We start from the raw sequence: 144,179 nt of genomic DNA, 5'->3' as shown, positions 1-144,179 counted from the left end.
TTTATTTTATTTATTAAAATGTGCATATTAGTATTGTACAGCACTTTGGTCTACCAGGTGTGTTTTTAAAGTGCTATATAAATAAATGATGATGATGATGATGATGTCACCAGATAAAATGCTTTGAGCTGAAAAAAAAATTAAAGTAGAATGGGAATGATCATGTGATGACTCCCATCATAGTTGTAGTGAAAGGAGCGTCACCTCCTTACTAGAGGAAGAAATTAGGTAAAGTATTCAGTGGCTACTAAAAATAACCACAGTCCCAGAGTCTCTTTAAAAATGTATTTTCATTTTTCATTTTTGCCTGCTACTGTTGTAAAATTGGTACTGATGCTGTGTGAGAGAGTTACCCTCAGCTTTTCAGCTAAGAAATTTTAATGGTATTAATATCAACATTTGTAGTTTTACAATAGTAGATTCAGGATGTGTTTAAGATGTGTGGTTTCACAAATGAAAGTACTGAGAAAGTTTCACTAACTTGGCAATGGTTAAACTTAATATTTACTAAACTGAGACTGATTGGAGCAGGTTGCACCACGGAAACAATTCTTTTGGGTAAATTAACTGTTATGGTGCTAAGTTATATCAACCAAGTTGCTTCCTGAATCCCACAAGCTAACCAAACCCAAACCTGTGCAGCCACCTCAAAAATGGAGGTGTTCTGCTCTGGGTGGGAATTAAAGAGGGCCTCTGCTAGATCCTCCGCAGCATAGCTTTACTATATATTTGGGTATGCTAGGCCTGTTCGGCATCATCCCCTGCCACCTGATCCAACCGATGGATGAGTTGAGAGCTCAGGTTCTTCCTTCACCTGCATATCCAGAGTGTACTGCCACAAATCTGATGATACAGTTACAAAATCTATCATCACTGAGTAGTGTAAGGTGTCCTGGTGCCATGTGCACTTATGAACACCTTTATGGTCATTATGAAACAACCATCAAAAAATAGAACCCCACTCGTTTTCACATCAGGCAGATCATTCTTCCCAATCACATTACTCCAGGTATCACTTTCATTGCCTAGGTCAGTGCTAAATTCTCATGGATTCACCAGGTAGGGCATTCTACAGCACCACATCCAGCAACTCCAAGACGCCTGGGTATTTTGAACTGTCATTCAGTGCTTAAGCACAAATGACAGTCAGGACCCATTTCCCAGCCCGAAGGCAAGGGGAATGGGTCCTAGGAAATACTCCAATCTACACATAACAAACCACCGGGATACAAGATTACCTACCCCTCTCTCACCCAGGATAATTACAGATTGGGACAGTCCAGTCCAAACTTCAGCTAAAAAGCAGAGTTGAGTTGCTTGTCATTGCAGAGTTTTGGTGCAACAACAGCAAAGGTGCAAGTCCTTTTTAAAATAATCATACAAATGATCAGAAGCAATTAAGAAGCAGACCACTGTATTATAGTACAGCTGTCACAAAAACCTAAACTAAACAGGAAAACACACAGAAGAATAAGCTCAACAGAGGAAACAACACAGGAGGTAGAAACAGAAAACACTGACAGATCAAAAGAACTCTTAATATGAACAAGGACTGAACTAATAACTAAAGACTCAAAAATATTAAAGACTATACATTAGGATGAAAATGTAACAAATAAACCAATTAAAATCCTAAGGACAAATATTAAATAAACAATCACATATATGTCTAAACCTCAAAACTCTGGATCCAAGATCCAGGACCATAACAGCACACTTTTTTGCTATTTCTGCAGAATATGGCAAACAGGAAAGAAAAAACTTGGTGCGCTATATTGTCTTCATTAAATATTGATAGAAAAGAAAATACATTCTGTATTCATCAACACCCTCAAAGTCTCTACCATCTTCCAAGGCATGAGCTTCTGAAAGCCTGTGAGATGGTGTTCACTGCCAGCCATCTGTATAGGGAAAGAAGTGGGTTATATTTAGATCTGGCTTGGATTCATGTGTAGACGCCCACCAAGGCAATCACAGTAACTATCAATACACATCCTGTCTGTTTCATTTGTAAGCTGAGATACAGGCGGCTTCCTTGGGGAGCTAATAATACAAAAAGCCAAGGGGTGAGTTAGTCAGTCTTCCAAAGCTATATCAGAGAAACATATTGCAATTTATCTTGCTATTTTACATTTTAAAAGATCATAGCTTTAAAGGTGCATGATTGTCGTGCATGCCTTCATATGTTTATACACTGTTTTAAGGATTTTAAATTGTACAAACCTGTGGCTGTTTAATGATAAAAAGTGAAACTTCTTAAATTTGTCCAGTCCTAGGCCCACTGCTTAAGAAGATCGTTGAATGAAGAGAAACATCATTAAAAAACAAAATCTAAAACATATCACATCCATAAAAAAATTATAATAAAAGCAAAGGATGTAAGGTTGTTTGATGCAGTGGACCAGAACACACACACACACACACACACAACACAAACACATATATATATATATATATATATATATATATATATATATATATATATATATATATATATATATATATATATATATATATATATATATATATATATATATATATATATATATATATATATATATAAATATATATATATACATATATATATGTGTGTGTGTGTGTGTGTGTGTGTGTGTGTCAAGATTTGTCTGCATTTGTGGTTCATGGTCATCAGGTCTCAAGTCTGTCAAATGAACCACTGGTACATTCATTAACTATGACCATTATGTTGTAAGGCAATGAATTGATTTTTACCAGGCATATCAATGCTGTTGAGCATCAGCATTTTGACAGACATTTAGAGGGATTCAGATATACAATGCACAGGAAGCTTTCATGTTACTCAAGTCATATCCTTGTATTGGACTGTTCACTTTTATATAACCCTGTAGTTACATAAGCAGCGCTTGTCACAGTAATGGCTTTCCAACCAACCATTTCAAGTTCTGACACTTGTGTTTTATCTGTAATATGTTTCTGTATAGTTTGTTGCTCATTTTGGGTTTTGTATTCTAGCATAGTCTCCTGTTTTGATTGCAATTATTCCATTCTCAAACTCTCCCTGTCTCAGTGTTTTGATTAGTTTCAGCTGTGTATCCTCTTGTTTCATTTCTTTGTGATTACATTGTGTGGAAGCAGCCTGCGTCTCCCCTCAGTTCTGTTGTTATGTACTGTGTGCTTTTTTGTTTCCTGTGGCTTTCCTGGTTGCAAGATTCCATTCATTGAATATTTTTTGTTATTTTTTTCATTGCCGTTACTTCACCCTCCATTAAGTTAGTTTTCTACAATTCTGGAAGTCCTTCAACAGTGATGACCAGATGAAGCCTCATGAAGCCTTGAAGCTTTCCATCCAGTTGGTTCAGAAAATGTTTCATTTATCTAGACTTCAGGTGCACGCCAACCCCCTGCTGGTCAATACCTGTATTCTCATTTCGACTATTTGTCATTCCTCTTGGCTGTCTAACAGTGTCAGCATGGGAATAAGCACTACCAAGAAAAACAATTAAAAAAAACCCTTCATCTGATTTTTGTTGCTCTTGTTGTTTGTGTTGAATTAATGTGTTCGTATTGGGAATAGAAGTCAATATTAAAAAAAAAAAAAAAAAAAAAAAAAAATGATTTCAGTGTTTCAATAAATCCAACAGTCTGGTACAAAATGTAGCTAAACAGCCAAAACGCTCTAGAAATATTAAATCACTGAAATTCTAAACCTGACCAAGCAGCCAGTGAAATGTAACTAAAGATAATCTAAAATCAACGATCTTGGTATGATCGGAATAAATATTGGAATAAATATTCCAATTTTCTTATATCACAGAACTGCTATAATGCAGTTCTGCCAGTTTTGTTTCACTGGTTCAGGAATGTAAATGACCACCTAAGTGTTTTTAAGCTGGATGTTGTTGTATTTTTAAATGGGAAACACTACTATGTAAACAAGCATAACAGAATTTCATAAATTTAATGTCAAATAAATTATGAACTTATGGATCTTTCAAAGCAAGTCTTTCTGGTCTTAAGGATTCTTTTTTTTAACTTTTGTTCCAACAGTATTTGTTTTCTACAAATACTGTTGGGAGGCAAGACTCAAATACAGAATACACACCTCTATGCTCCAAGGTGTACAACAAATTATTCAATCATAAAACTATAAGTAAATCAGACTTTTGTCAGGATTTGTGTCGCGGATGAGAGAAGGAGGACCCAAACGCTGGACTCACAGGTAGGTAGGTGAAGGTTGGTGTTTATTGCCGATGGAGTGAACAAACAGACAGAGGTAGGAAATGGCTGGCTGGCTGGACGACTGGCTGAACGACTGGCTGAACGCGGGCGGAAATGACAACACAACCTCATGAGAACATCAATGACACGACAGAGAAGTGGTGAAACTGAGGAACTTAAATACACAGACTGGATGATGATAATAATTGGACACAGGCGAATACACAACTGAACATAATGAAACAGGAAATGGCAGGAGTGGTGAAAACAGAACATGAACTGAAAACGCTGGGTCAATGACCCAGGAATCCTGACAGTACCCCCCCCCCCTCAAAGGCCGGCACCTGAAAGAAAGGAAAACCAGACCAGGGCGGGAGGAGGGGGTCCAGGACGGAGGGACGGAGTCCAGGCAAAGACAGGTCAGGTGGGCGGCCACGTGGCCAGTGGCTGAGCTGAAACAGTTCCGGTGGGCGGCCACGTTGTGGTCGACTCCAGCGTGGGCGGCCGCGAGGAAGACGGCGGCGGCGGCCACTGAGCAGGTCCGGTGGGCGGCCGCGAGGAAGGCGGCGGCGGCGGCCGCCACTGAGCAGGTCCGGTGGGCGGCCGCGAGGAAGGCGGCGGCGGCGGCCACTGAGCAGGTCCGGTGGGCGGCCGCGAGGAAGCGGCGGCGGCGGCCACTGAGCAGGTCCGGTGGGCGGCCGCGAGGAAGGCGCGCGGCGGCGGCCACTGAGCAGGTCCGTGGGCGGCCGAGGAGGCGGCGGCCGCCACTGAGCAGGTCGGTGGGCGGCGCGAGGAAGGCGGCGGCGGCCACTGAGCAGGTCCGTGGGCGGCGCGAGGAAGGGCGGCGGCGGCCACTGAGCAGGTCCGTGGGCGGCCGCGAGGAAGACGGGCGGCAGCGGCGCCACTGAGCAGGTCCGGTGGGCGGCCGCGAGGAAGGCGGCGGCGGCGGCCACTGAGCAGGTCCGGTGGGCGGCCGCGAGGAAGACGGCGGCGGCGGCCACTGAGCAGGTCCGGTGGGCGGCCGCGAGGAAGACGGCGGCGACGTCCAGAACGTGGCTTTGGCGACGGCGTGGCAGCCGCAGGACCAGGCGAGGCTAACGCAGAGGCAGAAGCTGGACTGTGCGAAGCCGAAGCGGGAGCCGAGGCTGGGCCAGGAGGCGCGGAGGCCTCTGGCTGGAGACAGGCCGGGCCAGGAGGCGCGGAGGCCTCTGGCTGGAGACAGGCCGGGCCAGCGGGTGCGGAAACCCCTGGCTGGAGACAGGCCGGGCCAGCGGGTGCGGAAACCCCTGGCTGGAGACAGGCCGGGCCAGCGGGTGCGGAAACCCCTGGCTGGAGACAGGCCGGGCCAGCGGGTGCGGAAACCCCTGGCTGGAGACAGGCCGGGCCAGCGGGTGCGGAAACCCCTGGCTGGAGACAGGCCGGGCCAGCGGGTGCGGAAACCCCTGGCTGAGGAGTGGCAGGTGACTGGACGACAGGAGCAGGCTGGAGAGCAGGTGACTGGACGACAGGAGCAGGCTGGAGAGCAGGTGACTGGACGACAGGAGCAGGCTGGAGAGCAGGTGACTGGGACGACAGGAGCAGGCTGGAGAGCAGGTGACTGGGACGACAGGAGCAGGCTGGAGAGCAGGTGACTGGACGACAGGAGCAGGCTGGAGAGCAGGTGACTGGACGACAGGAGCAGGCTGGAGAGCAGGTGACTGGACGACAGGAGCAGCCGGAGCTACAGGTGACTGAGCTACAGGAGCAGCCGGAGCGTGAACTGGCTGGGCTGGAGGCTGAACAGCCGGAGCGTGAACTGGCTGGGCTGGAGGCTGAACAGCCGGAGCGTGAACTGGCTGGGCTGGAGGCTGAACAGCCGGAGCGTGAACTGGCTGGGCTGGAGGCTGAACAGCCGGAGCGTGAACTGGCTGGGCTGGAGGCTGAACAGCCGGAGCGTGAACAGACTGGAGTGGGGATGCTAAGGGATGAACAGACGTAGGCGAAGCTGACGACGGAGCTGAGGTTGGTGTGGCTGATGGCTGAGCTATAGACTGTGCTAGTGAGGGAGATAAAGCTACAGCCTGGGCTAATAAAGCTGGTGCCTGAGCAGGGGACACCTCAGCTAGCCTAACCAGGGATAGGGCTAGCGCGTGAAAGGCTGGATCAGGCGGTGGATGAAGTGGTGGACTGATTGGTAAGCAGGCTAGCTCTTCCGAGCCTCCAGAGCGTGAGGGCACTGGCTGGAGAGCTTCGGCTGGGCCTCTGGGATGGTCAGGTTGGATTCGGGCTGCCCTCAGCCTAAGTGCTGGGACAGGCACGGGAGGTGGCTGGACACCAGTCACCCCCACCCGAGAAACAGGAGCGGGTGTGGAGGTAGACTGGGTCGCAGCTGCCCTCCTCCTGGGAGCTGGCACAGGGTGTGGGTGTAGACTGACTGATGGGAGAGGAAATAATGGCTGGGTGAGTGATACTGACTGGTCTATCGGGTTTTATTCTGGTCCTTCTGCCACCACTATTTACAGTCTTTGGGGGAGCAGAGCAGAAAATATCCTCCCAGTCCACTTCATCCTCTAGGAGGGAAGTTCCCCATGAATCAGAAATGAGTCCTTTATGCGTTTTGAGTGGACGATTGGATGAAGGGTGTGGAAAACAGTCACTGGCACTCACCACCGGGAGTTGCTGAGAATAGTCCAATTTATGAGGCGTGTGCGCCGCTTTCTCCGGGAAGAGGAAGCGGGCGGGGTGAACAGCTGAGCCTCTGGCGCGGGAGCCTCCGTTGAGCCGAGGTGGGAGGCATAGCCGCTGTGCCGTGGCGAAGTGGAAGAGCCGGTGAGTGAAACGGCTGGCGGGCGAGCGCGGAGAGGAGCGGCGGGAGAGCGAGCAGCCGAAGCTTGGCCTGTGACGCCCACTCTCCGCGGCGAATGCTCCGATGCAGGTGAGGCAGCAGGTGGAGAACCGCGGCGTCTCCGAGGCCCGCCCAGAGCCAGACGAGTCCCCTCAAAGACGTGCTCTCTCTCAGCGAAGAGCCGCTGTTTCCCCCTGAGCTCCACCGTCCAGCGAAGGAGCGCTGTCTCCTGCCGCTCAAAAGGTTCCGAGTCCGCTCGGTCCACAACGCGGGGTCGTGTCATTCTGTCAGGATTTGTGTCGCGGATGAGAGAAGGAGGACCCAAACGCTGGACTCACAGGTAGGTAGGTGAAGGTTGGTGTTTATTGCCGATGGAGTGAACAAACAGACAGAGGTAGGAAATGGCTGGCTGGCTGGACGACTGGCTGAATAACTGAAGGACTGACTGAAAGGCTGACTGACTGAACGCGGGCGGAAACAACAACACAACCTCATGAGAACATCAATGACACGACAGAGAAGTGGTGAAACTGAGGAACTTAAATACACAGACTGGATGATGATGATAATTGGACACAGGCGAATACACAACTGAACATAATGAAACAGGAAATGGCAGGAGTGGTGAAAACAGAACATGAACTGAAAACGCTGGGTCAATGACCCAGGAATCCTGACAACTTTAAAGACAATAAAGATCACAACTATTAACATTAACTTCAATAAATGTCACATGGTGACAAAGTGACAAGTTTTAGTTTTCTCACTTCCCCACACTCCTGGAAACAGATTTTCTGACATGCAGATTTATGTAGTTTTCCTCCATTCCTCACTAATCGCAACAAACCTAGTCTGTGTTGTGAACCTGGGTGTCGTTTACTGCCATGTGAACAGTGCTTCAAGGACTTGTGTGTGTAGCTGCTGTAAATCATGGACCACAGCTGCACTCTTGGATCAACTACAGGACAGGTGGACTTTTTAAAGTGTCTCTAACTGATTCTCCAGGGTGAAGAATACACTGCTTAACCTCTACACTGGTGCAGGCTCAAGCTGCATTGATTTTCTTTTTTTGCCCTGTATAAATACAATAGCAGAATGAAACATTTATCAAAGTGCTTTTCTTGTAAAACCAAATCAGGAAACCGAATCTGAGTAATGATGATCCCCTGCTACAGCTCCTCTCTTTCCAAATTTATCTGTGTAATTATTCAGATGGATAAACAGTTGTTCAAAGCAGCCTCATTTTGTTATTTGGATTTGTGCTAAACCTGCTTGGCAGAATACTGACATGTGTCCCCAGTTCATGAACATCCCCTCTTTCAGTCTATAAGAATTTACATAGCGGAACATAATAAAACTGAATATTTAGTAGCTCTTATAATTAGGTAAATAATCATGCAGTGTACTTAGTTTTCACACATCTTTTAATGGTGGTGTTAATAATTTTAAAACCAAGTATTACAAACATTATGTCTAGACAGGTCTGGTCAACTTAGATCTGGAAGACGGTCCATTTTTTTCCCCCACCCTAGACAGGTCGCCAGTCTGTCGCAGCGCTAACACATAGAGACAGACAATCATTCGAACTCACATTCACACCTATGGACAATTTGGAGTTACGAATGAACCTAACCTAACAACAGTTGGACTGTGGGAGGAAGCCAAAGTACCCAGAGAGAACTCGTGCAGACACGGGGAGAACATACAAACTCCACACAGAAAGACCTATATAAAAGGAAGCTAGCTGAGCACTGTGAAGGCCCTAGATATGAAGAGGAATGTGTAGAAGTGAAGCAAAGCGAATCGTGGGAAAGATAGTGCTGCTTGATTGTTAGGGGTGTAACGCGGTTACCCAGTTCTGACAGCAGGAATGGCGACAGTAGGAGACGAAGAGTGTGATCAACAGCACTGCAGATGTAAACCTCTGACTGCGTTTACGAGTAGTGTTTCCACTGTTGTTCACCAGGTGCAGCTGTGTTCAGAGGGTCGCCATGGCTATTAGCTGGGCAAGCAGTGGAGCGACCGACCCAATTGCGGAGTGTGAGCTGGGCTGTGACGAGACGAGGATAGGAGGCTTCTCCTCATCTGCCTGAGACGAGGCTGCCGTGGTCCCTGCTCTGGAAGAAGAATTTCTCTCCTGGTTGAAAAAAACCTAAAGAATATTTGTCCTGGGTTGTGGGACAGTTCAATTCAATTCAACTTTATTTATATAGCGCCAAATCACAACAAAAGTCGCCTCAAGGCGCTTCATATTGTACAGTATACTCTATAATAACAAATACAGAGAAAAACCCAACAATGATATGACCCCCTATGAGCAAGCACTTTGGCGACAGTGGGAAGGAAAAACTCCCTTTTAACAGGAAGAAACCTCCGGCAGAACCAGGCTCAGGGAGGGGCTGCCATCTGCTGCGACTGGTTGGGGTGAGAGAAGGAAAACAGGATAAAGACATGCTGTGGAAGAGAGAGAGAGATTAATAACAGATATGATTCGATGCAGAGAGGTCTATTAACACATAGTGAGTGAGAAAGGTGGCTGGAAAGGAAAACTCAATGCATCATGGGAATCCCCCGGCAGCCTACGTCTATTGCAGCATAACTAAGGGAGGATTCAGGGTCACCTGGTCCAGCCCTAACTATATGCTTTAGCAAAAAGGAAAGTTTTAAGCCTAATCTTAAAAGTAGAGATAGTATCTGTATCCCGAATCCAAACTGGAAGCTGGTTCCACAGAAGAGGGGCCTGAAAACTGAAGGCTCTCCCTCCCATTCTACTTTTAAATACTCTAGGAACAACAAGTAGGCCTGCAGTGGGAGAGCGAAGTGCTCTAATAGGGTGATATGGTACTACAAGGTCATTAAGATAAGTGTGTACTCCAGCTAGAGGGGACAACACAACAGAAGGAAATGCTCGCAATATATACACAGGATGAGATTAGGGCAAAGTAGACACACCTGGGGAACACAGCTGAACAGAATCTGACTGATGAGCAGTGTTGGTCAAGTTACTTGAAACAAGTAATTACTAACTAATTACTAATTCCGTTACTTTATTGATTACTTAATTCAAAAGTAATTAGTTACTTAGTTATTTTTTAAAAACATGATACACAGCCTGAATACGTAATAAAGCAATAGACCTTTCAGCCCAATGGAATCAAATGGAAAGCCTCTTTTTTTGTTTTGAGTTTTAATCTTTTAATTTTATGCACATTGAATTAAGCAGAAATTAAATTGCAACTGTCTTTGACTTGTAGAAATTGTTTAACATTTAAACCTATTTTCTTCATATTTCAGCATATAAAATGTTTTGTTTACACTCATTCTTTCAAATAGATGCAAGTAAAAAACAGCAAAAAATAAATAAAATCAAAGATTCAGCAGCACTATGTCCTGTTGGTCTTAAATCTATTTTCAACTGTTTAGCAGGAGTGGGGCCGGTGGAGGTTTGCCTGGTGTTGCAGTCATGTCAGCAGGGTGCTCCAGGGGTTTCTCTGAATTTCACATTCCCCTGGTGGCGTGCTAGGTGCTTGCTCAGATTTGAAGTTTAATTTTCACTGTAGAAAGAAGTCTTCCTCCCACGCAGAGTGTACATCCATCCATCCATCCATCCATCCATTCGCTTCCACTTATCCTTTTCAGGGTCGCGGGGAGCGCTGGAGCCTATCCAAGCTGTCATAGGGCGAGAGGCGGGGTATGCCCTGGACAGGTCGCCAGTCTGTCGCAGGGCTAACACACAGGGACAGACAACCATTCGCACTCACATTCACTCCTAGTGGCAATTTGGATTATCCAATTAACCTATCCCCACAAGCTGCATGTCTTTGGACGGTGGGAGGAAGCCGGAGTACCCGGAGAGAACCCCCGCAAACACGGGGAGAACATGCAAACTCCACACAGAAAGACCCCGGCCTGATGGTGGAATTGAACTCAAGACCTTCTTGCTGTGCGGCAACAGTGCTAACCACCGTGCCACATCACTTCTCAAGTGTGCATACCATTTCTCTTCATGTGGATCTAGGTAATATTTTAATGGCTGTATATACGAATGTTTCAAACTGTGTCCTTGGACCTCGGGGGCTTGAAAACGGCTTTGTACTCATTGTCACGGCGGCATATGAATTGCTGCTGGGCTTTAGATAAATTATCCCATTTTTAAAATGCATGGCTTTGCGAGTAGCTACACTAAGCTTGTTTTTTGTACAGAGTGTACAGTGGACGCTAATGTTTTTGTCATTTTTTACCGACTAAAACTTACGATCATGCTTTAAATGCAGCACGATCGTACCCTCCCCCGCACTCCATATTATCCATTGTTGATCTACACACGTCTGTTGCTGCATGAGCGTCGCACGTGCTTACGTCACAAACTTTAAATCTGTTACTCAGCCTTAGCTTATCAAAGCCAAAAAAACTGATTAAACAAAATCCCATGAGTGTGTTGTTTTTTTGTTTTGTTTTTTTGTTTTGTTTTTTTCCATGGACTTCTCCTGTTGATCTGTAAGACTGAAGGTGATTCTTTGGCGCTTTGGTGGGACTTGAGTTGGAAGTTGTTCCAAAGAACAATAAATTAATCAGAGCTTCTCATTACTGGTTCCTGAGGAGCAGCTGGTACTATCATCAAAACAGGGCTCAGAGGGGCTCACAATGTTTCTACCTGATCATCAGGAGGGAGAAAATGGAGAAAAAACTGACAAATTGTAACAGCCTTTACTAATGGATGGTTCTCAGAACACCCCACCCCAAATTGACTATGTGCACGTTAGCATATGCTACTTCCGGTGCAAAAACTCCTGTGTGGAGCTTTGTTTCCGGTGTCCTATTCGCGCCTTGTTTACGGTCCAAAACAAGTTAAGCAAATGCATGAATCAAGCGGCGATTTACATTTCTATAGATGTCTTGGGCATTTACGTAATATATCTGTAAATGATGTTCATGGACTTGTCGATATTTTTCCCCCACGCCTCAGAGCAAAAGAGAAAAGGGATTCAAATGTTATATTTCTCAGCTGTCCCTCGTTTATTGCGGGTGTTATGTTCTAAAAATAACCAGCGATAGGTGAAATCAAGTAGCCAATTTTATTTTTTGATGCGTGGACATCATGGACATCCAGTACTGCACTTCAGAGTCACACTGCTAGCAATCGATGCAGCGATTCTGTACTGTACAGGAGAGACGGCATGGAGGAGATCGTCTGCAGCGATCAGGACACGGGACACAATGTGACGTAAAAATAAGCATGAAAACTTGCACTAAAAAATCCGCAAAACAGCGAGGTGAAAGGTGAACCACGTTATAACGAGGGACCACTGTAATTTTGAAGGTAAGTCACAACATACCCTTCATACATACTAATGTATAGAAACCCTCACCAGCAATCGTTCATTTTTTGTGTGGCTTTTTTCACGGTTTGTTAACGTGCTGTGTAGGTGTGGACATAACGGGAAACATCTGTGACTGTTGTTCATCTGTAGTTTGAATGCTGAACATTTGCCTGTTTAAAGAATAAGACCAGTCACTATACAGAGATGTGCTTCTGAATGTGGACGATGTGTCTTATGCTGCAGTGATGCAGTTCTGCTTGTGTTGAGTGATGCAAACAACCGATCTATCTAAACTCTTTAAACGTCAATCACGTGGTTACCGGCTACCGGCGAAAATAATGGAGGAAATCGGGACGGTAAGCCAATTTCTGTTTAGCGCATTTGCGCTGCTGTGTGTTTTTGTGGTCTTTTGCGGCTAATTCAGTGAATTTTGGTCTGATCGTGGTGAAACTTGGTGTGTGGAGTCAGTGATAGCTCTGGGAACTAACCAGCCTATCTTTAACCGGCTACATGAAGTCTGAAGAATTTCTGGTTCGGTTTAGTTTGTTTAGCGGACTTCTGCAACTGCTCGTTTAATCGCGGCTTATTTTCGGTGTGTTTGGTGGTTGTAGAAATGGTTTATATGACATATGACATTTTAGCTGAGATTCTGAGGTTTCTGTGGATACCACACATGTCTGGACTTATATTTCTCAACCCGCTATAACCGATTAAACGTGATCTCCTCCTTTTTGCTCCCGGTATCGGGGCGTGGGACTTAAGAGGTTAAACGTCAAAATCTATCATTAGATTTTTTGTGACACAACAGTGGTGAGTGTTCCCACCTTCTGCTCTTTGGAACTTAACGCAATCTTTCCGTTTTCGAGTTTTGGACATGATTTTGGAGTATATCTTCGCAGTAGCGATTTACCGCAAAGTAAAGCTACCGGAAATGTACAACCCCACATCTGGCCTCAAACCAGGAAGTTAGCATTTTCTCGTGCACATAGTCAATTACTCCTCAGAGGAGTTCATGTGCAATTTGTGAGCTTTTTTTTTTTTAAATCCTGCTTAGTGGAGCACTGGTTTCTGCTTGTAATTCATGTTTGGTCTGAGCATAGACCCACTGATGGGATGGGAACTAATCTTCTGTCAGAAGTAGCATCTGAGTAGAAATGATGTTTTAATGCCTATATTACTTATAGGAAGATATTACAGAGGCATCTGAGTGCTGCAGTCTAATAGCAATAAAATGGGTGTAATTAGAAAAGTAACATATAATGTCCTGTTAGTGTCTGCACAGCTATGACTAAAGTAAACAGAGTAAGGCATACTGTAAACCAATAAAAAGGGGTTTTTTTTAATTACATATTGTGATTAAAGTTACTCTAGCTTCTTGCATTCTTCTTCTCACACACATTTGGTGATATAAACATTCCATCCTAAGCACAGAAATGCACTCATGTTATCTGAACACCAATATAAACCAAGGTTTATAGCACACCTTGCCAGTTCACATCCTCTATTCTTGGCAGTTAGCATTAGAGAAAGACAAAACTGCATTTTAAATGCATAAAAATCTCAAAGCATAGGATAAATTATCCTCAGTAATTAGAGATACCGAGTATATTCTCATTTCACTCTGCTCATTATTTATCAGCTTCTCAAATATTGATGTGTGAATCTACTGCCTCCCCATTAGCAACCATGTGGGATTTATGAGAGCAGGAGATTTTTCCAGTGAGGCTTAAGTGAGACCGGGGTGGTGGTCCCCATCTTTAAAAAGGGAGACCGGAGGGTGTGTTCCAACTACAGGGGGATCACACTCCTCAGCCTCCCTGGGAAAGTCTATGCCAGGGTGCTGGAAAGGGGAGTTCGGCCGCTAGTCGAACCTCGGATACAGGAGGAACAATGCGGTTTTCGTCCTGGTCGCGGAGCACTGGACCAGCTCTTTATCCTCTCAAGGATACTTGAGGGTGCATGGGAGTTTGCCCAACCAGTCTACATGTGTTTTGTGGACTTGGAGAAGGCATTCAACCGTGTCCCTCGGGGTGTCCTGTGGGAGGTGTTGCGGGAGTATAGGGTGTCTGGCCCATTGCTACGGGCCATTCGATCCCTATACAACCGTTGCAAGAGTTTGGTTCGCAAACCCGGTGGGTGATGGGCTCCGCCAGGGCTGCCCTTTGTCACCGGTTCTGTTCATAATTTTTATGGACAGGATTTCTAGGCGCAGCCAAGTGGCGGAGGGCTTTCACTTCGGTGGCCTCAGAATCTCATCTCTGCTTTTTGCGGATGATGTGGTTCTGTTGGCTTCATCAGGTGAAGGCCTCCAGCTCACATTGGAACGGTTCGCAGCCAAGTGTGAAGCAGCGGGAATGAGGATCAGCACCTCCAAATCTGAGGCCATGGTTCTCAGCCGGAAAAGGGTGGAGTGCCCACTCCGGGTCGGGGATGAGTTCCTGCCCCAAGTGGAGGAGTTCAAGTATCTCGGGGTCTTGTTCGCGAGTGATGGGAGAAGGGAGCTGGAGATCGACAGACGGATTGGTGCTGCGGCTGCAGTGATGTGGACGCTGCACCGGTCCGTCGTGGTGAAGAGGGAGCTGAGTGTAAAAGCGAAGCTCTCAATATACCGGTCGATCTACATCCCTACCCTCACCTATGGCCACGAGCTGTGGGTAGTGACCAAAAGAACGAGATCGCGGATACAAGTGGCAGAAATGAACTTCCTCCGAAGGGTGGCTGGCCTCTCCCTTAGAGATAGGGTGAGAAGTTCGGCCATCCGGGAGGGGCTCAGAGTAGAGCTGCTGCTCCTCCACATCGAAAGGAGCCAGTTGAGGTGGTTCGGGCATCTGACAAGGATGCCTCCTGGGCGCCTCCTGGGTGAGGTGTTCCGGACATGTCCCACCAGGAGGAGGCCCCGGGGCAGACCCAGGACACGCTGGAGAGATTATATCTCTCGGCTGGCCTGGGAACGCATTTGGTGTTCCCCGGATAAGCTGGAGGAGGTGGCTGGGGAGAGGGAGGTCTGGGCTTCTCTGCTTAGGCTGCTGCCCCCGCGACCCGGCCTCGGATAAAGCGGATGAAGATGGATGGATGGATGGCTTAAGGAAACAAATACAGCTGATTGATAAGTCTGTGTAACATGTTTATCTTTGCTCCAGGGTAACAATTTAATACTACATGTAATGCTGCCAGCATAATTTACCTTAATCTACATTTGAACCATTTGTAGTGGAGAACAAGATCCTATCAGTCAGTCGTGTGACAGCAGAGCAGTAGATAAACTCTTGCAAAGATCTGTCAAAAGCTTCAGTAAATGTTCAGGCAACATCAGGATGGAAAAAAAACATCACTACTATTGTGGTGATAAAAAAAACAAAAACCTGATATTTCCATCTGCAGTAATTTATTATTGGCTCTGTTCTGGAATTTCCGCACACTACGAAGTGCATATGTGGAATACATACTTCGATGAACAAAAATGGAAAGCTAGAGGCATCAGCAGCAATACCTTACCAAAGAACAGAGCAGGGTAGAGTGACAACATGGTGTAACTGTCAAGTGCAGACTATATAGAGAAATTTAATAAACAACAGACAAACCTTCAGTCAGGTGGAGCAGCAGTTTAAATGGCAGCTGAAAACAAAGACCATGGGAATACAAACAGAAGCAGAAGAAATACAGAAGTAAAGCCAGACAGTAATACAGTACAATGAAATGAGAAACAAACAGACTGAGGCTTTGAATAGACAGATAGTCAAAGGAGACGGGAAACACCGGTGTAAAAGAGACAGCTAAAACAAATCCATGATATCAAGACAGGAAATAAAACTTAATACTGGATAAAAAAGACACAAACTAAAACAGTTCTTTAATCAGGAACGTGATAGTGGCATTGATTAAGACCATGAATGATTGATCCTGCCCATCATAAATATCTGCAGTCCAAGCTGCTGGGGGTATAATGTTTTCATGACTTGAATGCTTTGTCATTGTTCACCATGTCTAGCTCTTTAAGATCACAGCTTACCATCCCCTTATAGTAAAATAACAGAAAATGAGTCCAATAGATTTCATTCACAAATTTCAATCTGTGAGTCAGTGACTGACATAATGAATTTGCACTTGACGTCACCCGGAAACGGAAGTCATCTCTCGGGCAGAGACAGCAGCCTCTGCTCGGTCGGTGGCAGCAGCAACCGTTACTGCTGACAGCTAACGTTATTTCGGGTCTGGCCGCCGCGGGTTGGCTCGCTTCGTTTCTTTCTTCGTTTGGAAAATAAACACTATGGCGGCCGCGGATCACCGGTTCTCGAGTGACGGCGGGCCGGCCAGCAGAGGAGGGTTCCCGGCCGGGGAGAGCAGCAACGACCGCGACGGTTCGGGTGGCGGCAGCGGGCTCGAGCCACCTTCGAGTGCAACATTTGCTTGGACACTGCCAGGGACGCCGTCATCAGTCTGTGCGGACACCTGTTCTGCTGGCCCTGTCTTCATCAGTGGTTGGAGACACGGCCCAGCCGACAGCAGTGTCCCGTGTGCAAGGCAGGCATCAGCAGAGAGAAAGTAATCCCGCTATACGGCAGAGGGAGCTCCAGCCAGGAGGACCCCAGGTTGAAAACTCCACCCCGGCCTCAGGGGCAGAGAACAGAACCCGAGAGCAGAGGCGGGATGTTCCGCGGTTTCGGGGACACCGGCTTCCACATGTCTTTCGGCATCGGCGTGTTTCCCTTCGGCTTCTTCACAATAGTCTTCAATGCCAACGACCCCTTCCACAGAGCAGATCAGTACGTCGGTGACCACCAGGGCAACGGCAACGGCAACAACTCGCACACTTAACCCGAGTCACAGACACACACTCGCGTTACATTTTCTAACCGGAGGGGGTAGAGGGAGGTTTGCGTTTGAGACCATGAATACAGCAGTTTGATTTTTCTCTTCCTCACTATATCAGATCACTTCAGGACACTCGGCCCCACCCCTCTCCTCCACCTGCTCTTTATTTATGCAAGAAATTCACTGGAAAGTAGTGCAGCACCTGTCCCCCAATGCGAGTTAGCCCTCCCAGTGTGCACACAGCTGTAGATGGATGCACAGAGAGCATAAAGAGGCAGTATTACATGATCAGGGTGAGCTATGTCGCGAGATCTTTTTCGTCTTTTGGTGTCCAGTGTTGCAGAAGAAGAAAGCTGGGTGGAGCAGTCTTTAGGAAAGTGGGTTTTCCTGAAACACAGAGAGAAAGGGTTTGAGAGGGGTTAGAATACAGGGAGGGGGTAGGTCTTTCTTTAAAAAGGCCAAAGAGTAGCAGATCGTTCACGCAGGATGGATGGTGGAGGGTGAATAATTGCGTTCCTGTTTACAGCTTCCTCCTGAAACGTTCTCATAGAATTGGCGACAGACAGAAGCGGCCCTGTGGGATGCTTTTGTTTTTTGTTTTTTTTCTTCTTCTTCTAAACATTCGTCTTAACAAAAACTGCCTTCGCACTGTGAAGCTGTATGTAGTCGGAGCTGCCCTAAGCCTCAGGGCGCGTGCCGTTGTCGGACCACTTGTTCCTTGTAGTTCCCTGCGTGTTTGGGGAAAAATGGGCCGGTTAGGTTGTTTTTCATGCCCACGTCAGCTACTTTAAAGAGTATGAGGTGCACAGTTAACAAAAGGGGGCAGAATAAATCAACATGCAGGATTGAAGAGCAGTAGTTTGGTGAACCGTTCTCCTTCCCTCACACGTGATTTAAAAAAACAAATCTAGTGTGTGTGTATACATTCTGTATTTGTACATATGGATATTGTAAATGCTGTTTTTATGTATTTCTGACTGGAGAACCAGCCGTGGAGAGCAAAAGAGGACGAGATGTGGGTCTTGAGATGCTTCTTGCTTTTCAGAGCTCATTTGATTAAAAAAGTTAATAATCCTCCTCCTGAGAAAGCAGACTGCTGTTGCCCCACTAATGTGATGATTTGACGAGGCTTGTAGTTCTTTTGACTGTACAGCAGAGTAACTGACACAAACTCCTTTTAATGTTTAAAAATGTGAAGTGCAAAGTGTTGAAAGACCCCCGATTTCATTTTTTTCTTGAATATTCTACTCAAACATGGGCCTAAATAAACGAATCAGTCGTAAAAAAGAAAAAAAAAAAAAAGAAAAAAAGAATTTGCACTTGACAACTTTGTTGAAATAATGTGACATAATCATGTGGATATGGAGTATAGTCTCTGTGGAATATTTCAAATAGTGTGTGAAATCAGTAATACGACAAATTAAGACTAACTGAGAGACAAGGGAGGCTTGTTCCAGTATTAGTAGCAGCAGCATATGCTACTGTACATTTACACCTAGAAGCATTAGCATTAAAAACTCCTCTAAAACTGTGTAATGCCCACTTGTGTCACCAAAATGGTTTTTGGTGCATCAGTGCACCTACATGGAACTCCTCAGGACATTCAGTACTGTGTGGAACCAAGATGTGGTTTACACTTATTGTGGCACATCGGTTGCTCGGTCAGAAAGGTCGTGGTACTTTGGAGGTATTGTTAAAGACTTAGGCTCTTTGTCACATTCCTTGAACTATTGAAAAAGGCCACTGAGTGCGATGTATCATGTGTCGAAGTAACATCCGTATAAATGCCAGCACACAAGATTTTTCCAGCAGAATATTTTTAGTTAATTGGTGCTAGCCATTTCACCTGTTGCTTTTAAAATCTAAAAAATAAAAATTTAGAAAGCACTTGGTCGCCAAGTGGTGGGAGGCTTTTACCTTTGCGGCATCAGAATCTTATCTCTGCTTTTTGCAGATGACATGATTTTGTTGGCTTGGTTAGATGCTGGCCTCCAGCTTACACTGGAGCAGTTGGCAACCAAGAGTCTGAGGCCATGTTTCTCAGCAGGAAAAGCATGTAGTGCAAAATCCTGGTCCGGGACAAGTTGCTGCTTCAAATGGAAGACTTTAAGTGTTGGGGTCTTGTTCACAAGTGAGGGGAAATGGATTGGTTCAGCGTCTAGCAGTGATATACCGGTCTGGTGTTATGAAGAGAGAGCTGAACGTTAAACCAAAACTGTCAGTCTACCAGTTGATCTATGTCCCCATGTCCCCCTTCTATGGTCATTTGTTCTGGGTAATAGCAACAAGAATGAGGCCATGAATACAAATGGTTGAAATTAGCTTTCCCTAAAATGTGGCTGGGTTCACCCTTAGAGATAGGGTGACGTTCAGTTAATCGAGAGGGACTTCATAAGGAGCCAGTTGAGGTGAATCGGGCATTTGATCGGGAGGTCTTCACAGGAACGTAGGTTATACCAGGTGTTGTTGTTGATGTGAGTACGGCTGGTAGCGGGAGAGCTGCGGCCGTTGTTTGTAAATAGTGTGGTGAATAAAAGATGCTGGAAAGCATGAACATGTGGCCGGGTCTGCCGTGGATTCATTACAGTCCTAAACTGTGTATATTAAACAAATATGTCAGACTGCTTGCTTCCATTTTTTTCAAAATCTCTCAAATTAGAAAAACTAGTTTATGGATTTATTACTTCTGGGTGGCAGAGCCTTCAGTTTTCAGGACCCTTTTCTGTGGAACCAGTTTCCAACTTGAATTCGAGAGACAGATACCCTGTCTATGTTTAATATTAGGCTTAAAACTTTCCTTTTTGACAAAGTATAATGTTAAGGCTGGATCAGGTGACCCTGTATCCTTCCTTGGTTATGTTGCAATAGGTCAAGACTGATGGGGTCTCATCACGATGAGTGCTTCTTTTTCATTCACATTTTTTCACTCACTATGTGTTCACACACCACTTTGCATTTAAACATCAGTTATTATTAATCTCTGTCTCTCTTCCATAGTATGTCTTTTGTTCTGTCTTCCTCCCCTCACCCGACCTCAAATGGCCAGTCAGGGACAACCAATCGTTGTGTTCACATCCAGTCCTCGAGTCTTATTTGTTTCTGTGGAGCCATTAGAGACTCCCCTGAGAGTCTCTCAGGACCATATGGCAGATGACATTAGACCTCTGGGAGTGCATAGTACACAGCCCTTCTCATTATCTGAAGCCTTGATAAGAATACTTTAATATTCTCCTCCCATACTGGAGATCACACATTGCTGAAGCAGAGAATGTGGCTAGGGAATAGCTGTGGTGGAGAATAGGGAAGGAGAGGGTTACCAAGGCAACTGGTTACTCAGCGACAAGCTCACCATAGAAATACACTCACGTTACATCAGTTTTATTACTACATCACTCCCCTCCCCCATCATATCGAAGTGAGAGCTATTTTAGTGAGACAGAAAAAAAGGTCACTGAATAAAACCGTCAACAAATCATGAATCCACTATTAAACTTAAAGGATTCCCCTTGTTTCCAACCTTTAAATTAGCTGGCAGAATTAGGCACACAAAATCATCGAATTCTGATCAGCCCTTGCTAGAGCAAGTGGCATTCTCTGCTTTAAAGAAAAGGCACCTACAAGGACTCTTTTGCTTGCAAGTGCTGAATAGTATTTAGGTTACCATGGAAACATCAGGAGCAAAACTAAAATAAAGGCAGTGAGTGCAGTGGGCCTTTCCTGGGTGACAAGGGAGTGATAGTCTCTTTGTAGTGGAGAGGAATGTGAAAGGCACCCTCATCTGTATGCTGGTGCATGAACCAAGCCAAAGATATCATATGCATAATGGCTGTCACGCAAGGCTACTTTAGAGGTAGAGGAAATCTCTGTTTTCCTTCTGATCCATTTAAGATTTCAGAGAAGTTATTTTTCCAATAGTGCTCTTCCTGGACAATTAGCAGATAGACTAACAGCAGCACTCGTAAACCTGAAACTTCACAGTGTAAAACAGCTTCTCCAGACATCCTGGATTCAAGCCAATGAGTGGAATAATGAACTGTCTCAGTCCCTGTGCGGCATCTTCTCTACAAAATGTAGTTACCTCTCTCAACTATGCTAAATGGCACCTGAGTGGCTAATTGGAACAATTTTTGGGCCAGTGCCATTCTAAGCTGGACCTGAGCCACTTTCGTTGGAAGGCTATAGAAACCCAAGTCCCTAAACAAGTGATCCAATTGGATAAAGAACTGGATGAGTTGGATTCCACTGTTGGATGATTTGTGCAACACTCAAGTGTCAAAACATTTGCCATGCCAAGAAGCCCTGCTTGTTGATGTAATTAACACCACAGCAACAGCAAGAAAACAGTGCAGAATATGCAGATGGAAAATTGATAATACTTTTCAGAAGTGTTAATTATTTTAGCAGTATAATAATAAATAATACTCAGCCCATTATAGGTTTTTCTTTTGTTTATTTGCTTCGTATTACCTAAAAATGCTGTTTCAGAGAAAAAGAAAGTTTTTTCACTTATGTCTTATAATTTTGAGTCATCTGTGTGGTTTCTGCTTTTATGAACCTACAATCGATGTGAATGGAATACCACTTACGGTTCAACAGGTCAAGTGGTACTCGTTCGCTGATGAGAGTACAGTACTTAAAAGCAGACGCAACAGGCAGCAGATAACTCAGAGCAACGACTTTATTTAACACAGGAGTGTTGGTTAACAGTTAATCACGAGGAGTTATTGTCACATGGGAGGGATTCACTGAAAGACAGGAGAACTGGATTAATCCACTTGTTCTGTATTGGTGAGTATGGACGATGTTTTCTGAAGAACAGGAAAGGTTGAATGTCTTACTTGGGAAACAAAGAGCAAAGATTCCAGCCAGGTGAGTGCCCAGTAGAACGAGTGAGCATGGAGCTGAACAGTCCAATTCTGTCCAGAGTCAGAAGAATGGTGACTAATAGGAGGGAACCAGGGAACCATCAAGGAACCAGGTGAATAAGCATGTAAGTTGCAGATACTGAGCCCAAGGCATGGATAACTGAAGACACAGAGATTACAAAGTTAAATAGGAAAAGAAGCAAAAAGACAAGGCAGTAACATGAAAGCCAACTTACCACCGAAAAGTAGCTGACAATCTGGGAGAGCACGAAGGCTCAAGCTGGTCTTTAAATACTGGATCATAATTGGAGATGACCAACTGGTAAGATGGACAAAGAGTGGGAAGCCTGAAATCCACCCAGGAGGGAGGAACCTGGATCCAGGGGCAGGAACAGAAAAACACTCTCCACAGCTTGATATTCAGCCTGGACTATGATATTTTCAGAAGAATGTGTGTAAAATGCTAAAGCTAAAGCTTAAGGCTAACTAGTTTGCTTTCCAAATCTATCTTTGTTTAACTTCCCCACTGCCATTAAAGCTGATTCCCTGGAAGTTTTATGTGGCAGCTTCCACCACAGACTGAATAAAAACAATGAACATAGCCATAAGGACATCTATGAAAAAGCCTAATGCTAAGATTGAAGTGTACTTCAACTTTAGCATTAGGCTGTTTTGGGTTTTTTGGAGCCAGAACTGACATTTGGATGAGAGGTGGAAGTGCTAATTTATCAGCTAAAGTTCTAAAGCTAAAGCTGAGTATCACAAAATATGAGATGACTACAAAGTAGCAGAGAAAATATTACAGTTTAATTGATCAAAGCTGGAGCACAGACATCATGGATGGGCTGTTAGTACAATTAACCACACACATTAGTGTGATTATCTTATGATATGAGTTATGAACCTAAAATGTTCATTTTCTTTCATTGTATTGGCATTTAAACCTTAAAAAACAACACTGAAAGCAGTTTATAAGGCTAGGTAAATAGACACAGAAAACTTCAACATTTTAATATATCTCAAATGACAAAAGCATGACAGTGGGTTTTTTTTCAACAGCTCCTTACAGGTAGAAACACACATCTGTGTTATTTCTGGACCAAGCGTCGGTGGACCAAAAACATGACAAACATGAGTCAGTTGACCCCTGTCCACAGTCTACTGTAGTCTGCATACCACTGATCTTAACTGATGCTTCTGTGGAAGCTGTTCATTATCATGTTTCATTCCTGCACTTATATCACCTGTCAAACACAAGCAAAGTAGGGCATCAACCTTTCTCTGCACATTTGTTGACTAGTAATAAGCCAAAGTACATGGGCAAGAGCTGGAGCTGAGGAGGAGGTGAGTCATGTGAACCATGCCTGGCATTTAAGTTGCATGCTGCTAAAAATTCACCAGTGTATAAGGCCTTGGGTTTGCCTTGAATGTTTTATTTTTTTTTAAAACAAACCAGCCATAGGGGGCCGCAAGCCAGTGTCAATCCCAGGCACTGAAAAATTGTAAAGGTTGTGTGAAAAAGGGCATCCAGCATATGTAGAAAACCAGGTGGAAGGGAATCATGACCAATAGCACAGGGGGTAGATTCAAGCTATTATACCATGGTTTAGATAAGAAGAGAAATAGAGTAGGGGTAATGTAGAAGGAAGAGCATGTGAGCAGTGTTGTGGAGGTGAAGACACTGTCAGGCAGGCTCATGAGTTTGAAGTTGGAAAGTGAAGCTATGTTCCCCTATCATCCTGCCAGAATCCCATCCCCAAAGACTGTCTGCTCCCAGACCACTAAAAGAAAAACCGAAAACCAGCAAAAACAAAAAAAATTTAAGGATTTTCAGGATATTTTGGCTGAAGGTTAACATTATCCTTTTCTTAACATCCAACAGGTCACTGGTGAATCAGTTAGTGGTAGGGTTGGGATTCACTTTAAGTACATGCTAAACATGCACAATTTTATGAACTACAAGATGTTAACTTTTAAATCTAGATTTCTAGATCTAGTTTTTTGTTCTTGTGATGTAAAGAATAGTTGCAAATTCTGTGTAAAGGTAAAGAAAATAATTATCCCAAGAGGTTAAGAGGCTGTTACGAGGTTTAAATCTAGTAGAAACTGTGCAAATATATAACCTTTATTCATTGGAAACATATGTATCTATTTGGTTCTTGCAAAAGGGATACAAAAAATTCTATGGCAACACAATGCGTGTACATTCCCCAAGTGCATGCAATGTGACAAGCCCAGGCAGTACCTAAAGAGGGATCTATTTTAACTACCTCAACCTACAGGTTTTTGCAAAACATGCCATTCCTACTAAAGGGGGAAACAAAAATTTGTTTTGCCACTTACAAAAAAGACACCATTAGGTGCAATCAGGTTAGGAAGGAGAAGACATTAGCAGCCGGTAAAGGATTCCACCGAGTGTCGCTGGAGCACTTGCCACTTCTATTCAGCAAGTACACTCGCTACTTGCATTTAATATGACAGAAAGATAGTGCTAATGTTTGATTTGTGCTGTGTCACTGGATAAAATGCTGTGTCACTACTGTTATACTGTAGTTCACCTGGCACCTTGTTTCAGTAGCTTCAGCATTCAGCGAATGGGGTGTACTTCAGATATTTCAATTCCAAATATTTTGAGTTCTCTACTTTAAATGACTCCACTGGCATCAGGGCCACACACAGAAACACTTCTGTACAGATAAATGACGCATCAGTACAAAGCGCCTCTTCCTCACCACTCTTTCACTTTCCCGTCAGACCCAGCTCGTGGTTCAACTACAGGGGGTGAACGGGCGACCCTTCCTCTTTCTCAGGTCACAATAGCCTTTGATAGCCAATGGTGGGAAAGAGAGCAAAAGGCTCCACATTGCACATTCAGCTGAATCTGGGCAGTTGTGGCCAGAGCAGCCGTAGCACTTAAATAGATGCAGCCATTGATGATTAAATCAATTTGGGATGGTGACGGCGTAGCAAGGCTCCAGACTTTAACAATTGCAGATTACAAGAGTACTACACCCCTCCCCCAACATACCCCACTCCGCCAATCCAACCTCACACTTGCTTCTTGGATAAAGTGTGGGGACTTCAGAAGGGTTTAGAAGGGGTGGGGTTTGAGGGTGAAGGGGGACTTAAGAGAGGCGGGGAGGGTTTAGGGTGACAAAAGAGAAAGATCTCTGATGAAAGAGAAAAGGGCGAGAAGAGAAGACACATTCAGTACAGCTAAACACACAATGCTGTTTCACTTGCTTCTGAAAGAGAAAATAAAAAGACAGAGCTAAACATTACTCAGTGATGAGAGAGCTGCTCCACTCAGCTGCTCCTCCGTCAGTCTGTCATTCTCCTTCTTGCTGCTCAATATGCGTGCATATGAACACACACACACACACATATCTATCTATATGTATATATATATATATATATATATATATATATATATATATATATATGACATAAAGGGCTGGCAGGTTTTTTCAGTCCCAACCAGGTGCTTTTACTGCTGAGCAGGTGGTCCTCCTACTCTCATAGTTTGGTTTGTGACACAGCAAGTTTGCATGGATTTTTATAACATTTTTTGAATTTTGTTATTTTGTTTTGGGGGTTCTTTTGTTTGTTTGTGTGTGTGTGTGTGTGTGTGTGTGTGTGTGTGTGTGTGTGTGTGTGTGTGTGTGTGTGTGTGTGTGTGTGTGTGTGTGTGTGTGGTAAGAAAACAGGGCTGTCTGAGAAAAGGATCAAGGGTGCCCTCTTCAGATAAAAACTGTAAAAAAAAACCAAAGGGCAGTTCTGCATTGCCATCTCAGCATTCTTGCCTCCACTCTGCTACATGTGCAGAGAATGACGTCAGAATGGTGGAGTAAAACTCAAAATGCAAGATATGACAAGTTGATTGGCGTGTAATTTTGTGTTCTTATTAAACGTCTCGCATTTCGGTTCATGTTATGAAGGAGCAAGACAGTAGCATGTTTGTGTGTTGGTGGAGGGGAGTGGGGTACTAGCTGACAGATGCACTAGAAGCCAGAGGTGGTCCATGGTCACCATGGCAACGGAGTGGGCTGAAAGAGCTGTGAGCATATTGAGTTTGCAAAAAACTGACCCCAGAGATCTCTGAGTGGATTTAAGATGGCTGTCAAAGGAAGATCTGACTGGGATTTCATTTGCTTTGATGGCAAGAAGAAGGCACGTAAGAAGGCACACTACAGAAGGATAATCAATCACTTCATTTAGGCTTCTGGTGCGTTCTTTAAACAATGGGCAATAGATGAAGCGCAGTTTCCTTTTTAGAAAAAGATCTATTGATGACTTCTGTCTGAACACGACTTCCTTTAGTCTAGATCCAACTGTTATTCCAGTGCCTCTCAGCTTATACAGAGCTGAACTCCTGTTGAACGCTGCCTTTGCGCAGACCCCTGTTGCCATGGTCACAGCAACTACATGACAAAGCAAAGGAAATGGCTGATGCCTGTTCCAGATGTTGTCTTTCCAGATGTAGTCTTTTTTTTAACAGGCAGGAAAGATAAAGAAAATATTTCAAATGTGCCAACTTCAAAATATAGCAAAGATATATTTGATTATATTTAATTATATTTATCTATATTTGTAATTCAGAACATACAGTTACAGAAACGGCCTGTAGTTGCTTCATTAGCATCCAACAGCAAAAATAGCAAGAACTGACTATTTTTTATTGCATATAATTTAAAAAGAAGCATTTAGAATGTGAATGTGAATTTAATCTGTTGCATAATACAAAGTTCTCCAGTTCCACCACTTTAAAACCTGCTAAGGTAACTCCAAAGATTAGTCAAAATGGACATAATCCAAAGGTAACTGCATAAACAAAATCATTGCTAACACCTGCTAATACTAAGTCAAGCGCTATCAGAATGCTGATGCTTGTTTTAACACATAGCTTGTGCTTGCAAGCTAGTATTGACCAGAGCAGTGAGACATATACTGTCATGCTTTTTCATCACACATGCATCAGATAGGTTTTAAGTGATCCACACTTGATATTATTCTCTGTATGTATTATCATAAGGTTTACCTTACAGTTGTTGTGATTAGGCACTGTATAAATAAAATTAAATTGAAATGCACAATGACAGCAAATTGTGAGAGTTTGAAAGCTTAAGCCTGTATTTTCTAAACTAACGTTTAATTAAACGTAAGTCAATTTCATGAGGTATTTTGGTTCCATAGTGGAAAAAAGGGATAAATAATACACTACAAAATTAATGAGACCCATCTGGCCCAGTCTGGCTCTATGGATAAGAATCTTAGCATCTAAAGTACTTGAAAGTATTTGTGTGGTTCTGTATATAATTAAATTAATAAGCAAAATTAGAAACATCACTGTTTTTATTGGGGGATTTTATGTGTCTCTGATGATTGAGCGGATAAGCATATCTGTTTAGAGGACACTGTGAGTTTTTAGAAATTACTGACAATAGATGTAAAAGAAAAATAATAAGCAGAAAAAAGTTAAATGAGTTGCAAACATAAAAAGGAAGATGTCTGTAGTCAACCTATAACATAAAGCCTATATGTGAGCATGTTTCTCTAACAGCAGCAGCAGCACCTGCCACAGAAACACCTCCAGCATTCCACCAACCTCTGTGTGGGCAAAGGCCACCTATTACAGTGGCACATCAAACAGCGTGGCCTCCCATTCATCCCGTTCCATACTGTTATGCTTATAGATTCATTAAACCTCCTTTTAGACCTCCACATGACTTCACATGCTATCCAGAACTGTTTCCATCAGATGCGACCAATAAATGCATGTGTTTGTGTGGGGGTGTGTTCTTTCAGACTGTGAACAGATGTAGTTTAGATGGATACGTGTGCCAAGTAATACACTGTAGTAGCAGTGATGAATCAACACTGGAGTCCTGCTTTTTTTTGTTTCTTTGAAAATCTCAGCGGTTGAAATCAAGCCTGTTAGGCTTTAGCATGTCATAAACAAGGTCCCTTGTGGCAGTGAGATAAGTCTGGAGCAAGGTTGGAGTCTAGCGCAGTGCTGCAGTCTGACAACAATGTGCAACCTTCCTGGTGCCGTCCCTTCTTTTATTTTACTTCAAACACTTGAAACCACATGTGAGAAAATATTCCTAATTGAGAAGTGAACATCAAATTCTGCAAGCTCTGCTTGGAGCTTGCTTTCACTCGGGCAGAACTTCTGAGACTTTTAAGCAACTGCAGTTAATTTATGAATTTCTGTTTTAACATTTGAATGTTTCCACTCTCTGTAGCACAAGTCCAGAACAGCTAGTTATTTCCTTGCATTGTATGCCAACAGAAGCCACCTGGACGTACCTCCCCTGAGTTCCAGTCTACTGCAAGTGGCTATTTTATTGCTCACAAGGCTCATGAAAAGAGCCTTTGATCTGTAGGACCTGTCTTGAACATGAAAAAGTTGCATTCACACTTCTGTACATTGCTGAAACAGCTGTGAAGTTATGCCTTTGTGAGGAGCCTCTTTTTATCGTCTCAAAGCTCCTGGGCACAAAACCACATTTCCCTTTTATGGCAGAAAGGAACTTGTTGAGCTGAGCACCCTGAATCCCTTTCTTCCTCCTGTTTGTTCATCCTGTGTTCCTGCTCATAGAATACGCATTAGAAAATAGCTTAAAAGCTTTATGGAAACAGAATATTATCATTCCAGTGTAGGTTCTCGCATTCTTCATCTTTCAATGGACCTTTTGGTGGTTAAATGAGAGATTGCTCCCACTCATGTGTTTTTTCCTCGAGAACAAAGACCCTCCTTCCACTCTTTATCCTAAATGAACTTCACCCTTGGTTTCCATTCAACTCACCATAGGTTGGAGCCACAGGGCATAGCTAACATCACCTAAGTTTTTTAAAAAGATGTAGACATTACATTTACGAAGGCAGTGTTCATGGATTGTATGTCACAGTAAGTGCCATGGGCAATGTCTGACTCCTGTTCAAGTATTGCACTTCAATCTGCCAGATAACGGACACACATCAGCCACACAAACACTAAATCTTTTGTACATCAAGTGACAAAAATAAAAATAAAAATATATTGAACACCGTGTGTTTGAGTTCCAAAGTCTAGGATTGCAAAAGGTACAGTATAAGGTGAAAATGAACATAAATGGACTGGAATGACTTTCTGCTCTGAGTGCACAAAGCACTACATGTACCCATTTACACAAAAATTAATTCTGTGCCTTTAAGTACTTTTCTAACTGTCACACATGCTGTACTTCACAAAACTGACCAGAAGGAAAAAGCTGAGATATTAGCATTACTTTGTGTGTTCAAGTGAGCGCCAAAATATAAAATAAAATAAAGTTATCTGCTATTGACTCAACTCAACATTCTCTAGGGTGGCAGTCTTTTCAACCTCTCATTAATGGCCACTCAAGGCGGGCCCCAAAAGCAGCAAAGTTAATCCTCATAATTAAAATGAGCCATGGAAATGACATGTTTGTAATCTTTACAAAAACACTTATTGTCCCTCTTGGTTATTTAAAAAAAAATTTAATAAACGATACATTTGGATAGTGTTAGGGGTTGAAGTTTGGAGGTGTGGCCAAAACAGGCCTTTCAAAATTAGTTTCATTTCCACTGATTTGAATGAATAAACTGGATCTCTCAGTCATGGTTGTGCCGTTAGTGTCTTTGGATTATTTTAATGCCATTATGTGACAAAAACACAGACCATCCACACATTCAGTAAGAGAAAGTCTCATATTTGGTCAGTTTGTTTTCCATCTGAAAATATCTCCATAATGAAGAGAACAGAAAGTTTCATGGTCAATCTTCTACACACATTTGCTGATATAAAGAAGCAAACAGCAGTGATAGAAACTAATGTAGTTCAATTTCTTGACTTTTTTTGTCCTATCTTTACTTCTGTCATGTGGAAACATTGCTTTGTGCACTGAATGCTGCCCAAATGGTCCCAAATGGTCTTTGGTATATTAGGCTGAAGAAGACACTGTGATAGATGGAAATTATTATACCTATATTATATATAGGTATAATAATTTTCATTGTTCATTACGTCTAAGTAATGTGAAAATGTGTATACTTACAGAAGAAACCATCTAATTCTGTTGTCAGCCTGACAAAGAAGCATTTCAATTTAATTTTTCACAAAAGTTAGTGGATCTAAGTCCCACTAACAGTTACATGAGGCATTCCCAAATATTCAAGCTGTAAGGTTGGCCAGTATTTAATTAAGCAAAGAAACAGCTCTCTCCTCTGCATTTGGCAGTACTTGATAGTTCACCGATTCAGCTCATTAGCAAAGAAATCTCCATGACAGCGGAGAAAAATGTGCTTTCAAAGGCCAAAGGGCAACGTTCCTTTTGACTGCTCTCACACAGGCAGTTCCTCTGTCAACCCTTTTCAGTTCCTTGCTGCAGACAGCACAAATGGTCATGACAAATATCGCATCTGCATATCCATGGTTCCTGGTTGCCGCTTTCATTGTGTGTAAATGAAAATGGTTGCTGGACCATGACATTTGCAAAATGCACTTTTCCTCCTCAGTAATCAAACTCAAAGCCAAGTCTTGATCTTATATTTAGCATTAAAATAAAAAGATACCTCAAACAAGTTTATTAAATCAGCCAACACACAGAAGAGAAGAGAAATTAATATATATATATTTTTATATTTTTATTATTTTTTTTATTTTTATTATTATTTTTATATATATATATATTTTTTTTTCTTTCAAAAACAGGAATCTGAGGAAGAACTCCAAACTGGCAGGAAGGGTCCAGTCCAGTCAAAGGAGAATCCAGAGACCCACTACAGTGACATTTGTAGTAGCTACGATGGTCTAAAGTGTGGAAAACTGAACTAGTCCTTAAATACACAGGAGCTTGATGAGGGAATGATAAGCAAATGTGTCCAGGTGGAGTGGCCAACAGCTAACTGGAAAGCCCTTAATTGTCAAAAGACAGATTGAGATAGAGCAAGAAACAAAGGAGGTGGAAAGCGGGCTGTGCCAGGCCATATCAGTGACATAATACTGATATACACATGTGTCTGTCTATGACTCTCACCAAGCATTAGACATTTGGAGCAGATTGGATGACTGAATAGTGTACATTTGTTTCACAGAGCAACATCAAACATGTGCTTTGCCTTCTTCAGATATTACATGTATTTACCAAATATTCAAATATGTTGGTCACACCAGAGCCACGCTAGGGAAGATACACCCCTTCCTATGAATCCCATTGCATAGAAAAGTGCTGCAATTCAAGCAGGCACACTCAAGGAATACAGATAAATGACTTAAGTAATTATTTTGTTCTCTACCTGGTGGATGTTAATTTAAATAATGTTGAATATCTGACACTTTCTAGATTAATGAACTATAATAAAAGATGATCCTGTTATACAATTAAAGTAACATTAGGATTTAGCGGGAGGAAGTTCTATTTGTCAAGAAACTCTACAACAAAGATTTCACAGATGTCTTTTTGTTCCTCAGACAGAAAGGAAATGAGTGTTTACAATCTGCTTAAAGACTTCTCCAAACATGGTAGAGACACAAATGGTGACCAAGGAACACAGGTCATTGCCTTCCTCCTCCCCCACAGCTGTAGCTGAGCTTCTGTAGCCTAGTCAGTCTTGGGGCCTCCCTAGTTCCTGACCCTGGAAGCCAGGGAACTCTGGGCTTCCTGGTCTAAAAGAAAGTAGTCATGAAGTGTGAAATATCTGCAAGGTATTAGTATTGCCCAGCCACAATGGCAGAGCCCAGCACACAATGCATGGAAGTTCTGCACAGTAGTGCAAGATGATATATCCGGCGTGGGCCAAAAGAACACATCATCCTATTGTATACTATCATTGTGTGGATGGGTGGGCGCTCTCATTGCAAGAGAGGTTGGAAGAGAGGCAATGTGTGCTCTTTGGCTTTATCTCCAACTGTCTTAATCCCTATGTTTTCATAGGGGCACTCTGGTTCAGACTTGGCCCATAGAACAGTTACAAAAAAAGCAAAAAACAACTGACAAAAGCTGGCAAGAAATTTCCTCCCACTCGAGTCAGGCCATCATGGCAGCAACTTTTATTTATTTGTGTTTTGACAGTGAGCTAACCTGAATTTCATCTTATCTGCTCTTCTTCAAATGTACTGTAAAGCAGATTCTTCCTATCTCTAGAGGAATGCTCAAATAAAATTTCATTTCCTTGGCACTGTGACTGGGCCTTGGGTCAGGTTAAGATTCTCCTTCAGCAAATGCAAAAGTAAATGTTATTATACCACTAATTATTGTACTGTAAAGCTATCATAGCACATGTTCGTCTGCAAGTCAAGGCCAATAGACAGGAAGCACAAAATTAAGTTATTAATGCTCTCTTTTCACCATAAAGCGGTACTCAGGACAAAGGTCTATAAACAGCTTGGATCTGGTTCAACAGGTACACTGATGCCTCAAATGAAAAGTGTGGGAAAGTCACACAAATGGTTTTCATAAAATGTTAGACATGCAATAACTTGCATGTTTAAACATGCACACTGGTGTCATTTTGAGCTTCCTGGATTGTTTTGTTTATGTTGTAATCTCCTTAGTGGAACTGGAAGTACATTATAAACTTCTCTTTCTAACAACACAGTAGCTGTCGCCCACAGAAATCAACAACCTTGAGCAAACAACTAAGATGTTAAACAAGCTCAGGCTTGACTGTGGGCTCACTGGAGTTTGTTTTAAGCCAAATCCTGGCAAGAAGAAAAATACACAGTATTGCTTAGTGTGGCCTTTGCAGAGTGCCTTCTACCATAATAAATCAGGAAATGCTTGTATTTGAAAGGCACAATGCTACTATTACAGTACTAATGTATGTAGCAGCATTAAAATTTGTTAGAATGAAACTGCAATATAGATATATAGATATCATATAGATGTAGATATTATTGGCCAAAGTTCTGACCTTTGTTTTCTGACCTGAGGGATGGCAGGCTTGTGTTCACAGGGTCAGAACACTGTGCTGCTCCTCTAGTCAGTGTGGACAGACTGAGTGGGAGCCAAGCCAGAAGAGCAGCCGTGGTAGCCGGGACCTTTGCCAAACAACGTGGGCGTGCATTTCAGCTGGATGCAGCAGGAAGCTCATTCACACCTTTTGACTCAAATCTAAAATGGGCAAAGTTCCCTTGTTACCTGACAAGTATTCTGTTCAAAGTCATTGTGTCACGGTTTGCAGGTGCAAGCCGTGTGGGAGTTAATTAGGACCGGGCAGCAGCAGCTCAAGTGCAAGTAAGAATTTATTAACAGAAAGGCAAATAAACAGGAATGGCAAGTGACACTAACCGGTAACCTAAACTGGGGAAAACTAACAAAGCAAACCAGAAACGAAGATGCAGGGAGGTCCGAGGAAACACATATGGAGAGACGCAGGGACATCTAGGGGAACCAACACAGACGAAACAGCAACTAACAGAGGCAGACACGAGGTTTAAATACACAGAAGGATAACGAGGGAATGAGACACAAAAGGAGGGCACAGCTGGGAGTAATCCGACCTGACGAGACAGGGGAAAAGTAAACTGAACACACTGACGTCAGACACAGACCTTCACAATAAAACAGGAACTACACAAGCAAGGACACAGACTAAGAAACGCGGACTAAACACAGGAACACATGGGCAGAACTGAATAAACACTACACAGAGGAAGGACAGAACCAAAATCACAATAATAGAAAAACACAAAACGCTGGGTCAAAAGGACCCAGGATCATGACAGTACCCCCTCAAAGGCTGGCCCCAGACAGCCCAACAAGAAAAACAAAACAGCCAGCAAAACAGAAAACCCGACCAGGGCGGGCGGTGGGGGCCCAGGACGGATGGCTCGGGGCAAAACAAAACCAGTGCACAAGAGGGACAAAACCACAACACGAGCCACCACCAAAAACAACAACAAAAACGCACACTGGAGCCCCAAAAACAGAGTCCAAAACAGAAGAGTTCAGGGGCGGCCAGGGGCCGACCGCACAAAGTCCCAACAGTTCGGGGCCGACCGTGCGGAAGGCCACGGTGGCGATGTGGACCCAGGTCAGGGGCGCCCGGGGCCGACAACCCAGGAGCCCGGACAGTTCAGGGGCCGGCCGTGAGGACGGCAGCGGCGCCGACGCGGGCACAGTTCAGGGGCCGGCCGTGAGGGAGGCAATGGCGGCGACTCAGGCGGCGGTCCGGGGCCGCCCACGACGGGCGATGTCGCCTGGCCAGTGGCCTGGAAAGTGGCCAGTCAGCTGCAGACCCCGACAGGGTAGGACCAGGCGACGCTGAAGACTCGGAGGCTGGACCAGGCGACGCTGAAGACTCGGAGGCTGGACCAGGCGGACGCTGAAGACTCGGAGGCTGGACCAGGCGACGCTGAAGACTCGGAGGCTGGACCAGGCGACGCTGAAGACTCGGAGGCTGGACCAGGCGACGCTGAAGACTCGGAGGCTGGACCAGGCGACGCTGAAGACTCGGAGGCTGGACCAGGCGACGCTGAAGACTCGGAGGCTGGACCAGGCGACGCTGAAGACTCGGAGGCTGGACCAGGCGACGCTGAAGACTCGGAGGCTGGACCAGGCGACGCTGAAGACTCGGAGGGTGCTGCAGGCGTGGCAGATGAGGCCGCAGGTGACGGCGAGGAAGCCGGAGACGATGAGGCCGCAGGTGACGGCGAGGAAGCCGGAGACGATGAGGCCGCAGGTGACGGCGAGGAAGCCGGAGACGAAGAGGCCGCAGGTGACGGGCGAGGAAGCGGAGACGGCAGCGCTGCAGCTGGCGGCGAGATGGTGAGGCTGCCGCTGGCGTGGATGGTGAAGCTGCAGCTGGCGGCGCGCGTGGAAGCCGGAGACGGAGGCGCTGCAGCTGGCGGCGGCGTGGAAGCCGGAGACGGAGGCGCTGCAGCTGGCGGCGGCGTGGAAGCCGGAGACGGAGGCGCTGCAGCTGGCGGCGGCGTGGAAGCCGGAGACGGAGGCGCTGCAGCTGGCGGCGGCGTGGAAGCCGGAGCAGGCGCTGCAGCTGGCGTGGACGCAGAGGCTGCAGCTGGCGGCGGCGTGAAGCCGGAGACGGAGGCGCTGCAGCTGGCGGCGGCGTGGAAGCCGGAGACGGAGGCGCTGCAGCTGGCGGCGGCGTGGAAGCCGAGACGGAGGCGCTGCAGCTGGCGTGGACGAAGAGGCTGCAGCTGGCGGCGGCGTGGAAGCCGGAGACGGAGGCGCTGCAGCTGGCGGCGTGGAAGCCGGGGACGGAGGCGCTGCAGCAGGCGGCGTGGAAGCCGGGGACGGAGGCGCTGCAGCAGGCGGCGTGGAAGCCGGAGGCGCTGCAGCAGGCGGCGTGGAAGCGGAGGCGCTGCAGCAGGCGGCGTGGAAGCCGGAGGCGCTGCAGCAGGCGGCGTGGAAGCGGAGGCGCTGCAGCAGGCGGCGGAAGCCGGAGGCGCTGCAGCAGGCGGCGTGGAAGCGGAGGCGCTGCAGCAGGCGGGCGTGGAAGCCGGAGGCGCTGCAGCAGGCGGCGTGGAAGCCGGAGGCGCTGCAGCAGGCGGCGTGGAAGCCGAGGCGCTGCAGGCTGGACGGGTCCCTGGATCCTCCAGGAAGACTGATGACGAAGGCCGGAGCGGTCCCTCGGACCTCCAGCGGAGACTAGAGACGAAGGCGGAGCGTCCCTCGGACCCTCCAGCGAGACACGAGACGGCGGCCGGAGCGGTCCTCGGACCTCCAGCGGAGACTAGAGACGAAGGTCGGAGCGGTCCCTCGGACCTCCAGCGGAGACTAGAGACGAAGGCCGGAGCGGTCTCGGACCCTCCAGCGGAGACACGAGACGAAGGCCGGAGCGGTCCTCGGACCCTCCAGCGGAGACACGAGACGAAGGCCGGAGCGGTCCCTCGGACCTCCAGCGGAGACTAGAGAGACGGGCGGAGCGGTCCCTCGGACCTCCAGCGGAGACTAGAGAGACGATGGTCGGAGCGGTCCTTCGGACCCTCCAGCGGAGACACGAGGCAAGAGTCCACTAGCCGACATAAAGGCAGCTGGCACTGCATGGAGCACTGGCTTTGCCCAGGCAACACTAACATGGAGGAGTTCTCTGAGGGCTGCTTAATCTTCAGGGGTCCAGTAATAGCTGGGGTGAAACCTAGCTTCTGGGGAAGCCCTGGAGTGCATAACTCGCCTGAAGCAGCTAAAGAGCAAGAATCTCCTGGGTGGAACTAAGACCTTCTCCTGCCTAAAGCGAGAGTGTGAGACTGGAGCTACAGGGGGCACAGGGGCCTGAGCTACGGGGGCACAGGCGGCACTGGGGCCTGGACTACAGGCGGCACTGGGGCCTGGACTACAGGCGGCACTGGGGCCTGGACTACAGGCGGCACTGGGGCCTGGACTACAGGCGGCACTGGGGCCTGGACTACAGGCGGCACTGGGGCCTGACTACAGGCGGCACTGGGGCCTGGACTGAGGGTGAAGCTGAGAGCACTGGAGACTGAACTACAGGTGACGCTGGGGGCACTGGAGACTGAACTACAGGTGACGCTGGGGGCACTGGAGACTGAACTACAGGTGACGCTGGGGGCACTGGAGACTGAACTACAGGTGACGCTGGGGGCACTGGAGACTGAACTACAGGTGACGCTGGGGGCACTGGAGACTGAACTACCGGTGACGCTGGGGGCACGGGAAACTGAACTACAGGTGACGCTGGGGGCACGGGAAACTGAACTACAGGTGACGCTGGGGGCACTGGAGACTGAACTACAGGTGACGCTGGGGGCACTGGAGACTGAACTACAGGTGACGCTGGGGGCTCTGGAGACTGAACTACAGGTGACGCTGGAGGCACTGGAGGCTGAACTACAGGTGACGCTGGGGCACTGGAGGCTGAACTACAGGTGGCAAAGGAGGCACTGGAGACTGAACCACGGGGGACACTGGAGGCACTGGAGACTGAACTGAGTGTGAGTGAGCAGATGACCCTGGGAGCTGGGCTACTGGAGGCTGGGCAGCTAAGTGAGTCACTGGAGGCTGGGCAGCTAAGTGAGTCACTGAGGCTGGGCAGCTAAGTGAGCCACTGGAGGCTGGGCAGCTAAGTGAGCCACTGGAGGCTGGGCAGCTAAGTGAGCCACTGGAGGCTGGGCAGCTAAGTGAGCCACTGGAGGCTGGGCAGCTAAGTGAGCCACTGGAGGCTGGGCAGCTAAGTGAGCCACTGGAGGCTGGGCAGCTAAGTGAGCCACTGGAGGCTGGGCAGCTAAGTGAGCCACTGGAGGCTGGGCAGCTAAGTGAGCCACTGGAGGCTGGGCAGCTAAGTGAGCCACTGGAGGCTGGGCAGCTAAGTGAGCCACTGGAGGCTGGGCAGCTAAGTGAGCCACTGGAGGCTGGGCAGCCGTGGCGGAGCGAGGCTGGGACGAGGAGGTGGGAAGTTTGTGTAGCTCGAACGTGGAAGTCCCAAAACAAAGCAAAGGATTGTAGCGGAGTAAGCCCAGTGTCCTCCACCACATAATCCTTCCTTCGCCGCTGCTTGCTCCTCCTGCAGGGCCTGGCTTCTGAAAGCAGCGGTGGAGTGACACCAGGAAACTGAGCAGAGAGCGGCTGCTGAGCAGGCGATGAGCTGTTCTCAAAATCATCTGCCGACAGAAGACAGCCCCAGAATGAACAGTCACATAGTCCGAAAAGAGCCCTCACTCTCCACAACCGGCGAATTAAAAGTCCGGATGTCCGGCTGTGGGGTGGCGCGCCCGCGGCGCGATCGACATTTCCTCCTCGCCCGACGGCTCCGGACGGGCCAGGCAAGATCACATTCGGCGAGTCGGGCGGCGAGGCAGGAGTGGCAGAGAGCAGGTGAGGTGTGCGCTGAAGGAAGGCCTGAATGGTCGGAGAGAGCGAGCCAAACAGCCACGGAAGACCAGAGAAGAGCCGCTGTGGCGAGTTTCCACAGCGCGGCGAAGCTCCTCCGGGATGTTCCAACCACAGGCTGAGAAGGTTCTCAACGGAGAAAATGATGTCATCCTTCAGCTCCTCCGAAGGGTCGCAAGCTGCTGGGTCCATGTTGGCTGTTTCGTGCTGTCACGGTTTGCAGGTGCAAGCCGTGTGGGAGTTAATTAGGACCGGGCAGCAGCAGCTCAAGTGCAAGTAAGAATTTATTAACAGAAAGGCAAATAAACAGGAATGGCAAGTGACACTAACCGTAACCTAAACTGGGAAAACTAACAAAGCAAACCAGAAACGAAGATGCAGGGAGGTCCGAGGAAACACATATGGAGAGACGAGGGACATCTAGGGGAACCAACACAGACGAAACAGCAACTAACAGAGGCAGACACGAGGTTTAAATACACAGAAGGATAACGAGGAATGAGACACAAAAGGAGGGCACAGCTGGGAGTAATCCGACCTGACGAGACAGGGAAAAGTAAACTGAACACACTGACGTCAGACACAGACCTTCACAATAAAACAGGAACTACACAAGCAAGGACACAGACTAAGAAACGCGGACTAAACACAGGAACACATGGGCAGAACTGAATAAACACTACACAGAGGAAGGACAGAACCAAAATCACAATAATAGAAAACACAAAACGCTGGGTCAAAAGGACCCAGGATCATGACACATTGTAATGACACAGATGAATGGTTTTGTTGTCCATGGACAAGCAGTAATACTGTAACCAAAGACTGGACAGAGAGCTTTGATGAGCTGATGACTTTTTACATTTAATTTACTTTTATTTTTGAAAAACAATATTTTATCACTGCTTTAATGAGGATACAGGTTAAATCTAATAAAGCTTAAGGGGTGCAGTAAGTTTTTTGAAAATAACCTTATTAGTCTTTCTAAGAAGATTAAAATTTATGCAGTTTTAGAGGTTTCATCCATACTTACTGTTCATTCTTGACTTTGGAAAAAAGCAAAACCTTTGTCAGCATATTCAATTACTTCTTAGTCTTTGAGTTTCTGCCTTTATATTCTTCCAACATGTGTAATGAATCTTGGCAATTTATCAATAACCAGTATATTGATTTTTTGGCTCATTTTGATCTCACCTGAAGTTCTCTTTCAGGTGGCCTGTGACTGACAGGGACCTGCTGGCCCTGGCTGGGCTACACCAGCAGTACTAACAGGAGGGATATTGATCCTCTCCCATCCCATGTTTTCCTTCCACTAAGACAATCTTCAAACAATGACCTCACTACTGTGGCAACACAAAAAAAATCATGAAGAGAGTCCAGGCTGAGGTAGGGACAGTGTGAGCTGAAGTCAAGGGCAACACAGAGCAAAGGGAGACTGTCATCACACAGGAAGCAATCATCAGACATTTTTTCAAATATTTCAAGTGTTCTATCAAAACAATCTCTGGTTTGTTCTTTACAAAGAGAGAAGAATTGTGAAGCAGCCTCTGGTGACTGCACAATATTAAAGAACTGTTTGTCTGTCTTGCAATGTGGCAACTCATAAAGTGAATTTGAGTTGTGCCACTTCTCACTTTTTAATGCCAGATTGACCCCCTGAAAAACCAAGAAGTGAAAATGCCCTGCTTCTTGTCTTTAACGCTTTGGGCACTGTTAGCAGTTCTGTTTGTTGTTCCGTTTTTTGGGGTTGTTTTTTAGGTTCTGCTGTTTGCATTTGTGGTCAGTCTTTGGCTTCGCATTGTACTATACTTACTACACATTTAGTCTTTTACTCTTTTGTTTTGTTTTTTGTGTTTTTAATGCATAACCAAGCAGTTTGCTGTAATGCACTTTGGTAGGTTCACAGGTACAGTTATTATCATCCACAACATCATCATTATCACTCACTTCTCTTTCGAATAGTGTGTTGCTGATGGATAACAGCTTTTGTTGAGATGTATTAATCATTAAAAGCTCACATTCTTTTGGCTGAATGATTTATGGAGTTGTTATCACCAACACAAGGACACAAAACCATGGAATTTGGGGAAGGTTGTGGAAGGGTAGACAGCGACTGAACATCCATATTTAGCCACTAGGACATACTGTCAAAAAACCCAAAATCAGTTTCCCTCAGTTTCTGCCACCTCCAGCATGATATATTGTAAAACATATTTTCCCTCCCTTCCCTCTCCAGCTGTGAAAATATTTTCCCTGTCAAACATCTGTTGGAGGAATGTGAGGACAGAAAGGGGGCCCACTTCCTGTCAGTAAAGCTACAGAGTGGTAGACTCTCCTAGCCCCCCAGTGCATACACAGTTGCTGCCAACAGCTTCTCACAGTAGTTTCACGACCATCCAACCCCACAGGTGTCCTATCATCCTTATACTCATTGACAAACATATTTTTCTGTGTGTAATAATACTGTATTGAACAGCAGTTTAAACCAGCTGGACCACAGTATAACCAATGAAAATGAAGAACTCTTTGACCTGTAGGAGAAGAAGAAACGTTTCCTAGTCCAGTGAGTTCGTTTTTAAATTAACTTGTCAAACTTGAACCGATGAACTGTTTTGTGAAAAGGGGTTCCCATAAAAAGTGAGGCAACCCAAATCTTCCCTTTAGTTCTATGGAGCTTGATAGACTTTTTTTTTATTTTTATTGTTTTGATTTCCACAAACTCCAAGATCAATCTTGTTTCAAGCTGCAGCTGTTTCATGGAAGAAAAACGACTCAGTGCCAAACTCTGCTTTTTCAGATAGGATCATGATATTTATGATACTTAATGTAAATTCCTGAGTTAAAAATAGTCTAAAACTTTCCACAATTAACAAATGCTTTCAACAGTGTGGAGTATTCATTTGTCTTCCTGTGCCTGCATTGTATTTCCTCGGTGTGTCTGTGGCTCAGGAGGTACAGCAAGTCATCCACTAATCAGAAGGTTGGTGGTTTGATGTGTTCACTGGAGTCTGAATGGTAGATAGCGATAGATGTTAGGTGAGGTGAAGTGCTTCCTTTCTTCTATATCTGTTCTGTATATTGTTGTTGTTATCTGTGATATGACCTTGTTTTGTAGCCTTTACACATTTAGTTTGCTCCATGCACGTTTTGCATTTATGTTGCCTTTATCTGAGTGCAGGTCAGATAAGGTTTAGCAGAAGTCCATCATTCACTCAGAAGGCTTGCACTAAATGCTTTTTGACCTTCCATCAGTTGTCTGGGTAACCTCCAAGGTCAGACAGGCCAGGAAGCAGATGGGCAGCAGACTGAGATATCACCACGGGCTGTGGTTAGTTGTGATTGGCCACGTTCCTGTGTGTCTGGGATGATGAGATTGTGTTAGGAGGACAGAGAGTGAGGGGCCTGCTGTTTGGCTTTGGCTACACCGGGGCCTGACTGGAGCAGCTGGGCTGCTGCACAGCGTTCCCATTATTCATGTGAGGACCTAACTCGCAATGCTACACGGGACTGCCCTGTGTGTGCTGCACCAACTGCTTCTTACTGTACTAAGAAGCAGTTGTCTGTCAAGGACACAGCAATGAAGAGGGTATGTGGAGTGGATAGGCGGGTTTCATGCTGGGAATCCTGAAAGACAACAGCAACACTGTGTATCTCTGAGTGTAGATCTGACACAACAGATATTTTTCTTGTCATGGAATTCAGTATGGAAACTGGCTGTAAAATCTTGTAACTACATGCAGGAGCTTCATCAATTACGACATCAGCATCTTAACAATTTCATCCAACGCAAGAAATGTCATTGACTAAGTGTCCAGAGCAACCCTGGCTCTAGCTGTCGATGTTGTTTGAAAATCTTGTAACATCTATATTTTTCATCTTTTGTGAATTTGAAGGTCTTTTGTCTTTATCAGAGGATCAGCTCATTTATATTGTCAGACTTTTAAAGTTTACTATTGTCGTGAGCTATATTGATGACAAGCATTAAATTAGATCCATGTCCCAAGTATAAATACCAGCGCAGCTATTCACTGCATTTCAGATAATGTAAGTCCTTGCCCTAACCCAGGACATAAAGCAACTACCACGGATTTTAGTTTCTCCTTGGCAGTCACTTCAGTGCATACACGCTCTCGCAGTTATTTTCTACTTAATTTTGTCAATGAACAATCAAAAGAGCAATGATCTCCTTGGTAGCTGTTTTACTGATTTACACTTTGGCAAGGACATAACCAACACTCTATAACCTATTTGTTTCTAGGTATAATTCCATTGATTTGTAAAGTAAGGCCTATTTCTGTATTGTCCCTGATACACAACAGTGCAGATTACAAAGCACAGACCCAGCTGCATCATTATATATTCCACGGACACTCTGATTACAGTTGTTGCCTCCTACACTTCCTTTCTGTGGAGCACCAGGACACTTAAGCCTCATTTGGTTGAAAAGCTTGTCCTGCCTTTGCCTTTCTTTTAATGAGAAAGTACCATTCAAATGTGGACAGTGAGCATAAGGCATTAGATCTGGGCTAGTCATCACTGTCTGTTTCCTCTGCCCTCCTCTCAGGGTAATAACCTCCTTCCTTGCACGAGTTATGTGGGGGTGCAGTTTACCAGAGTACAGTTCTAAAATATTGTTATTACAAGGCCACTAACTACAAGAAACGCTGGACCAAAAGTCTCGCATCTAATCTTAAGTGCAGTGTGATGATGATCTTCTGCGTTTCATCCATAGACTGCTATCATATTTGGAGGAGAGGGTGGAGTTCTAAATGATCAACTATAGCTCACAACTTTGAATGGCAACCTGCATCCGTAAACGTGTAGACACAAAGTTAAATTCGATTCACAACAACAGTCACCTCAAGGCACTTTATATTGTAAGGTAGACCCTACAATAATACATACAGAGAAAAACCCAACAATTATATCACCCCCTATGAGCACTTTGGTGACAGTGGGAAAGAAAAACTCCCTTTTAACAGGAAGAAACCTCCAGCATGACCAGGTTGGGGTGCTACAAACTTTGGTCTAATCCAAAGTTTGTAGCACAAACTTCTTTGACAGTATGTAAAATGAAGCAAGTCATGTTATTTGTCAAAGAATTCTATTAAATGCTTGAAAAGTCCCTACAATCACAAAATTGTCTGAGAGGTTGATTTAACAACTCAAATTAGCAGAAGTAAGTACTGGACAACTACCAGCAATAGTCCCATTGTCAACATGCCTGACTTGGCATCCTTAACAAACTGGGTGAGTTATAAAAAGAAATAAGTTTTATAATGAAACAAGAGCAGGCAGCATAAAGTGGTCAAAAGAGGAGCCTCATTTTTTCACCCCAACGTTTGAACCTGATGTCCAGTACCTCAAAAGATACAGCAGTGTGAATACGTGTTGCCCTCTTCCTGATTTCCTTTTTTTTTTTTTTGTCTGCTTGTCACACTTAAATGTTTTAGATCATGAAACGAATTTAAATGTTAGACAAAGATAACACAAGTAAAGACAAAATGCAGTTTCAGATCTCTCAGTTTGAGGAAAGGTTATAAAGCCATTTCTAAAGGGACTTCAATGGACCACAGTGACAGCCATGATCGACAAATGGCAAAAACACAGAACAGTGGTGAACCTTCCCAGGAGTGGCTGGCCAACCAAAATTACCCCAAGGGCGCAGCGACAACTCATTCAAGAGGTCACAAAAACAAAACCCAGAAAAACATCCAAAGAACTGCAGGTCTCACTTGTCTCACTAAGGTCATTTTTTATAAGTCCACCATAAGAAAGAAATTGGACAAAAATGTCTTGCATGACCGAGTTTCTAGACGGAAACTACTGCTGAGCAAATGGAACATAAAGGCTCATCTCAGTTTCCTAGAAAACATCTTGATGATCCCCAAAGACTTTTGGCAAAATACTCTATGAACTGAAGAGATAAAAGTTAAAGTTTTTGGAAGCATTTCAGAAAAGGAACATCTTACCAACATTAAAATATGGTGTTGGCAGTGTGATGGTCCGGGGTTGCTTTGCTGCCTCAGCACCTGGAAGACTTACTGTGGTAAATGGAACCATGAAATATGCTGTCTACCAAGATATCCTGAAGGAGAATGTCTGGCCGTCTGTTCATGACCTCAAGCTGAAGCCCACTTGGGTTCTGCAGCAAGACAATGAGCCAGTCCACTTCTGATTGGCTTAGGAAAAACAAAATGAAGACTTTGGAGTGGTCCAGTCGAAGTCCTGACCTGAATCCCATTTAGATGCTGTGGCATGTCCTTAAAAAGATGGTTCATGTTCAAAAACCCTCCAATGTGGCTAAATTGCTACAATTCTGCAAAGATGAGTGGACCAGAATTCTTCCACAGAGCTGTAAAAGATACATTGCCAGTTATTGCAAACATTCGATTGCAGTTGTTGCTGCTAAGGGTGGTCCAACCAGTTATTAGGTTTAAAGGGCAATCGCGTTTTCACAAAGCACCATGTAGGTTTGGATTTGTTACTTCTTTTTTTTTTACCTTGAAGATGTTTGATAAACACTTTCATTTAGAAACTGCATTTTGTGTTTACTTGTGTTATCTTTGTCTAATATTTTATTTGTTTGATGATCTGAAACTTTTAAGTGTGACAAACATACTAAAAAAATAGGAAGTCAGGAAGGGGGCAAACACTTTTTCACACCACTGTAGGTTAATATTCTTGTGCTTCAAAATAACAGAATAGCCTGAGATGGAGTTCATTTCTAGGCCAGAATTAATCTTTCAGTCCATCCAGGGCGAACTTTTCTTTTAACATTAAATAATGATGCAATGTGCTATCAATAGATGTGGTCACCTAAGGATTTAGTTCAGCAGCCACCTCAGCTGAACTAAAAACATAACTTGTTAGTGTGTGAATGCAGGTGGTAGTGTTTTCAAAGGGTGCCTTACTTTGGAATGAAACTCTTTGTTTCCTTAGTATGAGTCACATTATAATGCAGATTTAATATTTGTTCAGAGACTGAGGGGATATAACCAGAAACACCTGTGTACATGCTGATCATGTCCCAGTGGATAGAAAACAGCCTGTACATCAGCTACTTTTACAGCACATTGTTTTCCAAAGCCTACAAAGAAAAACATTGGGAAAGAACCAAAAATGTCTTGGATGAATCACATCATTAATAATAACAAATAAACCCCTTTTTTTGTGCCTTAAAGATCTGCTTCATGATCAAACCTTTTACCTTTGAGTTTGTTGGACTGTTTCATTGTTGATGTTCTTTCTTAACTCCATCTTTTAAAATTGAAAAAAAAATGCAGGAATACAAAATGTGCCTGGTTCACTTAATCATTAAAATGTTAACCCATATTGGAATTTATCACACATTTTCCTTTTCTTTTTTCAAATGGCTTCTTACATGAATATGAATTAAATATGTGATGGAGGGATTGATGTGTATGGATTTTCCATATGGACCAGCAGAAAATGGAAAAATATGTCCAGTTTCTGTTGAGTTACTGTTATTGTAGTACTATTGTTGTACTCCGGTTCAAAACCAGCATTACATAGTTGGTCTAATCCAGCAAGCTTGTTTTTAATACTTCATCGATAATAATTCCATAAATCCCTTTTCTGTGGGAAATTCTGAAAAGCATGTTACAGCATGTTTGCTCTTGATATCAGTACACTGGGACTAAGTAAACAGTTTTTTTCAGTTAGTATGAGTAGTGAAATTTTCTCCTAATACAATATATGGCAGATATGTAATTTTGTTGCAGGTACTGTAGGCACCAACTGCAATTACAGCAATTGCAGTGGGTGCAAATACATTGGATTGGTTACCAGTTTCACACTTTTTCATTGTTAAGCACCATGATTTAAGCACAGACGAGTGAAGTGGTTGTTATCTAACAAAAATAGTATATTTCAGCAGTTTCTAAGTTGATGTGTTGAAAGCAGGCAGCATACCAACCTAAGCCCCTTTGCGAAAGGATATGTTTTGATGTATCATAAGCAGATGCCTTCATTGCTTACACCCTGCCCTAACCAAACATCTGAATTACCTCACAACAATTGTACATATGCCACACTGAGTTCCACTTAGTTGTAAAAGCACAGTTAGAACATATTGCTAAACACCAAAGCAAAGTTTGTTATGTCACAGTTTAATCTAATGGTGTGTTCAAACTGAATAAGCTGTAATTGTTCCATTTGTTAGTATTATTACTAGCACTGATTCAAATACTCAAAGAAGCTCAACACAGTATAGTAATACCTAGCTTTCAGGGAGAGCCAAGCACTGAAAAACATTGTAGATAAAGTGGAATATACAACAATTTTTTTTTCAGCTGGATTTTATTTGTACAAAAAAGAAAAATCAGTGAGGCAATATGGAATCTTTTATTTGGAGATTTGTTTAGTAGACACGAAACACTACATGTATTAAGGATAACTTACACCATAGAGCCCTGCTTTGAAAAAAACTGTCACAGACTTAACTCTGACAACTGTGAAGCTGGATTTAAAAGATGACAGTTTGTAGTGCATATTTTTAGAGCATGTTCAGCGCCATCTTGCACAAGTGCAGAATGTGATTGGTTTGTGACTGGATTGGTTAGTTGGTTAGTGTTACTAGACTTACATTAGTTGATGCTAGCTAACTATTGAGAGAAGCGATAACTCAATGGAAAACAAGAAAACTAAAACTGAAAAGCAATCTAGGGGGTCACTTTTCTACTGCCCCTGACTGTAGAAATGGGTTTTATAAAAAAAAAAAAAAAAAAAAAAAAAAAAAATGAGGCTATACTGTCCATTTTCACTCTCTTTGTCTTCAGCAGTAAGTGTTTCTTAAATGTTATCTAACTGTGTGCAAGAAAATTCATGTGTTAGCTGAAATGTTAGGGTCTGTAGCACTTTATTAATAAGGACTGTGTGGAGGAGAGCTTTTTGAGTCAGGTGGTTCACCGGACCAACATGCTGAAATCTGGTACTGTCACCTCTGCATTTGATTTTTCCTCATCAAGTCAGGTGAACAGAGCAAACAGCACTATCAGCTGAAAGACCAGACGTCCACAAGATGTGATCAGCACTATTTTATGCAACATTAGGGTGCAATTTAACCCCTAGTTATCTCAGGATTGAGCCTCTTTTACCAAGCACAACCAAGCTGTTTAACATAAGAGGTGTTTACATGTGCATCACACAAAAAAATAGGTTTCTTACCACGATCAGGAGGCTTGTATGTACATATGTATGCAGTAAATTACAGTTTTTGAAATAAATGATCCAAAATATGAATAAGCAAATTAATCCAAGAAAAATATCATTATTGCTACATCATCTCCAGTGTTTCTTCTACCTTTCTAGGAACTGAGTGGAACATATATATATATTGTCACATTAAGACGCACTAACAGCTGAGTGGCATAGTGGCAGTATGACAGTTATTATTTTACCTCCAGAGAGTAAAACAGTTTTTTCTGGTAATTATTATAGCAAATATTGAAATATGGTGCTGTTTCAAGCATGATTTCAGGGCTTTTGTTTTGCAGTTTTTAGACAAATTTGTAATATGTTTCCCAAACTCTGAATATGTAGAATTAGAGCTGGATAGCTAGTATTCTGTTTGTATTCTGATCTAGGAATTTGGAGTATGTTGACAGCAGCTGTGCATGTAACGATCAGCCCTCCTCTCATATGTGAAATGCAGGAAACATAAACATTGGCAGTTTATCAGTTTACCGGTGATTTTGCTGATGTTTGTTGCTATTTGCGCCCATGGTCTTCATTTTGCATGACTTATGCTGTATTCACGTGTGTGGAGTTATTATGGCACATCTTCAGTTGCAAACCTGGGGCACATCATCATGACGTTTCTGGGTCTTTCGAACATCATACACGCTCTGTGATGACCCCTAGGCACAAGGTGTCTCTGTTTTGGATTTGGTGTGGCGGTTTGTACTGTGCTTGGTTCTTCAGGAGCTGATTGTGGTGGGCTGCATGAGCTACACCTTGGCCCAGTGAGTCTGACTATAAAATGTCCCTTCTTTCTGCAGCAGGCCTCTGACTTCTGTCTGGTTATCTAATTTGCTCTCTGTCCTGATTTGGACACCAGTTTCCCAGACTATACCAACTCAGCTATAATATGTGCTTTTGAGCCTTTCTGCTTGACTTTGCCTCACACCCATGCATTCTTTGCACTGCTGATTTGCTGACAAACATTCACTTTAATTATATCCTGCAAAATAAATCATTCTTTACTCGTTACTACCTCATCCAGTCTCCTTCTGTTTTGTTGCAGCTTATGAGCTGTGTTGTAACACCTCTTTCAGACGGCCCAGATTAGGTTGACCAAAGCTGAGCTTGTGCCCTGGTAGCACACTCCCACAGATCTGTTCTCTTTATACAGAGGCACCTGCTGCTTTATGCTGGCCCTTCTTTTCATTTCACCTGTGGTGCCAAGTGCAGTAACAGCCTCTGCAGCGGCACCTTGCCTTCCAGCCTTGTCTGTAGCAGTCACTAGTTCTTGGTACCTCTCCCTATTCTGCTCAAAGGTCTTCAAAGCTCTTCCCACAGCACAGTGAACATTACAGTGTTTTTTGTTGCCTCTAACACCGTCATCATGTCAAGTGTGAGGGTGGTCTTGATGGCATGCTAGGGAGACTTGGGAATTGTCTGCCAAGATCCACTGGCAGCTGGCAGCCCTGTGCAGTGTTGAGAAGCCCCAAAGGTGCCTGAGATGTTATTCTTGGGTTCTCTCCTTCTCTGATGAAGCTGGTGGCTTTCTTTTTGTGTTTTGACCTTTGGCAGTTGGTGATCATATTACAGATGCTCTCGGCGATGGTCTTAAACCACTGGTAGTAGCCTTCTACCAGGGCAACAGCTCAGAATATGCTTGAGGGTCCCTGTCTTCTGGCAAAGGGACAATGAAAGCCAAGCCCCAGCAGTGCTGGTAAGATGGCCCAGAAAAAACATCATAGAGAATCTGAACCAAGAACCTGATGCAGTGTGGGTCTGTCTGCCGTCAGGACTCCATGGCACAGCCATGCTGTCTCTGCTCTCTGCTTCCTGCTGGTCATGACTGGCACTCCTGCCCCAGAAACTTTAGGGTTCAACTGCTTTTACCAGCATATACATTGCCAGAGAAAACAGGCTCACTAATATAGTGGTACCTGACATGATTCCGACCTCCAGTTTGTGCTGCTCTGATGTTATTGACCCTGCTGAAAATCTTAGTCTGAACTGACTGTAAAAAAAAATGATGCCTCTTACCGTGGCTGGAACATGGTGCCTCTAATATCAGCTTGTGAGATATGAATGACTTTGCTAAGGTCCTGACCTATTTTCATTCTATGAGCAGTGCATTTGAATACAGATTAGGCAGGAGTGACATTGAGGGATGTATTTGTCATTAATCTAAGACAAGAGCTTGACGGGAGCTGAACATTGCAAATGGATATGTCCATCATTCTGAGTGAGCACTCCGTTTAAGGCAAGCAGGTTAAATCATTCGCTCAGATATTTGAAATGGACACTTTCTCCTGTGTGGGTTCAGTTTAAGTGGGTGGATATTAATTTACAACACAAGGAATGTTGGAATGCACTGTGATGAATCACATACAGAATTGTACTTGAAGATAGTCCATCTGGTTTTAACAGTCTAAATTTGTGTTAAATGCAACCATGATTCCTTTTATACTCTGTCAATATCCAAGCAAGTAAGGATGAAGCAAGCTACTGCCAAAGTTGCAGTTCCCACTTGAGGCTGGATCCAAAAGCAGCTCTTCCGTATATTAAATGCCAAAGTTTACAGCAAAAATGGTACGAAAACTGTCATTATGGACAATTTCATCCTTCTTGACAGCTGGAATAAAAAAGACACATGATATGTTTGCCAGCACAGTTGGCTACACCTCCTCCATTGTGATTGTGGTGTTGTTGCCATTTTAATTACTTTTAATACAATTATCTGAAACAGAATATGGCCTGCTGTCAGATGCAGACTGTCCAAGAGTCTTGGACACAAATTTTTTTTGTTTGAATAGACTTTTATTTAGCACTCTAATTACTCTAATATACAGTCCTGATGATAAGTTTAAGGCCACTTGAGAAATGGCAAAAAAATCATATTTTGCATGGTTGGATCTTAACAAGTTACCAAGTAGAGCTTCAACATGCAATAAGAAGAAATGGGAGTGAGACAAAATATTTTTTTTGAGCATGAAATTTATTGAAAACAACACTTAAACTGAAACTGAAAACTGATCAGAAGTTTAGCATCACATGCCTTTAAAAGGCCAAATCTATGCAAAAATGTGGATTCATTGTCATTTTCTGTCAGGTAGTCACACTAACATTGACGTTCTGATGGCAAAGGCAAAAAAACGTTCCCCTTTTTCCATAAGCAGGGTCTCTCGCAATGCGCCATCGCTGCTGACGTGGGACGCAGTAAGACGGTCATTCAGAATTTCTTGAATGATCCTGAGGATTATGAAACAAAAAAGTCAAGTGGAAGAACAAAAAAAATGTCACCATCCAATTGGCTGTCTGTCAAGACACTGGATGATCCTCGAATCAAATTAAGGCCGTTACTGGTGCCGACTGCATCTCCAAAACCATCAGACGACATCAGAGACTGAAAGGCTTCAAAAACAAAAAATGTCTGCAAAGCTCTTGTCTCCTTGAACGGCACAGAACTGACCGTTTGGACTTTGCAAGAGAGCACCAAACATGGGACATTGAAAGGTTTAAGAAAGTTTTGTTCTCTGATGAGAAAAAACTGAACCTTGATGGTCCTGATGGTTTCCAACGTTACTGGCATGACAAGCAGATCCCAGAGTACAGAAACCAGTTGCTGACATCACAGTGAATACATTGATTGCTAAGCTGCATGAAAAATACAGTTATCATACCTTATTTTTCTTTTTACTCTAGGAAGTACTGTGGTTACTTTTTCCTTCCTCTATACACTAAGAATTAGTAGAGGGAGAATACAGAAGAAAACTCCAAAATCTAAGAAATAAAAATTCAAATCTAAAGCAACAAATCCCAACAGTCACCTTAAGCTAACTGTTGTTGTATTACTATATTATGATGAGCAGGTACAGTCCTCAAGTATCCTAATAATACTGACAGAGACAACTAATAGAATAAAACTAACCCCACATGCAGCTCTTCAGCATACAAACTGATAAATCTTTACTGTGCCTGTGGAAACAATAATGACACATAAATTCCATATTAATCAGCTTAGAAAACACAGTCTTTCAACATCTTGGTCCAAAGTTGACAGCAGCAACAGTCTGACAAAAATGACAGTTAAACACTCGCGAAGGCTGCACAAAAAATGCACACATCAACACTTTCAGCAGGTTGTTACGATGTGTTGTTTCAGTACATGCTGATAACTGTCATTTTACTGCATATTTTACCATTTTTTAACCGTTGTTGAGGTGGCGTTTCTTGACACCAGCTACATGTATTATTGTCAGTGTTACGAAGGTTTAGTCTGCTAATGATGGAAGAGTTGAGGTTCAAAGTAATAGCTTCCTTGGTCTTATCTGAGTGCAGGATCATGGCAGTATCCCTGTTGTGTAGTGGGCCACACAGTAGGTTACCAAGGACCACCTTTGAGTTAGAGTTCTCCCTCAGTCTCATCATGAAGTTGTAAATAAATAGCATGCTACTACTGGCACATTTTGCAAGTCACGATCCTACATTCTCTACTTTTTACATGTCATTTTAAGGTTTTATCTGACACGTGACACATGATCGAGGGCATAATTAACCGCAACGCATGAAAACACATGTTGAAAATAGCTTAACATTAAATGTCACAAAGTTCTAATGTCATAGAAATTGAATGGTTTCATGATACTAGACTGAGCACCCAGATATATTAAGATACATTATCACAGATGGAAAAATCTTTAAGGGAGATTAATATTTGGATCAATCTGCTTACATATTTTCAAGGATTAAGAAAAATTCACTTGGGATTTGATCACATGCAGCATGCAGGATTTTTGTATTGTTGAATCATCCAAAATCTCATCTAAACACTGATAGTTTCTCTTTCTCTGTAGCACACCATCTTTCCAACCTTTCCCCCTTTCTTGAATTGTGAAGAACCCTTCTCCACATATCCAGAGTCGAAGGCCCAGATGAAAGTGTGGAGGAATACATTTGTTGTGAACTGACATAGATAAGGTTATCCATCTTTGTGCTTTAACAAAATCAGGTGTCTTGTAGGGATCAGACATCTGAAAGCAAACACAATACATAATTCATCACTTTCAGCTGACACTTAAAGTTTTCCTTCCTTTGGGGAAGGTTTTCTTTTACATCTAAGCATCTATTTACCCTGTTCGATACCCTGGGGGAAAATACAGTGCTTCTCTATTGACTGACCAGGGCCATGATTGCTGTATAGCTACAGCTATAACACTCAATAAGGGAGTTGGGCCAGTGCTACTGATTTGTGATCTGCCAGCTCTGCCACACAGGTCTTTCTTCTGTCTTAATTTTTCAAGGGGAGGTTGGCAGGAGTCCTATCCGAGAGCAACTGGGAAACAAAAGAGGAAGAAAGCCTCCTTCCTCCATTCCAGGAGGGCCCTGAGGACACGCAGCAGCTGGTTCCTGTGCTTAAATCTGAGAGCAACACTGCCCTCTAGAGTGTCTGTTGCTGAACCTGCAGCTTAACAGAGATGTTCAGGAGACACAGTGGTAAACAAGGGGCTCGCTCTGTGTTGTGAGTTTGGTGATATTGTTGGGGGATGAGAGCGGTGGGCCTGATGACAAAATAGACTGTTTCTCTCCACCAGGGTCTGAGTCAGTGCTTTGTTTTCTCATCCCATCATCCCATTTCCCATGCTGTCAACCAAGCAACCGCATCTTTGTGTCTCTCTGTGGGCGTGGAGGGCATGTGTACGTGTTCGCGTGTCTGTCCAAAATCATTAGCATAGATCTTAATGCTCTGAGGTTAATGATGACACCCGGGGAAATCATTTCAAGCACAGTTCAGGGTTTCAAGCTCAGCTCTTTAGCTGATTATCTCAGACTGGGTGACAGTCATTGACTCATTAAACTGATTGAAACCCAGTCTTCTTCCTCCTCTGCATGTGTATTGTTGCTTCATCTTGCTTATCCCAGCTGTCATAGGGTAGGAGGCATGGTATACCCTGGACACGTTCCCAGCCTTTTACAGGGCTAACACAGAGAGAGACACATAACCTTTCATAACCTTTTGACAATATAGAATCACCAATTAACCTAAACCCACTACCTGCAAGAGTACCACCGCACCACAATGCTGCCCATGTTCTTGAGCCATATGACATTTAAGGTTTTATGTCTGGTTCTTGAGTGATGAGTTGCTGTTTTCAGACCAGAAAGATGACTCTCAGAGCACTCTGTTTTCTGGTTTTGCTATGGACCTAGAGCACCGAGGTATTTTTCCATAGATATACAATAAAGCTAATAAGAAAGCCATGCTGACCAGTCAGAACCAACATTCTGAATAAGCCAAAAGTTTTGTTTTCAGTGACCTAAAGCTGCGTTTGCATGTGGACAAAGACCAAAGTCCAACAATCCAAAATATATATATACTACGCCCTACCCGATTATCCATTTTCACACATATACTGCAGCCCACAGTGTTGTCCTGTGTGAGCTGTGAATGTGAAAATGCAAATACCCAGTCCAGATGGATCAGATATTCAGTTCTCTTCAACACAAGTGCTCTTAAGTCTGCATGATGTCCAGCTCTGCTAGGTAACTGTACGGTCAGTACACAACAAGTATGTGGGCTTCATGTGTCCTAAAACCTGCATGCTGTATCTAGGCAGAATTCTTCACCAAAGTAAACAGTCTTTCCAGTAATGATAAGGTACTTTGGATTGTCTCTCCTTTTGTGCTACGTGTGACAAAGAATAACTCTGAAAGATTTCCTGAGTTAATGTATGAATATGAATATAATATAAACAGGTTTAGCGAATAATGTGGCAGCAGGCTATGCAGAGTATTCCAGGGAGTATTCTCTTTTTCCCAGCAACGTTTTCTCGGATTCTCAGACCAAATATGAAATCTCTCAAACTGGTTCTGAGCCTCCTTCAAGTTTTGCTTGCCCTAAACCCTCCAAGAAAAAGCATGCAGGACACATCCAGACAGTGATTCTACTCCAAGCTCACTCTAAAGCAGTCTTGAAAATGATGGAGGTCCAGTTATTTCCATAAATCTAATATTCTTTAAGTGTGTTACTGGTTGTGGTACATTTGGCTAGGATATGAGTATTTCATCTATTTCCAACAAAACTTGATATATTTCATTTCTGTCCAGTATTTTTACTTTCATGATTCAAGTAGTTTTTACAGAGTTCCACACTCTTGTGTGTCTGTGTGTATATGGGGGGTTAATTATTTATAGTAAAATCAGCTGTTCTGTACAATAACAAAAAAAAGCTTAGTCAGTGTAAAGGTTCAATTTACTACCCACAAAACAGAATTATGTGACCCATAAAACAGACAATGTTCAATACAACTTATTCATTTCCTGAATATTCTCAAACAGCTGTTATGTCAGTTGCCTATAAATCAAGCTTCCCTGGACCTGGTGAAGCCATCTTATACTTCAAAGATGGTATCCTTGCCAAGAAAACTGCCATACAATCAAGCCAATATTTAGCCATTTAATTAGCACCTCTCATTGTTTAGAGCCATGATTCATGTCCATGTCGCTGTTTCATTTTTCTTCTCTTTTGCCTAATGATAACTCTTATTTCTCTTCTTGCCTTTCTGATATTTATCCATTATTAAAATTACTTTACTTGTTTTAAATTTAATAATTTTCTCATGTCTTTTTTGTATGTGTTCCTTTCTCCAAAGGAATAAGGGTTAACTCCAGGCAGTATTCTCATTCAAAAAAAAAGTCTAATCATATTGTAGCACCGTATCCATGCTGATAGCAGCAGATTCAACTCAGAAGTAGCTGTATATGATGCAAAAGGGAAAACAACATCTCAGAAATCATTCTGACTTATGCAGGCACATGTTTGATCAGGGCATCAGTCATCTTCCATTAGGAAAACAGACTTAACTATTTGAGTTTAAACAGATGTTTTTGAAACAGAGTATAGGTTCATTGTGAACACACAATGCTTTAAAAAAGTTACTGTGGTGAACCTGCTAGCAAACAGTTGGGAGGTTACACAACAAGCTAGTAAGCTAGTACAGAGTTCAGTTGGAGTTTATCTTCGGCTCTCCTGATGAGTAAAGCTTTTTCAGCATTCCTAACTTACTGCAAATGCTTTACTTTTTTGAAGTCTGGTGTGACCAGGAATACTTGGTGAATCTGAATATGAAACAAAGTCGCACTTCGGACTAACATGTTAGCATTTTCTCAAAAACAGAGTTGGCCCACCGTACATGTTTTAGTGTTCCTTTTTACGGTGGCCCCTAGAGACAAAGCACATGCAAACTCCAAAACACGTACAAACTTCAAAAACACTTACAAACTCCGACGCACATACAAACTGCAAAGCACGTACAAGCTCCGAAGCACGTGCAAACTCCAAAACACAACGGAAGTGCTCCAGGACGCTAGGGGCAGAAAAGAAAAGAAAACTTCAGTAACACCACAAATGGAGGTCAATAGACAAAAAGTAAAGCATAAAACAAACAAAAGCTAAAGAGGCAACAGGATATATGTGGAAATAGACACAATAATAGAAAATATCAAACTAAGACAAACCATAATGACCTGGGTAAAAAGATGAGGAAACACGAACTAGACAATGGGAAAACAAAAAAAAGTGACTGCTTCAGTCTCAGCTGGCTCCAGGTTTCCCCAATCTTAGAAATAGTACATTTGCATAATGACTGAAACTAGCTATTAGTACTATTAGCTGGTACTATTAGTATCATTCACAGCGAATTGGGGAATGGTTGCTATCACAGCATTGTAAGATGGCGAAAGATGTACCCTTAGGCTCCCTTCTCAATTCAGAGAGGGTCTTTCCCTTTTCACGTAAATGGCCTCCTTGACTCCCCACTCAAACCAGCGTTCCTCCCTGTCCAGGATGTGTACATCCTCATTATTGAAAGAGTGTCCACTGGCCTGTAGGTGTAAATAGACTCTAGAGTCCTGGCCTGACAAGTTAGATCTTTGGTGTTGTGCCATCTACTTAGAGGTTTTTTGGTTTCCCTGATGTATACGTCATGGAAATCCTCCTGGCACGTAACAGCGTACACTATATTACTCTGTTTGTGCTGGGGACCCGATCCTTGTTCACGAAGTGACGACCAGCCCATTGTTCATTCAGTGGGCTAGTTTCAGTCACTGTGCAAATGTACTGTTTCTAAGGTTGGGGAAACCTGCAGTCAGCTGAAACTGAAGTCACTTGGATGAGTGACGTAACGTTTCTCCCACTGATGAACATAATCAACTTTTTGGGATTTACTTAACTGGATAATTGAGCATGCATCAAGACATGTAAAATCCTTTGAAAATTTATAATTAACCTTTTTCATTTAAAAAAGTTTGAAATATTTAAAGCACTGTCAGATTTTTAAGTTGTGTTAAGAAAAGCACAATAAACATACAAAGTGTACAAATGTGTTTGCAGTTGATGAAAAGCAGCAGCTGACTCACCTGAGTTTCTTTCAGAAGCTCCAGGATGAAGGATATTTGTCGTCTCATACACCAGGTTCTTTGGAAACTTGTTGAGTGCAGCAGTTTGAGAAAAACTCTATAGCAAACATTCAGAAGCTGTCTCAGTGTCACAGATGGGTAAAATGGAGTGTTTCTTATATGCACTGTTCTTCTTGGCGTTGGGTGTAGCGCAGCAGGTCCTTTCACAGATACTATAACTACAGTAGTGTGTAGTATTATGACAAAGATTACACTGATACGCTTTTTTGGACTGCTATAAAACAGGTAGGTTTTTGTGTTATGTTTATTTTGTGTTACATTAAGGGTTAAATCGTCAGCTAAATCCACAAACACCAATAAATACTGGAATTATGTGCCTTTTTTCTAAGCGTTTTCTCCATGCTATACTCCTACATCTGATCACAGGGTTTCCCCACCTGACAATTCTCACGTTAACTCGTGAGTATACTGTATATATTATGGAAATCAAGGAAAAACATAGGTTCCAAGGTAAAGGTAAGACTGTTGCTGACATAAGTTCACGAAGGTTGAAATTCAGGAGGTTTGTATCAAAATAAGAGCCCCTCATATTACTCAGTACCCTTGAAGTTGCTCTGAGTTTGTAAAAGGTTGGTGACCCCAGCACTAAATGCTTAGTTATTGCAATTAATGTATTGATTTGGTGACGTTCATGTGACTTGACTGAAGTTGAGAGATGTTAGTCAGGTGAGAATCAGCTGAGAGTCAGCATCTCTGTGCTATGTTAAGGAAAGTCAAAGCAGGCTGTGCAAACATGCATAACACTTGAATGCATGACTGATCGAATAAGTCTTCTTCACAACACCAGCCACTTTCTTTTTTACTTGACCATATCCAGAGCAGAGGTACAAAGGGAACAACCAACAAGTCTTGGGTCTGTTATTTATGAATGTTAAAACGTACACTGTATTATTTAGTATTGTTATTGGGCTTACAGTGTTCTTGGTTATAGCTCTTACATGCATTTCAGACAAATAAAATCAGCTTAAGTGAAGTCAGACTGTGTCAAACAGTAATGAAGATGTCAGAGAGACTCAGCTCAGACTGCAGGTGTTTTCACTTGGCAGATCGAGTGGCCCACTGGACTCACTGTGAGGCTCCCTTCTAAAGATAAATGAAGAGCAATTTGTTACTCCTGCCAGACTAGACACTGACAGCATCTGGTCAGTGTGTGAAACCATTTAGATAAAAATGAATTTGGTGACCCAGAATTTCTGCAGGTCAGGCTTTTCATGACGGGAGAGATGGATAAAGTTTGTGGTGCAGATACAAAGCAGGAAGATGGAAATAAAATGAAGTAAATTTGAGTTTGTGCAGTGGCAGACAGGTTGATGGAGGGCTTGGGCTGTCTTAGGTGGAGATTGGTTTGTCTTTTAGGGCAATGTGTGATGCTGGACCCACTCAGAGACTGTGTTGTGTTCACAGCAACAGAGTGGACAGTACGTAGATAGACTGAGGTGGAGTCTGCAGTTCTTTGATGTGTGGGGTCAGTGAGTCTAAAGTGGCTATGCAATCTAACCTTGACCATAGGTATATGTGACTCGCTTAAGGCTAGGTGGAGAGGTTAAGGTAAAGAGGTTAGTGGAACCAGCTGTGAATGGGTTTTTTGGCCAGTCTTGCCTGGATGCATATAGAGTGAGCAAAACGCATTCCACTCAGTGATGGAAAAATCAGCATGCACAGGTCATTAGAAAAATATTGAAGAGCAAATAAATGGTCAATTTGATGAGCAGTACAGTTTTTTTCTGTGCAAATTTCAAAGTGACTTTATTGTTAGCTGGACACACAGTTTTTAAAGAAAATAGTGAAATGTGGCCCTGTGCAGTTCAAACTTTTATTTCCCTGCTGCTTTTTATACATTTTATTCATCTGAGTTTATTTGACCAGGTGGCTGTTTTTAGAGTAAGTAGACCTGAGCATCTTTGGGCTTGAAACTAAGGGGTTTGGAGTTGGTGATACTCTTCTTTAAAAGTCCTGGGTTTAAAAAAAGATCAGATTTGTGGTTAAAACAAACAACTATAGTCTTCATAGCTTTAATAATAAATGTGTCAGTTAAAATGATTAAAATGTAATGGTTTAAAGAAACAGTACATACGGTAGTCTGATGATAATGTCCTTTGCCATCTCGTCAGGTTGTGTTTTTGGTAGTGTTTGGATGTGTGCATACATGCATGTCATCATTCTGACTGTAAACATGATCCAGTTGTTAAGTGATGATGTATGAATCCTGCTTCCGGGTCCAAACTACTCTGAGTTTATTAAGGCTGTTGTGTGTGATCACTGTCGGCCTGTCTCGGTTTTTATTACCACTATTCATTTTGAAGCTCAGTTTTTAAAACCTTACGATGCCCAGCCCATGCAGCAGTATATGAATGACTAACCTCGTATTGTGGATGGATTATCTTAGTTGTTCTCTTGACTGAAGTTTGGTCCATTTACAGCATCCAGCCATGCGATTGCATTTGTTCTTAACTTTTGGGAACCCTCATGTTAACTTTTATCGAGTGGAAAAAAGTTAGCATTCATTCTCTACACTGTTAAAAAAAAAAAAATCCTAGAAAAACAGTAATATTCCGGCAGCTGGGGCGCCAGAATAATACCAGAAAATAACTTTCTCATAAAAATACAGTTATTTTCAGTAATGACAATACAGTTTGTTGCCCTAATTTTACATGGGATTTTGCCTTTTTCAAGTGCTTTTAAACATTAAATTAGGAACATTTTAATGGGATTAAACAATGAAATTACCTATAAACAAGGTCAGTGAATGTGGTAATATGAATAATAATACTTACATGTACAGAAATATACAGTTAACAGTTGGTTTAAATAATAAAGGATTGCATGCCCTGGGACAGACTGACAGAGGCGAGGCTGCCATATCGCACCATCGGCCCCTCTGGCCATCACCAGTAGGCGGTAGGTGAAGTGTCTTGACCAAGGACACAACGACCGAGAGTGTCCGAGCCGGGGCTCGAACCGGCAACCTTCTGATTACAAGATGAACTGCCAACTCTTGAGTCACGATCGCCCTAAATAGCAATAATTGTTATTATTATTTGATGTAAAAAACGTTTATGAGAATCATTTTATATATTTTTCCATAGCATTACATTTGAATTTAACAGTTCAATCTTTCAAATAACGGACACATATTTGTGAAATCATGATACATTTGGGAATGTATTTTAACAATCTAAATATGCATATGTACAGACAAATACATTTAAAAAACAAGAAAATTATGTTTTATTACATTACAGTGATTTTATGTTAATTTACATTTGAAATGTGAAATCACAGTCTATTTATGTAAATTTAATGATATTCTAGAAGAACAGAACAAAACTGTAAAATACACAGTAAAATACTTTTATATTAGGATTTTTTTTTTACAGTGTAGCTCCACTGTGTAACTCCGTTAAACTTCATAAATTGTGTTTTCATGGATGCCTGCATGTTAAACTCAATTGTTACACCTGTAGAGCAGCTACACTGATCATTTTATTAAAGATGAAGGAATTTAGACAGTTTTTAACTGTCAGTGATGCTGCAGTGTTCGTTTGACTTTGGGACCAGAGGCGGAGTTTGGACCCGGAAACGGCAGACTTAAAGACCGGATTACTTGAAAAGTTTTGAATGAATTCTAATAAAACTTTGTAGGGGTGGACAGAGGGGACATGTTAAAAATCTACTAAAATTTGGCTTACATCCACTAAGGTCTCCAATGTTAACTTAATGATTTATCAGTTGAAAATTGACAGAAAGCCATATTCAGTAAAATACAATTCAATTGTATTTTTATATAGCACCAAATCACAACAACAGTTGCCTCAAGGCACTTTATTATTTATTATTATAAGGTAAAGACTCTACTGTATAAATATTAAAAATATGACACGTTTGATTTTTAACATATATCCTAATTTCATGTAGAGCTTTTTAATACTATGTGTCCTACCGCCATTGTTAGTACTGACAGCATATAAGCATATAGGAAGTGGTAAATAGGGATTCTAAATAGCATGTTATGTTATTGTAACTTTATGACTGTTATGTACATTAGAGCAACAGATTATAATGTTTTAAATATATAACTATTTTAATACATGTACAATTTTTCGGATTTTTTTTTTTTTTTTTTTTGGTAAACAAAAAAAACCCTTCTGATCAAAAGCTAACATTTAAACAAATTTACTAAACAGTAAAATGAATGCTTCAAGTTAGTTGCCCAAGTGTATACATATATATAAAATAAAGACTTTTGTTCATTCGTGGATAAAAGATTTTAAAGCATAACAAGCACTTATATTACAGTCATGATTTCCAAAAAGAATTTCTAATTTGGATTGGTGAGTCCACAGTTTTCCACCTCACAAAAGCATCTTCAGGATAATTTAGGCACCTGTGGTTCTGGTTTAGGTATCTTTTAGCTTGCAGTGGCATTTTACATGCTACGAGTTAAGATTTAACTGAGAGTTAAGATATTATATTATACTGGCCTGAGCTTCACTCAGCAAATCACTATGGCACTGCCAGCATTTTCACATGTGGTTTGCAGCAATCTTATCTGTCGGGTAGTTTCAGTTTTACACGAGTGAAGATTAAATCATTCAGTTTTCCCATCAAGTCAGACCTCTGCTCTACATTTTTGAAATCACTCTCTCACACCCCCTCCTCCTTCCATCTGTTTCTAATCAACGCTCTCTGCCAAAACCAAGATACACTTCCCTGAAGAGGCAACTCACACACAGGAAAGTCATAAAGCAGTCTGCAAGCTGGACCTTGAGTGTAGGATCCCACAGGAGTATTCTTTATCATAGTATATCAACACCTAGGTCCAGCATTTCAGAGAAATTAACATCTGTAGTTGTGTTCCAACTGGGTGCTTGAGGGAACCATGTCAGGCTGTTTGGCACTGACATATACATAACTAAAGATTTCAGTCATTGGTTGTAGTTGTGCTTCCATTGAAATGTGTCCAGTTTGATCAAGGACAGTAACATTAAATACAAGTAGGTCCAAAATTCATTGGGGAAAGACACATCTATAGGTTTCCCTCTGTACACCGCCACGTTGCTTTTTGTACAAACTTGCAGCTTTGATTCAGATTTCACACATGCATAGAAGCTCATTTTCAGATATTCAAAATTAACTGGGAAAAACATAACATAACATAATTTTAAATACAAGGATTGTTTTTAATACTTGGATGAAAACCCCAATGACTGCCTGAAATCTTGAACTCTTGAGATTCACTGCCAGGCCTTTACTACAGCCAAATGCAGTTAGTCCTAGCTGGTTGGTCTGTTTGCATGCATTTTGTATTTAATAAAGATAAGCCCTATTGGGTTGAACGCGGGTGATCAACTTGGCCATTAAAGAAGATCTTCTTTGAGAAACTCTTGATCTGCTTCTGGAGTATTCTTTGGGTCATTTGCACTGTAATGATCAATCCAGTCAGTTTTGAATCTATGCAGAGAGTTAGCCATGTGCACTTCAGACTTCATCCTGTTCCTGCTATCAGCAGTTACATCATTCAAGCATATTTCCAGTTTAGTTGAATCAATTCAGCAAAATGCTTTCAACACAGAGTCTTTCTCACACCGTTTGAATTCCTGGTGTGTAAAATAATGCACTTTTGTCAAAGCCACTAGTGCTTCTCAGTTACACTCGAGGGGTCAGCTGGCAGAGGTGTGCGACATGCCTGGTCATGACCTTGGTGAAATGGGCCTGTCCCTCCCAGCACATGATTTTTGAATGTCTAGAGTTGCTGTTACACAGTCTTGCCTAAACATAGTCCATTAGTTTTTAGTGCCTAAACCTAATCAGTGGGTAGAAGTCAAAGCACTTACCCAGTGAAAATCAGCTACAGGTTTTTCACTCCAGTGTAACTGTAGCGCTTTTGTACCCTCCCACCACTTTATTCACAGGATCATACTGAGTCTTCAACAGTCTGTCAAGCATGGTGTGTTTTTTTATTACAACTGAGATCTGAGAGCTTTGCTCTGATAGAGGTTACAGTTTTCTCTGTGTTCAGAGAGTAAGGAAACACCACAGGCAGGAGGCGCAGGTCTGACCCCTTGGACTTTTTGGCCTCTTAGGTGTCTGAAACTAAAAAACAGTGTGGAGAAGAATGTAGCTGGCTGCTTTCAGAATCACTGCGAATATAATAATTCATTCTTTGTCTTTCTTTTTTGGGGGAAAGAAGTTACTCAAATGTAACTTTACAGGAAGTCAGTTAGAGAAATTGTGATGAATGGTTTAATGTACAGCACAAGATCTAATTTGTAATTATTAGAATTTGCTGTACTGCAGGACAGACATCAGAAATACATGTGTTTGCTGTCAGTAACTCCCTGTGGTTGTGGCAAAGCTTTACCGATTATATTAAGTCGAAGCAGTGCAGATGGATTTCTCCCTGTTGGTTTTGGCTCAGAGGGCGGTGTTGCTCTGTGTTATACACTGTGCCACGCACACTGTATCCCTTGGCTGCCAGACCCAGCAGTGGCCTTTGATTACATGAATAGCCTTAGCTGAATAGGTTGGCAGAGAAGACCACCCAAAGGGACAACCTCGTTGCTTTGTAGAGAAGTTAAGAATGCAGTGCTGCTGCTGTGAAAACCTCCCCTATCACTGCCTATGACCCTGGCCCATGAGTGATCGTTGGTGTTTATACTGTGGCTGTGCTGAGAATACCAATGTGCAGCAGACCAAACATGGAGAGAGAGCCTCCACCCTCTGAGTGAGCTGGTGAAATAAACAGAATGTGGATGAAGTAACATTAACTTCAGCCTCCTGGTTGTTAGTGCAGTTTAAGGCTATTTACTTTTCATAGAAGTTTTATGAAGGCTGAAATTGCACTCAGAAAGTCTTCATTTAAGTACACAGTTATTCTTAAGGTAGCAATTAACTCTGATATGGCATCACTGCCTTTTCAGGCAGGTAACACAATGCTAGGCAAAAAAAGTTATTCAGAACAGAGTCAGGACTGATACTTTATATTTTAATTTTTACTCACATTTGCCCATTTTAGTGCTATTGAACAAAAAAAGAAAGATGGAGCTTAAATAGTGTGAAAGTTTTTTTCCTCAGAAATAAAGGAACTCAGCTTTTTAATGTCCCAATTTCACAGTTTTGAGAAAAAGAAGAATTCAAACAAAAAAAATCTATGCCTAGCTTATTTGAGAATACTTATGCAGAAACACAGAAATTAGTTTAGATTAGTACCTTCTGTGTTTAAATTTGGTCAGATTCAAAAACAACACTTTAAATGAAGGACCCAAGTGCAGGACTCTAAAGACACACATGAATTCAAGAAACAGCAGAGGACACACCCAGGGAATATGGCTGAACATAATCTAACTAACGGAACATGACGCATAGGAGACAAGGGAATGTCAAAATAAAACAGGAAGTAACATACACTGAGACCTAAGACACGTGAACTTGACACTGGGACTGGGGAGATAAAGGGAAAAAACACAGGGACCAGGACTACAAAAATATCATCTAGACAAGACAGGGAAAGCACAAAGACACTAACAGGAGACGCTGAAGACAGAACACAGAGACAAGACAAAGACAGACTGGATATGGATCATGTGAAATAGCTGTAATACTTAAAATACTGTAGGAGTGAGAAGAATTCAAATTTTATGTCAATGTTCTGTTCAGAGGGGTAAACCTGGCCTGGCCTAACAGGCCTCTTAATGCTGTTGTTTTAATGCATCACTGCCAAACATAACCAGTGTTTATTGGTTACTTGAGACATGGTGCATAATGGGACATATTTGGAACTGCCTACAACACAATCTTTGTGGTGTTAAAAAAAAAAAAAGTCTATCTTGGGACCAGTGTGACTTCCAGAGTCATGAGTTATACCTACCCATCGGTTTGAATCTGAATCTAAAAATACCTTCCTCAGACTCTGACAATGCCTTCTTTGTGCTGGAAGTGTCATGCTCAGTCTCTTCCTGTTAACAGACTCACACTGTGTCTGCAAACTTTGCAGCTTTTGATGATCTAACCTTGCAAAACAAAGAGAAGGCTCATGTCTAGGACTGTGAAGAGAAGATGGGCCAGAAAATCAGAGCAGCTTTTTCTTTTCGGCCTGCTGAGCACAGAGTGAGTGCTGAAGCTTTAGACCCTCTGCCCACCCTGGCTGACCAGAGGGGAAGGGGAAGGGGAGGGGGAAACAACAGAAGGAGGGATCCCGTGTTGAGCTCAAGGTGAAAAGGGTGCCAAAGTCCTGCAAATGGAGACGAGGGTTTAACACTCAGTCTGAGTCTGACAGTTGAGTTGGGGGTGTTGAACAGTTTGGATGGCTGCACTGTCCTAGCGTGCTCAGCAGACACAAACCCTCTGTGGCTCATTTCCCACTCTGTCTGCTGTTCTGTCTCTCTCACTGTTTGTCTCGGTTTCCAGTCTTCCCATCTGTATGTGATTTAGGCACAGGCTCAGGGGAGAGGCAGGTCCACTAGGGGAGAGGAATCGGGGCAGGGAGGGAGAGAGAGAGAGAGAGAGAGAGAGGAAGGGAAGCAGTCAACACAAGTTTGTTTTACAGGACTCAGCTAGGGCCGCGATAAGAGGCAGTGGTGGATCTGGACGTCGCAAGCTGTGGAAAAGCGAAGCCAGAGGGTGCAGCCGATCAAAAGGAGCTGCCCAGGGACTTCCCTACAGCCAGAGGACACTGATTGAGACTTAAACGGAGGATCAGTGGGCAAATACAAATATGGCTGCAAAATCTCTGCCCTTCTGCTTTCTCTGCATCTTCTTATCGACTGCAAGAATAACTTCTGGGGAACAACAGCAGTCAGTTCTCAAAGTAAGTCACATTTGGTTTTCCTTCTTTTTAGCTTGTATACTGTGAATGTTATCACTTTCTGACTTTCTTTGAGTTATGATTGAGTATACAGGCTTTTGGAAAGCTCGAAATGATGTCTTGGGAGTTTGGGTTCTTTGCAAAGCTCTCTGAGGACACAGAAACTTCACAGTGGTCTTGCTCTGGGTTCGCATGTGTGTTTATACCATCAGAGGTACCCCAAGGCAACAACTCTGATAGGCTTTGAGTTACTGTATGTGATTCAGGCACAGGCTGCTCCTCCTGCCCCTCCCTGACAGTTCTCTAATGGAAAGCAGCTACAAAATGTTGAGCAACAGCACGGGGAGGGGGCACGATACGCAGTAAGGGCATGGAAGCCATTAATGACTACTGGCACACACTCTACAGTTCCATTGGCAATAGCTTTAATACTTATAAGCTCACACACTTAACTTAAAAGTGTTGAATTTATGATCATAATAAACTTAGACTGTGGGAAAAGATGCATGGAGATAGATAATGTGAAAGTCTGAGGTTGTTGCATGTGCATTTTCACATAATATAAAAACCCTGGCATGATCATACGGCACAACACTGGTCTTCTTTCTTCTTCTTTATGTTATAATACAACTCAGGCCGGTGTTTGTTTGTGAGTGCAGACAACAGCTGGTCTTCTGGAAAAGCAGTCAGAGATGTGTTTCTTTCCTTCAGTGTTCAAAGAATAACTTGCTATTAGATCCCGAAATCAAAGTTTGCTCCAAACCCACAAGTACTTAAATCTTTGACTTCTAAAAGTCCATTTATGCATCTTCATTATAGGCTGTTCTGTTTATGACAACCCAGTGCCTGATGTAAATACAATGACTGCATTGTCTAGTGCAGCTACAAGACCTCAAGAGTGGTTATGGTTAAGGGCAGTGTTTACGGACCTTGTCTGAGCTTTGCTTTTCTTTTCTAAACAACAGAAAAAAATATAGCAAACATCTGACACAGAACAGTAGAGAAGAAACTGGACTTTCATTTTCTACTCTACTGAAGGGCCTACTCTTCTATTCATTTACTCTTTGCTGGAGCCTCATCAGAGATGGTCTCAGTGAAAGAGTACTTGTCGTGAAGTCATTCTTAAGGAATAGAAACAGGGAGAAAAAGGCTGAAAGATGCCAGTGAAAGGCAGTGACAGGTTTTATCTAGTGGTGAATCCAAATGTAAAATTTTATGCTCATATCGTCATCAGTATGTACAGAAAATGTGTCTTCAGCCATCTTTAAAACACGTTCAAGGCCCTATCATAGTTTGGGGCTGCATTTCAGCCAGTGGTGTTGGAAGACTTGTCAAAATTGATGGAATTATGAAATCAGAAAAGTATCTTCTGATTGTAATAACCCTCGCACTACTATCTGGAAAACATCCAATTGGCATACCCGGATTGAGAAACACACAATGCAGCACTATCAGCCATGGACTGGACTCCCCACTGGCTCGTTGGAATTGGACATATGCTGTTTTTGCATTCTATACTGTATTGCCAAAAAATATATGCATGTTTTAAAAAAATCACAAGTATAAAGAAATGATCAGTGGGTGGTTCAAGACTATTGTATAATACTGCAAATCACTGCAAAAATTAAGTTTTTATGGTGTCTTGGTAACCCTTGCAACACATTCTTAATATAATATAAATTTATAGTTAGAGATCATTCTAGCACTTTAAGCAAACCGGGATATTTATTAACTATAACTTTACATTGTGACAATAAATATGAGCTCTGTATGAGCAAAGTCACTTATAGTCGGGATGAGATTCTCATGACCCAGGGTATATCCGGATGTTCAGAAGAGTTATGACTAAATGACTACATCCCTTCAAGGTCAGTCTAAGTACAGCAAATAACTCCATTTGGGAGGCAAAGCGGAAATGACATTCAACCCTCAAGCATTAACATTTAATCCACTTATAGTGCCCTTGGCCTAGGAAAATCTCAAAAAGCAGGCAGAAGTGCATATATTATAAGCAACAGCACTTTACACATCCACGATAAAAGCTCCATGTACACATTACATTGATGTGGCATGGCTGTACAAATTTGAACCCATATTATGGGACAGGGTGTTGATTTTAGGCGAGCTAATCTGTGGAGCCATATAATGTTTTTTGCGTGTGATACCTGCCTTATGGTCCATCCTCAGAGCATAGGTCATCACACAGATAACACATACTGATAAATACCTAAATGTCAGAGTGAGTGAATCATTGGAAAAGTTATCTTCAGTTAAAAAACAAATCGAGGTTATATAATATACTGAATGTAAGCTTTGTCCTGCCCTCCCAGTGTAGGAGGGACACAGAGATTGTTCACATTACTAAGCGTGCTCACAGCTGGCAGAGAGCTTCAGATGTTTGTGAACGTTATTAATGCTTTCAGGTTTAAGGGCTTTTTTTCAGGTTTAAGTTTCTATCAAGGCTATCAAATCTATTTCTATTTGGCATAATCAAAGGGAAATCTAATAACACAAACACTGTGAGGCCGCAGACTTCATTTGAAAGATGTAGTTTCTGAAACTATGCTTGTTTTAAATGTGGCTATAACCTCACTTAAACCCTAAACCCTTTCTTCTGCTCGTTCTGCACTCTCTTTTATTTATTTTTTTATTTTTTTTTAAAGAAGTGGCTGAAAGGCTTTAGATTTTTTTTTTTTAGTTTGTTTGAGCAACATAAGCATTCTTACACATCAAAAGTATGTTGAAACCGTAGTCAAAAGCAATATTCACCTAAATACATTAATTTTGCTGAGAGTAAAATTGTAAGATTGATCCAAACTGTTTGTCACCAATTCTGTTCATAATTGTTATGGTCCAGATTTCTAGACTTAGCCAAGTGGCAGAAATCCCAAAGAGTTTATTCTGTTCATCTGGACGTAGCGTTTTCAAAGGGAGAAACATTTCATCACTTGGATGAAAGCCACTAAAAACGCTACATCCAGATGAACGGAACAAACTTTTTGGGATTTCTTTATCTGGATGATTGAGCATCCATCAAGACAAGTGGCAGAAGGCTCCTGCCTTGGTGGCTTCATCTTGGCTTTTTGCAGATGATGCTGTCCTATTAGCTTCATCAGGTGGTGCTGAGTGTGAAGCAGCAGGAACGAGCATTAGTGCCTCAAAGTCTGAGGCCGTAGTCCTCAGCCGCAAAATGGTGGAGGGCCCACCCAGGTCAGGGAGAAGTGGCTATTCAAAGAGTGCCTTGCAGTCTTATTCATGAACAAGGGGAGATTTGGCCATGTCAGCAGTGATGCAGATGCTGCACAAGTCAGTCATAGTGAAAAGAGAGCTGAGCTGTATAAGCAAAGCTGTCAATTTACCGGTCGATTTACTTCCCCACCATAACCTATGGTCACAAGCTTTGGGTAGTGACTGGAAGAATGAGGTTGCAGACACATACAATAGAAATTAGCTTTCTGTGAAGCTTGGCTGGTCTCCCCCTTAGAAATTGGCTGAGTTTGGTGATTCTCAAGATAGACTGACAAGAGTCAGATGAGGTGGTTCAGGCATCTGATTAGGATGCCTCCTGAGTGAGGTATTCCGGGCATGTCCTACCAAAAGGAAGAGCAGACCCATGGCACACTGGAGAGATCACATCTCTCAGCTGCCCTGGGAATGCCTCAGCATTTCCCCAGACAAGCTGCATGAGGTTGTGCGGAGATGGAGGTTTGGTTATCAGTTTAATTTGCTTCAGTCTTTATGCTGACCTAAGCTATCTGGTTACCACTGTTTTGTACTTCTTGGGGAAATGTCAGATTATCATGGTGAAGAACTTGAACTGACAAAAATCACTTGACAAATACGGTCATATGATATTGATGATTTGTATTTATATCAACTGTAAGAAATCTGTTTTAAGTATGAATGTGATTTGCATTTCTCTTCTGTCTTTCTGTTTATGGCCAAATAAACATAATGTATAATGTAATTGTTTGTTCTTCTGTTTAGGCCATCTTGTAAAAAGAGATACTCCCTAACATTCAAGTCTAAAGATCTCCAAGTCCTAACAGTACACCATCTGATCCATTTCCCAGACCTCAGCCCTCAGCCCCCCTTCCTCTATTGCCCTGTGTATATGAACTGCAGCTGTTTGACCCATCACAGACTGTCACACAGTTAATAGGTCTGAACTATTTCAGAAGACTTTAATGTGCTTTTACAAATGATAGATAATTGGGATCTTTGTGGTTTTCCCATAAACTTTAGGCTCATTAGTTCTAATAGCTTGAACTAACATTTGGGGCTATTTTATATTTTTTTTCCTTTGAGCACTGATCCCAATGCCGCAATTAATAGGAGTATGTGTATACATGGAAGGTTTACACATGAGTGTTTACGTGATGATAATAATAGATGTCTCTGTGGATGCTTTTCCTGTAGACTCAGGGAAGCCTGCAGGAAATGGATCAGCAAGAATAATAAGAGCTCCTGTTTGCAGGATGTTTCACATCAGCTTGCAACATAATAATGTCTTTGTGTCGCAGCCCATCTGTGAATAAATCAAAGGAGAGTATGAATCACATGTGGGTATACACTACTGTATGTCTTTGGAATGTTCCATCATCTGGTTATTCTGAATGCAAAGCATCAATGTCCAGCAGAGTGAGTGGAACAAGGAGATCAAACTATGATGGTCTTGCAGACTACTGCAAACAAAGTGCTACTGTACACCTCACTGAATGGTGCTGCTTCAGACAATCAAAGATATTCAGAGGGCCAAGTGTGTGCGTGACGCCTCTGAACTCTTGCATCACATCGTCGTCAGAACAAACATCAGACAGGATGTAGTGTTTGGACTGATGTTCTGTAAAATGTCGGGATGCTGCAATTTTGTATTTATCGAGTTGTGTGTTGAAACTGCTAAATCATCCACCATCGATTAAAATGCCCAGAAGGTGAGAGCCATGACTGAGAACCCTAGGTCAATAGCATTCTTATATGTTGACAGAGGGCACAGGATATGTTAGTGGTATTTATCTGTATTTGGTTCTATAATATTTTAATGTTACTGAACATCAAGCAGCTTCTTGGTGTTTAAAGTTAAGCTGCATTTTAGCCACATGCTAAAACAGCATACTTTAAGAATCTGCGAGATGTTACATTTCAAATCAAGTCTCTTATTGTGCTCTATTTTGTGAACTTAATCTCTTAACAGCTGATTAGGGTTAGAGTTAACTCTGTGCAGTCATCATTAGCGATGACATCAGTCCTAGCCCCAACGCTAAATGCTAAGGTCAGTAGCTCAGTCCCTGAAGAAAATGCACCCGAACATTCTCCCTCTATCACCACCATCAGTCAACATTTTGCATTTAATGAAGGAATATTGCACGTGGCACCTGACATATACATCAGTTTACCATATAACTGAGTCCCGGTATAAAACGTTAGTAATGTGGCAGATTCACTCGTATTAAATTTGCTTTACCCTGACAATAGACTGTATATAACAGATGGACTTAGCCACTGATGTTTCACACACTGTTTTACACTTGGCTTCAATGTTAGTATTTTATTTTCTGTCATGTTATATTTATCTATCTATCTATAGATAGATAGATAGATAGATAGATAGATAGATAGATAGATAGATAGATAGATAGATAGATAGATATTCAAATTTTACTTATCAAAACTGAATCACAAACGTCCTGTAGCTGCTGTACCACAAACTATTTGTCAGATAATTCCATTATAAATGCTCCAAGTTCAGTGACTCAAGGAGAAGCTTAAAGGGCAGCTGCCAGCTACATTTGCCTTTGCCGAGATCCACCTGTCAAAGTCTTATGCTTCCAGTAAAGAACCCACAGTTTTAGCACTGTTATTCCACTTTTCACGCGCTGAGGATGTTGTTTAAACAGAAGTTGAAACAACCAATCAACTTAACTTCGAGAGTTCCTCGACTCTTACCTGCAGTTAGTGTGTCTACTTAACCCAACTAGAGTTTTCTACAAATTTTTACTTTACAGAAAACTGACATTTCTGTTCCCACTGCAGGTGTGTGGCAGGGGATTTTTCCTCAGTGAGCAAAGCGAATGCCTGCCATGTAACTGCAAGGGGCATGCTGACTACTGTGAAGACATCACTGGCATCTGTATAGTAAGTTGACTGCCTTTCACTCAGTAAGGTGCCCGGGTACACAAATGTTGTCGTAAACATAATATTTCCTCTCGCAGAACTGCAAAGACCACAGCATGGGTGATTTCTGTGAAATGTGTGAAGATGGCTACATTCTGACTCCTGGCCTGGGTGGACGCCACACCTGCCAACCGTGTGCCTGCCCCCTCCCCATCCCATCCAATAAGTAAGCTGCTCTGCTGTTGCTTGTGTTGCCACAAGACTGAAAGACATCTCAAAACTGTTTTCTTCTGTGTGTCCGCCTAGCTTTGCAGTGCACTGTGACAAAGGAGGTGCCACTCTACGGTGCAAGTGCCAAGAGGGCTACGCTGGAAATTACTGTGAGAGGTCTGTGCTGAGAAGGCCTTGAACAAGCAATCAGTAAATTATGTAAATCAATTATAACATAACTGCATTATCTGCGCATTCAATAAAAAGGTACATGTTACTGACTGAGCAGAGTTTCATGTCAATGCAACACATAAAATATATTTAGGTTCACAACATTCACACTTATTTTATCTTACTTACTCAACATTGGCTATTAGTGATGTGTTAACATTTAAAACTGAATAATGTCCAATTTAGGAATAGCTACAACAATCATTAGCTTTGCTTGTCTTGTACCAAAGTTCAAAAAGACTATCCAAAACTAGATTTTACTTTACTGTGTTAGACAGTGAGGCTTTCAGTCATCTGCAGTTTTCTTCCATCCAGGTGTGCTCCAGGTTACTATGGCAGCCCAATGACGACTGGTAGTTCCTGTAAGAGGTGTGACTGCAATGGTAACACTGACCCCAACCTGATTTTCAACGAGTGCCACAATGTGACGGGCCACTGCCAGCACTGCTGGGGAAACACTGCCGGTGCCAACTGTGAGAGGTGCGCCCCGGGGTTCTATGGCAATGCCATCAGTGCCAAGGACTGCAGAGGTGGGGATAATGGGTGAATACCCATACTTTGGGGGGTATTTCCTATGGGATGGCTAATGTTTGATGCATGAAAGCATTGTTGCTCAATATTTTATGGCAGCTCTCACACGATACCCCGACAATGTAATTTGTGTATTTTAAGCCAGTTGCATAGATGGGCATGTAATGTAATGAAGGGAGATTAATGAAGTTTGTTGATGCAGTTGTTCTGGCTGGCTGTTCGACATTCATGTCATAAACTCAGTGACAGTAGTCAGGCATTCCAACAGCTCATTGCAGACTGCACACACTGAGCTGCACTATTGTGTCACACTGTCCTGAAGTCGCCATAAAGCACTTCAAAGGAGGAATATTTTTTACAACTTATTTACTCAATTTAATCTCAGCTGCTTGAAAGAGATGACAAAAGGTGACAAAAGTGCAGTTTTTAGCCTCACACAACCTTGAAGTTGCTCTGTGTCAAAAACACATGGTCTCAATTCCATATCAAGGATTATCGTATGCCTTTAGAGGCCCTGGGAGTCCAAAAATAACCCTTTCCACCATACTCGTGACATAATTTGACCTCTGGTGTTCTCATCACTCCATACATCCCGTGTCTTTTCCAGAGTGCAAGTGTGACAAATGTGGCACCTCTTCATGCGATGACAGGACAGGAGTGTGTCACTGCAAGCCGGGAGTCACTGGACGGCTGTGCGACCAGTGTGAGGTGAGACACAGCACGTGAGCTTCTTTATTGCAACTCTTATTTCTTCTTTATTAATAAAAATGTGTCCCTTAGTTTACAATTAGGCACTGACAACTAGGCTTAGGCAAGTTCCTGGGTTAGGTAAGAATAATAATAGAAGATTATGGTTTGGGTTAAAATGCACTTTGTTTTCTTGGCTACCATGGTAACACCTTCCAACTTTTTCTGACATCAAACAAACATTCTGTCAAAATAGATAAGTTAGAAATTAATCCTCCCAAACAAACAGAAACCCTTTTTCCGACTATTTCATATTCTGTTATGAGACTGGGATGGAGTGGCTACAGGGCAGGACCACCCTTACATCACTCAGCCAGTGCCCAGGATAAAACTTCATAGAACATATGAGGAGCAGACTCAAGAAGGCAGTTCAAAGCTCCTCCCTATGTAATAATAGAATAATAACTAGAACATATAATAAATAAGCCAATATTCTTTAGAAGAAAAGGCCAACGTAAAAGCTAAAATAGGTCTAGTTTCTTTTTTGTGAGTGTATGTTTGCGTGTGTCGATGAAAAGATGAAAGACGAAAGAAGTCGATACATGAGTTCAAGCAAAAGCACAAAAAGCTGCAGTTACAAAATGTCTGCAAGGGTCATTGTGAGGTTAAGGGAAAAGTACTGAAAACAGGGCAACTGTTACATGAAGTATGAAAGCTGCAGATGAAAGCAGCTGAAATCTCAAGTGAGAATATAAAAAAGATGGAAGCAGTTACAGCTGAATGATTTGTCTACATTTTTATTCTAAGATCTACAGTAGTTACTACGAACTGTATTTTGACATCTGAGCAAAGCATTTGTCTCTTATATTATCATGCTATACATCATGCTTCAGAACGAAAAGACCCAATAACTGGAGTCTAATACTGTTTTTCACTTTTGTAATCTAGGAAGGCTACTCGGGTTTCTCCAGCTGTCAGGGCTGTCGGAGGTGTGACTGTGGGCCAGCTTCCCTCCGGTCCACCTGCCATCCTCTCACCCACAGCTGTCCATGTCGCCCGGGGGCTGGAGGTCGTTACTGCGAGCGCTGTCTCCCAGGATACTGGAACTATAGCCCCTCTGGCTGCCAAAGTAAGTTATCTGCCTGTACACAGTAGGGCAGATAACTTGACATAATCAGCATTTGTTAAAAACATTCAGTGTAGATTCCCAGAGGAAAAGACTGCACTGAATGCTCACGTTCCCACACCCACTGCTGCTGTAGTCTTCATTGGACACGGTAAAAGTACAAATTTTTCACTTAAGTAGAAATACAAAAAATTGTTTTTAAAAACACTCTGGTAAAAAATTGGAATATAATAATATTTTTTTTAAAAAATACCAATTCAACTGAATATAAATTTGCTGAGCTGTTAAGAGTGTTGCGTTTTTCAGTTTTACTTTTCAACAGCCACCTCGACACTCAAGGAAAAACTCCCTTTTAACAGGAAGAAACCTTCGATAGAACCAGGCCCATCTGCTGTGGCCGGTTTCAATTTTAAAAGTCTAATTAAAAGTAGAGAGGGTGTCTCCCACCCACATCCACACTGAGACCTGATCCCATCGGAGAAGGGACTGACATCATGAATTAGATGTGGGTTTTTTGCCTTTTTAATCTGTTGTGTAGGTGCTGGACATAATAATAGAATTGTCTTTTATGTATTCCCCTCAAATGTCTTAAACCTGATAGCAATTAGCCTTTTCAGAAAAAGTAAGGAATCCAAAGTAAAGTAAAGCACAGACACCCAAGATTCAATGTAAGGAAAGTAACAGTAAATGTTTTACTTTCTTACTTCCGACCTCGGGTGTTAATGGTGTCAGAGGAACATCTGCTGGAAGCTGTGATAGTCTCTGTGGCCAGTGACTATCACCAGAGAGTTGGATGACATCACCACCCAATTCCAAAACTATATACATACACAGCTGCTTAAATAAGGAGTCACACACTAAAGAAACCACAAGACAGATGTGCAGGCCTCAAGCCAAGTGAACATCTGTAGATTTTACATGTCTTGTTTCCAGCTGGTGAAAATTTTAAACTGAATGAAGTGTCTGTTTTTTGTTGGGTTTTTTTAATAGAGTGTGACTGTGAGAGTGGCTTCTGTGATATGCATACAGGACGATGCCTGGCAGAGCCTTCAACGGTCAACCTGTGCAACATCAGTAAGTGCAACAAACAACAGCAGCAGCAATTCCACTAACTAAAGGAAAATTGTGTGAACAGCTGTAATCCAAGTTGAGTTTTTCCTTCTTTTTCCTGACTTTAGCTTGTGATCAGTGTATCTGGCATCTGATTAAAGACATGGAGAACTCCAATAAGACACTGGACCAGCTAAAAGTTGGAGTGTTGAACATTACCACAGGTGCTGCTGCTAACGATAGAGTGAAATACTACAACTACACTGCTCATCAACTGCAGGTACATGCACATTTACATGTATTACTGCTATAAAGATAAAATAAAACTGCACTAGTAAAACCTTTTTATACAAATAATGTGCAAAAGTGTATGTGTGCTGGGAAGTACATTGCTCATATTGATGAATCTAAGAATTGTCATGAAGCTTGACAGTTGCCGCACAAATGTATGAAGCATTTTAGCTTCTGTAGCATTACTGTTTAAGCTCATTGTTTTGGTTTTCGACCTCACAACTTTACTATTTTGATTTGATTTTTTTTCAATTTCATTTATATATCGCCACATCACAACAATATTGTAAGGTAAAGACCCTACAATAATACAATTTGCATAGCACCAAATTAGCAAGAATTAGCAACTACACCCAAAACATTCAGTTTCTGTTCATCGTTTACCTTCAAATTAATTCTGATAGTTCGGCTTTATTTTTGCACAAATATATTACAATGTTAGCTCTATCATAGTTGCAGCTTCCTTTACATTTTTAGCTTTAAATGTTTGGAATGTAAGATATTTCTACAGAGACAGACAGAAATGCTGCTATTTAAATTCTGATGCATGAATTCCTGCAGTGAGTTTTCACCATTTCTACTTCACTCCTGTCTTCCTTCCAGACTGGGTATCGAGTTTGGAGAAACAAGTCATCTGTAGTGCAGGCCCAGATTGAGGAGCTGAAAGAGGCCGCAGATGTTGTGGTACTGGACATCAGAGAGCTAGGGAAATCGGTGAGCACCATCAAACCTTTAGATGTTTAAAGCTAGTGTTTGTGTGTCTGCAGTCTAGCTATTTTTTCACTTAGAATAATGTAGAAATTATATTACTCAATATCAACTTGCAGGTCATACTTTCCCAATGCATATTCTTATGCTTTTATAAATAATAACCTGTCACAGCATTTAAGATGCTACATTTATTTACATTTATTAAAATGTTTGATTTTAGGCTTTGACTTATCTCTTTATTTGTGGCTTTTCAGGAAAGTGTGGTGAACATTCTGTGGAACATGTTGGATAATGACACACTGGAGACCTTCACACTCGCTGAACAGCTCAGCATAAATCTGACTGATCTAAACATACGCATTGAAGGTATCGAACAACTGAGCTCAAACGCAAAAGCCTGTTTTGTTGCTCTGTGTCCGGTGAATTAAACAGTGAAGTTGTGTGCTACGTCTAAATGTATTTTAGCTAGCTTAACTGGGTTTTGATGTTACACGTTCATACAGAGATGATCCACGATTGGGAGGTGTACAGTATCCAGCAGGAAGTGGATCCTGAGGTGGTGAGAAAGAACACAGAGGACGCTAAGGAAATAGTGGCTTTGATGAGGAAAATAGACCTTTCTCCAGGAGAACCAATCGCCACTGGCGAGTCCACAGAGGCCCATGACTGTAAGACACACAACAGCTACACGGCAAACACCTGCACATGATTACCTCACTATATCCCTATTACACCGTAGTGAGCAAGGGTTGGAGATGCAACATTATATGAACATTATTTTCATATTCAAAGCATGCACATTTTTTGTAAACATGCACATGTGGAAAACAGGCTGGTGGCCTTAACTATTTAGCATGGAGCTGAATGGTGGCAACCTTCTAAGGTATCGGGTTGGGTTCATACCTACCCCCTATATCCCAATGGAATCATACCACAGGAGAACTGTAAGGCCAAACATGCATGTAGGAGACTGGTTCAGTGGTTCAGTCATGACCTGGTAGATGTTAAAAGGTTAAAAGAATACAGGAGAAACATTTGCTGCATCACATAATGCATACAAATGTATGTAGCAGGTCACTTTGAGTGCTCAGATAGAGTAAAAATTAGCTACATAAGAACCAGTCCATTTACCATTTACAATATAACTGCTGTGGATGAAAAGACTCACAAGTTCTACAGAAACAGACCCTAAGTCACTCCAATGTGTTAGCAGTGGTGATAAAATTTCAGCTAATGTTTCTGTTCGTGTTTGCAGTGCTGGGCCGCATTCGGCAGTTGGAAAAGAAGCTGATGATCACAAACAGCCGCCTCCCGTCTGTCCGAGAGGTCTTGTCCCGCTTTTCCGGCAGACTGTCAGAAGCTCAAGGCTTTCTTGTGAAAGCAGACAGCAATGTCCATGAGACGGAGAATAAGAACCGAGCTAGTGTCCTCAAATTCCAGAGGCATGAGGTAATTTCCTGTGACCCCCCTCAGCTCTTACAGTGCCCTACTTCCCTCTCCCATCTACGCCCAGCACTCTGTGCTAAGTTTGATCCTCTGTTAGTTTTTAGTTCTATAGAATGGCTTCTTTCTTCTTTTTTCCAACTCAGAATACTTCAAACAGTGTTGAGGTGTGATTTTTCACACTAGTACCTGGCATTTAAAGACAAGTACAGCGTGTCCTTAGTCCAAAATGCACAGTTGCAAAAGAGCAGTGAGAGAAGGAGATCTGGTTGTACTTTGCCGGTCATGTCAGAGAACTCTATTACTTGTGGTATTTAGGTGATGAGAACAGAAACTTAAAACCATCTGTGGGAGTTACATTAGAAGGGGGCCTGCACAGGGGAAAAAGCAACATTGCAATGCAAGTGTTTTTCCCACGATAATATCCACAGCCTACACACACAAACATGACTGACTTTCTCATGATGCACCCAGCCAACTCACAGAGTTATGACTGTGAGTCTTATCCCCAGAGGAAAAAAAAACAAAATACTGCTCTGCTAAAACACTAAGATGCACATAATGTACATGTTGAATAGACCGAGAGCGGGGGTGTTTTTTTAAACATCCGGGAAGCATTTACTCTATAACTTCCTCATTATAACCTTGAAGCATCTGCAATATCTCTCACTGCCATAAATTTCCCATCACACTATTGCATGATAGAGCAAATGTTTAAAATATTTTCAGTTGGAATGGATCTTGTTGTTCGTCATAGCAGCTTGGCCTTGCAAGACTACTTGTATAAATGAACCCTTTTCTCATCACATTGTAATGCCACTTAGTATATTTCACACTTTACTTGAATTATCAGAGACCTCAAGGGCAGTAGGTCTCAGAGTCGTAGAATAGGTTAAGTTCAAATCAGATGACACCCACTGTTGCACTTGGCGACAGCAGGACGTAAAAACTCCCTTTTAACAGGAAGAAACCTCCAGCAGGCTCAGGGAAGGCCAGCCATCTGCCCTGAGAGGTTGGATAGGAGGAGAGGAAAAGGTCATAAAAATAAAAAAATATGTACATAATTAACAAAATTATGTTCTCAGTTATCGTTAAAATACCATTTGGAAATTCCAGAATTTTGTTCTATTGAGATTACACTATCTAGAGACACTATCTAGACTAACTTGTTGTGTTTGTTCAATCCAGCATGAAGGTTGATTTAAAACATAATTTCCTTCCTTTTTGTGACTAACAATTTCATGTTAAAAAAATATTCAGTTTTCTTTTGCATTTTTATGAAATATAACCATATGTATGCCCATTCAGACATTGTCACTAGTTGCCTTTGCAATGTGAAGTTGGTTAGCTAGTGTGTGCTCAAATATTTTTTTTAACTAGTGAATACTCCATAAAATTTCTAGGCAATTTAGAGACGGTTGAGCAGAAAATGTAAAAATTTGCTGACTTGACATGGAATGGCCCAATATCTCTCCTTTTCAGACCAGATACTGATGGATTTCTATGAGTCCTAAGATTAATTTTAAAGTTTAATTGGTCAGAACAAAGGACATAACATTTTATCTAGCTATAGCACAGTTTTTGTTTTTTATAATAGAGTCAAAATTTTAATTGTCGACATAAAAACATGTGGTCATAATTGAAATCCAGGGATGTAGCAGAGCAGCTCCTGTTGGACTCTGCATTTGGTTACTTGTGAGCATGCGTGTTATCAGGAGTGGGGATCTCCATGATCAGGGTGTCTGCCATGAATAGCTTCCTAGCCAAACACAGAGCCTCTCCTAATCCGGGGCTCTACCTAGCCTCAGCAGACTGGTCGACACCAGTATGCTGCTGTATGCTGCTGGCTGACCACAGCCAATCAGATGATCTCATCTCTGTGCAATACTCAGTCATGCGGTCAAATTAAAAGTGGGGTGTGGATGCTGAATCTATTATCTGTAACATACATGCCTAACATACTGCCTGAATGGAACAGCATAAATATTATGATTCCAATAAATAAGACTTTTTATTAAATAGCATAGCTATTAACTATGTGACATTTAAAATTACTTGCAACAAAAATATACGCAAACACGAATACTTCTACGCTGCATATGAAAGATTAACATTGCTTCCAAAGTAAAGCCAGTGATAAGGTGTCTTAGCCCTTTAGTCTTTTTAAAGCAGTTATTTCAAAAATGTATCAGACTTAAAACTTGGCTTAAAGTCTGTGGGAATATATATATAACCACTTTAACATTTGTTTAGTCTTTAAACAGGACTAAACAGGCAAATCTTTAGAATCTTCTTGTGAAATTTATATGTATGTTTGTAAACCTATTCAATGATAACCACATATTGGCACTTATTAGCAGTATTTTCATCAGAATCTGCAGGAAAGCCTAGAACATGTTAAGAATATCTAACAAACAAACCCCCAAAAAAGTACTGGACTCAAATCTCTGGTGAAAAAAAAATGGTGCTCTCTTTCTTTTCCTACATCCTAGGCGAAGTTGCAGAGGCTAATGGAGGACCATGACACTGTCAACGACACTCTGGAAGCAGCCAGAGACTTTATCGCCCAAACAGAGAGAACTGTGGCTGAAGTGGATGCTTTGGGAAAGGTGAGGCGAATTAGGGTCTGATGAGACTAAAAATATCTCAGGCCCTATTTTTATAATGATGGTCAGGTTTCTTTATGGCCTACTGAACAAAGGCTATATATCATACAAAGGTAGCATAATCTAACACGGTGCCAACTGGGGTTGCAATATCTCAATATCCCAAGGATTAAATTGAATTCATTCCAGAAATGATTCCTATGGCTTGACCTGGTCTGTGTTACAATGCACTGCTGGGCAATTTGATTTGGAAGCAATTTATGGATTGCTGGAAAGAAAATTGAATAAGCAGCATTCTCAAAGTGCTTTCCTGTTTTAGTCAAGTAGCTCTGTATTAAGTTACTCTGGAGGGAATTGCAATAATCTGAAAGTAACAATGTTAGCGTGTGTGTGTGTCTGTGCACATTGTAGCTTTTTGGACTTGAAATAATCTCAAGCTAAAAAATCTTTTCTGATATTGTTACCTACAGTAGTTACCAGCATATTATGCTAAGCAGAGATTACTCAGTGTAATAGGCTGGAACATGAAACCACGTCTCGAGGTAATTGAGATATTTGTGTGTGTGTGTGTGTGTGTTGTTATGTGCATCTGTGTGCAGAACGTGACTGAGTACCATGCAGCAATCGATGGCGCCAGCCAAAAGCTGACAGAGAAGACGGAGCGCCTCTCACTGGTTGACAGAGATCTGGTTCAGAAGGCTGACAAACACGCTGAGGGGCTGGAGAGACAAGCCAATGAGCTGGAAGAGTGAGACACCCATCTGAAAAAAACCTATGTAGCACAGTCACACAGTTGGACATCGTAGCTTTTAGTAGACTTTTGTCCAGATAGGAACCATTTATTAAACTTATTAAACATTTCATGCTTCATATAGTATTTAATTGAGACCTATGAAGTTTTTCCTAATTTCGATCATATATAATGTTAGAATAATACAGTTTCTTTGCTTGTTTTTGGTGACAATGATAAACATATGGAATACACACACTTTGAAACAATACATTAGTTGTTAAGTAATGTCATATATGCATTGTGAAGCAGGAATCAGCTGCCTCTCCAGAGAGTGGACAGATTCTGATGCTGCTGTCTTGCAGTGCGACTAGTGACAGCAGTCCATGTTCTGCTCTGAGCTTGAGGTAGCAGACTATGAACACTTGAGTTGAATCACACTGTCTCCCCCCAGGGACCTGAGAAAGAGTGACGCCAATGGCTTTGTACAGAGGGCTATAACCGCTGCCAACGTCTACAACAACATAGTGAAATACGTTGATGATGCCAACATCACCTCACTCACCACCTTCAACTTATCCGAAAGAGCTGAAGATGTATGTCAGATCATGCAGTTTTGCGGCATTCATTTACTGCATTCAACTTTCTATCAGTCTTTGTTATTTTTCTTCATACATTTGTCTTTTAGGCCACTAGTGGGATCAATGCGCAGCTTGAATATCTCATAATAGAGAGTGACAATGTTTTCAAGGAATCTGTTACACTGCGTTCAGAGCAAATTGGTACGGATCTCAACAGAATTATATATTACGGACATATTAGTGATATTTAAGCTGTATACTGTTCATCGTATTTTTGTTGTGTAATGCATTTTTTCTGTCACAGAGCTAAAACATGAGGTGGCTGACAAACTAAAATACATTGAGGAGACCAAAGAGACCATGGAAAACAACATGAAAAAACTCTCAGAAATTGTGCAGGACATCAGTGAACTCCAAACAGGTAAGAATATACTTTTCTTATACGTTTCAGAAGGAGGCCTATGGCATGTTTGAACCATAGTTTATCACACAGACTGGAACAGTTGGAATAGCTAACAAGGCAGGCCTTGCTAGGTTTTCCAATTGAATGTGTGATAAAAAATAAATAACATACACACAAAATGCATATTAGGAACAATATGTGTTCAGCCTTCTCAAATAAACTATGATGACATTGTGATCTGTTATCAGCTAGCATAAAAACCTAGCATATGGCCCACTTTGTCTTAAGAATAATCTTTTCTTCTTCCATACAAAAATTCTGCATTTAGGTTTGTGCAGTTTCCTAGTCTGTGTGCATGGTTTAGTAACTCATTTAGCTACATGCGCCCACAATTTCTGTTCCCCTATTTTAAAAATATGTACGGACAGCCTCACTTCACAGATATATATGTATGTAATTTTTTTCCCATAGTTTGGCAATACGGACCCAAATTAGTTCTTTACCCTAAAGTTTCCACATTATCAGGACTAAGGAGGACATTGGCAGAAATCTCCATCAACTGAATGCTTTAGTTGCTAACATGCGAATTTGCAGTTTGTTATAAATGTGCACTAATTTTCAGACAGAACACCACAACGTCTGGAGTTTACCTCAGAAGTGGCTTCAGAGACTCTGAATCGCTCAGCGGAAGTTCTTCAATCTATCACCCCCATTAGCAGCAAAGTAGAGGAGTGGAACAACAACATGAAAAATAACGAATACTCCACAGCTGCCTATGAACAGGCTGTTGCCTCTGCAGGGGAAGCAGGTATATATCAAAATTACTACATTTTATGAGATTTGTATTTAATGAGTAGAACACACTATACTGGTTTTCATGTTAGCTATTGTTATTCCTATCGGCTTTTTTGACTTACAGTTCCTTTCCACACCACATTTAAAGTTGATTTTTCTTCATTATTTTTTGGCAGTGGAGAACCTGAATTTGCTTGTTCCTACCCTGCTGGACAAGCTGAAGCTTGTTGAGGATAAGAAGCCTGTCAACAATGTGACCACCAACATCATGAGGATCAGAGAGCTCATAGCCCAGGCCCGGAGTGTGGCCAAGAAAGTTCGTTCATTCCTTTTGACACACTTAGTAATGATATCCCAATTTAGTCATTACCACTATAGCAAAGGATGACTGACTTCCATGTGCAATCATTTTATATTTGATGACATGGCTCTGTTGTTGCACCCCTCCTACCCTTTTATGTTGAGCCATAGAAGAAAAGACAAAAGAGGGAGAACAGCAACATCACATTGATTCAGTTAGGCAAATTATATAAGGATCAGCTGGACTGGAAGTGGATTTCAAAGTGGCTTGCAGCAGCTGTGGCTAGTATAAAGCTGCTTAAAATCATGCCATGTGGTGCAGTCAATTGTAAAAAGTTATCTGACAAAATTTTAAACACTTTCAATGTCAGATGTAGGGAAAGGGGGACCCAGGCGCAGAGCTCTGAATATCAACAGTGCGTTTATTTACAGTGTGGTAAATGAAGGCGCCTGTAAACAAGTGTTCAGACACACCTGCACCCATACACACACCCACACACACACTCATATCTACAAGCATGGAGAAGAGGGGCAGCAACACTAAAAATACATATAACAAGTCCATAACTGCTCAGGGATCCTGGGTCGCTCAGACCCAGGACCCTGACATTCAATTAAAAAAATTGTTTTGCTGGACTAAAAGAAGGGGAAAAAGTGAAATTATTAAATAAAAATAGTAAAATAGTAAATATAGCAATACAACACAAAAACAGAAAGCAGAACCACCAACTGTAGCAGCAGACTAAATAAAGCTAACAAAATATTAATAAGAGAATATAAAAGATGATGATATATGATCATGATAATTAAGGAGCATTGAGGTTAGCTTTAGCTAGCCTGTAACTAAGGCCCAATAAAACAAAATGTTGTTATACCACAATATTTAGAGGAATTGATATTAGTTAATAAGAACAACCCAAGGTCCTTGCACCTTAAACATTTGTGTGTGCATAAATTAAAACATTGACAAAACTGGCAAATATTTGACTCTGTAGACTTCCCATGAGAAATTATTTGGGCTTGTTGTACAGCCAGAGGAGCAGGGCACCTTAGTCATCGAGCTGACCATGAGTTGACCACGAGCTGACATCCAGTTGACCATGAACTTTTTTGTATGCCACCGTGTTCTGGAGTCAGATGTGAGGCTGCCTGTCCAATAGCTAAAACTTAGCAGAGACTGGGTCATGAAACAGGACAATAATCGCATCACACAACAAATCTACAACAGCTGAAAAATAAAAGAATCAGTGTTGCAATGACTCAAAGTCCAGACCTCAACCCAATTGAAATGTTGTGGTCAGACCTTAAGTGAACTGTGTATATTGTAAAAAGAAAAAAAAGAGTGGGCCTAAATTCTATACGATAATAATCTATTGAATCATTGGGTATACATAGTTTTCACACATGGTTTCTGTATTTCTGCTTATTTTTTGTTTTTCTTTAAAATTTTAGAAATGAAATTTCTTCTTACCATGTCTACACAGGTGACCACTACAAAAAGAAAAGAAAAGTAAAAACTGTCCAAACACCTGACGTGTTAGCTTTGTTCTCATTTTAAATTCTGAAGTAGTATTTCAGCATCCCCTCTTGACTCTTCCTTTATTTTCTGCCCCAGGTCCAGGTTTCCATGAAATTTAATGGACAGTCCTCAGTGGAGGTTCATCCTCACAGCAATTTGGAAGAACTGAAGACAATGACATCCATCAGTTTATTCATGAGGGTGGACCCTGACAAGGATCCCATAGAGGACCGAATCATCCTATACTTGGGAGACAGAAATGTGAGGAATCCAGGCAGAATAGATTTTGTTCCTTTCTCTTTCTGGGTCATCAGTTATGATAAAATAAATGCCAACTTTCAAAGATGAAAAGGAGCTTGTGTGCATGAATAGCATGTTGTGATCATGAGAACAGAATGATATTGAATGGCTTTGAAAGCACCCATTTGCCCCCTTCAAAAGATGTCCAAGAGACGCCTGAGACAATGGGGCATCTGTGTGCCTTCAAAGTTCATTTACATAAATACTGTTTTCCCCTGCCTGCCAGGGTATAGAAACAGTACAGCATACCCAATGTGAGGCCTCTTTGTTCTCTTTAACAGCGCTTCACCTTGGTGATTTTACCATCACTGTAATCTATGCAGTGATGTTTTTCACTGTGGAATAATAGGCCCAGCAGTAGTTGGTCACAAATGATGCATAGTTATGCTTTTGAAACCACTGTACACTGAAATAAAGTAACACCACACAGTTAGAAACTCATACCACCATTATAACATGCTGAAGTGTTTTAAAATGACACAGTGAAAGCCTTGGTAGTAAAATGAACACCCTGTTTTCTGCTGCTCCTGCTTTCAGGGTGTAAGAGACTACATGGGCTTGGCCACCAAGAATGACATCCTGGTGTTTTTCTATAAACTTGAAGCTGAAGACATTGAGATCCCATTGAGTTCAAAGCCTGTCAGCCAATGGCCGGCAGTCTTCAACTACGTCAAAATAGAGAGGTAAATGAGCTTTAACCTCTTAACATCCACATGATCAGTGGCAGCATATCTATAGTTAAGGTTGGGGTAGGCTGGGTTTTGGGTTATCATTTGCCCCCTTTTTTTTTTTAGAATTTTTATGTCTTTGAAACACTCAAATTTATGTGGCTAAAAGAAAAAAAACAACCCTAATCTTTAACCAAAAGTGGTTGCCATTTTAATTGTGCTAGGCATTATTTGAAAATCATACATACAGATTTGTTGTAGCACACAAAAGTGACTGAAACCTCTAAAGCCTAAATCGTCATCAGAGGTGACCCTAACCCCAGTACTAACCCTGATTATAATCCTAGGCAACTGAAGTATTTAATAAAATATAGGGTTAGGATCCAGTTTGGGCTAGATTCAACACCTGAAAGGCCTAACTAAAATTTATATACATATATCACATGTTTCTGAACAGTAGCAGCACTATGGGGCCATTTATGTCAAAATATATAAAGTCCAGGAAAAATGTCCCATATACTAGAGCACCTTCTAGCTTTACACTCACTCAAGAAGGTGAGCGTGATAGAGTCATAGAATGATACATATTGTTGGGCTATATTTAAAATCTTTGCTATTTAAGTTACTAATACACTGATCTTGACAAGGAACTGGAAATGTGTTCTTGGTCCCAGTGGTTTCCTTTCTCCTCAAAACACAAGGGAAATCCTGCTAACACACATCACAGTTAGTGTGGCTAACTTCTGTTGTGATATGATAGCAAATTTTGAGAAAGCTGAGCAGGTAGCATTCATGAAGTTCAAGCTAGGAGGAGGTCACAGTGGTAACTTGCAGATCTTTGCTTGCAGACTGGGCAGGCATGGAAAAGTCTTCCTAACAGTCCCAAGTCAGAGCTCCACTGATGAACAGAAGTTTATCCAGAAAGGTGAAGCTCCAGGCACTGAATCCCTGTTTGACATTGACCCCCAAGATCTAGTGTTTTTTGTTGGGGGTGTCCCACCAGATGTCAAGGTAATGTAAATTACAACATTTCTTCAATATAAAGAAATCTTTCTTTCTTTTAGAAACATGACATGTGACTGTTTCTTTGTTGCAAACCAGCTTCCACCTCCTTTGGATCTTGCACCTTTCGTGGGCTGTATTGAATTGTCATCGTTGAACAACGACGTCATCAGTCTTTACAATTTCAAACAGACTCACAAAATAAATCTAACCACATCTCCACCGTGTCCCAGGTAAACTTTTGCATGTCTAAATGTATGTGTCAAAGGGTCTCAAGGGCAAAAAATATACAAGTTCAACAAGCATTGACCACCCACTGTAAAATTTAAACACAACTTACCTGAACATTGCTACAGAACTCTGACATTTTTTGACATCTCAAACACCAGTTCATATTTAGTACCTGCCTGTCTGATTTTCAAGGGGTGTATCTTAACTTAATTTGTCACATTGATGGTTTGAAATTGTCTAAAGTATCAAATCATGTTTCCAACTCTGCTCTCAGGTACAAGTTGGCATTTTCACAGAGTCGCATTGCAAGCTATCTATTTGATGGAAAAGGCTACGCACTCATCAGTAATATTGAGAGGAGGGGGAAGTTTACTGTTGTCACAAGATTTGATATTTCAGTACGAACTATCGCAAGTGATGGTGTACTTTTCCTCATGGCCAATGAGGTAAGTCATCTGGAAAACTAGCAAGAGTCTCACATCTCAAAAGCTTTTTTGTTTGTTTTTTTACCCATGTGCTACCCGTCTGTAAAGCAGGTCAACTGCTAACATTTCTATTCTCATAATAAGCCCTATAATAATGATCAGCAGTAACTGGTTTATGAGAATTGTATAAGGCCAATATAAATATGTTTCATTTCTGTTTTTTCAGGATAAATTCTTTCTTTTGGAATTAAAGAACGGCATCCTGCGTCTAATGTATGACTTTGGCTTCAGTAACGGGCCAAAGCTTTTAGAGAACAACTTAGCAAAGCTGCAAATAAATGATGCAAAATACCACGAGGTAGCTTTTTGTGTCTTTATTAAAACTCTTAAATGATCCCAAGTTAAAAATGCGAATGTCTTACAATAGCTGTCTGTGATGGGACATTTCCTCAGGTGTCAGTGATCTACCATCAGTCAAAGAAGGTTATACTGTTGGTGGATAAGAGTCATGTTAAGTCCATGGAGAACCCAAAAACTACCCTGCCCTTTGCAGATATTTACATTGGTGGAGCTCCCTCCAGCATCCTGAAATCCAGGTGAGCTAAACATACATGCAAACAAAGAATAATATAATAGTATTTATGATTTAAGTCCCAAGATATAGCCATCCAGCTAACTATAAATTACTCCAAATGGAAATAACTCTATTCTTTATCATCTCTATTCTTATTGTTAACAGCTTTTTGTAGAATATGTGGAGACTACATTAGAGCTAATACATCATTTAAAATTTGGGTTATTTCATCACATGCCCAGAAAGTTGCTTTCCGTCTCCAACAATAACTGCATAATATGTCATTTTAAATAAGTGGTTAGTTTTTCTCGGTTGCTTCCGGAGACTGCACCTTCCTCTCTAACAGCAGAACTTTTGGAGTAGATAGAGTTTTCTTTTTTAACTTCCTGACTTTGTTTCTTGCAGCTTTAAATTTGAAATATATGTGTTCCCACAGGCCAGAGCTGTCCTCTGTGGTTGGCCTGAAGGGCTGCGTGAAAGGATTCCAGTTCCAGAAAAAAGACTTCAACCTGCTGGAAGAGCCTGGCACCATTGGTATTAGCAGCGGCTGCCCAGAGGAGTCCTTTGTAAGTTGTGCATCTACCAGGTCACATCGTAAGTGATAACACAATGTGACTGTCCCTTTGGAACCAATACCAAATATAGTACACATCTGCACAGACAAGACACAGTGTAGTCCAGCAGCTTTAGCCCATATTGCCACTGAAATGTGTTTTCGTCTTGACAGATGTCACGCAAAGCTTATTTCTCTGGAAAGAGTTACCTCGGTTCCACAGCAAAGATTTCACCTTTTGACAACTTTGAGGGCGGACTCAACTTCAGAACACTGCAGCCCAGTGGACTGCTGTTCTACCACAATGAAGGGGTAAATACACCTACGTGTACATACATGTTTACTGTGTGTTAGGACGCGCATTTTCAAATGCAAAACGAATGCTTTTGCAATGTTAAAGCAACGTTGTCTTTTTTAAGCGCTGCCTGATGAAAAAAAATTTATTTTGCTTCAGTCTGACGAGTTCAGTATCTCCCTGGAGAATGGTGCAGTGGTCCTAAACAACAGAGGCGTAAAGGTCAAATCACACAAGAAACAATACAATGATGGAAGGTCGCACTTCTTACTAGCTTCAGTGAACAATCAGAAGTAAGTATTTAACTTAACTGTTGGCAGCTGCTGTTGGTGCACATCTGTGTTAGTCTTTGAGGCTCCACATTCTGTTTCCTCTCGATTATATACATTTAAATAAAGTCTCAAAAGAAGAATGAATGCATTGGTTGAACCTTCATACAGGAACTTAACCACGTGTTAGTGGTGGGTTTTGTTTGTTTGGGGGGTTAACCATACACTAAAAAGACAAGATGTTACCTTTCAAGCATTTAACTCATACTTTTTGGCATCATAGGTTTTTGGTAAAAAAGAGATAACCCAAAGCGGTTCATCTGTGATCTATTGGATTTTAACTCCAAAACATCTAATATATTCTGTTTACTTGCTCCTACCTTTATCCCCACAGTAAACTTTAGTAAACTCTTATTTTACTGTTAACAGTAAATAAAGTATAATGACAAAAAGCAAATACTCAGTAATATTACACAATTACATTTAGATCATAGTTTTTGTCATACAGAAATTATTTTATCTCATTATTTTAAATTGCTAGGTTCTGAAAGACGTCAGCCTGTTTTGGTATCGGATCCATTATGTATGCTTTACAGCAACACTGAGAAAGATCTTAGTCACAGCTTGTTGCAGTTTAATCCAAACCACAATTTTTTCCAAACAGCTAGAAAATGTGAATGCAAAAACACAACTAACCAGTAAAAGAATTAGACCACAGCCACTACATCCACCAGCTAACATGTGCTTTAAAATAAGTATTCTAAACATGATCAATGGACATCATCTGGATTACTGTAAAGTTGCAAATGCATTTGTCATTTAGTAAGATAAGATAAGATAACCTTTATTAGTCCCACATGTGGGAAATTTGTTAAACATTAAACATTATTAATTATCACATTTTATCAATTTACTTGTTTATTGATAGTAGTTAGTCAAAGATGTTAAATATGCGGATATTAGAGCTAAAAAGACAGATGGCATACATTTGTAACATTTCAGCAGACCTTATATATCTTCAACAATTACAGCATGTGGTACACTGCATGTGGCATAGAAATGCAATGCAACAACAAATAAGAACAGCAGCACGAGAATAAGACAAACAGGCAATAAAAAACAGACAACAGCACCATGTGATGTTATGATGTATCATGAGATTGTTCAACACGTTAGTGCAGTGCATGCCTGCATCTCTGATAAGATCTGGTGATCCTTTTATAAACATGGGTGACAAGTTAATGTCACATACGCCCCTGCACCCAAAGGGGCGCATCAACAACTAAAGAAAAGCTTCTGAAGGGCTTCAACTCCTTACTTCAGGTACTCATTGCTGGTGGATGACGAAGACAAGCAGTTAAAGAAGCGGCCAGCATCGGCCGTGGGATCGTCATACGATTCTGATGTGAAGACTTTCTACTATGGAGGATCTCCAAGCAGCACTTCCAAGAACTTCACGGGCTGCATCAGCTATGCCTACATCAACAGGTAAGTCACCCCCTCTCTCCAGTAAAATAGGGGGTATTATGTTATTTCAAGTTAAACTGTGAGGAGATGGAGCTTGCTGCTAAAGGGATGAAAAATTTAGCAAATATAAAAATGCCCCAAAAAAATGCATGTTACCATATTTAGCAGCATTAAAAAACATGTTTACAGTTTGGTTAAGTAAACCGTATAGCGGGCCCTGTAGGTAATTCTACCATCTATGGTGAAAGCCGTATTATTGCAGAGTGTTCATTTAGCTCACTCGGTTGAGTAAGTGACAAATGTATTGTGAGGTTAATGCAGACACCTAGTTTGAATCTGCCCTGAGACCATTCACTGTGTGTCTTCCACTGTCCTAGTGAAGTAAATGTTAAAAAGCCATTCACAGCTAGATAGATAGATCAGTGTTTCCCAACCTTTTGGAGCCACGGCACATATTTCACATTAGAAAAATCACACGACACACCACCAAACAAAAATGTCACAAAAAGCATAATGATAGTTTTTTCCCACGCACCAGGCATAGCAGAATTGTCTCAGTTTGATACCAGTATACCTTGTTTGCTTTCTTCTGACCAATACTCATGCTAGGGCCTTCATCTGGGTCAGACTTTTCTCCAGGACCCAGGTCAGATTGACTACTTTTTCTTTTCAGATATTTATCTATTGCTATTACACACGGCGTCGTCTCACAGCATGACTATTATGTAAGTTCTTCTTCGTCTTCTTCTGTTTTACTGGCAGTTGGCAACCCATTTAATTAAAGCAGGTAGTTGTACTGCACTCTAGTGGAAGAGAACGTAATTGTTCTGCCCGTTACTCACACCGGTCACGTAAATTACTAATGAGGTGAAACCCGATAATCTTCCAAGGCACACTTGATCACTTCTCACAGCACACCTATGTGCCGCGGCACAGTGGCTGGGAAACACTGAGATAGATACATAGCTTTGCCCTAACTCCACCATCTAGAGTGGGTTATTTTTTTTCATAACTCATCCATTTGGATTTTGACAAGTACCACAGGCGGGGTCACTTTGGCTGATAAGTGTACTGACAGTGGCAACTGTAGTTGATTGTAGTGTGCTACACCTCAACTCCACAATTTGGACTCGGAGAAATGGATCACTCACTGTGTTTGCGTGGTTTGGTTAGCATTTTTAATGGATTATCTGTGTGGGTGTGTGGTACACACCATTCAGAAAGTTTGTGCTTTAGTTTTAATTCAATTCAATTCAGTTTGATTTATAAAGCGCCAAATTACAACAACAGTCACCTCAAGGCACTTTATAATGTAAGGTAGACCCTACAATAAAACATACAGAGAAAAAAACCAACAATCATATGACCCTATATGAGCAAGCACTTTGGTGACAGTGGGAAGGAAAAACTCCCTTTTAACAGGGAGAAACCTCCAGCAGAACCAGGCTCAGGGAGGGGCAGCCATCTGCCGCAACCAGTTGAGGTGAGAGAAGGAAGACAGGATAAAGACATGAGTGAAAACTGATGTTTAATTTGTTACTTGTCATTAATTGAAAGGTATCTGTATTGGAGAATTGCTAGCATTAGCTGGCAACTTAGTAATTCCTCCTTTCATCTATATAAATTATATTCACTTCTGGCTATTCAAAATAATAACAAAAACAAAACAAAACAAAAACCAACTCACAATATTTTGGGAGCCAAAACACTTGCTGAAACCAAAGGTGACATTATGGTTAGTGCTTTCATCTTTTATATACAGTCTATTCAATGAATAATGTGTTGAGAGTGTTTGACACTTCTGCCGTGTCACTGTAGACTAGACCTGGACATTGAGCCTGAGGACTTTAAGAGATACCCAGAGAAGGTCCAGATTTCCCTGGAGGGCTGTCCTGTACAGCAACCTCCAGCTGCACTGCTGTCAAGGCACAGGGCTAACACTTCTGGAACCAAACAGTCACAAAAGGTGAAGTGAAAATAGCACATACAGCAGACCTTAGTTAAATATGAATGTGTTCTACAAACATTTTTGGGCTGGCTGATTACCTGATATTTAATAAATGTTCTCGTAGGTCACCAGAGATAAATCTAGCCTCCCCCCAGGGCTGACTGAGCTAGGAAGTGATGACCAGGAATCAGCAGAGCCAAACATCAAGTCCTGCTTTCTTTCCTCAAGTCCCAAATCGATTCACCACGCCTTCCGGTTCGGCAGCATTGCCAACAGCAGGCAGCACTACGCAGACTTCCCAGACTCCCTTTCTCAGAGGTAGATCAAGACAAGAACTTTAACCTCAGTGTCATGTCTGCTTAAAGCTGCACATATTCTTTTGTCTCCATGTGTGATTAAATGCATATTTGTTCTTCCAGGTCCCACTTCTCCTTGTCAATGAAGACCCACTCATCTTTTGGCCTCATCTTTTATGTATCTGATGCCCAAGAGGACAATTTCATGGCACTCTTTCTGGCCCATGGGAAACTTCTGTACACTTTTAATGTAGGAGACCAAAGAGTTAAAATCAAGAGTGAAGACAAATACAATGATGGTTCCTGGCACAGTGTAAGTTCATGAATTCATTCCATCACTGAATATGCCAGCATGGGTGTTTGTTAATGTAAGAGACAACCTCTTCTCATCCCAAAGGTTATTTTTATCCGTGATGGGAATGTGGGGCGATTAATAGTTGATGGGCTCACAATGCTGGAAGACAGCATTCAGGGAAACAATGTCTCCTGGCACATCAGCGGCCCCCTCTATGTTGGAGGAGTTCCTGCAGGGAGAGCCCAGAAGAATATTCAGGTACAAGTCAAAATTTGCCATGTGAAAAACATTAAACAACAGAAAAAAATGGGACAACTGGAATCTTTTAAAGGACTTTATTTATAGCCCTATGTTTGTCCGGAACATGTGTGGACATCCAGCCCTGTCTGTTCCCACAGACAAGAGGAAACCACTATTGTGACCCTAAGAAAGAAGGTTTCCTCTCAGTTTCGAGTATTGGAGCTAAAATAGTGGAGCCACTCTTCTTCCAATTAATCCCACTGTTCAAAAATTGGCTGCTTTTCAGACGTGGGTGGAGCACAAGGCACTCAGAGATCGTTCCTGATGAATAAGAATGACTTTAGCTAACAGTTTAAAATAATAATTGCTGCATTCTTCTGATGTACTAACTCCATTTCACTGTAAGCTGATAAAATGTAAAAGGGTCATGTGATAATTCTCTGTGGGGTGTGACCCTAAAAGCAATGTCTTCAAATGACTCAGTCTTAGTATGAAAATACTGATTAATGCAGCTTTAAAGACAGCTTATATGACAACTACTATGGTCAAATGTGTGGATTACTGTTAAATGCTGAAATTACATAAGATAAGCTTATAAGAGAAGAGTCGCAAAGTTTGCAAACAGACCACTAAGATTGCACAGCTACATTCACTTAACTACAACTTTGCTTAGCATTAGCAATCATTAGCCATACAGAGCCACTAGTCATTCCAGACCAAATAGGGCTGCAGGGTCTTCAAATACACTGTAGTGAGCATGAGTTTGTTGTGTTGCTTGTAAGTAGAGCTCTACTCTACCATTATAGGTTGTCTACTGAAAGGTCAGTGGCTCAGTCCCCAGCTCCTCCACCCTACATGTTGAAGTATTCCTGGGCAAGACAGAAGAAACTGAACCCAATGCATTCATTGGAGTGTGAAAGTGTGCATGAATGTTAGACAGAGCACTTAGAGTAAAAGTACTGTGTTGATGTGTATGTGACTGAGGCTTGTAGTAGAAAGCACTTTCAGTACTTAGTACATTAGAGTAGAAAACCAGTATATGAGCACTACTGTGGATAAGTGGATGTGTTATTTAGTAGTTCTTTAAAATATTCTGTGATGCTTTTTTAGGTTTGTTTCTGTGTGGATTATCTTATTTAGTCATTCTTTTTGTTATCTTTCATCTCCCTTCAGAGAAACTCTGCATACAGCTTTACTGGCTGTATAAAGAACCTTCAGCTTGATGGAAAGCAGCTCTCCTCTGTGGCAGACACATTTGGGGTCACTCCATGCTTTGATGGAGTCTCTGAGGGAGGAACATACTTCTCAGAAGAAGGAGGATACATTGTCCTGGGTGTGTTTCTAGCAATTTCACATCTGTGTCATTTTTCTGTAACCTAGAAATATGTTGTATGCAGAGTTTTGTGCAATCTTTCTCACAGTGAGTAACACCACACATATTTTTCCACTATCTGCAACTGTTTGCAAACTGAGCATCTGTTAAATGACACAGTTCATTAGCCTCACAAGACCCACAGTCTCTCTCGTGTTCACAAGGAGAGTGTGGCTGGCTGAGGGAACTCGATAGCTTCAGTGCAGCTGTGGTAAAAGTGTGTGACTGTTAAAGAAGCACAAAAGAGGAAAAGGCAAAGCTGAGAGCCCCAAGAAACTCAGGACTCAAATGATTTCATACTCGCACCCATCTCAGAATAACTGATGAACATAGCTAAAGGGTTATGGGGCCATAATAAATAAGAATAACTCAGACCTCACGTCATCTTCCTCCTAATTCAGACGATTCTTTCAACCTGGGACTGAGGTTTGAGCTGGTGATGGAGGTGCGCCCTCGTGTGGCATCAGGGGTGCTACTACATGTGCACTCAGCAGATGACTATTTCACTGTGTACATTCATCAAGGAGCGGTACGTTTTTACGCAAAATACACACATTTGTGTTGGTTCAAATTAAGTTTTTTTGTTCAAAAGAACTGTCGTCTTCTAGACAGATTATAGCATTAGTGTTTTTGCAGGTGGTGGTTCTTGTAAATGATGGGACTCGTGAGTTCTTCACAAAGGTGTCACCAAAACAGGGAGTGTGTTCGGGCAGTTGGCACAAAATTACCGGTAAGAATTCCTCTGTGATCACACTGTAGGTTTATTATTCAGAACTGATGTGTTCTGTGGCAGCACTGGTAATGTTACACTAACATCACTCTCTGAAAAATAATCTGACATTGTATATTGTATGTGCAATGTTACGTCTTCCACGTCTGAAAAAGGAATAAACACACAAATGCCTTAATCCAGCATTCTATTTAAATACCACCAGGGGGCGAGGTCTGTGGTTTCAAAAAGACTGACTGAAAATAGCTTTCTGTGTCAAGAAGTTAATGGGCTCGGTTATTCTTTTTGTGTCCATCCATCCATTCGCTTCCGCTTATCCTTTTCAGGGTTGCAGGGGGCGCTGGAGCCTATCCCAGCTGTCTTAGGGCGAGAGGCACCACCGCTTTTTTGTGTCATAATGAAAAAAATAATAATTTTTAAAAAAAATTTTACAGCAGCCAGTCAAGTTTAATGTTTAATGAAAGCGTTCTGTCATGTTTGGTTTCAGTGATACGGGATGCCAACGTTGTCCAGCTGGATGTGGATTCTGAGATCAACCATGTGGTGGGACCTCTGAGCCCCAGCTCCACAGATAGCAGAAAGCCCGTATTTATTGGTGGCACTCCAGGTGAGCTGGTGACAGTCGCTCCTCCTGATTTTGTCCTGTTGGTATAAAGCTGTTAATAATGCCTTCTACCTCCTCTCAGATGGTTTTCTTCCAGAAAGTGCTGCTACCAGGAAGGCCTATGTGGGCTGCATGAGAAACCTGACAATCAACAACAGCCAAGTAAACTTCAGCAAAGCGGTCCTGGTCAGCGGAGCTGTCAGTGTTGGAACCTGTCCAGCATCATAAGATTTCTGTGATATCTAGCTCAGCAAAGCAATGACCAAATACATGGTAGAAACCCCGTATCATCAGTCTTTTTACTTTCTGACACATTTGTGTGCTTTTTGTGTAGAAGTTGTCAGTTTTTGTTTTTCACTTCCACCAAGAGTATGACCAAAACGTCAATTCAATTAAAGCAAACACCCCTTATAAATAAACAAATCAGACTGATTCCTCCAGTCCACAGTGTGAAGTACACACACACACACACGTACACTAACGTTACTGTGTTACTGTATGTTCCTTTACTTCATAATCTTGATGGCACATGTGTTTTTTGTATAAGTTCATTTTCAAAGCTTTCCTTTTGTACTGTTTTATTTCTGATAATAAATAACATTTTACCTCCACTGAAGCTTTTTTACGTGTCTTCTCCTATAGTGCACTTGTTCATTTCATTAACACCAAAATCAGCTGAGACTGATTAACAACCTCATATATGCATGCAACAATGCACAGATATACTCAGTAAATTAAAAATAGTCAGAACACAGGAGTGTTTTCTTTTGGTTTGTCCCACAGTCCAGTGACATGTACATCCAAACTGTCCACCCAATGATGAAAATTAAACCACTGTCACAATCTTGTTGAAGGTAGTTAACTTGTTTGCAGTCAGTTTAATCAGCCACTAGATGGCGACACACACACACATACACAACAATCCAAGCAGATCAGCAGTTTAAGAGCTGTTAGCGGTTGAATAGTGTACCTATCAAAGTGGCCAATGACTGTATGCCTTATGTGGGCGTGGAAATTAGAGCATGCTCGTGATGCAAGGTGAAAAGTCATAATAAGTGTTCAGTAATTTTTTTTTTTCCTTTTCTTTCAAAAATGTTTGTTTTTTATTTTGTTTTTACTCAGAAGAACATCATTTTCAGGGGGGAAATATTTCACGACAGTTAAGACATAAGGTGAAATAACTGGGAAGCCTAATCACAGACAAGCAATAAATACCATGGCAAAACACTGGAAAACTGGTTGAAAACTCTTCGTCTTATAATTGTTTTAATTTTGGAAAAAGATCCTGCCTACCTTAATTTGGCACTCACGCTGAGACACAACATTCAACCATAATGTAACATCACTGACAAAATATAGGTTACGGTCATAAATGTTTTTATTCTGCTTTTAAAAACAAGTATCTCATACCATCCTTTGTTTTAACTTCATTAATGGAAATTAAACTACAGAAGCGATTTCAATCATTAAATGTCAATTTTCTGTGTGGTTTCTACAAAATTGCTATATTATATCACTTTGTTTTGTTAGCCTTTGTGGGGGGGGGGGCTGTCATTGACTGAAACGTACGTTCCGTTTCCATGGAAATGACGTCATCAGTGCTCGACCAAACATAGCTAAGACGCGAGGAAGAAGAGGTATTCAAAAGTCTTGTGAAGAACTTATTGATGGATAACATAAACGGAACAGTCCTTATGGATTAGTTCGGCACTCTGACAGCGTGTATGGGGTGTTGTTGTCATGACACAGTCCGTTGTGGTCCAAGGTGAGTGAAACAGCGCAGTAAATGACAGGTAGGAGGCTAGCTTAGGCCCCAGGTCGGTGTTTATGTCAAGTAGTTCCGTTTTTTGTGACATAGCTGCACACCTTTAACAAATGGAATCTTTATTACCACTAACTGGGGGTTTTTAAGTTAAACTGAACTTGGTTTTGCAGTTGGACAGTGCGGCAACCAGGTTGGCTGCAGGTTTTGGGATCTTGCTTTGAGAGAGCATGCCCATGTCAATAAAGTAAGTGCAATTACACACACAGCACAGCACAACGAAGGTATCCGACGAACAATAATGAAGTCTGACTTGTTACGGCAGGAAAAGCACATGTTTGTCTTTCTAATGTTTTGGTGACCCAGACTATACAACCAAAAATCCCTGGACACAGCATCTCTGGGTGAAACACAGCCGCTTTTAACGTTTTCATAATTACACCTGTGCTTTTGAGCTGGATAAAACAATATGTTACAGAGCTCAGATCAACTCAAGCTGGTTTCTTGAGCATGGAAAGGGGGTTACTGTACTCAAATGTACTCTACCAGAGCCACCAGATCTCAATCCAGTAGAGCACCTTTGGGATCATGTCAAGACAGTGTAGTAAAGGTACAAAATAGTAAAATGTAATTAAAGTACAAGTAACTTTAGTTAGTGTAGGAAAACCTTTAATGCTGAGCATATTTAATCAACTCAGAGGAGAAACTCCTACAACCAGCTGGGAGCAACAAACACACCTTCAACTGTTAGCATTTCTTAGACTACAGCAAAAGTGTCATTAACCTCTGGCACATGCACCTCCAACAACCAAGGCAGGAAAACTGTCTGCTTTGCTTACTCTGTGATGTTTGTCCATGTGTTAAGGGGGGCTTTCCTTAATTTAATAAGGATTTGAGAGAGTTTGAAAAAGGGCCAGATTGTGATGGCTAGACGACTGGGTGAGGTGTGGGTGCATGTGCATCACCTAGTGGGGGAACACAACACCAGGATGGACTATGAGAAGAAGATGAGCTGGTGGAGGCGGTGGGATGCTTTGTGCAATGTTCTGCTTGGAAACCTTGAGTCCTGCCATACATATGGATGTTACTTTAACACGTAGCACCTACCCAAGCATTGTTGCAGACCATGTACACCCTTTCATGGAAACAGTACTCTGTGATGGTTGTGGCCTCTGTCTGCAGGATAATGCACCCTGTCACAAAGCAAAGGTTCAGGAATGGTTTGAGGAGCACGAAAATGACTTTGAGGCGTTTTTTACCCCTCCAAATTCTCCAGATATCAATCTAGTCGATCATCTGTGGGATGTGCTGGACAAATGAGTCCAATCCACTGGAGGCCTCTTACAGGACTTAAAGGATCTGTTGCTAACATCTTGGTGCCGATACCACAGGACACCTTCAGGGGTCTAGTGGAGTCAATGCCTCGATGGGTAAGGTTTGTTTTGGCAGCAAAAATGGGACAGACAATATTAGGCAGGTGGTCATAATGTTATGTCTGACTAGCATCAGCAAATGTGCATTTCTATTATCATTATTATAATTATTTTACACTGTGTAAATTGGGACTCACCAGCTGTTAGTAGTGAACAGACCCAAACCAACTGTCTCCTCCCCCCGGATCCCCTCATCTTGCCAGCATTTTCTGTTATACTTGTCATTGCAGAGTGAAAGATTTTGCTATGGTAACTTAGTCCACAGGAAGTGTTGATTATGTGCTTGAATGTGTCTATGTTGAGGAATTATAATGTGTAGTGGGGTATTTCGCTTTAATAATTGGTGTGGGTGGGGTTTTTTCTCATCTTGGTGTAACTTTATAATTACCAGACTTTCCAGCCACATTGTCATGTCATTTTTAAATTGCATTCCAAACTGACTGTGACAGAAAAACAGCAGTTAAGTGTCAAACACTCTTGTATAATACACATTGTAATTTTCTTCTCTGACTTGTGTGGTTGGGTTAAATCAATCCCAGCTCTGTTTGTCTGCTTTGTGCAATCTGTTTGAGATGATGTGAGAGCTGTCAGTTGACGCCTCAGCAGACACGCCCTAAGTGATTCAGAGAATGCTTCTCATTTTTTTCATGATTAGGAAACCTCATTTTTAAGCACTGTATTTCAGCTGGGTAGTTAATAACACATTTCTTTAGTGTGACAGTGTTGGTATTAAGTACTAGAAACAATTTAATTTAATTTCCAAAAATGAAATCCTGATTTCGCATGAATTTTATCGTGGTAAAACTGAAAGTGTTCCAGTGATATGTGCAGTAATTCTCATGGTTTAGGTAAAATGTGTCACCTATGTAGAAACTACTGATTCACAGGATGAAACCATTTCACCAGATACCCAGGCCTAGTCTATTATAATCTTATGTTTAAGTGTATGAAAAATTTAGATGCAGCTGGTATAAACAAAAACAAAAAAAACAAAAAAAATCAGGAAGAGGGCAAATACTTGTTCACAGCACTGTAGATTTAAGTGGCCAAGAAAAACTTTTAGTAAATTCTTTAACATCTTATCTATGATAATCAGGGAAGTCATTATGTTTTTCTCACTAAGCTTTTGTTCCAAAGGATGTCTGTTTTCTGTGTGCCCTGTTTTGTCCTGTAAGAAACAGACATGACTCCCACAGCTCCTAAACTCTAACATCTTTTATTTCCTTCATCCTCAGAGGGGATTGTACGATGAGGCCCTCAGTAGCTTTTTCCGAAATGTGGATTCCAGGTATGTTAAACCTGCTTTCCTCCAGTAGCTCATTCACGTATAAGTGTTCCAAATGTATTCCTTTTTTTTTTTTTTTTTTTTTAAATCACTGACCATCCTTTTCCAGGAAAAGTGACGGGGCTGCATTTGCTGTCGGTGGGAGAATCCAACACCTGAAGGCCAGGGTAAGTTCTAGAAGGACTCTCGAATCCCCGATTTTCAGTTATTGTGTCAAAACTGGATAGAAATTAAGGAAATAAGAAGTTAGAACTTAAGGAATTTCAGAGTTGGTACTAATAAAAGTAGAATTTGTCATGAATAGGCTGTGTGGCAGGCAGGAGTAGGACCCAAAATGCAGGACACTCAGACGGAGGAGTAAACTCAAAAGGCTGTTTTATTGCAGTTGCAGAAAAAACTCCATAAACAAAGAACTTGCAAAAACAAAACTGGAAACTAATACTAAACACTAAGAAACCTGGAGACGAGGAACACAGAGGAAAAAACCACACAGCATGAGGGGACGACGCGACAGAGAACAAAGAAAAACACAGGGCTTATATACACAGGGGAGTAATCAGGGAATGGAAAACAGGAGGGAGAGACAGCTGGGAGAAATTGGGGCTAATGAGACAGGGGGAGCAAAACTGAATACACTCACATGAGACAAGACCTTCAAAGTAAAACAGGAAACAAGAAACAATTCACAAGGACGCTGACTTGACACTGAACTCAACAGACAGACTAACGAGCAGACACTATGACATCATGGGCAGACAGAGAACACAGGGACGTGGGACCAGGTCAGGCACAGAACAGAAACTAAACAAATGGCAAATCTAAACAAAAGACATAACTAGCATAAACAAGAACATAGAATATAATAAGGAAACACAAAACACTGAGTCGTTAGACCATGACAGTATTACATTATTTTCTACCACACATAAAAGTTTGTTATGTTATGTTAGCCTATGCATGCAGACATTTTAACCTATGGAACATTCACAATAGCAGTGAAGGCATAGTCAAGTCTCTTTTACATGCAAAGCATAAGGCTTTGAATGTTGCTAGTATGAACTGATACTGAAAGTAAATTCTTTGTGAACACCTCTTGGTCAACTGTATCAAATGCAAATTAATTCCATATCTGATTCTCTCAGTCATTGAGTTTGGGTGTAGCTTTTGCTGTGCCAGAGGTGCCGCGTCTTTCTGTTTCCATTAAATAACCCTTCTACTAGAAATGAGCAAAGGGCTGCCACATCTCAAATTTCACCCTTTGGGGTTAACCTTGGCCCAAAGAAAAATGATAAACGGCTTTAACGTGGATAATAATCAGCTTAAGACTGATTGATGTGCGTATTCTTTTCGCATTTTATTTTGGAGTCGAGCTTACTGAAAGGTTCAGCATTCATTAGGTGAATTATGAAATGACTGAGGTAAAAGGAATGTGCTCAGTATATGATAGCATTGAAATGTATGAGCGGGCCTCATTTTCACATATTTGAATCCACAGGCGGTCCTGGTGGACATGGAAGAGGGTGTGGTCAACCAGATCCTGCAGGGCCCGTTAAGAGAAGTGTTTGATAGCACGCAACTACTCACAGACGTGTCAGGTTCAGGCAACAACTGGTAAGAGACAGACAAGCCCCAGGATGCCACGAGCTCACGTGGACTTTACCAACTGTTGCACACCATAATTTAAATCCTGCTGGAGTTGTTACAATTGCTCACGTGCTGTTACACTATATGCAGTTCTAGTGGTATTCAGGGGTTGATTTGAAGAGATTGCAAAGAAAGTATTTTTTGGTAATTGTCTGAAAGAATTAAAACATGTTTTCTTAATAATCCACTATATGTTGAATTTTGTATCATCTGAAAGAGAAACATGGGTGGCTTAACTGTTGTTTTTTCAGTTTGCACTTTCTCAAGTCTGCAGAGTATAATTTAGGGAAAAGGTCAGCAGTGCTTCTTGATCAGCCTGATGTGAGTAGTTTCTCTGTATGGTTTCCCTGGTCTACCTACCATTTCAGGTAGGTAGACCAGGTCTCCAGAATGAAATTTATATTTAACAAAGTTATATTCTCAGTTATAAATAGAGTACCATCTTTCGTTTTAAGAATTTCATGTTTAAAGGTATTCTACATGCATTATTGTGAAATACAACTATGTACTATCTTTTGCAATGAAGTTTTTTTTTTATTAGTGTGTGCTCCAATGTGGGACTTTACAGGACCTCTTGAATTTTTTTTTTTTTCATATGTTAATGAGCCAATACTCTATATTTTTCAAAAAGTATATATCTCTTGTAAAGTATTTTAATATATGGCTCTAAGATTTCACAGATTCACAGATTGGAAATGGTCAAGCCGAAGGTCCACAGTGATATCAGATAGTATGGAATGTTATGGGATGTTAACAGGAAGTCTACTTGACACAGAGTTATATTAGCACACGCTTTTAATTTCTTCAAATAATCTTTATCTTCTGTAAATTTTTTGTCAGCTGCCGGTGGCTTATTTTCTGTCTGCACAAAAAAGTGCAACTTGTTTACAGTGTAGCATTGCCTGTGAATGAACCACCAATGGATTATGTAGTCAATCCATGACGCCTGTGGTAAAGCCTGTACTTGGCATGCCACAACAATTTGAGACTGTCAGTCTGATTCCCACAGTTTGTTGCTTAGAGGCGAGAAAGCCTTTACACTGCACGGCAATCTTTTTATTAGCCCACATAATTATACCCCATGTTTAAAATTCCTTATATTGAATTTAATATTGTTTTTACCATGAATGACATTTTTGCACTAAACTCTTTTATATGCCCTACAACACATAACATAGGGGGAGTTGAACTTTGACTCTTTTATTTTGCATAGTTTGTTGTAATGAAAAAAACACAAGAGCAACATGGGATACTTCAGGACATCCCGACAGCCCCTTCAATTACTTTTGTCTGTTACTTTTCCTTTCCATGAACACACTAGCTACTGACAACTTCCTAACACATCATGCATGCTGTGGGAGCAACGGGCAGTCTGTCATGTTGATCACTGAATATAATTGCTTAAGCTGACATAGTGATCATCATAAAAGATGAAAGTAATATGAAATCTGTCCTGAGTATTACAAATGATACTTATCATTAATGTTTAATTTTTGGCATTATCTTATGATTAGGGGGAAAAAACCAAGGTATTGTTTTGTGCTTGTCATTCAGGGCAGTTGGAAACATGACGTACGGCTCAGCCTACAGGGAGAAGATAGTGGATAAGCTCAGGAAGGCAGCAGAGCAATGTGACTGTCTGCAGTGCTTCTTTCTCATTCACTCTATGGGAGGAGGTAAGGCTCTGATCCAAGGGCATCCTTGCATTAATGCTTCACAGTCCAGTACTCCAAGCTTTACTTCAATTAATTCATGTTAGATTTGTAGTAACAAAAAAAAATGAATAAAGCCAATAAGAATATATTTGTAGATGATTTCATTTCACTTACTTAATTTTTGTATCTTTGTTGTCACACGCGTCACTTCTTTACTTTTAGATCTGTATGAAGGCTGTAAGAGTAGTTAGCTGAAATAAAATAGAAACTAGAATTTAGAGAAAAAACTTATTGAAATAATATATTCAAAAATTCATCCATCCATTTTCTTCCTCTTATCTGTGGCTGGGTTATGGGGGCAGCAGTCTCAGCAGACAAACCCAGACCTCCCTATCCACAGCCACGTAGTCCAGCTTATTCAAACCAGCCAACAGATATAATCTCTCCAGTGTCTCCTGGGTCTACCCCAGGGGCCTCGTCCACCCTTCCAAGCTGGAGGCCATTCCCTGATGAAGCAACAGGACCATTCTGCAAAATGCAGAGATCAAATTCTGAGGCAGTTTGCTCAAAACCTAGACCCTCCTGAGGAGGCTGAGGAGTGTAATCCCCCTATAGTTGGAGCACACCTTCTGCTCCCCATTCTTGAATATGGGAAACACCACTGCAGACTGCCAGTCCAGTGGCACTACCCCGATCTCCATGCAGAGGTGTGTTAAGCAGGCAGCCCTGCAACATGATGATGATGACATTCCTGAGCTTTCAGGAATTTTATCAACATCATCTACCCCAAGGACTCTGCCACCGATAGTTGTTTAACTACCTCAGTGACCTTGTTCTCAGACCGGCCTCCTCTACAGAAGGCATGTCAGTGGGATTAAGTTGGACTCAGTTGAAGTCCGCAGCGCTACACCCAAAGAGTAGAGCACTGCTTTCCTGATGATTTTCCAGAAACACTTCGAGGCAGACCGAAAGTCTTTGTCCAAGGCTTCACTGGACTCCTCCCATAACCTAAGCTTTGCTTCACCCACCGCCCAAGCTATATTCTGCTTGGCCTGCCAGTATCAATCAGCTGCCTCCAAGGTCCCACAGGCTAACCAAACCCGATAGGTCTCCTTCAGCTTGATCGCTCCCTTCATCTTCAGTGTCCACGATCTGACTCAGGGATTACCAGGGATTGCAGCTCTACTTTTATACTGAAAAGTGTTCCCTTAATTTTTCAAGCAGTGTAGAAACAAGATTTAAATTGTCATGTCAGTAAATTAAGGATTTTACTGTAGACAGCTGATAATTAATTAGTTATTGACTATGGATTTAAGGTACTGGCTCTGGCCTGGGAACCAGAGTGCTCAGCTTGCTGGAGGAGGAGTTCCCTGAGGTGTGTCGCATTATCACCTCCATCTATCCATCTGCGGAAGATGACGTAATCACCTCACCATACAACAGTGTCCTCGCCATGAACAAGCTCACAGAGCACGCTGATTGTGTCCTGCTAGTGGAAAACCAGGTTTGTGCATTCAGAAATGTTCCACCCTCCTGCCCCCCTCCCTGCAAATGTCTATGCAACACACATAAATCAAAACTGTCAAATTGAACGCAATTTCTTCTTTTCCCTCATTTCTCCCCTTCCAGTCATTGGTTGACATTGTGAACAAGATTAAAATTATGTCTCATGGTACAAAGCCTGGTTTAATAATCAAGAGAAACAGCACAGTCACCTCTGGACAGGGAGGCCTCAGCGGGGCAGAAAAACCCTTTGATGCTATGAATAACATTGTGGCTAACCTGTTGCTCAATATTACCAGGTATAGTATTACTGTTTGCTCATATACAGTATGTGCTAAGGAAAAACATTAACACCCTTTTGACCATTTTTTCTAGTCCATAAGATTGCCATAATAAATGTATTAGTATCCATTCTCTTCATAATAACAGTCAGTAAAGCCAGATTGGGCTTTCATCTGCAATATCCAGTCTGTTTTAAATAAAAGTAGTGAGTCAGCCAAAGTTAGAGCATAAGACACTAACCAGAGATGTCAAAGCATTCTACGTGTTTATCACGTGATGCTATCCTATCATGAAAAGCTGTGACAGAGTACTGCATGAGCTTGAGAGTCAATCTTAGGAAGTTATCTATGAATAAAAGTATTTTGATCTTTTGCACGGTGTTATGTATCAAGAAGATATTCTAGATTTGCTTCTTTTAGTTATGCGTAATTAGCGGAACTTAACATTATTATGCAGTCAAATTGAGCATGTTATTATAACTTTTTTTCATTTGCAGCTCAGCCCGTTTTGAGGGCTCCCTCAACATGGATCTGAATGAGATTGCTATGAACCTGGTGCCCTTTCCTCGTTTACACTACCTGGTGCCCAGTCTCACACCCCTCTATACATTGGCAGATATTAATGTGCCCACAAGGAGGTAAGCCTTGTGCCCATCAGTACAGTTATTTTTACCTGACAGTTGTTGTGTGTCCTGCAGAGCTCCTTCTCACATGAACCCCTCCATTGATGACTTGAGCATTTAGAAGTGGTTTCAGTTGGTTTACACCATAACTTAAACTGTCATTTGAAACATGATGATGAAACAGCACCAGTCAAGCAGGACTGACTCACGATGTCGTACAGATGGGGTGGCTGGTATGGTTAGTGGCATAATTTAGATTCAAATATTTTCCTGATACGAGTCATGGAAAAGAGTATAGGCTGAAGCTTGCAGCTTACACAACTCCTGTCCCTGACACCATTCAAGATATAAGGAACACTCACACAACCATATGCTTAAACACAAAATGTTTAAACTATGAAAACAGAAAGAAATGATTGTCCATTTGTGCCAAATTCAGCTACAGATGAACACTAAACATCGATCAAAATACTGAGTAATTGTGATTTCTAAGACGTTTTTAAATAGTTTCAGTGTGCTGCACATTTCAATTTTGTCAGGAAAATAGTTCCAAACTCCTGTAACAAATACACAATGACATTTTGTATCATTTGTGTTTATCCTTCATTCATATCCACACATATTCGGTGGTAATTGTCTATTATATTCTTTGTACTTAATTAAAATTATGTTGTGGTTTACTAAATTTTTGAATTCAGGGTATTTAATTGAACAAATAATGGATGTTTTTACTCAGTTTGCAATATTATGCAAAGTCAAAAATACAATGTATTTCAACATTTTGGTTTTCACAATTTCTCTGCAATTTCCATTGACAAACATACAAGAAATAGGAAATCAGGAAGGGGGCAAAAACACCTTTTCACACTACTGTAAATATAAGCAGTGATGCAGAAGTGGGGAAAATGGCTGGAAAATAGAGGCGTAGCTAAGAGTTGTGAATGGTTTAAATAATAATCCAGTACTTAATGATTAATAGTTGAGAAATTTTGCTGATCATTACTGAAAAATAGTGTTAAAGTAACTAAAGATCCAGTTCAAATAGGTTCAACACTTTACATTCGACCTTGAGTTTGTATTAAATATGAAACTTTTTTTTTTTCATGAACTTGCCTGATCTGAATAACCAAGGTGCTACAAACTCAGAACAGCACTTTTCTTCCCAGTTAAACAGAAGCGTAAGAGTTTAAAACACCACAAAGACAGCGTTCTTTTTATTATGTGAAAAAGCAGCAAGTTCAATTTTAGCCTTCCAGACGTAGGATTTAAAAAAAACACCAATCTGCCTACCTCCTCCCAGCAACAGCTGCCACAAAAGTGGCCTTGTGTGGGCCATAGAGACCTTCTCTCCTCCTATGAAGCTGCTTATTGGTCAAAAAAAGTGGTGGTTTTACTGGATAACTCCCAGCAGTAAATATATGTGACTGTATGAATGCAGGGCATGGTGTTGCTTAAAAATATCGCGCCTGCTCTTTGGGACTTCCCTACATAAATAAAGGTGCAAACATTCTTCTATGCCAAACACTGCTGTCTCGGTCCCCAGTCTTTCTGAACTTCTGATAAAAATCTTCAAGGCATGTTCAGTTAAAATCAGGTTCATTGAGGCTGGAAAAAAAAGCTATAAAAGGAATATTTAACATGATTTGATCAACTGATACAAGCATGTCTTTTCTTCTCCTGTCTTCCAACTGTGCACTCTAGACTGGATCAGATGTTCAGCGATGCCTTCAGTAAAGACCACCAGCTAATACAAGCCGACCCGAAGCACAGTCTGTACCTGGCTTGTGCCCTCATGGTCAGGGGTAACGTGCAGGTTTCTGATGTCCGCAGGAATATCGAGAGGTCAGAGGAAAATCCTTTATTTCTGTATATAATTCTACACCAAAACATGTAATGATTTCATGCACCCATCCCAACGTACCCAGTGATCCACACGTTCACCTTCTCATATAGTATACCCATTGAGCACTAGCAGTAAGTCATGATTACTCTATTCAGCCACAAGCTCTTACTATATTCTCCTCTAACCACTGCCCTCACAGAACTCATTTTCAGTTGGCAAACACATTTTTTACTGTGACTGTTGTGTTAAAATTGTTGGCAAAAGAGCTAGGAGGAGGAAGGAAGTACTAATATAGATATATATATACTTAATGTACAAACAGGACTAAGTATCTTAACTATAAGGATACTTGTAGATGTTGGTAGTCCTATAATCTGCAGACAAGTCTTTTTTTTTTTCTTTTTTTTTTTACTGTGTGATTCCCAATTGTTTCATTGTTGTTAAAGCTAGTGAGGTAAATATGCTTGGTTTCTGGATTTAAAGTCATAGCTCCTAGCTAGGGAACTGTTCATATATTGATTTCAGGATAAAGTACAGTAAACTGAGACTAAACAAAGTCTTTTGGTTGTCATGTGAAGCTCACATGTTAAACATTACATATACAGTTATTTTCCCCTCTCTCCTGGCTTTAGACTGAGACCATCACTGCCCTTTGTCTCATGGAACCAGGAAGGCTGGAAGACGAGTCTGTGTTCAGTGCCTCCTGTGGGACACTCCCACTCCCTGTTAGCTCTGGCCAACAACACCTGCGTGAAGCCCACATTCATGGAGCTCAGGGAACGCTTTACCAAGCTCTACAGAAAGAAGGTGCGTCTCAAGCTGTCTTTGTGAGGACATTCTTTGATAGTAATGCATTCCCAGATCTAATAACTTAAATTTTACTATTACAAACCTACAGTCTCCTCTTAGCCTAAACTTAATTCTAGCTTAAACCCTAAACCTTTTAACCCATCTGTAAAATGTAGCTACAAAAGATAACTTGGGATATAGTCTTCTTTCACTGGTTTAAGTTTAGAGGCATACGTGGATTTCAAAATGTGTATTTTCTTTTATTTAATTGAATATGTGGTGCAGGTATAGCCACAGAAAACGAAGCAGTTTGTCTTCAGGTGAAATGATATCTCAGGTTTATTCTTTAAGCTTATTGGCAAATGCATATCAGCCTCTAAATCTGACAAACACATAATCAGCCTGAGTCAGACTCAGTTTAATGTTTTGTTTTTTTGTTTTAGGCTCACTTACACCACTACCTGCATGTAGAGGGGATGGAGCAGAGCTTCTTCTCAGAGGCCATTGCCTCTCTCAACTCACTGATTGAAGAATATCATCATCTGGATGCCACCAAGGCCAGACTCATGCCTGATGCACCCAGACTCTCCATCGCCAGATGAAGGTCTGCTGTGCTGTGAATCTGGGAATCAAACTCACAGAACTGAAGCTTTTACATATCAACATTATCTAATTTATGACATGGTCAAAGTGTTCCAAACAGCACTTAAAGAGAACATCAGCTTAATCTACTCTAAAGCTTCTATTTGCTTTTCCAAGCTCCCTGATTGTTCTGTTATGAGGTAATGTTAAAGCTAGTACACTGGCCATATTCCTTGTTGTTAGTGCACATACCTGTCCTGTAGAGTGCATCATAAAACCTAGTTTTGTTTTGTTTTTTTAATGATCTGTCGTTCTTCTTTCTCAAAATTAGTTTTGCTTTTGTCCTTTTGTAGGTGCAAAACTGTTACTAAGGGAGAATTAAAGTGTATGTATGTTTCAGTCCTTAGTTTCTCACAGCAGGGCTCGCAGCACTCTGCGTCTCTGATGTTTGGGGTCCTTAGAGTAACCGCAGGTCAGAAAACATGTCACCCGGATCGTTGCACTTCCTCTGACACACACAGGACGTTATCCACTGCATCTTCCACTGTGTTTTGGAGCCTCCTTTGCAGGTGAAGTTGACCTTGATCATGCGTGACTTGTTGGGGACACAGCAGCGCTTGTCTGTACACACACCACAGTATGTGGGCTTAAACTTTTTGTTGCTGGTACAGCCAGAGAGAGTCAACTTTTCTGCTTTCTTTGCCTGGAATTTGGGTCGGCACGTCTTTCCCTTTGGCACCTAGAAGTGGGAATAGCAATTGGTGTCTTTCTTTTTAAGAGTTGGAGAAAAAAAATTAAATGAAAATATTAAAGATTTAGACAGATTAAAGCTGAAGATGCCACCTTAACACTCCTGAGCACGCTTTTCTCACACGGTCGCAGCAAGCACAGGCGGCGGTCTTTCCTCATCTCACACTTGCTGTTATCGTTGTTGACGCGTACAGAGATGCCCAGGCCGCAGGTCTTGGAACAGGGACTCCAGTGGGTGGTCTGGATTAGGCAGTTCTTCTTCCAGGCTAAAGGAGGATCCCTGTAACCTTTCAGTGTTACAGTTAAAGGGTACTGTGTCAAGCAAAGCACAGATCAGAATCATTCTAACAAGCTGCTGTGTCTCCATCAGAGATGGGGAGTAACGCATTAAAAGTAATGCATTACTGTAATCTGATTACTTTTCAAGTAACAAGTAAAGTAAGGGATTACTATTCCAAAAAAGTTATTTGATTACTGTTACTTTACCATAAGCATGCTGCGTTACTAAACCGTGAGTTTGTTTGTTTGATTCTGTAAAAAGTGACATAAACATTAGCGTCCGCTGTACACTACGTGGGAAGAAAACTTCTTTTTACAGTGAAAAACTAAACTTCAAATTATTTATTTTTTGCGCTGTTTTTCTTGCATCTATTTGAAAGAGAGAGTAAACACAAAAATTATTTTATTTTAAATGCTGGAATATGCAGAACATAGGTTTAAATGTTAAACAAATTTCTTCAACTCAGAGAATGTTGCATATAATTTAATTTTTGCTTAATGCAATGTGCATAAAGTTAAAAGATTAAAACTAATAAAACAAGTTTTAAAAAGAGACTTTTTGAGTTGATTCAATTTCATATGATGGGTTATGCAGAAAAAAATAGAAGTGGGCTGAAAGGTCTATTGCGTTATTACGTATGTATCATGTTTTTAAAAAGTAAATAATAAAGTAATAAAGTAGCTAATTACTTTTGAAAATAAGTAATCTGTAAAGTAACAGAATTACTTGGTTGGAGAAGTAATCAGTAATTAGTAACAAATTACTATTTTCAAGTAACTTGACCAGTACTAGTTGTGATTAGGTGCTATAGAGCCTTATGGGAGCGGTATGGGATTTTGATAGAATTCATTATGATATGAAATTGCTGCTACATAGAAAAGGACAAAAAAAAAAATAAAAGTTCTGTGTAGAAATGTAACACAAAAGAATCTGAAACACTGTAAACTTACCAGCTCACTATACAAACTCAGCTACATGTAAAAGAAGACCTATCTTTGCATATCATTATTATTGAGGAGCAGAAATATGTGGAGTCACTCTAAACATGTCCGGTGAGGACTCTGTGGAGAGCTACAGGGCAGAGCCCAGATTTTTGGCACTGCGCTCCTAGCCTGGAGCCATCCGCTAGCACCAACACTTCTCGAACCACAACCAGATCAGACCCACAAACGCCAAAATAAAAGCTTCTTTTGTTATTAGATCACCCTCAGAACTTTCCCCTCTCGTTAGTACATTTTTGTGACTATAGCGTCATGCTCGTTTGCACCACTTAGTAAGCTTGTCGTGTCCTTTCTTGACATTTTTAATCAAAATGAAAACGTTTCAGCCAAATCGCAACGTTGGGACAGGGACGATGAGTTTTTACTGGGTGGGAAAGTGCATTGTTTTTTTCACAGTGGCAAATCACTATATGTGACTCAGATAGATCATGTGATAGATCTGGTTCAGCTACATGCCACGTCAGTTAAATAAGCTTTGCAGTACATCAAAGTGGCATTTTTATGGCTTTTAATAAAAACCAACTTGTCTCTCTTTCTTCTCCTCTAACTGGAATCATATGTGTCAGACAGTTTAACCACAGGCAGTCACACCTCACACTGACAGTACTGAGTAATGAGGCTCCCCCTTCCCTTCCAGCTACCTAACTTGGACAGCAATTAGCATTCCAGGCCAGACAGCCTGGCCCTTCTCCATGAATTCAGTCTCTAAACACACACCTGACATGTAGGTAGTGTCCTGCTGGTGCTTGTTTGGGCTCTGGCCACTGCGAAGGCCAGCTGGCGTGTTGCTGATCAGTGGTGCAGAGCCTAAGAGACCAGCAGGCTTCTGGATGAAAGCAGGGGTACAGCCGATAGCTCCAGCGATGCATGTACACTTGTAGAGGGGGCTGGACTGGAAGGCTTCTCCATTCTCATAGTGGACCCCATTCAGGTCACAGCCTACCGCCATCATGTCTGAAGGAATGAGAAGAAACATGCTGGTGCAAATCTCAAACTATGGTGGATCTTAAGACTGTAATGCAAATTAATATATTTTTTGTTTGTTTGGGGGGGTTTTGTAAACCAAGAATTTTACTGTGCCTTTTTCCCCACAAGCATGCAAAATATGAGATTTGAGTGCAAATTATCTTTTTAAAAATGGCATACTCCTTTATGCTGGCATTGATTCCCAGCCTAGCACCCAATTTGCACATTTGGAATGATGACATGGAATGTAAAAACATGTTTTTGCAGGACACAAAAACCAGCAGTTTTTGACTCACGTAGGCGGAATTGTTGATTGGCGTTTAAGTTTCCCACTGAGGTTTGTAAAAGCCCCTTCAGGCTTCTTCACACTTGCACATTTTTTTAAATTGCTTTCCCGTTGAACTGGTTTAGAGCAGCCTCATATGAAGCCACTAAGTGGCTTTATGCAAACACTAATAAAACTCATTTAAACATACAACTTTTATGGTCTTTACAAATGTTGTTCGGCTCATGGTAATTGTGATTTACACTGCTTTAAAATATGCCATTTACAATATATCCATAATTCTGTTACTGTTGCAACACACGTAACCCTGCGACACAGCAGCCCCTGGGGCTGAATCCTCAAATATCCTCTTGAGGCTGAATCCAAAAGTGAGGCGAGCCCCATAGACTGCCGTTTAGAAAAAAAAAAAAAAAACATGTTTATAAGTTGGTACAGAAAGGTGTTTTGGTCTCAGTAGCTAATATTTCCCTTCACAAATTTCCAATAACTAAACTTTTGAACTGTACTAAAGCTTTAAGTGAGAGATGAGGTCAGTTTGATCATGATTATTATAGGCTGTTGTGTGCTATAGACCATTTAGGAAGTCTCTGCTTTAGTTTTTGGAGAGTAAAATTAAAATATAAGTCAAGACTTCAAAATACTAAAACGCTATAGCCATGTCCAGCTTTTACAATCCAGCCAGCATCACACTGTCATAGTTGTAGGAAGTAAAGCAGCATGTACCCCTGTAATCAGAGCTGGACTGGTAATCTGGCACACTGGGCCTATTCCCGGTGGGCCGAAGGGCCGATCTGAAAGGCCGCTGCACACTGGTCGTACAAGCACTGACAGCAGCCCATTCATTCATATTCATTACAAATCTTTTCACAAGCTTGTAAAGGTTTAGTGGTAAAAAGGTGAAGCTGAAAAGCCAAAAGAAAATCTGTGTCAAATTAATCGAAACATTAGCTGTTGGCACCGTGAACAGTAGTACCAGCAACAGGTTGTAACAGGCCTCACAGTCACAGAAGGCTGCTGCTGCGGGCACCAGCTGTGGAGAAGTGAGGAAGATGAAACAAACGTGGTAAGATAATAGATGGAGGGACAGAATAAGTAAGGATTCGAGTAAAATAAGTGGCTGCTTTGACCACGAGTCATTGCTGCAGTGCAACTAAGGAAGCCTGATTAAAACCTGTGTTGGGCCCGTGACTCTTCATTGCAGCCCTGCCTGCAATAAAGTAAAAGACCAGGTCCACTCACATGCACACACTCCAACCTCGTATCTTGGCTTGTCTGCTGAGAAGTCACAGTACATGCCCTTGTGTGGGTCGCACACATCCCTCTCATTGCACGGCTCTCCAATTTGTCGGGCGCAGCTCTTACAGCAGCCACACCCATCCAGGACAGAGCTGACACCAGGGGCACAGTAAGGTCTCTCCCGACACTTGCAGGGCCACTGGCAGAACTGGCGCCTCTCTGTCGTAGCCCGTCCACCCTGAGGAGCTTGCAGCTGCCCATTGTTCTGCGCCCTGCTGAAGCACTGAGGGGAAAACAGCCAGAAGGAGTCAAATTTTTGAATTGGCAGTATTATTTTTATTTTATTATTATGATGGAGATGATACGGGAAATGCACAGTAAAAAAAAAAAAAAAAAAATGCTCCTCGAATTAATGGTTTGTTTTTTTTAAAATAAATTGACAGTTCAAATAATGAAATGTTTACATGTACCAGTAATGTCTATCTGCTTCCTGTCTACATTCACACCCATCTTTCTGGACCCTCCTTGTCCAACCAGGTTTAGTTACTCTGGAAAATGTTAAAGTAGAACTCTTTAGCGTTCAGTGCAGACACCCTAATGGGAGATTAAAGGAACAAAATGCCTTTGCACTTTACTATAGTGCTTTTTACCAGCCAAGGTCAATATTTTGTGTCAGATATTTTTTAGCCCAGCTTGAGGGAGATGAAAGTGAGGAGACAGATGATGCCTCAAAGGTGCTTTTAGTTTTTCCCCTGGACTGGAAAAATGATCTCATTGCCACAGGAGTAGCAACTCCATGATGGGCCCTGGCCCTAGGTCCCTTACTGCCACGTTGTACTAGAGCAAACATAAAATCTCACTCTGTCTTTCATTCTCTCTCTTACACACACACACACACACATATAGCTTATGTACTTTTGGCTGCTTCAAGAGGCATTGCCACAGCAGGTAAGTCCACATGTTTGAATTGGCAGTTTTACGCTGGATGCTCTTCCTTATGCAACAAATAACAACGACAACTGTAACAAAGACAACTGTAATGTCTGTGGAGACACAGATGAGAGAAACAGTCGTCCTGAAAAAGCACACTCATTTCTACAACCCCTCGTTCATTTTCAGTGAACCTGCTTCTGGATACATCACAATTGTATATATGAGAGTATATATGCATATTTTCAACATATAAAATAATCTTTCAGTCATTCACAAAAATACAAACTACTCACTCATCTTTCGGGCCATATCCAAAGTCCTGGCAGTACACTTAGTTTATATTTACAGTATATTTAACACATTTTGCTGTAGGATGAAATGTTTTCAACAGAAAGGTAAATTTACCTCATAGAGGAAAAGTCAGGGAAACTCCAAGTGTCGTAAGGAAGTTTGATGGGAATACAGCTTACATCTGAGTTATTTGAATAAAGTTGTTCTAAAAAGTACAAGTACATGCTTTCTAAATTTCTCTAAAGCTGCTAACAGGATATGACTTTATGGTGCAGTGAGCGCATGCACCCCTTATTTAGAGTGATGCACTTGTAAAAAAAAACATGTCTTTTTGTAAGTGCCACCATCTCCAAACCATATATCATAGCAGGTCTCCCTGCTGTCTTGTGTCCCTTGCCTTTTCTCTCGCTGCTATCTTTGTGTCACAAATTACACTTAACACTCGTCTCCACCCACCCCACTCCACCCTGCTGCTTTTCTCTTCTTCATCTCTCTTGTGTCCATTGCTTTGGATGGTTGACTTCAGGTATTTAAACTCATCTACCTTCACTGTCTGTGTCTAAAAACCACGAGTAAAACCCTAACTGCAGTGGCTGTACTCAGATCCACGTGTTAGCTTTAGCTGAAACTCATTTAGCTACTTAATTTCTGATCATTTTTAATAATTATCAGAAAAGACTGAAATTTGTTCTTTCTCTCTCACTTTCAGGTTTGAGGTTTAGACATGTTTAATCCCCATCATACTTCTACTTTAGCATTGTCATTGTAACTGTGCAGGGACAGTCTGGTTCAGGGGAACTCAGCTCTACCCAGTCTTTCTTGCTTTGTATTTTTCACTGCTAAGTGCAAAACAAAACAAAACAAAAAATCCAAATAGAAACAAAAATATATAAGAAACCTTTCAACAAAGCGTGACAGCCAAAAAATTCAACATCTAACATAGTGACACACTGCACAGAGCTCAGAGCAGTGAGAGGCCAAAATATCTTAGATATTTCAATATATTCCAGTCCTTGAATGTCCATGTTTACCTGATGGTATTTGCTGTGATGAAATCACAGCACCACTTTGGAGCACCACTTGTGCTCCAAATACCCCGGTCTCTTAGAGCTTCCAAGGGTTACTGAGGGTTATGGCAAAAATCTGAAGCCTATCTGCCAGGTTTGCTGAATGAGCTCATTTCATGGTGTGAAAATGAGTCCACAGGAGCTTGAACTGCAAAGGCTTCCCAATTTTGTCATCTTTTCTCACTTCACGCTTCTAAAATAAACCCTACACTAAAGCCAGTAAACTACTAAAGTCTACATTCAAATAATACTATCAAACAGTCAAGTCTGAACTGGGGTGTTTTGGTATTCACTTGCAGTCAGGCATCCCATACAGCTACGTGCTTTCCTCTGGATTTATATATAGCAGTTTCTGAGTGGCATCGAGTGTTGTCTTATCTGCAGTTTGAGGGAAAAAAAGGTGAAAGGGTAGTGCTCTTCTTACCTGTTGAGCAAAGATGAGCAGGAGGGAATGGCAGAGAAGCAGTAGCATCTCTCAAGTGGTCAAGGTTTGTGTGAGCTCCAGGAGACAGATGGGGTGACGAGGGAGCAGGAAGGTGGGATTGAGGGAGGGAGACTGGGTGCTGGAAGAGGGAGAGGAATGGAATGGGGTGGGGAGAGATTGCGAGAGCTGACCTGACTGGGGAAGGCCACAAAGCACCCTTCTGTCCCTCAAACACACCTTTCCCCCCATCTCACTGATCCAGAGGGGAAGTATTTGATGCTGGGTCGCTCCACGGCCTTTACAACCTGCCCACTTCCATAGTCTTAGCCTTAGCCTTACTCACACCTGAATGAAAATATGGGTTAAATCTTTAAACCGTGTGTGATAAGCTACTATTGTACATAACATGTTAACAAACCTAATTTCATGTTTAAAAGTCTTCTCACTTGACACATTCACTCTGTGCTGTTTATTTAATGTGGTGCTGAAGCTGCGTGCTTCACCTAATGTGGACTGACATCTATTTGAGTTCACATTCCATTACTATTTACACTGAGTATAAAGGCGCCACTCATAGCTAACTCTCCACCTACATTCTCGTAAAACCAGCACTCCTTTGAGATTTCATATGGAAACACCAATAATACTTGTATTGCTGCTACTGCGTGCTGTACTACCATGAGTACTGCCAACAATGAGAGGCCAGAATGTCATCAGATGCTTATCAACTTTAAAAACTAGTTGCAATGTAACTATATATATTCTATAACTACAAGTAATCAACATGTTGCTATAAAATCTTGTAGAGATATTAATGGTCTCTTTTAGTGGGGGAAATGATTCCTGAATCCTGTGTTGAATTTTTAGTCTGAAAACAATTTATAACTTTTATGTCATTTTTTTCTTGGTTATTGGCAGATATTCTGTCTCTCTTAATTTAAATGAAACTGCCATGACAATTGGAGACTGTTCATTTCTTTGTAGGTAAACAAACTTCAGTTTGGAGGAGGTCTGGACCCAGCAGTAATCCCATTCAGTAGTCCAATGGCGGCGTTTCATGGCCCAGGCAAGCCTCTTTGTCTTATTCTGACATCTTAGCAATGGCTTTCTTGCTGCAACTCGTCCTGTCAAACCTGCAGCTTGAAGTCTTCTCTTTACAGTTGAAACTAAGACTTGCTTGCCACGACCACTATTAAACTGTGCTTGAAGCTGTTGTCTCAGCTGTCCTGTTGTCTCACAAACCTGTCCTCTGATTCAGTTGTGGCTTTCAATCCAGACCTCTTCCTGTCAGAGTTTGCCCCAGTTTCTGAGTGCCTTTTGATGGTTAAGGAAACTGTACTCACTGACACCTTGACTTTCTTTGCAATTCCCCTGTAGGAAAGATCTACATTTATAAGTGTTATGATGGTCTGTCTCACTTTTGTTGTAAATTGCCTTTTTCATGCCATTTTTGTAGCAACACACTACTTTCTGCAGTACAATACTGTTCAACTGATGCTCACAAGGTTATGGTACCACAATGTGTTCCAACACTGCTTTTATGCAGACAGAGGGGGTTGTAACCAATCCAATAAAGTTGAAACACCTGTAGGAATTTGGTAGAACCAGCTTTTGAGGCTTCATCAACCTCCATTGCTGCAGAACAGCTTTAAATTGGATTTTTTAGTAGTCTGAAGTGGATGAATCTTAATAGTACTGGTGATTCACTAGTGTTTATGTGTAGCACCATGGTGGGACTGGCATTACTAGGGTTATTATCCAAAACCATGGCTAGAGCCTTTCTTCAACTGCATACTTCCATATGCTAATGTTTAGTTCATAAGCCTCTTTACAATATCATGTATGGCTATGTGACATGCTCTGTGAGTATCTGGATATTGTACTTGCAACCATGGGAGGATTATCACGACTAGTACACACTTTGGATACAAACTTTCTACACACCTACGCATTCAAAGTTTCGTAGCACATTACTTTGAGATTATACTCCTTCTGCTATTCTTTTACATTCTGTTCATGCTTTAAAATCACCTACCTAAAGCAGAGTTCATTCTGGTATTCTTTAAAGCAAAGTCATTAACATGAGGCCTTAAATTGTCTTAATAGTCCTCAACCCTGGACCACAGGTGATATCAGAGGGTGCAGCCAGTGTCCCTCTCTGCCGGCTAAGCCACCATCCTGCCTTGAACTTGGAGCCACTAACACAATTCAACTTGCCAACCGGCCAAATGTAATCTATGCTGTCTGTGCTTTCACCATGTTGTAATTCACCCATGTTCATAACACTCAAAAGGAGTAGAGGAATATGTACAAAACAACAGAAAGGCACACACTGGAGAACAAAGTGCTAGGAAGCAGTGAAAAAGGACTTAGTCTAAGTATAGAGTCCGTGTGTGAGTGGCATGAGTGGCAATGGTTTCCAGGGTTGGCAAAGGTCAGCCAATGAGTTTTTGAGCTAATTACCCTCTGAGCACCCTTCCTGTTCACAGTTGCGGCCCCTGCAAACACCCAGGCAGTATTAAAAGGCCAGCAGCAGCTTCTGGTCCAGGTTTATTCTTCCTCAGGGCACAGAGGAAGTGAAGCTGTTGCTGGGCCTTCTTTACCAGTGCGATGGTGTTGTGGGTCCAGGTGAGATCACCTGAGATGTGGGTGCCCAGAAAACTGAAGGTGGAGACAGATTCCACCAGACTGATTGAGGTTGGTTGGTGAGGAAATCTTTGATCCAGGAGCAGGTGGCAGGGGGGATCTGAAGTTGGTCCAGTATGGTGGCCAGGATATCTGGTATTATGATGTTGAACACTGTGTAGTCTTCAGATACTTTAAAATAAAGTTTTAGAGGATCTTAAATTTAGTTGGTGTATTTGGGTCTGGTGGATTTATTTTTGTTGTTGCTGTTGTGGTGTTAATGTGTTGGATCAGCATTGCTGTTCATTCACATTTCTTTAGTTTAGACATGTTCAAGTTGTCATTATCTACCACAGTAATGTAGTTACATTCTTATCAACACCTTCTCACAGTGGAAAAGTGTGAAAAGCTTTTTGATCCAGCAACGTTTTTTATACACCATAAGAGCACTAAAACATGTTAGTTTCCATCATGATTCAGTGATGAATGGTTAACCCTACAATAATTAGAACACACGTACTGTACATATGCATAGATAAAAAAATATTTAGTCATAACATTTGCTGTTTTTGTTTTTCTTTTAGGGCTTTTTTGGTTGTCTTTTTTCCCTCCTGGTCACGAATGATCTGTCTTCGGTTAGTGTTGAGTTTTATTTAAGCCACATGGTAAACAGGCGGATTTTCAAAACCTAAGCATTTCAATTCTGTCACAGTTTGGCATTACAGTTTTTCCTTTCAGGAGCTTTCCAACTTGGCTTCAAATAAACAGAAATTCTGTGAAAAAGCTGTAAATGAATTTTAAGTGGGTTGCTACTTGCCTGTTGACCTTTAAAAGGTGAAATGATATTTTCATTGGCAATCAACATACTTCAACAACACATCATCCAGACACACAAAAACCTGCTTTATACAAAATATCCAAATATCCCTTGGCTGCTTTGTGGGGTGCATGGTAGGAGTTACAGATGGGTTTAAGCTGGGGGTGGGATTACATTGGGGACCAGCTCTGAACTGCTTCTTGTTCAGATACATAATAATAATAATAATAATAATAATAATAATGTATATTTTATTGATCCACATGGGGAAATTACTCTCTCTGGATTTGACCCATTCACTCAGTGAAGCAGTGGGCAGCCACTAAGCAGGCGCACCGGGGAGCAGTGTGTAGGGACGGTACCTTGCTCAGGGGTACCTCAGGGTAGCCGTTCAGTGGATTCGAACCCAGGCCTTGCGATCATGGGGCGACCACTATACCTGATGAGCTATCCCTGCGCTGTACATAGATACAGTAAACACTTACAGTGTGTTTTTATAAATGTACAATCAAATTTCTGTTTCAACATTTGATATATTCTCTTTGTACCATTCTTAATTACCTATAGATGTTAAATAATTAGCATCAATGCTTTCTGATTTTACATACATTTTACATAGAAAACAATGAGAAAATGAGAGAAAGAGCAATGCGGATGGATGAAAGATAGAGAATCAAGACATCCAGAGGATTAGTAAAGAGGACGTGAGGGCGGCTATGAAGAGGGTGATGAATGAAAAGGCAGTTAGTCCAGAAATACCTGTTGAGATATGGAGACTGCCAAACACAACATTGGAAAGTGAGAGGATACCTCAGGAATGGAGAAGACATGTACTGATACGTCCCTTCAAGAACAAGTGTGATGTGCAGAACTGTAGAAACTATGGAGTGCTAAAGTTTAAGAGCCCTACCATGAAGCTGTGGGAAAGAGCTGCTGAAGCTAGGTTATAAAGACAGGTGATGATCAGTGAGTATCAGTATGGTTTCCTGCTGAGAAAGAACACTACTGTTATGTCTGCTTTGAGAGCATTGATAAGTACTGAGAAGGTCAGAAAGAGCTTCACCGTATCTTTGTAGATCAAGAAAAAAGCATACCATGGGGTGCATGAGGAAATCAGAAGTGGCAGAAAATTATGTAAGGGGGGTGGAGAATATTTATGAGGACATCAGGGATCAGCTCTGAGCCCCTTCTTGTTCTTCTTGCAGTGGTGATGGACAGGTTAATAGATAAGGTCAGGCAGGCAGGGATAGGCAGCAGCTGAAAGAGACACTTGAGAGGTGGAGGTATGCTCTGGCGAGAAGAGTAATGAAACAGTAGAGGGTATGATAGATGTTTAGGAATGACAGCGAGACAGATGAAAAGGTGAATACTGAAGTTGGTAGAGTTTAAATATTTGGGGTCGACCATTCAAAGCAGACACAATTAATTAGACACACTGTCCAGACTAACTACAGAAAAGCTCCAGTATTGAAAATATATTGATTCTTTGCACCTTTGTACAGTTACATTTGTTTCCATGTAACCACAAGATGGTGCTGCAATGTGGAATGAGTGGCAGTGCAGGTGGCACAGAAATGAACACTGTTAGAAGCTCTTGAAAAATTTAAGTTGTTTACACCAATTTTTCCTTCTATGAAAATGACAAGTAGCATTTATGTAATAGTACCGGGGTTGTATTTCCTGCTTAGAATTCAATAGGAGGTCTTGTACTGAGTGTCCTCTGGTCTTTTTTGATCGTTTTATGAAACTACTCCTCTATTCTTCCTGAAGTAATCCCTTTGAAAAAGATTTCTTGTACTTCCCACTGACAGTGTAGGGAGCCCCACGCCTAATCAAAGAATGCCAGTCTTCTCAGATTACCCCTGGGAGCTCTGTTCCAGTTTGCTGAATGGTTTTTATGGTGTGCATGTAAGTTACTATGCATGAGGATTCCCCGGAGAAATAATCAAGGTTCTTTAAACTATACTATCAGCAGCACAAGCCAAGAGATGACTGGATATGTTTGGGAAGTGGTGAGCTACTAGTGATGGAACAGCATAAAGAAAGCAGCTCTAATTCCTCCTCGATATCTATCTGCTTCTTTGCTTCACCGCCAAAGACACGCATTCCCCCCCACATGCCATTCAGCGGCAGAATGTCTATCCGTTTCAGTCACACTTACAACAAGTTGAACTAGTCTGACAACTGACATACAGGAAACTGCAGAGCCATGTCATGCCTTTGGGTTTTCTCATAAACAAACAGAACTTTTTTTGATACACATTTGTTGCTGCAAGAAATACTGGGCAAATAATTCAGCTGAATCAAGTTGTTTGTCAACTGGGAGAGACAGCCACAAATTCCTGGTAAAAAGTCAAAACGGGTTACCTAATTTATTCTTATGAAACTTTTTGAGAAGGGGCGGAGAGACAAAAGGCAAGCAGCCCAGTCTTCACTACACAGCAGCTCCTCCCACAGTGAGGAGCCACCTCCCTCCTGTTTTGGTTCACTCCCATCACTCGGAGGTTAGATCACCCTCAGAGAGCTGCACACTTTCCTACAGATAGCCACAGGTTGCTCTTGGAGTGCAGCGCAGCACAGGTGTGACTGCAAATGAATGAGAGTGACTCTGCCTGTTAATCATCAGCCTGGCACAGGCATAAATTCCAGCCTTTTTTTCTTAGACATTTGACTGAAGCTTTGTCTGCTTGTGCATGGATACCAGCTTCATTTTAGGAGCTCTTTTGGACTTTCTGAATTAGATCCGATTAGTTATAATAAGGCAGATTTTAACTGTGCATTCACCAACAGTCAGCACAATGAATTTTGATGAAATCCTCTCTGTTATCGGAGGCTTTGGGAAGTTCCAGAAGATCTTATATGTTTGGATCTGTCTACCTCAGATCTTTCTGGCATTCCACATGCTGGTCTCAGTCTTCACCGGGGCAGTCCCTCCTCATTTATGCCGCTTTCCCGGGCTCTCAGTGGGGACTCCAGCCTCTTCAAACTTCAGCCTTCTAACCACTCCTGATGGACAACCTGACCTGTCCTGCACCGTCCCTTTAAACCACACCAGTGCTGAATCTCTTGGCAATGGACATCCTACTGTGAGCTGCCAGGAGGGCTGGGAGTACAGCACGGAGACATTTCAAAACACTATAGTAACTGAGGTGAGTGAAAATCCAGCAGCCTCTTGGATAAACCCAGATGTGTTCAACATGCAGATACGGAATGCGGAGAGACTTAACACTTTTATTACAATGGCCTCTGGTGACATTTGAGACAGGGCTGAATGGGGTTACAGTTGAGAGCTGGACTCATGCAGTGCAGGGCCCTCTAGGCATCCCCACATACTTTGATAATGTTTTTGAAACATACACGTGAGGGGCGGGGAGCAGCAGCAGTTACATGACCAAAATGATGTAACTGGACAGGGCACTGTCACATGTGAGTAAGACACAATTTATCTCCAGTAAATACAGTAACTAAGCAGAAAATTAAGAGATTTGCAGTTGATTTAGGACAAGCGAGTCATCACTCGATTAGAAGATGTATGGCGGCCTGGAGCATTTTAGCTTTTTATGCTATAAAGGACCCCATTGGTCTGTAATGTTAGTTCTAAAACCGAAGAGAGCTCTCTTCTCACAAACAAACTCTAGCACTTTTTGTTGAGAGAAAGTTAAAACTACAAAGTTAGGGCAGATCCTGAAAGGCTGCAGAGTTCTCTATACCACAGATATCCAGTCGGAGACACTGAGCAAGAGACACATGGAACTTAAAGAATCCACCCATTAATTTTTTTCTGTTACCCAACTCAGAATCATGGTCGGCCTGGAGCCTATCCTACCTGCCATAGAGGGAGGGGAGGGGTACACCCTTGATGCTTCAACCTGATGTCAGATTTGAACCTAGGGCTTCTTGCTGTGACCTTTCTGCATCACTGTGCTGCCCAACTTAAGAAATCAAGAATTCAAAGTTATGGGAGAGTGCCGCAAGACCAAAGATTATATAAAATATAAATTCCCGGGGGGGGGGGTGTATTTTAAAACCTTCGAATTCTCTACATGCTCTTTTTATTTCTTGGTAACCACTGAAATTATAGTAATTTCGAAAATGTTTGAAAATGACTACCTGAATCCTACCTATAGGCATTTCAAGATGTCTGCCAGGTGACACGAGGCTTTAACAAAGTGCAGTTTTCCTTACATATCCCTATGTGATCAAGCTGTCTCAAGGTCCAAGAGTAAAACATAATGTTTTAAATGACTCCCGAGTTCTTAGAAAAATGTGAAAAATTCATGTTAGTGCCACCGCTATCATTAGGCCTTATTCTGTGAGGGACATGAACGTCTCCTGCTATCTCGCCGAATTTCATGATGATCACATCCAATCTTTCTGAGATAGCATGTCCTTGAGTAAAGGGTTTGTCTAGGGTGACTATGGGTATCAAGCTGTATTCCAGCTATTTAAAATCATAGAATTGTCTCTAATCGCTTTCAACGTAAAACATTCGCATCAATGTGCCACTCACTTCGCCTTCCTGTTTTCCACTGTTTAATAATAATAATAATAATAATAATAATAATACATTTTATTTATAGGCAGTAGCACGTAAACAATACCATAAAAAACATTAAAAAAAATGTATATATAGCAAACATGGTAGATAAAATTTGGACATAAACAGTCATGAAAGTATAAAAGCAAATATAAAAACTGAGCAAGGTAAAAATGGCCTAAGACAGATCAGGTGTATGCAATTCTAAACAGATGGGTTTTGAGTAGTGATTTAAAAGAGGTGAGACAGTGTGTGGTCCGTAGAGCAAGTGGAAGTGCATTCCAAAGTCTCGGGGCAGAACAACTAAAGGCTCTGAGTCCCACGGTAGTCAGGCGAGCAGGTGGAACTGACAGAAGGGAAGCTGAAGAAGAGCGGAGTGTACGAAGGGGTGAGTATGTATGGAGAAGATCGGATAGATATGGAGGAGCGAGGTTATGAAGCGCTTTGAAAGTGAGAAGCAGGATCTTGAAATTGACACGGAGGTGAATTGGGAGCCAATGGAGCTGTTTAAGAGTTTTCACCAAACATCTTGCCCTTCTTCCTCCCTAGTGGGACCTGGTGTGCGATAATGCCAGCCTGAACAATGTGGGCTCGTCTATCTACATGTTTGGCCTTCTTGTTGGAGCGGTTGTGTTTGGACACTTGGCTGATAAGTAAGTTAAACATAGCATACCCATTTTCAGAGCACTATTGATGTGAATACAAGGTACTTTACTTTTTTAGGATTTTATAGTGGTAGAATATTTTGAGTGCGATTTAGTGGAATGACTAACTTCTGAAATCTTTTGTTGCAGATACGGTCGCAGGATAATTATCCTTGTCAACCTGGCTAGCCAGGCTATCTTTGGTGTCGCTGCTGCTTTCGCACCTAATTTCTACATCTACACTGCCCTTCGCTTTATGGTTGGAACATCCATCTCTGGTGTTATCATGAATGCCTTTGTCCTTGGTCAGTGTCCTGCAGTGGTTACATGAAAACAGAAGTTAAACAAGATGCTAAATTTCTTCAGTGTTGAAGTGTTAATAGTGCAGATAAAAATTCTGATCAGCACAGTATGTGTGTTATCCTTTGACCAAGATCATCAACTTATATGATTTGTTGTTATTCAAAGGAATTACAAGGAAGGAATTCAAAGAAAAGTTCTCTCACATTACAAAAACATGTTACGTTACCTATACTGGGTAGACTGGTGTGGTTTACGTACAATTTTTGCTTCTCCTTCTTTACTTTGAAGATAAATGAATGTGGTCCACAGTGCTTACAAGATTACAAAGCATGGCATTATAAACCTAAACTAAAACCCGCATTTTTAATTACCATTACATGTTATGAAGGGAGAAAATAGTTTCTTCTCTTTTAATTTAACAAGAATGAACACTTGGGCTCAACCACGGTTTTAAAGTAGCACTCCACCATTTTGGCACATGCAGGTTAAATTTGTAAAAGAGTACTAGAGTATATGTACAGTGACATTTCTAAAATAGAAAGTAGTTTTAATCAGAGACTTGACTGATGTTGGCTTTTTGGGGCCAGTGCTCTATTTATTTATTTTTGGTATATCTTTCATACAGTATTTTGTACTGTGTGTTAAGCTTTGTGTATTAATATGTTCTTACTGCACAGGCACAGAATGGACCGGCTCAAAACAGAGGATGTTGGCGGGTATAATCACGGACTACTTCTTTGGCTTTGGCTACATTTTTCTGGCCGGTGTGGCATATCTCATAAGAGACTGGCGTAAACTGCAGTTGGCTATATCCGCACCTGGCTTCCTCTTTATTTTCTACATCTGGTGAGTGTGGAGCAGCCCAGCCTAGAATTTTGACTAGTTTCCAAAAATGATTTGGTAAAAGTATCACAAAGCAAAGAAAGAAGGGAAATAATCAACAACAGACTGAGTTTTTGAACATTGTGGTTCAGAAAATAAAACCTGCAGCCAATGCTCACTGTTGTGATTTATATCAAATTCCTCACAAGCCAGTGTGGTCTTACAGAAAAAGCACGCTGACCTACTTTTGAATTCTTCTTGTTTGTCCCTTACTTTAATACTTTAATACTACAGTCAATAATAGCTGAATTCTACAAAGATGTTTGAGAGTTAGGTGATGTGGCAAGTCATAGCTTCCAATTAAGGCACAGAGAGTCAAGTATGTGTGTAAAGAACAACTATCTGTAATATATGTTTTAGGGTTTTGCCAAAGTCTGCTCGCTGGTTAATGGCCAATGACAGGACAGAAGAAGCATGGAAACTGATCCAGAAGGCAGCACAGATAAACGGAAAGCCCCTCATTAAAGACCTGGAGATGTGTCAGGTACAGGTTAATTCTGTCTCTTACACATGAGCTTTTTTTTCTACAGCTGTCATTGTAGAATAACAAACAGCAAACACTCAAAACTGACGTTGAGTGTTGTGCTGACAGATGTCTGATGGTGGGCCACTAAGCCTACTAATACTAGTCTACTACTACTACTCATGGTTTTACTGCACACTAAGGTCTCTATGTCATTAAAAAACAAAATAATTGACAAATTTAAGACACCATAAAAATTTAGTTTGTTCATCAAAGATCTAAAAAGCTTCTTTTTCCTACCACCAAATTCTAGGATTAGCCTATATGACATAGATCTCAGAAGATTAATGTTTGAAGATTAATTAAGATTAATTGAAGATTGAAAAAAACACAAAAAAAAAACAGTTTGTCACATTCTAAATATTTAGATACGTCTAAAGCTGAGATCATTCTGTTACTGGACTCTTCGTTCTTCATATTGGTTAGACACTGCGTTTGTCTTTTTGGTCTCCCTAACATGCACAGTACTGCAAATAAACTGATGATGTCTGGAATCTTATCAAGTGTAACAGTACCATCAGGGAGGCATCACTAAAACCTTGAAAGTTTGAAAATGCTGAAAAACTGAATACGTAGCAAATTTAGAAACCACCGAAAGGAAGTGGGTAAGCATGTTGTTTTTGTCATTTTGGTGATAGAGTCTTAAAAAAATAAGTTTCTCTTCCTGTCGTGAGCTGAAATTATGGAACTTGCCATTTCATGTTGCTGACTAAGCAGTTCTTAGTATCCTTAGTAACACATGTAGCACTTGCCTCATTAACAGTCCCATCAAATTAAGTAGCTTCATTAAGTAGCTGTCCTACATGAGTGCTTAGGTGATCATTATAGATTTCCAGATATTCATTTCAGCTTTAAGTAAACACCTAAAACAAAATTTGCCAAATTCAGTGAGCAACAGCCGCATAACTGTTCTGCCAAAGCGAACAGTCTTGGGCCTTATGGATGAAAGACACATGGGAAAATTTCCAAACGCAATTAAATCTGCCTCTCTCTCACTATTCTGGAGTGAGCTTTGACAACCTACAGCAAATGTTATTTTTTTATATGAGCTTTATGACAACAAAGAAAAATGGTATTATTAACTGTCACAGTGTGCGGATGCAGACTGTGTGGAGTGAAGAGGAGGGTTAAATGCAGACACGCAAAAACAAAACTTGATTCTAACACAAAACCTGCCGTTTATTATGGCATTATTGAGCAGTACAAAAAATAAAAGGGTGAAAATAATTTGAAGCTAAGCAATAACCTAAAACTGGGGAAAACTTGAAAGAAAATATGAAACATGCTAAACATGAAAAAACCTGGCGAGGACAAAATAAACAAGAAAAAAACCTTAAACGTGACAACTTGGCATGAATCCACAAAGACCTGGAAACATGGCATAACATGGCAGGACAGCAGACGATCGGACAACGAATGAATGAAGACTCAAAGGTCAAATGCACACAGGAGATGATCAAGGAAGTGGAAACACATGGGGAAACATCTGACTAGAATAAACATTATGATGCCACAGGGGAAGTGAAAGTAAACACTATGAACATGGGACACTAGACCTCTTCAAAATAAAACAGGACACATAACGGGACGCAGACATGAAACACATGAAGGGCGAGGGAGACTTAAACACAGGGTTGAAGACACAAGGGGAATGTAAGAAACAATGAACTATAACAGCAACCTAGGCATAGTAGAAATGACCTTAGATAACCTAATGAACTTAAACATAAACCATAAACAGCAAAATATATTAAAACTTAAAACGCTGGGTGAAATGACCCGGGCTCATGACATTACCTAGTTTTAAAAAACACTTCCCAAATTTGATCCAACAGAAATGAAGTACAACAATGCTACATTGTAGCTACATGGTAATACCTGGTGGAAGAGATAAAGTCTTTGTGGTTGGTCGCTAGCCGATGTTCAGTCGCTGTTTGCCCCTGTAATGTATTTACTACTCTGTCATTGGTAAATCACCAGTATCCTGCAAGGAGCCACTGCTGAAAAAGGTTATCTCGCCCACCTGCCCAATTCACGTCAATAAGTGATTATTTTCCCGTCTTCACTTGAAGTTGCTGAATCTCGTTGACTCTGTGTGATCTGGTCACTCCCAGTGTGAACAAGACTTAAATGTTGCTCCTCTGATGCTGATAAAAAAGGACGAAGGTGCCAAGTTGTCCCCACTTTGCAAGGTTGCCAACAACTTGGCACTGAACGTGGCTGTAGTCACTTTAACATCACCCACTGCTTTTTGCACTTTGTTTTTTGAAGCCTGAATAGTACTGTTTTGGAGGATTAAACTGACAAGGAGGTAAAGTGCTCAGCTATCAGTTTGGTTAAACTCTACAGCATTAATTAGTGCTAAGAAGCCTAATAATACTTCCAAGTCTAGAAAAAACACAGGTGTTTTGGTTCTGTATAGTACACTGCACAGACATGTTGCCCTTAAGGTTCTTTATTAAAGTTGGAGTAGGCTCTTGAAAGTGTACATTTTCCTGGAGTCAGATTAGAAAAAAAAGTAAAACTACAGATTTTGAAGGTGTTTTGTTACCATTAAGGAAAAAAGATGAAAACAAAACACCTTCAAAATCTGTAGTTTTACTAATGCAGTTTGGTTATTAAATGTGTTCTTTGGCCCTGGGATTAATGGGTTGTCTATAATGCAGGGCATTTCAAGAGCTTTTAAATTCCCCATTTTACATGTGTATGATCAAACATATATACACTGATATGGACTTTAGAAATATCTGGCTTGTAGAGAGAAGTCTGCGTCTAAAGTAACCCAGTTTAACATCTAAGCATCTTGTGGAGCTTTTATTCATTTTTTGTTAGAACTAAATTTGTCCTGTAGAATATGCAAAATATAGTCATTACTTATACCTCACAGGTTTTAAAAGAAAACTTGCAAACAGAATCTCTTTTTTGTTTGCTCACTGTTATCTGCAGTTTCAGCAAAAAACATATGGAAAACTACAAAAACCACAGGCGTCTGCTCCATGAAATATCTCTGACTTTATTGAATGTGCAGTAAATCCTTGTGTCCCGATGGCAGTCTAAGGTTTATGTGAACCAGCTGCTGGGATGGTCATATAACCGCATGTTTCCCATTTTTTTCATGTTACAATGCAAGAAATCACTGACTAAAATTTGAAGCCCTGCTCCTGGTTTCAGAGACTCACAGGTTTTGTCAAAAGTCTGTGTAAATCAATTTCAGACAAGCACACATACAGCATCATCTGTCAGCAGGAGCCAGCCGTCTTTCACTATTACTGGAAAAGTGCACGGGCTCAGTGAAAAAAACAAAACACAAACCAACTACTGGATTTGCACAGAAGCTCATCTCAATGTATTTTTTACACCTTGTGCATTTCTTTTTTTATTCATTGCTACTAAAACACAACTGTTTACACATACACAGCTCTGCTAACATGCTGCTCATGCTACACTCTTTACACAGGCGTGGCTTTCCACTCAGCTGTAGTGTTGTAGGTAGGAAGGTAATTAAACACAGCTTAGAGCAGATATCATTAAAGCACTAGAAGCAAAGATAAATAATGTTTCATTACAAATGAATATCAAGCATAGTTTTTATTAGCAGTGAGAATATTCCCTCTAGGACACTGGTATTCGATTTTTATCCTCCTCTGTTATTCAGGAGCCACTACTTATTTGCATGTGCTTTTTGATAAGTGGGTATCATTTAAACATGCAAACTATTCAAACAGAACTACTGAACATATTTTGCACCCTCAACCAAAAACACTGATACCTACTGTCTTGCTCGTTTCACAGCAGGTCTGTAAAACTGAAGAGAAAACTGTGGCGAAGAACAAACACTCGTTCCTTGACCTTGTTCGAACACCAAGAATGAGGAAGCACTCTCTGATTGTCTTTTACCTGTGGTGAGTATACGCACAAGTTTTTTTTATTCAGAGTCACACTCAACACAAGACTGCTCCTGAGGGTTCACGCTTATCATCCACCTCCCCATCTCTGCATGTTGGCCTTCAGTCTAAGAGGACCTTTTAAACTCACGACAGGGGCTGAACAGTCTGTCTGAAACATGGATTTGGGAAAGCCATAAGGACACATTAGTGCTATAAGCGCAATCAAATTTAAAACAGCAACAGAAAAAATGACCGTGGGAAAAACAAATGAGTAAGCTTGTCTTGCTTCTAAATATTCAGCCTAAGTACTCGAGCCTTATTTATCCAGGAAAAATATAACATCTGTACAAAATTTCCATGTAAGACATATTTGAATCTGACCTCAAAACAAACAAATAAAACAAACTTATTTGATATACTTGGGTGAATATTAGCACTTAGCTCATGCTAATGCCAGCTAGCTAATTTTGGTAAATCTGTATTTCTGGGACATAAAATGAAAGTTTGGCTAGCAAAAAAACACTGGGCTTAAAATAAAGTAGACTTACAGTAAAAAGAGAACAGCTGAAATAGCAGTCAGGCACCTAAATATATAAGGTCGAACTGTGAGCTTATCAGCTAATAGTAGTGTTGGCTTGCTAACCTATATGTAATGCACTTTGATAGCACCTCTGGCACCTCTTTGCTAACTGATGTCACACAGGTTGTGAAAAACAGCAAGCCACGACTGGCTCTGCAGTCCAGGAACCAAGTCACAGAAGGCTTATCTATAATCAGTGAAACACTCATTAGCTCACTGGGTTAAAACAACACTAAAGCTGGAAAAACCCCTCGAGTAATAAAGCCACACCACACTGTGTGTACAGTTTTACTTTTGGCCCTAAAAAGATAGAGGAAGCAGTTTGGAGTTTTGTGGCTCTTCAACATTCCCGACAGTCTGGAATTTTGCTTTTTGACAGTTTTTTTTCCTGCCTCTAATCTGATTATGAAAAGCTACAGTGGAAATATCATTATTAACCAGACAACAAAATATAATATCAACCAGCCTGAAGAATTAGTACTCAGAACTTAAACTTGATATATCATAGTAAAAACTCCACAAATAAAAAGTAATTGGCAGTTACCCTTCTCCCTCAGGAAAAAAAGGAAAAACTGGACCAGGATCCAAGCCTGTGGAACTAGTGTGATTCCACTTACTGTTGAGATGAAGCAATAAGACTTATATCGTTCCTAAGGGCTAAATGTCCTGTTAAAAATATAAAGGATGTCCTGTCATATCACATTTTTCATGACTAAGGATGAGTACCTTTGGTTTTCGCACCATGGAACTCTCAAATGTGAATCCATCAGTGCAATAAGGGGTTTATTCACTTCAGCCCTGCTAAAGTATCCATGTTTACAGATAGTTCTTACTGACAGTCAAGTGAGGAACAGTTGACCCTGTGTTTTTTATACATACTGCCCTATCGCACAAGCATCACAGTCATCAAATAGCTTTTATTAATGCATTTCCTATTAATTGAAATGCGGATGTTGCTTTAGTCGCTGTTCCTGTTGAAACACGAGATAGTCATCTGTGCCCAAGCAATAAACTCTTTGTTTTTGTCACTTCAAGCTTTTCCATTTGCTGTTTTGATGCTATAATCAGAATCAGCTGACCTTACTGGATGTGATTGCTTAATTGTACCAAACAGTGAATTGTACCAAAGTGGATTTGCAGTGTTACTCCAACCATCCTTAAATCTACTGTGAATCAGTGTGTTGTAAAAATAGTCCAGCAGGCTGATTTTTACAGCCAGTAAATGTAAAAACGATGCAGAAACTGCAATGTGCAGAAGATGGACTTGCGCAACTTAATTCACCACAACCTGTTCTACCCCCATTGTTTTATGTGGGGCATTTAAATGAGAACCACGCGTGAAAGATAAGGTAGGAATTTTAGAGAAAAGGGAACATGTAGAGCCACTAACATCTGCAGCGGCACAAAGCCTCCTTTTGACTTTAAAAAGCAGTTGGATTTACAAAAGAAACACAGTCTCAGTTTGTGACTAAATGAGTCACGCAAACGTGGCACACAATTCCCTGCAAATTCCAAAAAATAAATTAAAAAAAACTTATGTCTTATGCTTGTTGTGTTTGTTACAGCTGCAACTAGGAGAGTTGAGTTTTTTAGGAGGGAGAGGTTATCGGAACAAGTATGTAATCTGCACTTTGGCTCAAAGTTATGTCAAAACTCGCTTTCTAAAAACTCTTCACTCAGTCCTTAGTGCTCCTCAGTAACACAGCAAAAATGAACTGAACCGTCACTTATCCCTTGTGATCGTCCTAAAGACTGCAATACAGCAAAGTGCATTACTAATTTAAACCAAATTATACGGAACCTTAAATAGACTTTGATCAGTTAACAGAGTTCATAATCTTTATAGAGCAATTCTACGTTCTTCATGCAGCAACAACCTAACAAGAAGTGGTTTTCCTTCCAGCATTGATGTCCAGAGATCAGCCTTGTTGTTAAAACTCTAAATATATCAGCAGGTTATGAAAAGGAAAATGCTGTTACAGTTTACATTTCCATGAGTTGCTCCACTTTGTTTATGCTTTAGATTCTTTTTCTCGAGTTTTCGAATGGTCAGTAAAGATAAAGCGGTCTAGTTGGCTGTGTTGGGATCGGAATTTTGCTGAAGAACTTACTCACATGCTCGCAAGAGAAAAAAAAAGGGGGGTTGAATCAGAATAATACAAAGCGACCCGTGACCTGTCGCCGGTTTCACAAATGACATTTCAGTTTGCTGCCTCTTTCTAATGTCAGATTGTGACAGGGGAAAAAAGAGAATTCTGGGACTGCATGGGACTTCTTTCCTTAGTATTTAGAGAGTTGGATCAGTCACTTCTTGGTCACTTATCTCAGTTAGGAATCTTCCTAAGCAAAACAGACTACTAGAACACACCCGAAGACTGTATGCACTCCAGGGAGATGAATCATATGGCATATGTGAACTTGATCAGAGAACAAGAGTGAGAAAAAAAGGCGCAAATTGAAAAGTCAAAAATCTCCATAAAGACATAACTGCAAAATAAAAACTAAAATAAGAAGTAACTGAAGGGGCAAACAACAGCAAAGGAAAAACAGGAACGCACACTATGGACAAAAACGCTAATGAACAGAACAAGCTAGACTCTCTGTGAGGCTTTGCTGATCATTACTTAGAAAACCAAGTGAACCAGCTTTGATTTGGGTTTGTTTTACACTATGTAACTTATTTTGGCATCATCCTGTAGTAACTTCAAAGACTAACAGCAGTGGGAATTATCTCATTTTTCCATGAACAACAAGTAATACGTTCAAAGGTATCAAAGGAATGACATGTGCCATGACATTTCCCTCCAAGCTGAAGCATTTCTTTCTTTCTTTGATCCTACATTCTCAGGTTTGTCAATGTCCTTGTGTACTATGGCCTGTCCCTCAACATTTCTGACTTTGGAATGAATATATACCTGACTCAGATGATTTTTGGTCTGGTCGAGATGCCTGCGCGCACAATCACCCTGTTCACCCTGAACCGCTCCCGTAAGATCTCCCAGCTAGCTTTCTTAGCAGTTGGAGGCACTGCCTGTCTGCTCACCATCTTCATCCCCGATGGTAAGAACACACACACTCAGGACAGCTTAGCTGGATTGTGTATGATTAACTCTTTGCCTTACTTGTTCTAAAAATGTAGTCTACAGCTGTTCTCACCATCCTTTTATCTTCTTTTAGATTTGTCTGTCGTCAGAACAGTCTTGGCCATGATTGGAAAGTTTGGAATCACAGCCTCTCTGTCTATTATTTATGTGTATTCTGCTGAGGTGTTCCCCACTGTTATAAGGTGAGTGTTACCCTCCAAACACCCTGGAGTCTTACAACACAAAGAGTTGCTTCACTAACTAAAGCTAAACATGTTCTGGCTAGCAATGTCACTTAAACAGGTTGTGGTATTATCAGAACTGTGGAGTCTTTTAAAGGCAGCTGCTGATGGTGCCACAAAAGCAGTTTGACTGGAGGCAGTCAGTGATCGTTACCTAATGGTATTTTATGAAGCATTTTGGCAAGTTGTTTCTGGAATAATTTTCCAAGCTTTTGACTGTATTACCTGTATTACCATGGTACAGTAAGAAAAAACCATCAACATGTGTATCTGAAGATATATATAATATAATCCATATTAAAATAAATAAATTAAATCAAATATATATTATAAAATATAACATATATATATATATATATATATATATATATATACATATGTTTAAAAAGTCGGAACATGACTTTTGGTGTTTCTTTGTTAGCTCATCCAAAAATCCACTTATTCAGCCCATGAAGAGTTTTTTTATTAACTACATCACTATATCAAAGCCTGGGTAAAAGGCTTATCAGATTTATAAAAAGGCTTCGTTAGCCAAAATACTTACCAACAGGAAACCAGGTTTTAGATGTATGGCACACAGATTACTGGTCAAACTGTCTGCAGAGCAGTTTTGAGACTTGTCCCATTATGATTAATGCTGGAAATGTTTACATTTATTTTTCGGAAGTGCTAGATTAAATTTAGTACGGCAAGGTTTAGGAAAACTTAAAAAAAGTATCCCATGATACTTATAGTATCTCACTCATCTGACTAACTAGTGTTAGTGTTACGAGTTGGTTTTGCTAAAGAAGTTTAGAATGTGGTTAAAACGCTGCAACTTTCCTGTTAAAAGATTTCCTTTACATCAGGCATTTCAAACACAAGCCCCGGACAGACTTCTATTTGGCTGACAGGATACTGCAAGAGGAGGATGGCAGGAAAATGTGAAGGAGGACATAGATTTTGGACTGCATTTGGGTTATGTTTGATAGCTTTTTTATTTGTGCTTAACATATTTCTTTCAGCTATCACATCAGCATTTCTTTATAATGTAGAAAAACTGAGACGTACTATTATTAAATAGGATTTAATGTATAGTTGAACATATTTACACTGGCAGGAAGAGACTTTAAGGTCAATAAAGACTTTAACATCCCTACTTTAGATAGGTGAAAATCCCATAGGACTGAACATTATTATAACCCAAAACTGACCTCCCTAACCCTATATAGGTTTCTGGTGATCTGGTGAATTTAAGCACTTATAAATTTACCTTGTTGCCATAAATACCAACTGGAATTATTTAGATATCATTAAAATAATGTCTTTATGATTATTGCTGGCTGTATCTTAATCCTGAGAATGCTGTTGTCATGTATTACAAACATGTGTTCATTCTAACGCATAAGGAAATCACTATATTAAATTGCAAGAATCCAGCTTTGTTCCATTTATTAAGATGGATTCATGCATCATTTACATTACATGTTTGTCATTAAGAGTGTTCACAGACAAGAAAGGTGGAATAGTTTAAGTGAAAATATAAGGTATACATTACTATCTATAAATACAGAGTGAAAGTGAGAGCGAGAAAGCAATAGCTGTAATGGAAATTAAGTGCAGAAACGACCCCCCACAGAAAAGACAAATGCCATAAAGACATTGTCTGATAAGAAATCATTAACCAACAATGGCACTCAGAGAGTGCAAACCTCTGTCAAGGCAGCTCTCTCTTGGTACAGTTCTTACTTTTAAGGGAAATGATTTCTGGATGCAAACTATAATGTGATATTTAGAATCCCCACACACTATTATTCATTTCCTAAATTTTACCAATACAAAAAAGGCAGGAGAATTTACATTTTTAAAGATAAAAGATATTTTATCAAAGTTTGACCTAATTTGACCTTGAAGAAGAGGTCAGAGGTCCAAAGTAATGCAATATTTAGTATATATCATCCCTTTATGCTTAACTGTTGTCAGTGCAAACAATGGTGGTAAGAAGCATAGTTTTAAATAGCACTATTATCACTTTGAATTTCAGGTCACTCTATTGACCTTGAAGGACTGGTAAAAGGTCAAATGTGACATGATATTTTAAATCTCTATACAGTACTTTCTATATGCTGACAATAGATACATACATACATAGTTTCTAAGGCACAAGTCCTTTTTCTCCAATAAATCATCATGTTGACCTTGAAGACGTCAGTGGATGTAAACCACATCTTGAAGGATTATTCACATGACCCAACTCCACACACCTAAAAGATTTCATCAGAATTTATTCAAAACTTTACGGCAGAGGTTGCAAAGTGTAGACAGAGATCACGTTGATATCCATAATAAGCACCTGTAACCTGGCCCTTTGTATTCATTGTGTTTTTCAGACAAAATGGGATTGGTATAGGCTCTATGTGTGCTCGCACTGGTGGTGTCCTGGCTCCCATGATGTACCTTCTGAGGGGGATCAGTCCTCAGGCTCCCATGGTTCTGTGTGGCCTCTGCCCCCTGTTGGGTTCAGCCCTCACAATGCTGCTTCCTGAAACAGCCAACAGGCCCCTACCTGATAGCATTGAAGACGTTGAGGGATCCAATCACAGGTTTGACTTAACTGTTGACTTAACCTGAGCAAGATCATCATAGGTGCTGATCCTAACCCTATATTTTGAAGAAAGGCAAAATGTTCATTTTTAAATAATGAAAATTATTGCTGATCTGTGTCACTTTGATTGCCAAAACTTAGGAGAACAGTTTAATCAAAAAATGTATATTCACATAGCCTAGGGGTGAGGTTAGGGTCATCTCTGAAGCCAGTAACACCAGCAAAATGAAAGAGAACTGAGAATTGGTTGGTCTCAGACAATTTCATCTTGCTTTTGGTTAGAGATGCAAAATAAGAGTGTAATGTAAGTAAATGTAATCAAATACTTGCTGCACCAAGGAGGCTACAGTGTTGCCTGGAGCCACATCAAGAAGCAGCACTTGCATCTTTTTTGTGAGCAATTCCATGTTTTATCAGAATTATCATCTGCAGTGTCAAGGAACGGGTATGACATCATGGGGAAGAAAAAGAGAACTAAATATGACGGTATAGATCTTTCTTTGATCAATAAATGTGTGTAAATATACGTACCAGTACGTACATTTGCTCGGCCACCAGAACTTTTCTTCCAAGAAGTTAGAAAAGAAAAGTGGCTCATATATATATATATATATATATATATATTCCCTCTCGCCCCCGTGGACGGTCTCTTTATCCTATCCAAGCTCAGGTCTTCTACCAGAGCCCTGGGAGCTTGTGCCTTTAGATGTTGAAGGAAACTGTACTCAACACAAAGACACCTTGACTGTCTTTGCGATTTCTCTGTAGGAAAGACCTACATTTTTAGGTGTTATGATGGTCTGTTTCCCTTCCATTGTTAATTGCCTTTTTCCCACCATTTTTGTAGCAACACACTACTTCTACAGTACAATACTGTTCATCTGATGCTCACGAAGTTATGGTACCACAGTGTGTTCCAACACTGCTTTTATGCAGACAGAGGGGGTTGTAAGTAATCCAGGAAAGTTGGAACACCTGTAGGAATTAGTAGAATCAACCTCCATTGCTTCAGAACAGTTTTAAATTATTAACCCATGTTGTTTTACCTGAAAACGCCCTTTTTGTTTAATTCTGAAATGTCAGGTAATTCTATTAAAATTGTTTTTTTTAAAAAGCATCAATACCACCAGCACTATCAAGGAGTCCATTACTTTCTTCCTCTTGCAGGGTCTATATATGCATGTAGATCTGAGGGCATCTTCTCCAAAATTCCATGTTAAGCAGCGGTTTTTTTATGACCTTCTAAAAAGTGCCATCTTTTTCCTTTATTAGTGAGGAGGACAGCTGTCTGAAGCCAGCCATCTTCAACACTTCTATGAAGAACATCAACATCTGCAACACCAGTATGGACTGAAACACAACCACAGACCACAGACAGTCTGTGTGTTTTCTATGACTGGTCTAGTCTATGCTTCCAGTGGAAGTCATGATGAGACTTAGGTCTTGTAAGTCACCCTAACTCTGAAGATTTATATCACAGTTTTTATTTCATTTGTTTTCAAATACATTTCTAGGTCAATGTGTTATATTAGATTTTTTTGTTGTTTTGATATGGTCTCACCAAGTGTTATACATTGTAAGGGTTTATTCTGAAATCCATTTGGAGTCCTTAACAAGACACTGGTGCCATGGCAGATGCACTCAATGAAAGATTTGAACAGTCACAGCACCTGTTTGCTACATTAAAGCATACCTGAATATTTCTGCTAAAGTTTTTTGAACAGACTTTCATATTACATGAGTGTGACTGTGAGCACATACTGCTTGGAACATGCTATTGAGAGATATATGGTTTTGGACTTACAGTCTAGAAACTATTTACACTGCTTCACTTGTTCCACATTTTGTCATGTCACATCCTTATTCCAAAATGGATTAAATTAATTTTTCACCTCAGAATTCAAAAGCAAAGCGACAAATTGAAGTTTGCTTGAATTTCTTGTAAATGTATTAAAAGTAAAAAAAACATAAATAAAACATGTCAATAGGTATCCAGCTCAGTACTTTGTTGAAGCACCTTTGGCAACAGTTACATCCTCAAGTCTTTTTGAGTATGATGCTACAAGCTTGGGGCAGCTTTTTTGAGCAGTTTCTCCAATTCTTCTATGCAGAACCTCCATCAAGTCAACTGGGGAGTTTCTCTGCACAATTATTTTCAGATCTCTCCAGAGATGTCCAATCGGGCTCGAGTCTGGACTCTGGCTGTGCCACTCAAAGACATTCACAGAGTTGTCCCAAAGCCACTCCTTTGTTATCTCAGCTGTGTTCTGGATGTTCTCCTACCTGCTCAAAGCAAGTTGCTGCCACTACCATGCATCACTGTAGGGATGGCATTGGCTAGGTGATAAGCTAGTGTGGTTTCCTCTGGACATAATATTTGGCTTTTAGTTCAATCCTTGTTTCAGCAGACCAGAGAATTTTGTTTCTAGTGGTCTAATTTGGCAAACTCAAAGCAGGCTGTCATGTGCATTTTGCTGAGGAGTGACAGGTCTTTCAGGTCTCCATAGGTGTAACTTTTTCATTATAGGGTATTGTGTGTAAAATTCTGAGGTGAAAAATGAGTTTTGGAATAAAACTGTAAAATTACAAATGTGGAACAAGAGGAGCACAGGATGCACAGTAAAACTGCATTAATGCATTATGGTTTTTTGTTTGGTTATGTTGTGGCAGCTCAGCAAGGTGTGAATGCAACGCTAACATGGCATTACCTCCAAAACTGTTAGCAAACAGTTGCTTGTTTATACTGATATAAAGTAATATTGGCATTGTTAGCACATTAGCAATTAATTACATCTGCTTGGTGAATTCCCAATATCCAAAAAGAGACTAAAAGACACTGTAGAGCATGGATGGGCTATGAAATAGCATGAATTCATGGGTTTATCTCTATAAGTGGTCTGTTTTTGGTCTGGTCTTTGGTCTGCAGTTTTAATTATTGCTGCGTACATATCCAGGCACGTATGTTAACTTACTTTAACATTGTTTTGTCTTGGTGAAGTGAATGCTACAGTATGCAGTCAATTTTTTGAACAGTGTTCTAACAGTCTTTTATAAGCAGTTTGCACAAAGCCAGTTTCATTTAAAAACAAAAATCCTAGTTTGCTATGGAAAAAGTAGTGCTAGTCTATGGTCAGTGTCTTCACAGAATAATGGTGTGGGAAGTGTGGGAATGGGTGATATTAAACTGCACTCATGTTTACAGTAAGAAGCAACAGCAGCAGCAGCTGTGTTTGAGGAAACACTGACACTTACTGGTGAACAGTGAGTGTCACATCGGTTCTGACAACTCGGTGACAAATACTTGAAACACAATATTCAAACATTGAAATGTTTTGTAAGGCTCTTACATGCATTTATATACAGCTGCATTGTTTTTGTATATTTTTGTATTATTTTGACTTTGCAGAAGAGAAGTCTGAATGAAACTGTTATGTTTTTTACTGACTTTCTTTGTACAATAAACGTTTGGGGAATTTATTCTGTGAAAGCTCATCAGTCATTAGTAATAAATGGAACAAATCATGTAGGAGAACTATCAGAAAAGGTTAGAAATTAACCTTTGGCTAATGGTTTGACACATAAGACTTTCAAAGTGTTACTGGAAGACATGCTGCCATCAAAGGATGATTAAGATTGAAAACAACAACAACAACAACACTTTTTGCCAAAAAATATGCTCACGTAGAAACCTATCAAACAGGTTCAGTGACTACTCTTGAATAAGAAACAATAAACCAGTTATCAATATTTATATAATATACATTTTCATTCATTGCCAAAGTCTACTTATCCTTCTTAGGGTTAAGTTTTGAGTGAGCATGGTGGTTTATAAAGGCAGGGACATAAGAAGAGCCACAGACACTTAAGATCCTAGTTAATTACTAGCACTAATGTACTAGTGATTCTAGTTAATTGCATTGCACTGCATTTATTTTGAAGGTAAGGGATAATAAGGGAGACTAAGACTTTAAAATTTATCAATATTTTCTTCTGCTTCTTTCATGCTATTACTTGGAGGAACATTGGGTTCATTCATGCATCATGTGTATTTTATACAATTTCAAATATCTGCTGTGAAAACCTTCTATGAAGTAGACATAAATAGAGATCTATAAAGAACATCCAGAAAATAAGAGTGTTTTTAGGCCTTTTTTTATTATTTGGAGAAAGATTTGACTTCTTGTTTAAGGAGGCCACCTTTTCCATTGGAAATTAGAAAAAATGGAAAATGACTAAAATAAAAATAAAAATAAGATCAAACTAAAATAAAGGTGCAGCTGTGTGGCTGGTAGGATAGGCTAGAGTCATTAAGAGGCCAGATAACAGAAGTAACAAGAGCTAAGGACTAAACACACCTTTAATAACTTAACTAAGAGTTCCCAACAACAGAGAATGCTTACTACAACAAATAAAGACTCAGTCCAGAAACACAAAAAAAGTCTTTTCAACACAACCAGTATTGAGACTGTGAAACACGTTCTTTCTGAAATTGTTGTATTTGTATTGTAGCACACACTCTACCCCTGGCAACTAATTAAAAATATATCATTGTATTAATATTATATTAATTTTTAAAAAGGAATAAGTGAAAATCTAGAAATAAGAAAAATAATCAACTAAACCCAAATCAAAACCCAATAGCTGGGGTTTAGACCATGGCCATAACGAGCTGTGAAGTCAAATAAGTAATTAAGAAGTAAAATAAAACTATTTGACAGTAGAAGCCTTGTAGTTTACCTACCACCAGGGGGCGCAGTGATGCTGTCAATTAAGCTGATGTTTCTTTTACATTACATACATCAATATTAAAGAAGAATATTGGTTGAAACCAATAAATAATTTTTTAAATAATTACTTAAGGCTTTTTGTGTGTGAGAGAAGCCCAGACCCCCCTCTCCCCAGCCACCTCCTCCAGCTTGTCTGGGGGAACTCCAAGGCGTTCCCATTCCAGCCAAGAGATATAATCTCTCCAGCTCTCTCCTGGACCAACCCTCTGATTAGCAGCTTACCTGCTCTACCTTCTAAGATACAGCTACAGGTTCAATTAACTGTATCTATCCTTGTAGGAGAAGAATTAAATGAGTCTGTTACATAAAGTGTTCCACTAATGGCCCAGTAAGTGATGTTATAGTTACATTATCCCTGGCCTAAAAACTCAGCGAACATGGGATGAGCCCTCCATCTTTCCTAATTTGCACACTTGTGCACACAAGTGTACAATAATAATAATACCATAGTCACTATTGCAGATTCTAACATAGTATACAGAAAAAGAAATCTATTTTTGTCTTTAGCACAGAAAACACTTTTATAATTAAAAAATATTCTGACCACTCTGATAAAGCAGCCTCATGTGTAACAAATTATTTAAGAGTAAAGCTCAAACTGTGTGATACCTCAGCTGTCTTTAGTCTGTGCAGAACTAACTGATAGTTATGAACAATTAAGTTTAGCGTGTGCACAACCCTCAGTATGTTAGCTATTTATTCTCCGCTCACCTTTTTTTTTACTATGTGTTCATACATCACTCTGCATTTAAACATTAGTTATTATTAATCTCCCTCTCTCACTCGTCCTCAAGATGTCTTTTTCCTGTCTTTCGCCCCTCACCCTCAGCCAGTTAGGCAGATGGCTGCCTCTCCCTGAGTCCAGTTCAGCAGGGTGATTTTCCTTCCCACTATCACCAAAAAACTTGCTCATAGGGGGTCATCTGATTGCTAGAGTTTTCTCTGTATTATTGTAGGGTCTTTACCTTTCAATATAAAACATCTTTAGGCAACTGTTGTATTGATTTGGCACTATATGCATAAAGTTGAATTGAAATTGAATTGATCTAAAATTATTAAATGTTCTTTTCATGGGAAAGTTGCAGTGTGTTTGGTGAGCTTCATATCCACAATGAGTGATGTTGCAGAAGTTGTAGGAAAAGTTGTTTTCTACTTTATTTTTAAAGGCTAGAAGACATCTATTCAGTAAGAGAGAAAACACAAAAGCATCCTCCGTGCTATAGCTCGTGAAGCACTCCATTGTCTATACCAGGATCCCGTGCCAGTGCTGAGATAGTGAGGCCTGCAGCTGTGCCAGTGTAGCAGAACTCCTCATCTTTTCCCCAGTAGTATTCCATAACTACTGAGTTTCTATTAGACACATAAATGCTCTATTCCACAAGTAAAGCATTAATGTTTCTGGGCCTTTGTAAAAGATAAGGACAGAGCAGATGAGGGTTCCAGGAGTGTTTGGGTCATGACAAGACCCAATTAATGATATATCAACAAACAAGCAGGCCAAGCCTAACCAGCTAGCTGTAACTTATTTATGATGCATGAATCTAGCCATGGTTAATCTGCAATGATGCTGGGAAGGGGTGAACTAGGGGTGACTGGTATGTACTAATGTCTACAATACTACACTTGTGTATATTAGCATGAACTGATGCAGCTGGAGCATTATAATTTCATGAAAAAATGCTAAGGTATTGACAGATAAAGTTGTTGTAATATGACCCGACTATACTGGATTTTGGTGACTGTACATCATGTACAGTCAGTGTAGTGTCACAAATATGTTAGGTGTGGTTTATTATCTGAACTAGTGACATTGTTATGCAGTCATAAACAATTGTGAAATGACATGCTTTTATGATGTTACCAAGACCCCAAAAATGAGACCGCTGAACTCAACATGCCATTTACTCTAGTCCCCTTGCTAAGATAGGTGACGAGCAGACAGACAAAGGTTACTTGATGTATGGGATGTCAGGACTGCTTACATAGAAGCATGTAAGTAATGCTCAGTGTGTTACTCCATCCTGCCAAACATGAACAGCTGTAGGATATAAGTTGAAAGGAGCTGGCAGAGGGTAGAGTGGCTGTCATCACTGACACATCAGCCTTAAGACATCAGACATCAACTGGAAAGCAGAAACCTAA

At 41.2% G+C, this 144,179-nt stretch overlaps 4 protein-coding genes and 1 pseudogene across 6 annotated transcripts; 4 read left to right on the top strand and 1 right to left on the bottom strand.

The window, feature by feature from the left end:
- Window positions 1–16,584: 16,584 nt before the first annotated feature.
- Window positions 16,585–17,160, top strand: LOC116309300 (annotated as a pseudogene).
- A 47,656-nt stretch (window positions 17,161–64,816) lies between these two features.
- On the top strand, window positions 64,817–96,520 carry lama4 (laminin, alpha 4). Its single transcript, XM_039598970.1, has 40 exons — window positions 64,817–65,315; window positions 71,346–71,447; window positions 71,525–71,652; window positions 71,733–71,813; window positions 72,183–72,397; window positions 73,006–73,106; window positions 74,034–74,214; window positions 75,202–75,285; window positions 75,390–75,541; window positions 76,156–76,266; window positions 76,518–76,629; window positions 76,767–76,931; window positions 77,519–77,712; window positions 80,199–80,315; window positions 80,912–81,060; window positions 81,497–81,638; window positions 81,731–81,824; window positions 81,928–82,044; window positions 82,649–82,834; window positions 82,998–83,137; window positions 84,737–84,901; window positions 85,478–85,623; window positions 86,457–86,619; window positions 86,710–86,843; window positions 87,116–87,287; window positions 87,493–87,624; window positions 87,720–87,862; window positions 88,277–88,406; window positions 88,568–88,705; window positions 88,848–88,981; window positions 90,281–90,445; window positions 92,243–92,390; window positions 92,497–92,690; window positions 92,792–92,981; window positions 93,066–93,221; window positions 94,377–94,536; window positions 94,977–95,104; window positions 95,212–95,305; window positions 95,793–95,912; window positions 95,992–96,520. The coding sequence occupies exons 1-40, from the start codon at window positions 65,223–65,225 to the stop codon at window positions 96,135–96,137; spliced, it is 5,622 nt and encodes a 1,873-aa protein (XP_039454904.1). The 5' UTR covers window positions 64,817–65,222; the 3' UTR covers window positions 96,138–96,520.
- Window positions 96,521–97,505: 985 nt separating this feature from the next.
- Window positions 97,506–109,708, top strand: tube1 (tubulin, epsilon 1). Of its 2 annotated transcripts, XM_031735959.2 has the most exons (12): window positions 97,506–97,674; window positions 97,845–97,918; window positions 100,340–100,392; window positions 100,499–100,556; window positions 101,885–102,000; window positions 103,588–103,709; window positions 105,005–105,192; window positions 105,318–105,490; window positions 105,970–106,110; window positions 107,797–107,937; window positions 108,571–108,745; window positions 109,171–109,708. In XM_031735959.2, the coding sequence occupies exons 1-12, from the start codon at window positions 97,650–97,652 to the stop codon at window positions 109,327–109,329; spliced, it is 1,425 nt and encodes a 474-aa protein (XP_031591819.1). In that variant the 5' UTR covers window positions 97,506–97,649; the 3' UTR covers window positions 109,330–109,708. The 2 variants fall into 2 exon arrangements, with proteins under 2 accessions (XP_031591819.1, XP_031591822.1); XM_031735962.2 differs by lacking the exon at window positions 97,845–97,918 and having other exon boundaries at window positions 97,538–97,674.
- A 26-nt stretch (window positions 109,709–109,734) lies between these two features.
- Window positions 109,735–116,677, bottom strand: ccn6 (cellular communication network factor 6). The gene is made up of 5 exons (XM_039599178.1): window positions 116,544–116,677; window positions 113,832–114,111; window positions 112,052–112,294; window positions 110,153–110,346; window positions 109,735–110,048 (listed from the first exon to the last, which is right to left on the bottom strand). The coding sequence occupies exons 1-5, from the start codon at window positions 116,589–116,591 to the stop codon at window positions 109,767–109,769; spliced, it is 1,047 nt and encodes a 348-aa protein (XP_039455112.1). The 5' UTR covers window positions 116,592–116,677; the 3' UTR covers window positions 109,735–109,766.
- Window positions 116,678–122,522: 5,845 nt separating this feature from the next.
- On the top strand, window positions 122,523–140,727 carry si:dkey-119m7.4 (uncharacterized protein LOC560629 homolog). 2 transcript variants are annotated; one of them, XM_031735964.2, is made up of 10 exons: window positions 122,523–123,134; window positions 125,072–125,175; window positions 125,317–125,471; window positions 126,147–126,315; window positions 126,712–126,835; window positions 130,670–130,776; window positions 134,190–134,401; window positions 134,519–134,627; window positions 137,036–137,248; window positions 138,523–140,727. In XM_031735964.2, exons 1-10 carry the CDS (start codon window positions 122,784–122,786, stop codon window positions 138,602–138,604), a joined length of 1,626 nt encoding a protein of 541 aa, XP_031591824.1. In that variant the 5' UTR covers window positions 122,523–122,783; the 3' UTR covers window positions 138,605–140,727. The 2 variants fall into 2 exon arrangements, with proteins under 2 accessions (XP_031591824.1, XP_031591823.1); XM_031735963.2 differs by having other exon boundaries at window positions 130,667–130,776.
- Window positions 140,728–144,179: the final 3,452 nt, after the last annotated feature.

Source organism: Oreochromis aureus, linkage group 15 (genome assembly GCF_013358895.1).
Source record: "Oreochromis aureus strain Israel breed Guangdong linkage group 15, ZZ_aureus, whole genome shotgun sequence".
Taxonomy (NCBI): Eukaryota; Metazoa; Chordata; class Actinopteri; order Cichliformes; family Cichlidae; genus Oreochromis; species Oreochromis aureus.
The sequence above is the reverse complement of the archived record's forward strand: the minus strand, read 5'-3'. Positions and strand labels throughout refer to the sequence as shown.

What these genes read in the sequence shown, in the direction of transcription:
- lama4 (XM_039598970.1), top strand. Translation starts at nt 65,223, where the DNA reads ATGGCTGCAAAATCTCTGCCCTTCTGCTTTCTCTGCATCTTCTTATCG. An exon ending in GTGTCCCACCAGATGTCAAG is followed by an intron (nt 86,620 to 86,709) that starts GTAATGTAAATT and finishes GTTGCAAACCAG; the next exon opens with CTTCCACCTCCTTTGGATCT. An exon ending in TGTACATTCATCAAGGAGCG is followed by an intron (nt 95,105 to 95,211) that starts GTACGTTTTTAC and finishes GTGTTTTTGCAG; the next exon opens with GTGGTGGTTCTTGTAAATGA.
- tube1 (XM_031735959.2), top strand. Translation starts at nt 97,650, where the DNA reads ATGACACAGTCCGTTGTGGTCCAAG. An exon ending in TTCCGAAATGTGGATTCCAG is followed by an intron (nt 100,393 to 100,498) that starts GTATGTTAAACC and finishes ATCCTTTTCCAG; the next exon opens with GAAAAGTGACGGGGCTGCAT. An exon ending in CATTCACTCTATGGGAGGAG is followed by an intron (nt 103,710 to 105,004) that starts GTAAGGCTCTGA and finishes TATGGATTTAAG; the next exon opens with GTACTGGCTCTGGCCTGGGA.
- ccn6 (XM_039599178.1), bottom strand. Translation starts at nt 116,591, where the DNA reads ATGCTACTGCTTCTCTGCCATTCCCTCCTGCTCATCTTTGCTCAACAG. An exon ending in TACCTACATGTCAGGTGTGT is followed by an intron (nt 110,347 to 112,051) that starts GTTTAGAGACTG and finishes TAACACTGAAAG; the next exon opens with GTTACAGGGATCCTCCTTTA. An exon ending in GCGTGCTCAGGAGTGTTAAG is followed by an intron (nt 110,049 to 110,152) that starts GTGGCATCTTCA and finishes TCCCACTTCTAG; the next exon opens with GTGCCAAAGGGAAAGACGTG.
- si:dkey-119m7.4 (XM_031735963.2), top strand. Translation starts at nt 122,784, where the DNA reads ATGAATTTTGATGAAATCCTCTCTGTTATCGGAGGCTTTGGGAAGTTC. An exon ending in AAGACCTGGAGATGTGTCAG is followed by an intron (nt 126,836 to 130,666) that starts GTACAGGTTAAT and finishes CTCGTTTCACAG; the next exon opens with CAGGTCTGTAAAACTGAAGA. An exon ending in CTGATTGTCTTTTACCTGTG is followed by an intron (nt 130,777 to 134,189) that starts GTGAGTATACGC and finishes CTACATTCTCAG; the next exon opens with GTTTGTCAATGTCCTTGTGT.